This window comes from Seriola dumerili, unplaced genomic scaffold (assembly GCF_002260705.1).
Source record: "Seriola dumerili isolate Sdu_G_001 unplaced genomic scaffold, Sdu_1.0 BDQW01012297.1, whole genome shotgun sequence".
NCBI lineage: Eukaryota > Metazoa > Chordata > Actinopteri > Carangiformes > Carangidae > Seriola > Seriola dumerili.
Genome location: NW_019186552.1, coordinates 131,432 through 275,610, shown reverse-complemented (window position 1 = coordinate 275,610; position 144,179 = coordinate 131,432). Strand labels below are relative to the sequence as shown.

At 41.0% G+C, this 144,179-nt stretch overlaps 5 protein-coding genes across 6 annotated transcripts; 3 read left to right on the top strand and 2 right to left on the bottom strand.

The window, feature by feature from the left end:
- The first annotated feature begins 7,357 nt into the window (after nt 1-7,357).
- Nucleotides 7,358-17,512, top strand: LOC111240132 (myosin-7-like). Its single transcript, XM_022770121.1, has 37 exons — nt 7,358-7,549; nt 7,637-7,780; nt 7,868-8,024; nt 8,157-8,184; nt 8,285-8,390; nt 8,478-8,570; nt 8,654-8,717; nt 8,804-8,902; nt 8,996-9,099; nt 9,198-9,336; nt 9,409-9,527; nt 9,636-9,785; nt 9,903-10,073; nt 10,166-10,475; nt 10,603-10,682; nt 10,801-11,006; nt 11,091-11,214; nt 11,318-11,454; nt 11,541-11,796; nt 11,888-12,130; nt 12,734-12,910; nt 13,001-13,146; nt 13,588-13,678; nt 13,773-14,162; nt 14,272-14,398; nt 14,480-14,598; nt 14,677-14,873; nt 14,950-15,133; nt 15,208-15,373; nt 15,466-15,590; nt 15,670-15,978; nt 16,074-16,277; nt 16,376-16,672; nt 16,746-16,850; nt 16,969-17,064; nt 17,151-17,297; nt 17,492-17,512. The coding sequence occupies exons 1-37, from the start codon at nt 7,364-7,366 to the stop codon at nt 17,510-17,512; spliced, it is 5,817 nt and encodes a 1,938-aa protein (XP_022625842.1). The 5' UTR covers nt 7,358-7,363.
- Nucleotides 17,513-20,900: 3,388 nt separating this feature from the next.
- On the bottom strand, nt 20,901-34,479 carry LOC111240131 (SCAN domain-containing protein 3-like). Its single transcript, XM_022770120.1, has 7 exons — nt 34,381-34,479; nt 33,697-33,781; nt 33,504-33,591; nt 26,618-26,632; nt 26,024-26,086; nt 22,763-23,569; nt 20,901-20,904 (listed from the first exon to the last, which is right to left on the bottom strand). The coding sequence occupies exons 1-7, from the start codon at nt 34,477-34,479 to the stop codon at nt 20,901-20,903; spliced, it is 1,161 nt and encodes a 386-aa protein (XP_022625841.1).
- Nucleotides 34,480-65,236: 30,757 nt separating this feature from the next.
- Nucleotides 65,237-76,299, top strand: LOC111240133 (myosin-6-like). The gene is made up of 36 exons (XM_022770122.1): nt 65,237-65,440; nt 65,541-65,684; nt 65,776-65,932; nt 66,538-66,565; nt 66,666-66,771; nt 66,857-66,949; nt 67,034-67,097; nt 67,216-67,314; nt 67,401-67,504; nt 67,584-67,722; nt 67,849-67,967; nt 68,073-68,222; nt 68,352-68,522; nt 68,624-68,933; nt 69,038-69,117; nt 69,203-69,387; nt 70,226-70,349; nt 70,430-70,566; nt 70,646-70,901; nt 70,993-71,235; nt 71,660-71,836; nt 71,936-72,081; nt 72,495-72,585; nt 72,680-73,069; nt 73,192-73,318; nt 73,395-73,513; nt 73,603-73,799; nt 73,876-74,059; nt 74,135-74,300; nt 74,401-74,525; nt 74,606-74,914; nt 75,011-75,214; nt 75,314-75,610; nt 75,719-75,823; nt 75,919-76,014; nt 76,132-76,299. Exons 1-36 carry the CDS (start codon nt 65,237-65,239, stop codon nt 76,297-76,299), a joined length of 5,814 nt encoding a protein of 1,937 aa, XP_022625843.1.
- Nucleotides 76,300-80,340: 4,041 nt separating this feature from the next.
- On the bottom strand, nt 80,341-94,168 carry LOC111240134 (mucin-17-like). The gene is made up of 5 exons (XM_022770124.1): nt 94,119-94,168; nt 89,007-89,125; nt 88,685-88,871; nt 87,066-87,111; nt 80,341-86,314 (listed from the first exon to the last, which is right to left on the bottom strand). The coding sequence occupies exon 5, from the start codon at nt 85,988-85,990 to the stop codon at nt 81,068-81,070; it is 4,923 nt and encodes a 1,640-aa protein (XP_022625845.1). The 5' UTR covers nt 85,991-86,314; nt 87,066-87,111; nt 88,685-88,871; nt 89,007-89,125; nt 94,119-94,168; the 3' UTR covers nt 80,341-81,067.
- A 1,901-nt stretch (nt 94,169-96,069) lies between these two features.
- On the top strand, nt 96,070-138,090 carry LOC111240135 (receptor activity-modifying protein 3-like). Of its 2 annotated transcripts, XM_022770126.1 has the most exons (5): nt 96,070-96,426; nt 97,101-97,255; nt 122,742-122,771; nt 123,922-124,081; nt 135,100-138,090. In XM_022770126.1, exons 3-5 carry the CDS (start codon nt 122,753-122,755, stop codon nt 135,353-135,355), a joined length of 435 nt encoding a protein of 144 aa, XP_022625847.1. In that variant the 5' UTR covers nt 96,070-96,426; nt 97,101-97,255; nt 122,742-122,752; the 3' UTR covers nt 135,356-138,090. The 2 variants fall into 2 exon arrangements, with proteins under 2 accessions (XP_022625847.1, XP_022625846.1); XM_022770125.1 differs by lacking the exon at nt 97,101-97,255.
- The last annotated feature ends 6,089 nt before the right edge of the window (nt 138,091-144,179 follow it).

The window sequence follows — 144,179 nt, the reverse complement described above, 5'->3', positions numbered from 1 at the left end:
TGGATGGTATGCCCAGAACCATACACCTGGGACAGCAACTGTTTTTACCGTCGGTAAAATGAACACACCATGCACTCCGGATTGTTAAAATAGAGCCCAAAGACCTTACATATATTCATGCTGTGATAAAACTAGGTGGAAAGGTAAATAAAAGACATAAAGTATGGCAGTAAAGCAGAAGGCAAAGTGAGGAAAGTATTAGAGTATCAGATGGAGTCTACTGTACCCCTCCCTTTCAAATAAAGAGAGGTTATCTGGCCCTTGTGGTTTAAGAAAAAGGGAGAAGAGCGAGACACAACAAAATATTCAAAAATCCAGTAGATGAGGATGACTAAACAGCTGAGAATGAGGCAGTCTGTAAGTTAAGAGCTGGATACAACCTGACTACAGGCAAAAAACCAATAACATGTCAAAAAGGTTTACTTATTTAGACATTGTTCCTTTGTCAACAAATACATGTTCATACTTCACACTCATATACTGTAACTGCAACGTCACCGTTGTGTTTCCTACTTGTTGTAATTACGAATTCCAAAGTTGGTAAAAAATGCCATAATAGTAGAAAATATAATTGAAGTTTTTGTAACCTTACAGCTCAGAATAGAATGAATAAGACTAGAAATACATGACCACAAGCACATTTGTCACATGAACTATAAACTACTTAACCATGTAAGGTATATGATCATGTATTGCTGTTTAACCTACAGATCTAAATGTATGTCTAAAGCTGTTCAACTAAATCACAGACAGGCACTCAGAGGGATTGTCAGCAAGTTATTTTTGTCCTCAAGGACAAAAGGAAAGAGACAATGACCAGGAAAAAAGACGTGTTGGGTTACGCCTCATTGTCACAGTGAAGGATGGCAACAGCTTCAGAGCACTCAACGTGTATGGACAGCTGCTGCACTGTATGTCAGGTTCAAGTTTAATTGTCATTCCAACAGCACATAATACCGCTGAAATGACTCTGAGTGAGAAATCCTGTGTAATCATTTGTGTGGTGCTGTAGTACATATCACACTCAGTATATAACGAGGTAAGACTTTTCCTCTACAACTGTTAAAAAACAGTTCTTAAAAACTAATGTTATGATTCAGTATTTGACATTTATGACCCTGCTGATTGACTCCTTTGTTGGATGTGCAGCCCAAGCCATAAGTATTTGGGCGGTTACACATTTATTGTTATTTTGGCTTCAGACTTTTTGCTTCAGCACAGTCAGTTTGAAATAAAAATAATGAAAACTACATTAAAGTGCTAAGTCTCTGGAGCTTTAACTTAATCCAATCTAATTTAAATCCAAATAGAAAGAACTGTGTGAGAGATATAACCCCTTCTGACACATAGTGCCCAAACTTTGGGGGTTTAAAAGTAAGTGGACAGAAACACATGAAGTCAAAGAAAAATCATACTATTTAGAATTTTGTGGAAGTTCTTTTGCAGTCAGTGAGTGTCTAAAGTCTTTGATCCACAGACCTCAGTAGATAACGCTTTGCATTCAATGCAGCCTCCTTCTTGTCTTGTTGTTGGGAGGGCTGTTTGTCTAGTCCTCAGCAGGTGGACTGAGATCAGGTGACTAACTCGGCCAGTCAAGGAAATTCCACCTCTTCACCTTCAAAAGCTCTTTGTTTGCTTTGGCTATATGTTTAGGATCATTATCCTGTTGAATGATGAAATGTTGTCCAATGACTTTTGATGCATTTGACTGAAACTCAGCCACAGAATGCTCCTGTAGGCCTCTGTATTAATCCTGCTGTTTCTGTCAACAGTGAAGTTATTAATGACGTGGTGACTCTGTCTCCATAAATTACATTTATAACCAACTTATCTGTAACAGCAATTGCAATATGTTTTGAGGGATTTACTGTCATGGATTTTATTTTCAATCAACAAGAGAAAATGTTGTTGTCCAGTCACAAATCTATTGATACTGAACATATCAGCAAAATGTTCAAAAACATGTTTGTTTTACAACGAAATATCAGATCTTCCAGTACAATATCCACTTGTATTGACTACAGCATTTTCAAACTGTTTTATGATTCTGTTTAGACTCTCAGCACTTGTTTAGGGTGGAGCCTGTGGGCCCCCGACGACCCCCTCTAAAGCTCCCCTGTGGCCCCTCCGTTGCCCCTTTGTAAACCCCCTTCAGCTCTGGGGTGTTACAGCAGTTCCCCACTTCACCCAATTGGTAATCCTGCTTCGTGTGGAGCTGTTTACTGCTGTCAGTATTTTAGCCATGTGTATAATTATAGTCTTGACTGTGCACTGAAAAAGAGACTTTAAAGAGAGACTATGCAGCGTTTGAAGGAAGAAACCACACTCAACATTTTTCATCTTAAAGAATTGAAAAGTTGAGTCCACAAGCAAAGAAACACACCAGTTTGATAAACTCAGGGGCTTGCTACCCCAGTCATACTTGGTCTGGTATGACTGTCAGTTTTCTGACTATATATATATATCTACTAGTGCTACTGCTACATTTTAGTAGCAATTAAGCTAAAACAATTAAGATAAAACAATGTCACATGTTCCTGATATGCTGTATTTTATTGCTCAGAGGGTTAAAACAACACGTGGATAATTGTTTCCAGTATTTGTGTTTTTTTCTACCAGGGTTACTGCTAATAAATAACTTTTCTAACTAATCTAGGTCACTCTATGTGGACAGCAACAAACAGTTACAACCTAATACCATATTACAAATAAAATGTTTGCAAAAAGTTGATATGCAATATGGAATTTGAGTGCGAGTTTCTCACCATCAACCAAATATTTTCTTTTGAATTCTATGGTATGATGTCAACATCTCAGCAATACGTTCACGTGTTCACATGTTCACGTGAATTTTATCAGTTGGAAACTAATTTTTTAGATTATTACAACACCATATGAATGCAGGGTTACACAGACTCACTATAATTGAAGAAACTTTGGAAACATTGTACGTTTAATGCACTGTTAGAAAGTAGAAAAAATAAGCCAATATCTTTCTCTAGCTATACCTCAAATAATGTTTGTGCAGTGGCGTGCCGTCAGGGCAAGCAAGACAAGCACTGCTTGCCCTGTAAAGGCTAAAAATAGACATCAATTAGAACGATACTGAAGTGGAAGCAAGTTTTCTTACATCTGATGTCAGTACAGTGTTCTGTCCCATAAAGGATCTATTGCCTGTTTGCATTCATTATGTAATTTACTGCCTACTTGTGATGGCAGCAGGGTATTGTCTCTGAAAGCTAGCTTGCCTCCCGGCCATTGTGCCTATTGTTTCTGTTATTTTTGAGGGTGTTACCGTGTCCTTTTGACAAAGGCAGGGGCTTGTCACACAAGCAGCTTCAAGGAAAGCATCTTAATTTGGAGGTTTGTGCATGTGCATCGAGGATTATCATGGGATCTTTGACTGGTGATTAGCTATAGCGCAAGGCTGCGGTCAAATAGTCAAAATAATCTCTCTGAAGCACTTTTCTCTGACCTCGATGAAAAATATCATGATGTTACGGAAAGGTATGATGAAGAATTCAAAAGGACATATGTAAAGACAACTGCGGTGTGGAGAAAATCTGACTGCACTTATGCCAAGCTTTTTTTTTTTTTTAAACTAACTTTAATCATGACACATGGATGATAAATACCCCTTTTCTAACCACAAAAACGAAACAAACACATTGATATGTTGAAATAAAAAAACATGAAAGGAATACACAAAAGAAGAAAGTTGAGCCATTAAAATAATAATTAAATAAAAATAAGGAACTGAGCAAGGGATCAGAAGGGATCAGACATGGAGTTTTTAACATTACAACAGTAGAGAAAATAAATTTTTAGTGCATTACACAATAGAGAGGATTTAGTGAAATTACATTTATGTATAGTATTTTGCTGTGATGATGATCATTGATTGAGATAGATTGATTGAGTTAGATTGAGAATATATCCGAGCTAACAATTAGTAGCATGTTGATATTGACAAAAGTTTAAACATTTATCTTTATTCCTGTTGCTACACTGCTTTGATCGAGCTTTAAACTGGTTGCCAGAGACCAGGTGGTTTCTTAAGAGGCTTAGTCCCTGCTGTTGTATTTTTTTGCTCCCACTATTTAAGCTTCATGTAGAAAAATAGCAAAAACAATAAAATTATTGGCCGACATACATGAAAATGAGAAGACAATGAGAAGCACATTCTCTGTTTGGGCAGTGGAACATAACTTTGCAGTCAGGCTGACGAAAACAGAAGGGTTTCCTTCTATCTTATACGGAAATTGCCCTGTTTTAATAGTCTAACTCTTACCTGTCATATTTATCTCCCATAGATTTGCACTGAATTGAGTCAACTTTTTTATTTCATAGATACAAACATTGGATATTTTAATGATATATTAACCATCCAACTGGAAATGTCCCTTGTTTTCATTTCAGAAATCTGGTCACCAAGTGAAGCTAGAAATTGCAGGACTCTACATTGTCACTGGAGTGTCATTGTCAGTTAATGGTAAATATTTTGAAGATTACCACAGAAGTGATTTTTAGAATATTTTTCCTCTATATAGATCACAGGACTGTCACAGCTCTGGCTGTGACTACAGTTTTTTCCTGTGTTTTCCTGTGTTCTCTCATGCCTTCACCAGCGCCCCATCACCACTTCACCTTTGTCGCATTAAATCCAACTTATTCTTTAGAACTCCCAACTGTGTCTGTGCCTGTGCCTGCTTCTGGGTCCAAAACAATAGCCTTAACAAGGATCTTATTAAAGAGACTAGAATGTGTCATTAGCATAACTGCAGTAGGCTGGTTTAAGTCATACTTATCAGACAGATTCCAGTATGTTCATGTGAGTGATGACCCTTCTATGCACACAAAAGTTGGTCATGGAGTTCCACAAGGTTCTATGTTAGGACCAATAATTTTAACCCTATATATGCTTCCTTTCAGCAATATTATCAGGAAGCACCAGATAAATTTCCATTGTTACACAGATGACCCCCAGGTGGTCAAACTAGGCATGTCTTAAAGACATAAAGACCTGGATTGTTTACTTCTTAATTCTGACAAAACTGAAGTTATTGTACTTGACCCTTAACATCTGAGAAACACATTATCTGACAATCTACTTACTCTGGATGGCATTACCTTGGCCTCCAGTTCAACTGTCGGAAACCTTGGGGTAATTTTTGACCAGGACATGTCCTTTACTTTACACATAAAACAAGTCTCCAGGACAGCCTTCTTCCATCTGCGCAATATTGTGAAAATTAGAAACATCCTGTCTCAAGAGGATGCTGAAAAAACTAGTCCTATGCGTTACCTCTAGACTGGACTACTGTAATTCTTTATTGCCCCAATAACTAAGGGAAAAGCCTCCAGCTGATCCAAAATGCTGCAGTGTGTGTACTGACAGGTACTAGGAAAAGAGATCACATCTCTTCTGTATTAGCTTCTCTGCATTGGCTCCCTGTTAAATCCAGAATAGAATTTAAAATCCTCCTCATCTACAAAGCCATTAGGTGCCATCGTATCTTAAAGTACCCATCATAGTTCCCATTATCCTAACAGAATACTGAGCCCTCATAATGCAGGTCTACTTGTGGTTCTTGGGGTTTCTAAGAGTAGAAGAGTAGTGGGGCAAAACAGTAGCCTGGCTCTGTCCAAAAGTACATAAGCAGCTTCATATCTTCATACATAATGGACAGAAAGGATAGTAGTGTTGATCTTCACCATTAACTCTCTGCATCAAGTGAATAAACATATTTCCCAAATGTTTGGAACAATAAATTATAACCCTAAACACAACTACAATACAAAAATACTATAAGCTAATCTAATTCTACATTCTGAAGGTTCAACATTTTTTTCAATGTTGGACCAGGAAGAAGTCAGGAAGAAGTCTCTTGACTACAGAGAGACAAGCAGACAGCTGAGACCCTGGACATTCTCGGGAGGTGTGAATTTGTGACATTTGAAGGCTCTCAAGTGGCGTGTTAAGGTCCTGCAAAGGGATCCTTTCACAGTAATCACAATTAGCACCCTGTACCATGTCACTTTCCTTGAACAGTAAAACCCTGACAGCTATTTTAACTCTACAGGAAGGTGAACTGAGAAAGTCAGAGCCCTTTGATTTGCTGAATCTCTGGGCCTCTATGGGTCACTCTCCCTGTCTGTCTGATGGATCTGTTCCAGTTGTGTTTGTTTTACAGTGCTTTTTATGATGATGATTAATTAAAAAACTTTATGTATAATAATAATTGTCCAACTGTCTTCTAACTCAAACTCTTGTTTGGCACCAGGTCTTACACCACCCTCATTACATCTGTGTATGGTCTCTAACTTTTTATTTCTGTCCACCGAGACCTATACAGGCATAAAGCACCTGCCATAGAACAATGAGAGGCCAAGGCCTGGCAATCAAATGCAAATCACAAGTGTCAGAAAGAATCCAAGAAGTATTTCACAGGTTTATCTTTGTTCTCAAGTATAAAGAGAAGGAACAGTTGACAGGCCAGAGGTTATGCTGGCGATAGATGTTCACTCACACTTGTCACAATGGAGCATTGTGACCTTTATCAGCAGGAGACAGGTGGATGTGCTCATGTCAGATGGATAATTTGAGTTATTCATGCGCATGTTTCCTGTCTTATTGTTGCAAGAACGTGGTCAACAGCAGGGGTGCTCAACACTGTCAGTTTTGATGCAAACAAATCCAAATGGACAATCCAGTGTCTTATATGATGTTCATTTTAATGCCAGAAAAATAATGGGGTGGGCTAAAATAGAAGTAAGGCTTAAATTTACAATTGCTGACCTGATGTCATCACACCAGCAGGCTCTCCTTATTGGGAGTGTGAGAACAAATGGTTATCAGCCTTATAAGTCAAGGAGGTAAACACCTCTGCCTAAATGTCCACATAATCTGCTGGAAGGTTTGAATGATTAATTTCTCTGCCTTATAGGGTTGGACTACATCCTTTATAAAGAAGGCTGGAGACCTGGGACATTACGGTACCAGACAGCCTAAGGGTGAGTACTGTGGGGGAGATTTTTAATAGAGGATGATATTCTTTATTACATCTTTTTGATGTTTTTGATTTAACTTTTAAATATTTATAAGGTGTTTCTGTATAATTCACAACAGATATATAGAATTCATCTTGCCAAATATTGATAAATAAAGTAAATGATATTGATCTACTGTGTATCATCATTCAAATGCCAGTACTTACTGTGAATTCTGGAATGAGTTTCAGTGCTCATTAAGAAAAACATTTGACCAGTTTAAGCATAAATCTTGTTTTGTACACATGTAAAGTATATATTAAGTCTATATAATTTTTACTGCATAGGTTCCACCATGTCAAGTGATGCCATTATGGCGGAATTTGGGTCTGCCGCTCCCTTCCTGAGAAAGTCAGAGAAGGAGCGTCTGGAGGCCCAGACTCGACCCTTCGACATGAAGAGGCAGTGTTTTGTGCCTGACCCTGAGGTGGAGTACGTTAAAGCCACAGTCACCAGCAGAGACGGTGACAAAGTCACTGTTGAAACTGAATGGGGGAAGGTATAGTGCAAACACAATTGTGTCATCGTTATCTACAGCTAGAGTACTGAACCCAACAACACAGTTAACATGTATGTCTGATTGTAGACAGTAACTGTGAAGGAGGCAGATGTCCACCCTCAGAACCCACCAAAGTTTGATAAAATTGAGGACATGGCGATGTTCACCTTCCTCCATGAACCTGCTGTGCTGTTTAACCTCAAAGAGCGTTATGCAGCATGGATGATCTATGTGAGTAATGACCACAAACCTACAGATTTCTCCACTGTACACAACCTGCAATAAAAAAAGACTTGTTGTGTGTATCTTTGTCTACAGACCTACTCAGGGCTGTTCTGTGTGACTGTCAACCCCTACAAGTGGCTACCAGTGTACGATAAGGCTGTGGTCACCGCTTACAGAGGAAAGAAGAGAAGTGAAGCTCCTCCTCACATCTACTCCATCTCTGACAACGCCTACCAGTACATGCTGGCAGGTATGTTGAGATATTTGTATAACATGACGTCTCTAATGCAACCCTTTGTTTTAATAAACTCTAACATCCTGATAGCATCTAAGCTTTTAAATAAAACTGCCCTAACACTGAACATTGTCTTAAATTTTGCAGACAGAGAAAATCAGTCTATCCTCATCACGTGAGTAATTCTTAAACATCATATGTGTTTCGCATATAAGACTAGAGGTTATGTTTTTACAAAATGTTCAGATGTAACGTTGAGTGTTTTTCATCCCCAGTGGGGAATCTGGTGCAGGAAAGACTGTGAACACCAAGAGAGTCATCCAGTACTTTGCAAGCATTGCAGCTGTTTCTGGAAAGAAGGATGGTGGTCAGGATAAGAAGGTTTGTTTCACTGTTCATATTATGATAAGAATAAAAGATGAAGTTTTGAACTTTAGAGCCTAAATTTTGGCATCCATTAATCCACAGGGCACCCTAGAGGATCAAATCATCCAGGCCAACCCTGCTCTGGAGGCTTTTGGAAATGCCAAAACCATCAGAAATGACAACTCCTCCAGATTTGTAAGTTTGGTCATTTCGAAGGACCAAACTGTCAATTAGACTGTGTTATGTTAATGACATCAAACAACTTATTCTCATTACAGGGTAAATTCATTCGAATCCATTTTGGAGTCAGTGGCAAACTGTCTTCAGCTGATATTGAAACTTGTAAGCACACAGAACATATATAAATGAAAGTTAGGAAAAGATTTCTAACAGCTCAAGAACTCGTCCTAACACCAATATGTTGTCAGATCTTCTGGAGAAATCTCGTGTCACTTATCAGCTAAAGGCTGAGAGAGACTACCACATCTTCTACCAGATTCTGTCCCAGAGGAAACCAGAACTGCTGGGTGAGAACAAATCATCTATTCATTAATTTGATGTAGATGACACATGACATTTACAAAAACAAATCTCATTTTACAATTAAATTTTCTTTTCAGAGATGCTGCTCATAACAAACAACCCCTATGACTATTGTTACATCTCCCAAGGAGAGATCACTGTTGCTTCAATTAATGATGCAGAAGAGTTAATGGCAACTGATGTAAGGAACACACTGAACAGGACTGTCTTCATGAAGAACTGACAACAGTGCCTTGAATATATTTTGGAATTTATGATGAAAATTTTATTTTGTTAAAGGAAGCTTTTGATGTCCTGGGCTTCACCCAAGAGGAGAAGAACAGCATCTACAAGCTGATTGGAGCCATAATGCACTTTGGCAATATGAAGTTTAAGCAGAAGCAAAGAGAGGAGCAGGCAGAGGCTGATGGCACTGAAGGTAAGAGAGGCTTCCACAACTCTTATCATTCCAAAAACTCTAGAATCTGAAAATTTAATTGCACTGTTGCAGATGTGGACAAAGTTGCGTATCTGATGGGCCTGAACTCTGCTGACCTTATCAAAGGCCTGTGTCACCCAAGGGTCAAAGTTGGAAACGAGTGGGTGACCAAAGGACAAAGTGTTCAGCAGGTGAGTCCTTGTGGCCAAGATTTGTTAATGCAGATGCATGCCTTAGGGATGCATAGTGCTAAAATCAAACAAAATGTAATCAACTCTCTGTTTTAATTGATAAAACAGGTGTATTACTCTATTGGTGCACTGTCCAAGTCAGTGTATGAGAAAATGTTCTTGTGGATGGTCGTGAGAATCAACCAGTCTCTGGATACCAAACAACCTCGCCAGTACTTCATTGGTGTACTGGACATCGCTGGATTTGAGATCTTTGATGTGAGTGTCAGAGATTAAATGAACATGCTGCATGAAATCAGCTCTATCTTTGAGAGAAAGAACATGGAAACAGGCAAACTATTATCTTCTCTCTCAAATATTTCCTTGAATGTACAGTTCAACACCTTTGAGCAGCTGTGTATCAACTACACGAATGAGAAACTGCAGCAGTTCTTCAACCACCACATGTTTGTGTTGGAGCAAGAGGAGTACAAGAAAGAGGGGATTGTATGGGAATTCATTGACTTTGGTATGGACTTGGCAGCCTGCATTGAACTCATTGAGAAGGTTGGTGCTTTCAAACTTACGGATCATAACAATCTTCAGAACTGTATCAAGTCTGTACATTTTGATCAGCTGTCATCTTACTGTTCCTCAAGCCCATGGGCATCATGTCCATCCTTGAAGAGGAGTGCATGTTCCCCAAAGCCACTGATTCATCCTTCAAGTCCAAGCTGTATGACAACCACCTGGGTAAAAGTCCAAACTTCCAGAAACCCAGGATTGTTAAGGGGAAACCAGAGGCTCATTTCTCCCTGGTTCATTATGCTGGTACTGTTGATTACAACATCACTAACTGGCTGGAGAAGAACAAAGACCCACTGAATGAGACTGTGGTGGGACTCTTCCAGAAATCTGCCCTCAAGGTGTTGTCAAATCTTTTCATGGGCTATGCTGGAGCAGATTCAGGTAAATTTCTACAGTCACATTTTTTAAAGGTTAAAACTTTAAAATACCATAAAACCTCTTGATTAATATGGATATGTATCAATGGTCTTTGGTCTTTTAACATTTGGTCTTTTAACATTTTCTATAGCCCAAGATGCAGGAGGCAAGGGAGGAAAGGGTGGAAAGAAGAAAGGTTCTTCCTTCCAGACTGTGTCTGCACTGCACAGGGTGAATTAACTTTTGATGAAAATGAACTAACTTTTTACACTTCTGTATTTGGTTTGTCCTTGAAGGAAACAAAAGATGAATGACATTGCATATATTTATTGTTTTTTGACTATTACAGGAGAACCTGAACAAACTGATGACCAATCTCAGGTCAACTCATCCACACTTTGTACGCTGCATCATCCCCAATGAGACCAAGACTCCTGGGGCCATGGAGAATCCTCTGGTGATGCACCAGCTGCGTTGTAACGGTGTGCTGGAAGGCATCAGGATCTGCAGGAAGGGATTCCCCAACAGGATTCAGTATGGAGACTTCAAACAAAGGTACTGCAAAAAATTATTCTACATTAACAATCCCCTTATGATCAAAATATTGTTATGATTTTTGTATATTTGTCCTTATTTCAGATACCGTATCCTTAATCCCAGTTCTATCCCTGAGGGACAGTTCATTGACAACAAGAAAGCAGCAGAAAAATTGCTGGGTTCTCTGGATATTGACCACGAACATTATAAACTGGGTCACACAAAGGTTTCTGTTTCTTTATTAAGTAAAAAGAGCAGGGTTGAAATGTTGGAATCAATAACTGTGCTTTGGAGAAGTTATGAAAAACCATAAATTCTGTCAATAACAGGTGTTCTTCAAAGCTGGACTGCTGGGTGTTCTTGAGGAGATGAGAGATGATCGTCTCGCTCTCATCATCACTGGAATTCAAGCGAGAGCCAGAGGGATACTCGCTAGGATTGAGTTCCAGAAGATTGTTGAGCGCAGGTTGGTTCTAAACCCCCTTATATTTACTGTAAAAAAGGGAAAAGTATTCCAAAAAATTAATTCAACCTTATTGATGTCATCCACAGGGATGCCTTACTGGTAATCCAGTGGAATGTACGTGCCTTCATGGGAGTCAAGAATTGGCCCTGGATGAAGATGTACTTCAAGATCAAACCACTGCTGAAATCAGCTGAGACTGAGAAGGAGATGGCAAACATGAAGGAGGAGTTCATGAAGCTTAAAGAGGCATATGCTAAATCTGAAGCCCGCAAAAAAGAGCTGGAGGAAAAGATGGTCACCCTTCTTCAAGAGAAGAACGACCTGCAGCTCCAAGTCCAATCAGTAAGATCAGTAATTCAGTTTACCTAAAACTTGCAAGGATTTACTTAAAAGTGTGATGAACAACAACATTTGATAAATCCACTGTCTGCAGGAACAAGACAATCTTGTAGATGCTGAGGAGCGCTGTGAGGGTTTGATCAAGAGCAAGATCCAGCTTGAGGCCAAAGCCAAAGAGCTGACAGAAAGACTGGAGGATGAAGAGGAGATGAATGCAGAGCTTACTGCCAAGAAGAGGAAGCTGGAGGATGAGTGTTCAGAACTCAAGAAGGACATTGATGATCTGGAACTGACTCTGGCTAAAGTGGAAAAGGAAAAGCATGCCACTGAAAACAAGGTAATTAAACTATTAACAATGTTTTTATGAGAAAAAGAGATTATGTGTCATGTAAAAGGGGTCTATCATAGAGAAAAACCCACGAGAATTATCTGCAGTTCAGTTTTGCATCTTTGAGCTCATTATTTTTTGGTTTTATGGTCCACGACTTTATTGTTTTGGTTAACTCTCACCACTCACATGGTGTTGTTTCCAGTAGCAGAAAACAGCTCTTTTCAGCAGAATTCTCCAATAAACATAAAACAAGCTACCCACAAGCAACAAACAGCTGACAGAGAGTTAGAGACTAGCTGGTGAACACAATAGAGTATTCAGCAGCTAAAGAGAGGAATTGGTGGATACCAAAACAGAGTGAGGGAATATTTGGTTTACATTCAACAGGTGGCCAGATATGACTACATATGAATAACTTAACTCTTTGTCTGTGGGATGTGTAAATAAACAACTGTTTGCTAAAAAGTTCATCATGTCAGTGGAGTGCTGACATTGTCAGAAAATCAGTTACTACAGGTTTTTAAGTATTAATAATGAAGTTTAATATGTATTCATGAAGAATGTTTCTGTATTCCTGATGTAACATCATCTTGGTAATTTGTTTTTAAGGTTAAAAACCTGACTGAAGAGATGGCAGCTTTGGATGAAATCATTGCCAAGTTGACCAAAGAGAAGAAAGCTCTTCAGGAGGCTCATCAGCAAACGCTGGATGACCTGCAGAGTGAGGAGGACAAAGTCAACACTCTGACCAAGGCTAAAGCTAAGCTGGAGCAGCAAGTCGATGATGTAATCTCATAAATTCATCAGAATCTAGGCTTGATAACAGTAATGTCTGAGGTATTATATAGTAAATCTGTTTTCCATGCTTTGAAATAGCTTGAAGGTTCTTTAGAACAAGAGAAGAAGGTGAGGATGGACCTTGAGAGAGCAAAGAGGAAACTGGAAGGAGATCTGAAGTTGAGCCAGGAGAGCCTAATGGACCTGGAGAACGACAAGCAGCAACTAGAAGAGAAGCTGAAGAAGTAAGTTTCCTCTTCCACCTCACAACTGACACGCAATGCCAATGTACATTGCTAGTGCAGGATACAGTGTGACCCCCAAGACTGGGGCGGTGGATGGATGTGTAGCACATCCAGAATTCCTGCCCTGTCACAGAGCTACAGTTAATTTTCACTGTAACCCTAACCATGAAATAGCCCTTCCTTTACGCAAAGTTTTCAGTTCCTCACCTTAACCATAGTTTAAAACCAGTCTTTTTTATCTCTTTAATCATTTAATAGTTGCCATGGGTAGACAGTGTAGAAGGCAAGAATTTTAAAAACATGGAATGTAATTGAATGTAATCTGGGGTTTCCAGATTCACCTAATACTGATGTTATAGTTTGGCAATAGCGTTGCCCAATGAAAGGTCAGAAAAATCTCATGTAGGAATAATTTGCTGAATATATATCTTCTGTTAACAGAAAGGACTTTGAGATCAGTCAACTTCTCAGCAAGATTGAAGATGAACAAGCACTGGGGGCCCAACTTCAAAAGAAACTGAAGGAGCTACAGGTCAGCTGACATTAACACAGCCTTCATTTTTCTCATTTAAATGACATTGTTGTGCTTGTCACTCTGCATACTTAATGGAAATTGTACATCTTAGGCTCGCATTGAAGAGCTGGAGGAAGAGCTGGAGGCAGAACGAGCTGCCCGTGGCAAGGTGGAGAAACAGAGGGCTGACTTGGCCAGAGAGCTGGAGGAGATCAGTGAGAGGCTGGAGGAGGCTGGAGGAGCCACTGCTGCCCAGATTGAGATGAACAAGAAGAGAGAGGCTGAGTTTCAGAAGATGCGCAGAGACCTTGAAGAGGCCACTCTGCAGCATGAAGCCACTGCTGCTGCACTGAGAAAAAAGAATGCAGACAGTGTGGCCGACCTTGGAGAGCAGATTGACAACCTGCAAAGAGTGAAACAGAAGTTGGAGAAAGAGAAGAGTGAACTCAGACTGGAGTTGGATGATGTGGTCTCCAACATGGAGCAGATTGTCAAGTCCAAGGTGAGTATGGAGTACAGACTGAAAAGTATGATGTCAGTTTTATTCCATGGTTAAAGATGTCTGAGTGAAAGAGTTCCTTCAAATGTGTTAAGTTTTGTTTTATTTTCAGACTAACTTGGAGAAAATGTGTCGCACTCTTGAAGATCAATTGAGTGAATTGAGGACTAAAAGTGATGAAGGCCAGCGTATCATAAATGATTTCACCATGCAGAAAGCAAAGCTTCAAACTGAGAATGGTAAGACGGTTCTTTGAATCTTTGAAATACAGTAGAATATATAATTAAGAAAAAAAGGATAATTTTCTTCTTTAACAAAAGGTGAGCTTGCCAGACAGTTGGAGGAGAAGGACTCCTTGGTCTCCCAGCTGACCAGAGGGAAGCAGTCTTACACTCAGCAGATTGAAGACCTCAAGAGACAGCTAGAGGAAGAAGTCAAGGTAACTTAAATTACCATAAATACAGTTTCCAGATGGATAGTACATGATTTCACAGTAGCTTGGACTATCCCCTTACAGGCCAAGAATGCACTTGCCCATGCAGTGCAGTCTGCTCGCCATGACTGTGATCTCTTGAGGGAGCAGTTTGAGGAGGAGCAGGAGGCCAAAGCTGAGCTTCAGCGCAACATGTCCAAGGCCAACTCTGAGGTGGCTCAGTGGAGAACCAAGTATGAGACTGATGCCATCCAGAGGACTGAGGAGTTGGAAGATGCAAAGTAAGAACATCTGTTTCCTCTTTGCCATTATTTTAGAAATATGGAGAACAGTTGTGACAAGTCTTTTCTCAAATAGGAAGAAACTGGCCCAGCGTCTGCAAGATGCAGAAGAAGCTGTGGAGGCTGTTAATGCTAAATGTTCCTCCCTGGAGAAAACCAAACATAGGCTCCAGGGTGAGATTGAGGATCTCATGGTGGATGTGGAGAGATCCAATGCTGCTGCTGCAGCTCTGGACAAGAAACAGAGAAATTTTGACAAGGTAATATGAGAAAGAAAATTGTGAATGGATTAATTAATATAGAGTAAATCTAATTCTGATTATTGTTTAACTAGGTTCTTGCTGAGTGGAAGCAGAAGTATGAGGAGTCCCAGACTGAGCTGGAAAGTGCCCAGAAAGAGGCTCGTACTCTCAGCACTGACCTCTTCAAACTGAAGAACTCTTATGAAGAATCTCTGGATCATCTGGAGACCATGAAACGAGAAAACAAGAATCTCCAAGGTAGGAAGATGTGAAAACATGACTTTTAACATATAGAGAGTCCAGTAGGGAGGTTGGGAGAGTAATAAAATAAATGGATATGCCACAAACAGAGGAAATTTCTGACTTGACTGAACAACTTGGTGAGGGAGGAAAAAGCATCCACGAGCTGGAGAAGGTCCGTAAACAGCTGGAGCAGGAGAAGGCTGAGATACAAGCAGCTCTGGAAGAAGCTGAGGTCCACAAGTATACTTTTGATATCAATATATCTAGTATTGTTAAAATATAAGCATATTAATAGAAGAGACTTCTTCCAGGGCTCTTTGGAGCATGAGGAGGGTAAGATCCTGCGTGCTCAGCTTGAGTTCAACCAGGTGAAGGCTGACATTGACCGTAAGTTGGCTGAGAAGGACGAGGAGATGGAGCAGGCCAAGCGTAACCATCAGAGAGTGGTAGACACTCTGCAGAGCTCCCTGGAGGCTGAGACTCGCAGCAGAAATGAATCTCTCAGGATTAAGAAAAAGATGGAGGGAGACCTCAATGAGATGGAGATCCAGCTGAGCCAGGCTAATAGGCAGGCAGCAGAGGCTCAGAAGCAGCTCAAGGGAGTCCATACTCATCTGAAGGTAAGTCCTAAGTCCTAACAGTGATGGGACGTCTTTATGCATTGTTTTCTTTGACCTTTTAGTCACAGAAAGAATTTGATTTTCTCTTTTGACAGGACTCCCAGCTGCAGCTGGATGATGCTCTCCGTGCCAATGATGATCTGAAGGAGAACATTGCAATTGTGGAGAGACGTAACAACCTGCTGCAGGCTGAACTTGATGAGCTGAGGTCTCTGGTGGAGCAAACTGAGAGAGGTCGTAAACTGGCTGAGCAGGAACTGCTGGATGTCAGTGAGAGAGTTCAACTGCTGCACTCCCAGGTACGTAAACAGTTTTGTAATCATTGTATTATAGTTTGCCAGCGTACCCAAATAAGTTTATAATATTGCATACTAATGTTCCTTAACCCTCCCAACAGAACACCAGCCTACTGAACCAGAAGAAGAAGCTGGAGGGAGACTCCACTCAGTTTCAGAATGAGGTGGAGGAGGCTGTGCAGGAGTGCAGAAATGCTGAGGAGAAGGCCAAGAAGGCCATTACTGATGCTGCCATGATGGCGGAGGAGCTGAAGAAGGAGCAGGACACCAGTGCTCACCTGGAGCGTATGAAGAAAAACATGGAGCAAACCATCAAAGACCTGCAACATCGTCTGGATGAAGCTGAGCAAATAGCCATGAAAGGTGGAAAGAAGCAGGTCCAGAAACTGGAAGCCAGGGTAAGTGATACAGATTTGTTCAGATGTATATATGATGCTTGGACTCTGTGACACTGTGACATCGATTTCATAGGTGAGGGAACTGGAAGCTGAGGTGGAAGCTGAGCTAAAGAAGGGCAGTGACTCTGTGAAAGGAGTCCGTAAATATGAGAGGCGCATCAAGGAGCTTACCTATCAGGTATATTGTAATTATGTACTGTAATCTCCTTCGATCCATTCATGTTCCCTCTACCAGTATGTACTTGTACCAGTTGTGAATATAAGTGGATAACTCATTCTGTTTATTAACTCTGAAGACTGAGGAGGACCGGAAAAATCTGGCCCGTCTGCAGGACCTGGTAGACAAACTGCAGCTGAAGGTGAAATCTTACAAGAGAGCTGCAGAGGAGGCTGTAAGTACAGGTGTTTTCTGATATTACAGGTTGATGTCTTGCTGCCCAGTTCTTTAAATACTTAACCAAAATACATGATTTAATAGGAGGAACAAGCGAACAGTAATCTCACCAAGCTCCGTAAACTGTCACATGAGCTGGATGAGGCGGAGGAGAGGGCTGACATTGCTGAGTCACAGGTCAACAAGATGAGAGTCAAGAGCCGTGATGCTGGATCCAAGGTCAGTGATGCAGTTTCATACATTTGTGCTTTTTTCCTTTAACTTTGTAAAGTCGTACAGTTATGTAGTGATCAACACAGGATACACCCTGTACTGGAGTACAATGCACAATTCATCCATTGCATTTTTTTTCTTTGCATACACAAGAGCACTGTCAATGAAATGATGAAACACCTAATAATTGTCATTTATTGTCTTTCACACAGAAGGGACATGATGGAGAGTGAAGCTGTCAGCTGGAACTTTCAAAGACTTTGCATTAAACTGGTTTAAAACTCTAAGTAAGCAGAATAAAGAATTACTAAAGTCCAAATCTCCGCCTGGTGATCAGTCTTTTCCAGCAAAGCCTCCTGGTGTGTTTAGTGAAGCACTTATATGTGCAAAAATTTAATGTAGAACATTTAAAAAAAACAAAAACAACAAAAAACAAAACAAAAAAAACTAAGCTGCAATGATAGGGAGGCTGTGGCCTGTGTTTGTGGTGTAATCAAGTCAAATTCATCATTAGGCTGTCATGCAATGAGTGACGTCTGCCGACAGGTATGATGGGATGACTGACAGCTGCACGTCACGTCAGTGAGGAGAGAAACAGTGTTAGTAGTGGTATCATGGCATCAAAAAGGACATATCCCTCTGGTGCAGGAAAAAGATAAAAGAAAACTGAACAAGAAAAACGCCCACAGGAAAAGGTAAGGCATTTGTTAATGATGTAGATTCACTTGTGGGATGGAGGAGGTAGCTATAATGTTAGCCAATTTTCTTAGTGTGGCGAGCGGAGGGTCTCTTAATAAATTGAGCCGTTACACTTCTGCCTACACTTTCAAGGGTTTAGGGTAATAAGGTTAGATGGGCGTTACACCCTTACGAGCCCAACAGGTTGCCAGACAACGCCACTTTGGGAATTTCACCCAAAGAATTATTTACCTTTCATATATCACCATTAAGACACAAAGGTTCGGATACTCAAGAGGCAAGAGACGTGGTTCCAAGTTATTACAAAAAAGGTGCACTTTATTACAAAGATATTCGTTTAAAAATTACCATTCATATCAAAAAGGGGAAGGGAGCCTAATCAGGGGCTGAGGCCTACTGGTGGGAAAGGAGCTAGTGAGGGCAGGAGGACCCAACCAAAAGAAAATATAAAAAAGGTCACCAAAGCACACGTGGCAGTCACACACACACTTTGTGACATCACCCAAGTAGTGTTGCTTTCGTCAACGAAAATTATGACTAAATATCTTCGTCAACGAACTTTTATCACGTGACGAAGACAAGACGCAACGTAAATGCTGGTCATGTGACGATAACTATAATTAAATATATAATGCAATATTGTTGACGAATAAAAACAAGACTAAATGTGGTTTACAAAATAAAAACTGCTAAAATGTCTCTTCATTTTCGTTGACTAAAACGAGACGAAATGTTATAACGTCATTTCAACTCGTTTAGTCGAGTTATTATTTTGCAGTATTTCTGTTTCCTGTGTCTCACTTCATCAGGTCGCACTGCGCCGACGCATGCGACATCACTTCCTCAATCCCCACTCGCGGGGCGTGTGTCTAACAACCAGTTTTAAAATAACACATCCAGGAGGTTACAGTTTATATAGTTGCTGTTGAGACTGCTGGTTATTTGGTTCAGTAGTTGGCATAATTTAGTACTGTCTGTTTTCTGTCAATGAATTCCACTGTATGCAGTCAGTGCTTCCAGTGGCGGCTGCTGGTGTTATAAGGAGGGGAAGTTCATTTTCGGCCTACATCATAAAATGTGTCCGTTTATTTATATGTAAATTCGCAGAGTGACAGAAGAGAGTCGCCAAACACAACGCTAGTCGTTTTTAACAAAGACAAAGTCGCTGAGGATCAGTAACGTCTCCAGATCAACTCCGAACAACCGAATGAAAAACTTGAAAAATGCTCTGGTGGATACTTATACTTCAAGATCGCTGATTCGCTCATTTCGCTGTCAATCAAAAAGGGACTCAGCCTCAGACAGATCATCCAATCATCATGCAGAAGCCGAGCGTCCGGGCCAGCCCACTGCCCCATAGACCCCCAGAGACGCTGAGCGTCTGATGGGCGGGACAAAACCCAGCATTTATCCAATGACCGTCTAGTTTCGCTGCAGTGGAACAACCCACTCTATGCTTCCCCATTGAAGTCAGTAGACGCTCTGCGTCTACACTGTGTAAAGCACTGTGGCGCTGTGGGGATGAATGAGAAGGAAGTCGTGTCGGTTACCTGTGATAAGTAGCTGATTCTGAACAAAAGATGAACGTGTTCTAGTGCATATTTAGTCAATGAAATGTACACACAACAGTACATATTTGACCACTTATTTTGTTGACATTTTAGGGGAAGCTGAGCTTCCCTTGCAGTCTTAGAGCAATCGACACTGGTGCTTCCCATCCCATTATATCTCTCTAAGGTCGAAACCATTTGTAGTGTAATATCTTTTAATAGTTTTTATGATGCAAAATCTGTCTTCAGTTTACAAGCAATACAAGACAGACACACACATGTTATTTGCACTTTTTATTATATTATTGTAGCTCGAGCATTGAAGCACCTTGTTTCTCTTTGTTAAACTTGAATGTATTCAATTTTTTTTTGAATTGTCATGGGATGCTTTTTTATTTATTTATTTAATTTAAATTTATGGGGGTGAACTAACATGTTTGGTTGGTAAAATAAATATGTTGTAAATTCAAATCAGAGCGTCTTGTGTGTCTGGAATGGATGTATTCTTGAGTCTATAAGGTAACAATAATATAATAATAAGATAACCTTGTTTGAACTGTGAAATGGGTTTGGCTAAAAGAAAATTTTGGTTTTGTCTATACTACTAGGTACTTATACTATACTGGGTTAAATAGAATTGCATTACTAGAAAGAGACTAAAAGAAAATTTTCATTGACTAAAACTAGACTAAAATGTCATCAGTTTTCGTCGACTAAAACTAGACTAAAATAGTCATGGATGATTCTGACTAAAATAAGACTAAAATGCTCAGACTTTTAGTTGACTAAAAACCACCAGCCTGCAGGAACTGAGAAGGATAAACAAAAGAAGGGGGAGTTACACCAACGGAAATAGGTTAACCAAAATGTACAACCAATTATACAAACTACGGGAGTGGGCAAGTTACAATATAAAGCTAAACCCAACTGCCCACACAAAACAATTTATTATAACATAAAACAGAACAATAGCAATGTAAAGAAAACAAAAACAACAACAAATCTAAATTACACAGAAAAATACCAAATTAATCAAAGTCAGCTATTGAAATTAAATGGGCAATTAAAGTGGCTGAACCAAATAGATTAACAAAACAAAATACAAATTATCCAAAAATAAAGGGAGTACATGGAAACATGTACAGGGAGAGGGAGGGAGAGAGAAACCCACATGGCTACCGGCATCTACCTGTGACCACACTAGCATTAGCCACTGGATATCAGTCAGTATAACGCAGAGAGAGAGAGGACACTTACCACCGCAAAACAAGACTGGACATCATACTGGAGCACGGCGCACTCTGTTGCTGCTCAAATGCTTTAAGCTTGATGAGACCACATAACAGATGAAGTGAAGCAGCAGCGCATGGCATTACCTGTGAGGGCAAACACCTCAGACCCGGAAGTGATGTGTCAGGGGGGAGCGCAAAGGAAGACGGGGGGAGGACTGCCGCATTTATATCCAGCCGCCCCAATGATTAGTTTCCAGCTGTGCTCAATTAAATGCAGCAACAACGCAAAGAAAATAACAACATTTCTATGCTGCTACATTAGCAAGTTTGCTACTTTCGTCCTGCTGGCTAGCTCAGCCAGCCTCAGCTAAATTGATAAGTTGGTTAGCTTAGCTAGCTGGCTAGGATTGTTTGTATACAAATACACCCAGCTTTATACAGTGTGTGCCTTATGAAAGGGCTAAAATAAAACTGTCATTTGAATGGACTGTGCTGTAGGACTGATTGACTGAAGTGACACCTGTTGTGGTGGGATTATAGCAGGCTGCAGAGCATTTTGTTGCGGTAGCTCGTTAACATTACACTTTGGGAGGGAGGGTGTGTTGTTGGGCAAATGACTGCGATGTCTGCAATATCGTTGTCCAGTGGGTGTCGCCTCTCAGTCATAGACCTCCTGTGCTGTTAAATATGTGCCACAGTAACATTAATTTAGGATTGTTTGTATGATCATTGTATTAAGTTTAGTGTGTTGTCATTTTATAGACGTATGATGTGAAGTTTGCTTCATAAATAAACGTATTATTAGGCCTATCATCATTATTATTATTATTAGTAGTAGTAGTAGTAGTAGTTGTAGTAGTAGTATAGCAGAGGATTATTCATATAGCATTATGAATTTTGAATGATCAATGTGTTAAGAGAGATTGTTCTATTCTCTCTCCTATTGTATTTTGTATATGTATTTTGAAGTTAGTAGTATATCAAGTATGTAGTTACTTGACAACTCTGCTGACTAAGTTGCAGTCTTTGCCACATTTATTACAATATTTATTGTGACAATGTAGTTTGCTAATTTGAACAAACCTACCTCTATTCCTAGCATATAATTGAGTTTTTATATATGTATTTTTTATTCAAAAGAACCATAATAAACACAATTTAAAGTAAATTTAATTTATACTATACTGTATATGACTGCTAGTTCTGCCCTCAGTAAGAATACAAGGTAAAACCATATCAGTTAGATACAAGTTGTTCACTTTGTAATACCCTGCAAATATAGGTAAAAATATTCCCTCTATATCAGGGGTATTCAATTAAAATTCAAAGAGGTCCAGTTACAAAAATGTCCTCCCAGTGAAGGTCCGAAATCTTATATTGTCACTCGAAATAGTGTACCCTGATGTAAATAAAAAACAACAAATGTACTTTTCTATATCATTTATTGTCAAATTTCAAGTGTTTTCAATATACTTTAAACATACCGATAAGTCTGAACTTGTATGGCACTTGAATGGAAAACATTACTGTAGTTGTCTTTACTACACTTCAAGTAACTGAATTTCTTCTGAATAAAATAAATAGAAAAAGTGCAAACACAGCTTTGAGCAGCCTGAACTTAGGGTAATGTAAAAACATTCAGAATCTTTTGAATAAAATAAAAGTGCATCTTTAAGAAAAAATGTAAACAAAAGACCTTTGAGCTGCCCACCCCCTTTTTTAAACATATATTAATTACATTTAAAATAAAATAACACAGGAACCTTAATGCCTACATTTCAAGTAAAATAGCAGAACAGGGCAGAATTTACTGAATAAAAGAAAAGTGCAGAGCTTTGAGCAGCTCCCTTTCTCCTCTCTCTTCTCCTTCCTCCCTTTCCAACTTCCTTTCCTAGTGAGAGAAATGGGCATGTAACTTTCCTGCCAGCAGTTTGTCTTAAATGGGATTAGTGCCATTCTCATGCTCATGTGGAGATGCTCATTGCTAAGCCTGGAACGGTACTTTGTTTTAATAATGTTCATCGTAGAGAAAGCTGTCTCACAGCTGTAAGTTGATCCAAACATGGTTAAGGTGTGTAGTGCTACTTTGGTTAGACCAGGGAAAATGGTTTCAGGCACAATCTGTAACCAGAAAGTAGCAGAGTCAGTTGTTTCAAAATGCTCTCTCAGAGCAACATCTGCTTGCAGATCAGTGAGCTCTAACTGTAAAGATCCAGGATGTGCCCACTTGAAGGTCTGTGTCACCTCCTTTGAAAATCCTCTGATTTCTCTGATAAGGAATGGATTCTTGATTAGCAGGAGGAGCTGGTGTCCAAGGTTGAAGCTGTCAAATCGATGACAGAAGTTTCCAATCAGCTTGTCTATGAAGCTGACATAAGGGGAAATGTCTCTCTTACCCTGAATTTGTTCCTGCATTTGTGGGAAGTGCTCACACTCTCCTTGGAGATCTTCTTTGAAAATGTCCAGCTTCATCTGGAAGGAGTGGACAGTTTTCATCATATCACAGACAGAATTTTTCTGACCCTGCAGCTTTAAATTGAGCTTATTAAGGTGTCCTGTGATGTCCACCAAAAAAGCCACCACATCCATCTTGTTGTTATCTTGCAAAAAGTTTGCAAACTGTGTTGCTTTTTGTCTCTTGAGCTGCTGTAAGAAAGCAGCTATTTCCTTTTGGATGGACCAGAAGCATCCCAGTGCATTCCCTTTGCTTAGCCATCTCACGTTGTTGTGGAGTAGTAGGTCATTTGCATCTGCCTCCATTTCTTTCAGAAATTCTCTCAGCAGTCGATGCTGATGGGATGAGGATGCCCTGAGGAAGTTGATGAGTCTCATCATGGTATTCATTACTTCAGCAAACTCTTCAGACAGAATGGCACAGAGAACAGTCTGATGGATGATACAGTGGTAGGCTATGAGATCAGGGTTGTCTTGTTTCATCCGTGCCACAGCCCCCTTCTCTCTACCAACCATGGCAGGTGCACCATCCGTGGTGACTGAGACTACTTGCTTCAGATTAATCTTTCTTTTTGTGAGCATCTGCTTTATCCCCTCATATATATCCTCTCCTCTTGTGTGTGTCTCAAGTGGCATTAAACCCAACAGGTCCTCACACATCTCTTTCTTCTCTTTGTGAAGAAATCTCACATACACCAAAAGCTGGGCATTATCTGTTGCATCTGTGGACTCATCAATGGCTAAGGATATGCATACTGCGTTTTGAACAGCTGCATCAAGCTGTGCCAGCACATCCTCTGCTAATAGTTCAGATTTTCTGGTTGTTGTTGAAGCTGACAATGGGATTTGCTTGATTTTTTCACACGTCGTTTTTTTGTTTACCGTCAAGTAAAGTCTCTGCAGCCGCATTTAAGCACTCCTTCACCACTGTCCTATCGCTGAATGCTTTCTTGTGTTGCGCCAAAATCCACGCAATCTTAAGTGAACACTCATCTGCACGTTACTGGCCTGTAAATGCATGTGTGAAGACACGGGTAGACCGGTCATACTGTGCTTTCAGTTCGATCATTTTACTTGCCCTCACTGCGGACTTCTGCGGGTATGTTTCATCAAACGATCCGTGATTGGTCTCATAGTGATGATTAACGTTGCTACTTTTTATTAACGCCACAGTTTCACAGCATATGAGACACACAGGTTTAGAACTGGCTGCAGGCAGAACGAACATGTATTGGTCCGTCCATTCATCTTTAAAAGTTCAGTTTTCACTGTCTACTTTTTTCATTTTTGAGCAAGCCATTTTCACACATCTCTCTCTCTCTCTCTCTCTCTCTCTCTCTCTCTCTCTCCCCTCTCTCCTTCCTCTCTCTCTCTCTCTCTCTCTCTCTCTCTCTCTCTCTCTCTCTCTCTCTCTCTCTCTCTCTCTCTCTCTCTCTCTCTCTCTCTCTCTCTCTCTCTCTCTCGCTCTCTCTCTCTCTCTCTCTCTCTCTCTCTCTCTCTCTCTCCCTCCCTCCCCCTCCCTCCCTTCCCTTCCTCCCTCCGGTGTAGGTAAACAATCGATTTTATTGGCTTGGCTATTGATGACGTTTCTGTCGTATTAACTAAATTAGCTGCGCATGCACGAATGATTAATTTTTTTTATTAGGCCTAATATTATAATTATAATATAATTTTCACAGGTCCGGGCAGAACCGTCACTGGGTCCGTGCCCGGACCGCGGTCCGCCATTTGGTGATGCCTGCTCTATATCATATAGTGCTCATCACTAATTTACCATCGTTTTTATAACTTTAAAGAGTACAATGTGCAGATGAAAGCAGAAAAGGCCCGAAAGGGAAAACTTTGAAATTGGGTGCATTTTAAAGGGACACTGTATATTGCAATGTATAGTTTATATATATATATATATCTCAATTTTGCTTGGTATAGTCAAATTCCACTTTTAGACTTAAGCTAATGGGGAGCTGATTATAGGCTTGTAAGTGCTATACCAGTGCAAAATCCTTTTGAGATAAACACACTTTTTCAATTCAATAAACTTTTTGAAAATTTAAAAAAGGCACGTAACGAAAAAACACGAGAACACACAACCAGGGCGAGACAAACTGTGCAAAACAAAACCTGTAATATTATGAGAAAGACAGTAACAGTAACAACATGGGAAAATGACATCAGTGCAAATAAATAACTTTACACATAAACATTTTGATTAAAATTTGGATGTGTGACAGATTGTCCTAGTGCAATAAAGAGTTATGTTACATATTTACAGTATAGTGTGCATATGGAATGTGAGGTATATGAAAGTGGATAGGTACCGCAAAGTCCAATAGCAGCAGGATCAGGAAGTCATTGAGTGTGTGGGCAGCAGCAGTTGTCAGTGCAAATCTGTGTGTGTGAGTGTGAGGGGAGGAGGGCCAGCAGGGTGAGCAGAGGGACAGGGATGGTTGGGAGTTGAGGAGCTGAACAGCTTTGGGTACAAAGGTTTCCCTTCTCCTCTGTGTCCTACAGCCCAGGCAGCTAAGCTGGCGTCCTGAGGGGAACCACTTAAGTGCAAGGAACAGAGTGTGTGAGTGAGCCTGAAGAATCCTGCCTGTTGTTATTAGCGTTTGCTGTTCACAAAAGGTGGACAGGGCTCTGACAACCGGCGATACGGGGGGGGTTCATGGACGACCTAATGATAACCACAACATCCTATGTGCAGGCAAGATGGGTCTTAACCAAGCTTAGAGAGATGGTAAGGTGGGTTAGAATGACATTGAAGCCAAGAAAATCAAGCATGATTATCAGGAAAGGGAATATCACTGACCAGTACAATCTGCTCATCCAAGGTGAGGCCATCCCATCAATCAAGAACAATCCCATCAAATACCTGGGAAAGTGGTACAATGAGTCACTAAGGGATAGTAAAAATTTCCACAGCACTGAGATGCAAGTAGGGGGCTGGTTGAAGAAAATTGGAGAAAAAAAAAAAAAAAAAAAAAAAATTAGGCCTCCCGGAAAAGTTCAAAGCGTGGCTATACCAACACAGCCTGCTGCCCAGACTGTAACGGATGTTTGTAGGACCCAGTTGCAGCACCACACACCGATCGGTAATGACCTTTAATTATGAGCAAGCAGAGATAATGTACACAGGTAGGTATTAGGGGTAGAGGAAGGGGTCCGGGGCTGGAGAGCTGTGGGAGCGAAGTGACTGAGCTCACACACACAGGGGAAAGTTCATGGACCCGAAGGCTGGGGCTGGCAGAGCCATGCGTTAGGGAGCAGGCTAGAGATGTCGTCAAGGGAGCAGGAGGATCAGAACCAGGTGAGCAGACAGAGGGGCAGACGAACCAGGAAGGAGCATGCAGGCGGGTAATCAAAGCCAGACGAAGGATCAGGAAACCAGCAGGGAGGCACTCACGTTGTGACGTCGAAGCTGGAGAACACCAAACAGCCACAGGCACAGGCAGAACTCGTGGTTGGGGACAGAAGGCTGAGGCATTTACTGGGGCAGAGATGAGGCAGGACGGTCAGGGACGAGCAGAGTCGATAACGAGAAGTCAGTCCAGAGATGAACGCTGGACAGTCTTGCATGGATACTAACAACAATCTGGCAAAGAGTGAGTGAACCGGGGATGCATATATAATGGCTTGATTGGAGATGCAGCTGGGGGCAACAGGTGAGGACAGTGAGGCTGATGAGGAGGTGTGGCAGAGTGGAGAGTGAGACAGAGGCAGGGTGAGTGGAAAAACACTGAGAAGCAGAGCAGGTTGTGACACAGACTGATGTGGCCGATGATGATGTATGAAGCCCCACTTACAGCAGTGGAAGGAGTGGAGCATAAGTGCCTCTGAAGATGGCTGGGAATCCCTCCAAGCTTTACATTGGTTGGGCTGTAAATCAGATCTGGGCAACTGCAACTACCCCTTTCCTCTCTGGTTGAAGAGTTCCGAGTAGCAAAGTACCAGATTGCCATGACCTTCAGGGACTCAAGAGACAACAAGGTCAGAGAAGCAGGGATAAAAACAAGATCGAGACGAAAGTGAGAGGCTTCAGCAACATTGGCCCAAGCAGAAAGAAACCACAAACTCAGTGACATCATTGGGATCGCTCTGGCTCAGGGCAGATACAGGTGGCGCCACAACAAAGTACTGACTGTGCTCGCTGACATTCCAGAGCAGGAGATAACCAGGAAACGTCAATTCCAACGCAAGACGCCACCTGCAATAACATTTGTCAAGGGAGGAGCAAAGCCAGCAGCGCCCAATAAAACCAGGGTGAGCCTCCTGCAGTTAGCGTGGGGTATTACAATATTCTGGGCCCTCATACCGCCCCAAGTTGTGGCGGTATGAGGGCCCAGAATATTGTAATACCAGTTCAATTATATAAAAAAAAATAAAAAAAGGAAACCAACAACGCCACCCTGGGAATTGCACCCAGGGAACTGTAAATTAATATGACTATAAGGAGGAGGCACACAGGTAAGTCATACAAAGAAGGGCAGGAGACGTGGTTCACAGTAGCAAAAAAATAATTAACACGTTTATTATAGGTTGGTCACACAAAGAAAGGGTATTTCAAAACAAAGCTAATAATTAATACCCTACTCCAATAGCTGAAGCTGACCAACGGTGGAGGAAAATGTAGAGGGAGGGGGTCCAAACGAAAGAAAAGGGCACCCCACTCTCACGTGACACGCATACAAAAGTGAAGTGCGAAACAACCAAATCCAAAATCACGGCACACAAAAGGGGAACCACCACCCAGGACACCGCCACCACCGTCGGCTCTCAGCAACTATGGAGGAAACGGAAATACAAATATTGAGAATTCAACACAAAGCACAATAACACAAACCCCTTATAAAAAAAAACGTAAACTAACAATTGTCCAAAAGAAACAAACCAAACAAATTAACAGTCTAGGGCTGAAACTCCAAACAAGAAGTAAATAACGAAGAAGAAAAGAAATTAACCAATCCTTCAATTGAAATAAAACTAAATGATAAAATGACCAACCCATTAGCTCAACAATAACATTCTTAGAAATTGATCTTCATAAACATTCATAAAAAAAACATACGCGATCCCGTCTAACCCCTGCACACGCTCACTCATCCACACAGCCAGTCAATAAAATGACCATTCGTCTCTTCTCAAATCAACACAAACGCCGCCGCACACACGCACACACGCCACAACACCACACACACACACAAACACACCAGTACTGACGGAGCAACTCCCACTAAGTCCGCCTCCCAGAGGGGGAAACGGGCACGGAGGACCGGGGGGAGCGAGCGGCAACCGGCAGGAAAAGGCCGTCACCTAACAGCAGTAGCAGAGGCAGCAAGCGAAGCAAAAGCAAGCGAAGCAGGAAAGACGCCACACCCGGCAGTTACTTTGAACGGGGCAGTGTCAGCGCATTCGTTTATTTGCAATAAGAGTTCTCCACTCAAAGTTATCCATTTAAACAAATATTTATTTGCTATTTAAAGAATCAAAATCAGCATGTACATGGATCTCCTCTGATCTGAAAACCACAGTCTGCAAGCAGTAGCTGTGGCCAACGTCCCAGAGAAGAGTGTCTATCTTAGCAGTTACACAGAGTTTTGTATGTATTTTTGTAACTATTTGAATTGGTGAAAAGGTTGGGGAGAAACCATGGTTTAGACTCAGCTCCCCTTCGTTTGGTGCACAGGCTGGTCCCAGCCTCTTGGCACAGTGCCTCCTTCATCTGAGCTGTCCTCACCTAGAGAAAAAAACCTACTCTCCCTTTTCCTGTAACCGCCTCTTCACCCTGTTAGGAGTTGTTTCTTACTTTAAACATCTGAGGCGGTCACCTGTCATCCGTTCTTCTGGTGTCTCCCTATGTGTGCGTGACTGCCTTGAGTCTCACCCTAGCGCTCCCCAACGCATAGGAACAGTAATCATCATAATACTAAAGAACAAATAATAAACAAATAATAAACAACACTCTCTTAATAATGCAACATACATTTTAATATTTCTCACAGCAGCAAAGCCAGTCCACAGCGCCCAGCACCACCGATTGCGGGCCGGCAAAGCAGCCAGTGTTCCTGCACCTTACTTGAAATCCACCGTTAACCACAATCCCGAACAGCAGGAACCCTCCCGAGGAGGATAGCGACAGGAGAGCTCTGCTCCGCTCTGTACTGGACCGGAGCGTTCTGCGGTGCGTTCGGGATCCGCTTGTCCGTTAATGTTTATAAGCGAACAGGGAGAATCGCCACCGTTCCTCAACCACCAGGGACCACCGACTCGAGAGCAGAGGAAGAAGCGGAAGGCCGGGAAGGGGAGGGCTTCGGACCAGGAAGTGAGAGGACGAGAGAGGGACACGGCTGCCTTTTATCCCCTCGCCCTCTTGCCTTGATAGGCTACAGCGCCAGGTAAAGTGCGGGGCGGCAGACAAATACAATCAAGCCCAGCAGCATACCATACTGCTACAATCGGATTAACTCAGAGTGAACCAAGTTCTCTTCAGAATCAAGCTGCTACGACACAAAGCTAGCTGATTTTCCAAGCAACAGGAGTCATAGCAGAGTTAGCGTGAACAGCTAACTCTGTGAGGAGAACAAAGGAGATAACAGCAAAGCAACACAGCCAGACAGACTTTACTCCACCAGGAAGCCTCCCAACTCACTGGACTTTACAACAACACTGGAAAGGACCTCTTTGTTTGTTCCAAGGACTGGGTAACGTTAACTGACTGGGCCTAACCTTTCCCAGCACAGCATAGCACAGCACAGCATAGTTAAGCAGCAGAATCTTAACTTTGTTAATGTACTTGTTGATTGATGTCTTGTTGTTGTAATGTTTGCTTAGGTTGTGGTCAGTCATACAGTTAATCAGGTACTCGTATGTTCACACACATAGCAGTACGTCTCAGTTCTAGAACCTGCATGAAGCTAAACCACCCCCCTCTAACCTGGTACCATTAGATTACATGAGCTAGGCTAACAAAGAAAACTCACAACCTTCCCTCCACAACCACACACACCAGGTGGTCTCAGCAGCCACTTTGAGTAGTTTCTTTGTTTTACCGCCATCTTGTGTAGTGTTCTTTGTTCAGGTCATGTGGTCACAGTGATTACTTTGAATCAGCCATCTTGCCTTTGGTTTGTGTTCCCACAGACACACACACATACCCCTACACACACACATACACACACCTGTATATACTAGATTAGACATTGTGTTTTACTCTGCTCCATTGTAAATAAATGCCTTTAAGTATAACTACTGGTGTGTTTGATGTTGCACAAGCGTGAATATTGCCAACCTCTACTTTGCAGAATTCCAATCCTTCAACTTTAACTTACTGTTGATATGGTAATTTGGTTATAGTTAGTAAACTCTAATTGTTTATCAGAGTTCCAGATTAATGGTAATAAATTGAGACTGAAAACATATTGGCTATTTTGCCTATTAGTTTAGGCTGGTGCCCCGAGGACTTTAATTAATTTTAAAGTTATTATTTAATATTAATGTTTTTAATATTAATATTTTCTTAATTTATGATAGCCAATAAATTGATAGACAACCGAAATCCAACATATTTGGTGTCCAGCTAATGAGGTAGAGCTTAGACCCAACATCTACTAAAAAGGGTCTCCTTTTCCTTAGCAAACTGAACATAAGTTTGCTTGTCGGGCCTACTGAGGCTCCTGAAGCGTTGGCGGTAATAGCTCATAACGAAAGTCATAAAAGTCATAATCCTTGCTTCCCTCAGTGCTTTCTGGACCTTTCCATCCAGAACACTTCCAAAAGTAGGCCACATGTTCAAAATTAGGGAAGTACTTTTCAACATCTTTCACTACAAAAGGAGGAACCAATCTCATATGTCCAACTGCATCAAACTTAAATTCCAGTCCTTAAGGTATTGCTCATGTTCTAAATGCATTTACTTCTCTTTTAGTCGTCACTCACATACTCATTCAGAAGCTTGTTAATAAAACTCTGCTTCCCACACGCACTCAGTCTGCTCTCCTCCGGTCCTGTGAAAGCCATGATTAGTTAGCTAACAGTCCACGTGTGGCTAATGGTGTTTGTGCTAATTTAGCAACATTACTCAACTTTTCGTCTCCAACATGGCTCGCTCTCCCGTTTTAGCAGGCTACACAGTCTTACAATCACACCAGATTTTAACTTGGACAAAATACAGTAATATAACCGAATACAATGAACCTATAAACAGCTACCTACTGCCTTTGGCAGTCCACTGCAAATACCTTAACATGGGGTCCCCTTCCACCTTTTGGATACCAAAAACACATCCATGACGGGCCAAAGGGGTGTCCTAAAAATCACAGACGGGGTCCTATACATTTTACGCCGGATGCATCTTGCATCTCCAAGGTAAAAATACAGGAATTTTTGCTGTTTCCATGCAAGTCGTCCATCCGACATGAGGTAGTTCATTTCTGAGGTATTGCCAGTGGACGAAATGAACCCAAGTACAGCGATCGGACTGAAATCTGAAAATGAACAGTTGACAAAATGATCAAGTTGTCTTTGTATATTTAAATAAGAGCTTTGCAAAGGATCAGAGTGCAATTGCAGACTGATATCAAACAAAGAGTGTGCATGAACTTCATAGAAAGAAAGAAAGAAGGAGGCATAGTCAGGATGTGTGTGTGTAAACAATTCTGGGTGCCATCCTGACTTACTAACTGCTGGAAGAAGCAGATGTGTTTTCAAGGATAAACTTCTCCCTAGTTTGTACTGGACAGTACCAGATAAGGAGCATACATGTGGGAACAGATTCACATTCATGGATATACAAAGCCAGGTCACACAAGGATATGATTTTTCTATTACATTTCCTCCTTTTTGATCATACTTGATCACTATTAAAGGAAAAATCATCAAAGATTATATTTTCATAATAAGTGAATATTCTTACATATGATAACATAATAAAAAACTATAACAGTGATAAAAAAAACATCTGTAATGTTACCTCAATTATGATTTAAAACTACTTCATTAAAGTATCACTATGGAGAAAAAGGTGGAAAAAGGCAATACATTGAGGTTCACTCAGCAAGTCACCCAGTTGGAGCTTGGCACGCTCTTGTTTGACAGTATGCCAATACTGTCGCTTCTACTTCTCTTCCTGGTCTGTGAGTGTGTGTTATTGTGCTGTGTTGGTCACTTGAGAGCAGTGATCCGCCTACACTTTCGCAGAGTCCTCAATCGGGCTGTGGTGACTTACTCTGTTGTAAGTGTCTCTGGTGGAGGTGGGACTCTATTGCAGTGGCTGGCATGGATCCAGGGGACTCTTTAGGCGACTTTTATTGCTGTCTGTGTGGTCAGCAGCACCTGGAATGAGCCCGTCCACTGGTTAGAGCGCCAAGTCTTTCTTCTCAGATCTCTTACCACTAACCAGTCACCAAGCTTCAGGTCATGAAGAGGTCCTGTGGCTGGAGTTGGTAGTGCGTCTTTCACCTGGTTGAGAATGTTGGATAGAACAGAGGATAAATTTGCACAGTAATGAAGCATTTCATCTTCACAGTGAACTGTGGAGGGTAATTGTCTTTTAACAGGTCCAATGCCTGTGTTGGCTGGTTGTCCAAATAGGATTTCAAATGGCCTAAGGCCGTATTTTGGTCAGACCCTAGCTCTCATTTACATAAAAACAATAGGGAGTGCTTTCGTCCATGACAAACCTGTTTCTTCACAACATTTAGCCAATTTGTTTTTAAGGGTGCCATTTTCTCGCTCAACAGCACCACCAGCTGGATGATAAGCACAGTGTTGTCTCATATCAATGCCAAAATATTCACAAACTTGTTTTAAAGCAGCACTCACAAATGGTGTTCTGTTATCACTGCTGATTCTTCGGGGAATTCCCCATCTGGGAATAATCTCAGTGATAAGGGCTTTGGTAACAGCATTCGTATCTTATTTTGCTGTAGGGAAAACTTAAATCCATTTTGAATACATGTCAACAATTACCAGGCAATATATATATTCTTTCCCTCACTTGGTGTTAGTTCAATGAAATCCATCTGTACGTGATCGGTACAGCTGGATGGAATGGTTTTTCTGGTGGAGGGGGTGCGGCTTGTGGTGTTTCAATACCTCTGCCAATGTTGTTTGTGGCACAGATAACACATGATTGACAACATTTCTGAGCATAGTTAGTAAAACCCTTTGTGAACCAGTGTTGTGAAACAGCATCCATCACCCCTCCTTTTGACACATGGTCCAATCCACGAGTCAACTTTGCATAGTGAGGAAACAAATACTTTGGCAGACATGGTTTGTCATTGGGGCTGTACCGTACCCCATCTTTGAAAAGACCACCACTCTTTTTCCACACATCCTTCTCAGTCTGATCAGGTCTCCACTGGAGCTCATGTAAGTCTGCTGTGGGAGTAGAGTATGTGTCAGAGTCATCATGTAGAAAAAATTCAGAGCCAGTAAATTCTTGTCATGCTGCGGCCTTGGCAGCTGCATCTGCTCTGGCGTTACCTTGTGAAACCGGGTCAGTGTTAGAAGTGTGAGCTTCAAATTTACACACAACAATCTGTTTTGGGACTAGAATAGCGTCCAGCAGCTGTGACACGAGAGTGTGGTGTGCAATAGGTTTACCAGATGATGTTAAAAAGTTTGTGTTTCCAAATTTTGCAAAAATCATGCACAATGCCAAAACCGTATCTACTATCTGTGTAGATATTCACTGTTTTGTCCTTTGCTAGTTTACACGCTTCTATGAGAGAATCCAATGTGATTCTTTCCTGTGTCAAGGTCGTGTGACGCTGATCCAGCCACAAACAGTGCAAAGTCTGGATTTTGCAAAGGTGTTGCTTGCAAATCTGGTCTGGGGGAACAAACTTCAGTTATTGCAGCAACACAGTTGTGTTCTCCATCTCCTTCTGTGGGGAGAAGAGTTATAGGGTTAAGAACATTGCATCTTTTCACAGTGATATTTGGCATTTCAAGCAAAATAGTGTTATAACAGAGCCATTTCCTGCTGAAAGATGAGATGTTTTCTGTTCAAGTACAATCAATGAAACAGCATGTGGAACGAGCAGAGACAGGTCAGAGTAACTTACAATGTCTCTGTAGGTCATCACAGCTTTCTCTGCAGCTGCAACAGCTCTCAGACATCAGTCCTGTAGCTACAGGGTCAAGTTTAGCTGAAAAATAGGCTACAGGCTTGTCTGCCTCCATGGTCCTGGAGTAGCACTGAGTGGCCCCCACGGCCACCTCTGAACCCGCCCCTGCCACGGCCACATCCGTGCCCTCTGGCATGTGCTTGGAACAAAGTCAATGTAGCCATTTGCAGATCTTTCTCTCTTTTTTCTCCTTTCCTCTTCTGGCCCTATTTGAGAATTTTTTCAGCATACACAGCGTTTGCCTTGACTTGCCTGAGTCCCAAGTAATGCATGTACGTTTCACCATGCTGGAAATCTCTGGCTTCTGTGCATTCAGGAAGCTGTTTCTCAGATGAGCTTCCCATGCTGTAACAACATTATCATTTGGGTAAGCTGGAGGTGTCAGCCCACTGTGTGTGTTGTGGACTTCTGTGAGACTTCTGTGAGACGAGTGAGATAGTCGTGAACATCATCGTCTTCTTGTTTACATAAGGACACATGTCCATTCTCACAGGGAATGCTGTTTCGATGCGCTCACAGAGATCTGCAATGTCTCCTCTGTAGACTGTGTTGTCATTGTGAGCCCAGCTGGGGTTATCCAGTCTCACCTCAGTCTCTGGATATCCTGCTGGTACTTTGGCCCAATTATTGCCCATTTTTACCATCAGGAGTCGTTTCAGTTCAGAGGTTGTTGGGCGGAACTCTCTACAGAACGCAGTCAGTTCAGCGTCAAATTTCACACCACCTCCATCTGATGGTGATGGGAGGTGAGTCACTGCCTGTTTAATGTCCTCCATAGTCCATGGTCTTGAAATAGCATTGGATGTCCATCAGCACCTGCTACCTCCAACATGGGGAAATTCACGACCTGGTGTAGGTTGCCCTCTGCGTCACATCTCACTTTTCCCCATCCAAAAGTTGTTGTATGTATCAGGATAGAGGAGGGGAACAGGGGATGGGGGAAAGCCAGGGTTATATGGCGGTGGTGCCCTCGGCTGTGGATCAGCCACCTGATGAGCCTGGATTCGGGCTGCAGGTTCATCATGTTGTTGTGGTGGGTTTTGGTGTCTTCTTGGCGGAGCACAGTTGAGGTTGGAATCCTGCATTTTGACACACTGAGACACAGATGAGATTTTATCTGTCCCTGCCTGTGTTTTTATGTCCCACCTTAGTGCTTCTTCCATCCATAAACTAAATGATTTCCAGTCTACTATGAATTTACTCTTGTCTTTTTTATTCTCAGTCTCTTTTTCCTTCTCCTGCAGTTTTTCCTTCAGCAGATTTAGCTGTCTGATACTGAAACTTCTTGTCCTCGGAAAACCACATTCAGTAACCCAAATTTTTATTTGTTTCACAGATGAATCACCATAATTCACTTTCATGTAATTTATGTTTGGAGTGGAGAGATCCACATTATCATGTTTATCTTTTGTTCAATATTTACTGTTGATAATACCCATTTTGATAGATTAAAAATTTAGTAGGAGATTTAAGTTATGTCTTCAACTAATCTCCAAAGTACACCGTTAAGAATATCAGAAAACTAATCAATGTTAGTATGCCCAAAATAATATGACCAATTTTTTTTTCTTTTTCTTTAAATACTCAAGATGATTAAAAACAGAGTGATTAGAACAGAGGAATTATCTACTTTTCCTTCACACAATATAATTATTATTCAGTAATCATTTTTTCCATACACTGTTGTGGTCTTAGTAAACTCTGAGTCTCACTTCACACAATATAGTACTGTGGTCTTAGTAAATGCTTCTGGGTCTACTTCACACAATATACCAGTACTGTGGTCTTAGTAAACTCTTTTAAGGTGGACTCGTCAGTGCACCTCGAGAATTCTACTAAACCTTGGTTAAAAACTGTCCAGGTTTTACCTCAACCTTGGACTAGTAGACCAAAATCTCTCTCTTATTTCACCCTTTATATTTTTACCATCTCCAGTATCCTGATATTTTTTTTTTCTTTTTCCATTTTTTTTTCTCTTTTTCAGAAAACAATTGTCAGATTCTCACCAGTTACACCTATCTCTACAAGTATTCTACCTATCACAATAAATCCACGACTATTTGCTACTTACTGGTCTTGTGTTCTGCTTTTGGGTCCAACAGAAAACCGAACCATAACAGAACAATCTAGCTAGTATGGACCCAGCAGACATGGACCTCCGTCAGGCTCTTGCTACCAGGGTGCTCTTGTGGGCCAGCATGAATTAATATCAGTGCATATCAGTGTTTCCCAGCTCTGCAGTCAGATGGACATTACCACTCACCTCAATGATGCGTTGCCTGCGGCTCCAGCTGCTGCTGCTCTAACTCCTCCACCCAATGTTCCTCCAACTGTTCCTGTTCAACTTCCCCATGAGGCATATGTTCCAACGCCAGAGCACTACGCAGGAGATTTGGGGTCCTGTTGTCACTTTCTCCTCCAGTGTTCGTTAGTGTTTGAGCAGCAACCTACAACATATGCCACAGATAAGTCATGTGTTGCCTACATGATTCAGTTATTAACTGGCATTGCCTCCCAGTGGGCCTCAGCTTTATGGGAAAATGATTCTCCAGTCTGTGATTCTTATGATAGCTTTGTGTCAGAAATGAAAAAAGTTTTTGATCATCCTGTTTGGGGCAAAGAAGCTGCTAAACAGCTCCTAACTCTGTGTCAGGGCTCACAGTCAGTGGCAGAATATGCTGTCCAGTTCAGAATTCTGTCAGCTGAGTGTAGGTGGAATGATGAATCACTGCAGGGAGTTTTTCTAAACGGCTTAAATGATAACATTAAGGATGAGCTAGCTGCCAGAGATGAAACTGATTGTTTGGATGCCTTAATTTCTCTGTCTATCTGGCTGGATAACTGTCTTAGGGAGTGCTGTAGGGAGAAGTCAAGCCGCCCTGCACCTACGACCTCCCAGAGTCTGCCACGCCAGTTTTCTCGGTTCAGCCCACAGCTGATGGCCACTCCCGAGGCACCTCGCAGCAGCTCTCCCCCTGATTCTGGAGGTGAGCCCATGGAATTGGGTCAAGCACATCTGACTCCTTCCGAGCGCCAGCGCCGCATGAATGCTGGTGTTTGTATCTATTGTGGTCAAGCAGGTCATTTTCTTGTCTCCTGTCCGCACTGGCCAAAAGGGGAGGCTCATCAGTAACAGTGGGGGGTCTGATGAGCCAAACTGCTGACTCTGCCATTAACAGCCCTACTCGTATGCATTTCAATGCCTCTCTAGTGTGGAGCCAGGAAACTATCCCTGTTCTAGCCCTTGTTGATTCTGGTGCAGATGAAAATTTAATTGATTCTTCTTTTGTCTCTCAAGCCAACAAAAAACAGGGTGCTACATATGCACTGAGGCTCTCTCCACACCACTGAATGCCAATGCCTTGGATGGCCACCGAACCGCCCCCATTACCCTCATTCTGTCAGGTAACCACAGGGAGGCCATTGAGCTCCATGTGATTTTCTCTCACAACATGGAGGAGCATGTCAGGTTAGTTCTCCGTCGCCTACTTGAAAACAAGCTGTATGTAAAAGCTGAAAAGTACGAATTCCATGTCTCATCTTGTAGTTTCCTCGGTTATGTCATTGAGCAGGGGCAGGTAAAGACGGACCCGGCCAAGATCTAGGCAGTGGCAGAATGGCCAAGACCCACCACGGGGAAGCAGCTCCAGTGCTTTCTCGGATTTGCCAACTTTTACCGGCTGTTTATCCGGGACTACAGCAGAGTGGCAGCTCATCTAACCCTGCTCACCTCCACGACAACTCCTTATGTTTGGACCCCTGATGCAGAAGCCGCTTTCAACCACCTCAAACAGCTCTTCTGCACCTGTGCTGTCTCATCCTGACACCACAAGGCAGTTTATTGTTGAGGTTGACGCATCAGACTCTGGCATGGGGGCTGTTCTGTCTCAGAGGTCTCCTAAAGGCCAAAAGTTGCATCCCTGCTTTTTCTCCCGTCTACTCTCCCCAGCAGAACGCAATTATGATGTGGGAAATCGTGAGCTTCTGGCTGTGGTGTTAGCCCTGGAAGAGTGGAGACACTGGCTGGAGGGGGCTGAGCATCCATTTGTCATGTGGACTCACAAAAATCTTTCCTACCTCCGTTCTGCTAAGCAGCTGAACTCACCCAATGGGCTCTTTTCCTTTGCAGATTTAACTCCACTCTTACCTACTGACCAGGTTCCCGTAATCTCAAGCCAGACGGGCTCTCCCGGCAGTCAGATCCTGAGAAGATCACTGCTAAAACTGCTAAAACTTCTGCCTGCTTTGTCTGTATCCAAAGTAAATCATCCCACTGTCCACCTACTGGTGGTCTCTGCCCACTGCCTATCTCCAGTCGCCCTTGGTCCCTATCGCCGTGGATTTTGTAACCAGACTTCCATCCTCCAAAGGTAACACCATGATACCTACTGTTGTCGATCGCTTGGCAGTGCACTTCATTCCTCTCCCTAAATTACCTTCAGCCACTGAGACTGCAGATTTACTTGTGTCACATGTGTTTTGCCTCCACTGGATCCCTCTTGATGTTGTGTCTGACAGAGGTTGACAGTTTTCCTCTCAAGTGTGGAAGGCGTTCTGCCGTGCCCTGGGTGCCACAGCCAGCCTGTCATCCGGTTACCACCCCCAGACCAATGGCCAAACGGAGCGGGCCAACCAGGATTTGGAAGCAGCCCTCCGTTGTCTCACATCCGTCCTCCTGGAGCTCCTACCTCCCGTAGATTGAGTACACCCACAACTCCCTCACAAGTACAGTTACAGGTATGACCTCATTCTATGCATCCCTGGGCTATCAACCTCCCTTATTTCCTACTCAGGAGAAGGAAGTGGCAGCACTGTCTGTTCAGCATCATCTTCAAAGGTGCCATCAGATTTAGAAGACCGCTAAAGCAGACCTGGTCCGCACTGCTGCCCAGAACCGGCACGTGGCCGACCGTCACCAGACCCCTGCACCCGACTACCAACCTGGTCAGAAAGTATGGCTTTCCTCTTCAGATCTGCCTTTCCAAGTCTCCTCCCATAAATTGGCACCTTGTTATGTCGGACCTTTTGAGATTGAGAAGATAATTAATCCCACTGTTGTGAAACTCAAATTGCCACAGTCCATGAAGATCCACTCAGCTTTTCATGTGTCTCCTCTCAAGCCTGTCTCCTCTCAAGCCTGTCTCCTACAGCGCGCTGTCTCCTCCAGATGCAGCCCCTCCTCCCCCAGGTATTTTCGATGACCACTTGGCTTTCACTGTTCAGAGGCTCCTGGATGTTCACCACCGAGGCTGGGGGTTTCAGTATTTAGTGGACTGGGAGGGATATGGTCCAGAGGAGCGATCCTGGATATCCCCTCGTCTAATCCTGGACCACTCTCTTATCCGGGACTTCCACTGGCGGCATCCTGAGAAGCCTGGGCTGCCAGGAGGCGCCCATTGAGGGGGGATCCTGTCACGGCTAGGCCGTGACTCTAGCTTGTTTTCCTGTTTCGTCTGTCTGTCTGTCTGTGTGTGGCATGGGTGTGGCTCACTCCCTCTCCCCTGCTCCTGCTTCACCACCTCACCTGCCTCCAGTCAACTCATCAAGCTCATACAGTATAAGCTCAACAGTCATCGAATAAATATATGAATTAAATATATAAAAAGGAAAAAAACAACACAAAAACTAACAAAGAAAACAAGTTAAAGAAAGGAATGGAGGTCATTCATACATTGAATAACAGTCCAAACTACATGACCAAGATGCAATAATAATTATAATAATAATTATGATCATCACATCATTATAAAGAGATAATTTGATAAAACCACAAGATGGCGACACTGCACAAGAGCACTACTCAGTGTACAGTACATTGTACACAGTACATTTAATAACCAGTGTATGCATGAGGCAATCATCATAATTTCACAACACAAGAACAAGTAACACAATAATTACTGAACTCTGCAGCTATTTCTTTTGATGATGATGACTTAACATGGACTAAAAATTCTGAAAGCACTGACACTCACACAGTGAGGACAAGGCTTGGCCACCAGCTGGCAGGACAACACAGAGGACAACAAAATATTTTGTAATTGCTCCTGATCTACTTTTATAGTCTGTCACTGATGTCCAGTGTACTGCTCACACTGCACTAAACTGCTGATTCTGAGAGGACCCTGCTAGGGCTGACTCTCTATATCCATATATTTTCCTGCAGATGACTTGCTCACACTACTGTGTAAATATCCCAGGAGTCACCATGTTACTTATGTTCCATGCAAACATTATAAAATCCACCCCAGGAAAAATTATAATCAGGATACAGATAATACTGTGTGTGTGCAGTTCTTTCATGTATTCAGTGAGTCAGTAGATTTAACAAATGAAAGCCTAACAATTAGGTTAACCAGACATAAATGTGATGTCATTGATGTGGTGATGCAGGCAGGTAGCCTATCAGCTATAAATCCACATGATTGCTCCTGGAATGACACCTCTGCTCCATTAAAACACTGAAGGTTTTGAGAACGAGTGACCTACTGAGCCACAACATATAGAAAACTACAATTCAGTTCAAGTTTCCGACCTCACCAGTAGCAACAGTTTTGCCTTTGTAGCATACATACCTCGCCTGGCATCAGTCACAAGCCATTAAAGGAGTTCATTGTAAGGACATGCAAAACTATCAAAATTATAGGAAACCGAGACAAAGGACCCTTCTCTCACAAAGAGACCATGCTTTTAGCATGCCAGAGGAACACAGAATCAGACCAAGGGTCAAAGGGTCAGCTCCAGATGATCAACGAATGGACACCAGGCAACTGGAGAACATAGGTAAAATCTCCAGTTTGCAACAATAAGACTCTGTCTAATGATATTTGATTGTTTCTTATATAGGACAAGTAACACCAAAAGGTCTGATTATCACTAAGGTGTGAATCCTGGCCTCTCTGTGCCATGCATGAACAAACACACGCACATACATACACACCAACCTCCCTTCCTCTGCTCCTCTCTAGATAAGAGTCATGAACTACAACCCACATTCCAATCCTGAGAAGTGACCAGCAGAACACTCTTCACAGACACAGATCTGAGGAAAATTGTAAAATTAAATATCTAACTGTACTGTAACTCATGAGATGTTTCTATGTAATAGGTCAATCCCAAACTTCTATCCTATAGAATGTTTGAAATGTAACATGTAGACTTTAAGACAATGTCCTTCATGTGACCATACTGTCAGCATCCTTCATACAAGGTAACACACATTACATGACATCCAGAGTGTCCATATAATTTTTATTACAGTTAAAGAACTGCTGTGTAATCCACATTTATAGACTATTAGCTTTAGGAAATGTTTATATTGTTGTTTGATCAATTAACCACTTGTATTATGATTAATTCCAGGTTTGAAGGATGTAATATGAAATCAACACTCTTATTACTCCTGTCTGTCATTATAAGTGCCATTAGGTTGATATGTTATTTCATTTAATGTTTTATGGTCATGGTGGAAGACGGATGTGCGAGTTTATAGGTAAGTTGTAGAATTAAGCTATTCAAAAGTTCAGTGGAAAATTACTCTCTTCTCCAAGTTGAAACACAGGAGAAGATGGGTGATGCCCCTGAAACGTGCACCAGCCCCCAGGAGATAAAACAGTCGTAATCAATTCACACTTTGCTAAAAGCTGAAAACTTTGCTCAATAGCTCTGTTAGCTCTGTAGTCCAGGCTCTTACCAACAGTCCGGCTCTTAGCTCTAAGCTGCTAGTCACAAACTCATGGCTCTTAGCCATTGTTGAACTTGATCGTTTTGTCCGTGTCCTGTATTCTTTTTTTTTGCCACGTGCTCCAAGTAACATTCTTTTTGTCTACATGCGCGATCTTTTAATTTTATAAACCAAGTCAAGACCAACTGAACCAAAACAAGAGAAGTGCCTCAGAGTAATTTTGTAATTTTAATTATTATCAAGTTTTCCTTTTTGAAGCTTTGTGACAACTTTAGAGTCATCTGGTTATCGCCAGTCTCCTCTAAAGTTATCCAGCCAAAGTGAAGTTTATTTTGCATCAACCCGCAAAAGATAACACATCTGCGTGACCTCCCGCAGAGAAGTCAACCAGAAATCAAGAGTGCTGAGACAGAAAGTCTCCTGGCAACCTCCACCAGAGCTGTACCCCTAGGACAGGGCCTCCAGGAGAATCCACCTAGATCCCACGTCTCCAGGGTTACCAAGGCAACCACAGCCACCTGGGTTCCAGCCAAGGGTCCTCAGATACAGTGCAACTCACAGTAGGCCGGTCTTAACACTCTGCTCATGACTGGGTTGATGTCGAAATATAGTAATATTTAATTATCAAATCTCATTCGTAGACGTTGTATCATTAGCTGCATAGCCATAGTGTATAGCCATAACATATTCTCTCCCACCATTGCCAACTCATCACACAGCTCATTTAATTATTATTTTCATCTTTATGATTATTACACCTTGCATTTACTCTGTAGATAGTAGTGTAGTTAATAAACTCCTTTATTTACATCCAGTTGTAAGCTATAGCTTAATGTGAGACTGCCAGTTCCATGTTGTAATATTAAAAAAAATCAAATTATCAAAATAATGTGGCGGGCCAGATATTATTGCTGATTTTGTTGTTGATATTATTTTAGAGCGCGGGCCACCAGTTCACGACCACTGGAGTAGGGGGAACATACAAATTAACATATAACGTGAAGACAGGTGAGTGCAAAAATTTATGTGCACAATTAGCCTCTATTCGTGCCTACGGCTAGATCACAGCCATGGGGAAATCCTCTACCAACTTCATTTTAACTCGTGTCATATTGCTTAAATATAGGGTAGTTATTTTTCAGTGATAGTTATAACTACGTTTTCTTAGCGGTTGCTTAATTCGGTATAGCTGGTTAGTGACTGACTTTGGGAGGATTAGTAGATTACAGTTCTAATCCCTTCGCTATAAATCTTGTTTAACCAGTGTTATTTTGTGATTATTATTTTTATGGCACACAGTGAGATCAGTCACACAAATGTCAAGGAAATCTTAATTTGTCAATGCTGTCTGTTCATTAGTAAGCTGAGCTTATATCTGAGCTAATATCTTTTGTCCTTGCAGCTGATAGATACTTTCAAAAAGCCGTAAAGTTGCTGCTACTTCCTTACAATTTACACTGAACAAGTGTTTGTCAATTAGATTTTCTTGGGGAAAATTAATAGTTAAGATTAAACTTTATTTAATTAAATAGTAGATAGATTAATCATTAGAAAAATAGTTGTTATAGTGGCAGCCCTGTAGTTTGGAATTTGCTGGAGACGTGCGATAATATAAGTACATATATTAAAAAATTTAAAGAAACACATTGCTGGAATCTGGGTTTACATGTGCCTGATTCAGTTTCAGTCTTCCAATGCTTTACTGAACACAATCAAACATAATGATAGGAAAACATGATGTTAACCTTCATGACAGTTCCTCTGACAGCAGAAGAGAAGAGAATAATCTACAGGGATCTCAGAAAGGCAGCTGGTTGTTTTAATATCTTCAGCCTCCTCATGGAAGAAAAGATGATGGTACATCTAATCTGAGGAGCAAAAAGAGGGGACTTATCAAGCTTGTTGTTTTTGTGAATTCTGCCTTCTCCAAAGAGCAACCACAAGTTAATGTTGCTTTTGGATTTTCATCCACCCAGAGGAGGATGACGACAGATTGTTCAGCACCCTGACGTCCCACACACAACAGGAGGATGAAGAAACAGCCTGGACAGAGGGAGTGAAGTATATATAGGGTGAAAAGTATTTGTCATAGCACAGAACCCTGTGGAACTCTATGACTTACTTTGGTGTACATTTGAATCATTGTTGACATGAAAAAAAACTGGCATCTATCTAATAAGTATGACGTAAACCAGCCTAGCACAGGTCCTTTAATGCTAATGACATGTTTCAGTCTCTGTAGTAAGATCTTGTTAATCGTTTGTATCAAATACAGCATTAAAATCTAATAAGACAAGTATAGAGACAAGGTGAGTGTCTGAGGCCATGATGAGATCATTATTAACCTTAAGCAGTGCTGTTTCTGTGCTATGATGGACTAATTGAAAATCTTCAAACAAACCATTCCTGTGCAAATAATCATATAACTGGTTCGCTTAACTGGTTCGCAATAACTTTTTCAAAGATTTTATAAATTTTCAGAAAGGAGAGGTTGGATATGGGTCTGTAATTAGCAAAAACAACTGGATTAAGAGTAGGCCTTGTGTAATTACTGCAACCTCAAAAGCCTGCAGTTTGTTAGTAGAGATAAATTGATCAGATCCTTTATACAAGTGTTGATTAAAGGAAAAAAAATCCCTCAACAGCCTAATTGGAATAGGGTGTAGAAGACAAGTCGATGGTTTAGTCATATAGAGAGATCTATAGGACAGAAGCATTCTAAATATAAATAAGGCATTACAATTGATTTTGAGGCTACTTCACTGGACAGTACATCTGTGTCAGTTGTGGGGTGGAGATGGTGAATTTTCTCTTTAATAGTAACAATTTTCTTTGTAAAGAAGCTCATAAGTCTTTACTACTGAGGGGTAAAGGAATAGAGGGCTCAATAGAGCTATGACTGTCTATAAGCCTGGCTACAGTGCTGAAAATTAACATTGAGTTGTTCTTCTATTAACAATGAATAATAGGAGATTCTAATACTATTTTTCTAAGCCTTGTGAAATTCTTCTACATTGGTGTGATGCCACTTCCTTTCCAGCCTTCATGAAGTCTGCTTTAAAGCATTTCTTTGCAAGTTGTACCATGGATCTAGCCTCCTGATTCACTATCTTCTTTTTCAGAGGGGCAACAGTGTCTAGTGTTGTACGCAGTGGGGCTACAGCATGACCAGAATCATAAAAGATCCTTAGGAGTGCCCCCTGCACTCCAAAAGACCAGAGTTATTTTTTAAGCTCAGTGTATTTCATAATATGTCAACAGGAAGAGGAACTTGAGCGATTGTCGCGTGAACACCACAATTTATAATTTGCTCTTGTTGAAAGGGGACACCGGTCCTCAGGGAGGACAACAATGAATGAATTAATTGATTAATGTGATCAATCTCATATCAGAAGACCGTGTCTTTTGGTAGCTTAGTCAGGGACTCGTCTATGAGTGCTGACATTATTGGTTCGAGGTCCAAAGGGTTAGCGCTTTGGATTCTTGTTACATAGCCAGGTAGCAACTCTTCAGTCATGTCCATCAATGTAATCTCCAAGTTTTCAAAGGGGTTGTGATAGCTTGAAGCTTCCAATGCAGCTGAAGCTGCCATGTCTGATTAGCGAGGGTTTTAGTTACTGAGTTTAATTTATTATGTTAAAGTTCGAAAAGACTGAAGAAAGCGTTGAATGATGGCAAAGCTTCTTGTCGCTCAGTCAGTAACATTGAGTTTATAGGGAAGCTCTCGAAATCACAGATTCTGAGCCAGGCTGTCATGCAGAGCTGTACCAAGAGACTCTTACAGAACCAAGATGATGAGTGTCTGGAGTGTCTGTACAAGATCTTCAGGGTTATCAGTAAGGATCTGGAGGTGGTCACAGCAAAGCGGGTCATGGACTTGTACTTTGACAGAATGGATGACATTAGAAAAGAAAGGAAATATCATCCTGGGTTTCACTCATGCGTAAGGACCCAGTGGACTTGAGATGGAGAAACTGGTTGCCTGAGATCAATCTGACCTGGGTGAATGGTAAGAGCACTGAAAACCAATCCTCAGTCCTGCAGCCAGCTGATCCTGTAACATCCTCCGGGAAAACTGGCTGCAGAGTTCCTCAGACCAAGGATATAGCCTCAGGTGCTGCCTGCTGCTCAGCCCAAGCTCACTGTGAGGTGAGGAAAGCGATGGCCAACTACAACTGAAGAAAAAAGAGACTGGCTCCACTTGCTCTCTTCATATTAAACACAAATTACTTTAAGGAAGCCCTGCACTGCATGGCAAAGCAAACAAGCCCCTCTGTCCTCCAATGTGTTTGCCAGGTCGGCTGTCGACTTGACATTCCAGTGCAACAGCAACACTTGAAGGAATATGGGTGTAGGAGCCATACATGTAAGTTTGCATATTCACAGGCGTGTTTTGTGTGGGCACACTGTATTGGCACTTTGGTGGAGGGTGTGTCACTGTGGGTTGTACTCCGAGATTATTTCTAACTCCACTCACCTGTTCACTTTTGTTTTAGCTTTGGACCATGGCGTGGGGTGAATGTCGGAAGTGAAACTCTCTGTTGACCGCTTCGCTTTGAAACATTACATTGTGTAATCTGTGTGCTTTGCTTTGTTATCTTTGCTAGGGCGTCTGTAAGTTATTGGAGCTGCATCGCTATGAGGAAGTAATAAATGTGACAGAGCCTCAGAAACAAGAATGGATGTTTATTGTGCGCGTCAACAATTATCTCCCGTATTTAGCCCACTGCGGCTCATTGAACTTTAGGGATCGCCAGTTTAGCCGCAATAATGGGCCTGTTGTTGCTCAAGATGCACAGGTCAGGGGTCCTGCCAGCAGAGCAGATCTTTAAAGGTCTGTAAGAGATCTTGGAAGCTGCAGACTACATTACTGCTGACATGTCTCAGAACTCTTGAACCATTTGAACAAGTCATTGTGCCTTTGGGACACATCGTCTCTCTGATGTCTGACAACAATCTACCCCAATCTCCCCGCTCTTCGAGCTGGCTTCATCATGTCTGAGCAGTGTAAATTAATGGGTGACTCTAAATTTCACTTGTGTGAATTACAGTGTGACTGGTCGTCTGTCTATATGTTAAGCTGTTCACACAGATATTTGCCCTGCGTTAAAAAACAATGTTGGTGAGGGTGTGGTGCACCATGCTGGGGGAGCAGATTTATGAATTTAAAGACCCCCTCCAATGAAAATCAAGTTTTTAACATTGTTAACCTTGTGCTTCGGCCTGCTCCTGTATTGTCCATGGAGTCTGCTGCTGTGTTTGTTCCCGAAGTTACCAGTTAAGTCCTTGTCTTCCTCGTGCTTCTGGTTCCTGTGATCCCCTGTGTTTCCCCGTGCTTCACCAGTGTTTTGTAAGTTCTTTTGTTAATAAACATTTTTGCGCTCACCCCAGTGTGTTGGCTGCATTTGGGTCCAGCTTACCACAAATCGTGACAGTAGCATCTATTTCAACAAACAAAGCATGATACTCTGAGAGTATTTCTATTTGGCTGGTGCCTTGTGCTGTCATAAATACATGTGTTCTTTCCTCAGCTTGTACAGAACAATATTTTACAGAAAGATCAATGAAGTGAAGCCAACATGTCTAAAACCTTTATGAATGTTGGGATAATTCCGTCATGGAGATGGATGTATTAATAATAATTAAAATCAATTTTACATACAGCAGCCACTGGACTGCAGTTGCTATCGTTATTGCTTAACAGTGTTTCATTATTCTTAAAGAGAAAAAGGTTATTTTTCAGAGCCGGGATCTGAAGAATCAGGATGATGAGAAGCATGTGGTTATGCGTCAGATTAGTTTTGGCTGTATACTTACATAGTTGGTAGCAGTAAAATAAAATAGTCATAGGCATTTACATACTGTAGCACTTTTATTCAAGAGAAATGGGAGGCACCTACAAATTTCAAATGTCATAGTAAAGTGTCTGAATACTTATGTCAATGTGACATTTCAGTTTTTCCTTTTTTTTATAGTAAATTTGAAAACATTTCTGAAATTCTGTTTTCACCTTGTTATATGGATTATTGAGTGTAGATTGATGAGCAAAAACTTTATTTTATATTTTGGCATAAGGCTGCAACATAAAATGTGAAAATTTTGAAGGGGTCTGAACACTTTCCGAAAGCACTGAATACACTTGCCAGATTGTATATATCTCAGTGCACGGAGAGAAGACTTTGATTTCACCTGCTCTAGTTTGTCTTTCTGTAGCCAAAGATGCCACAATAGGAGAGACAAGTATAAAACTGCGGACAGATTAGTATGTTCCACTGTGGCAGCAAAGTAATGCCCTCACAGGCTTGGAGTGGCATTGTAGACGCAAGGTGTGGAGTTGTGAAAGCTGTTGTGAGGAACGCAGGGTCAGATGGTATACGGGTCATCATACTTTCTCCTGTCATGTAGGACCACATTATCACCTTGCAGAGAGAGTGGACACTTTCCCTGAAACACATTATACTGACCGCTCTCTTGACCTTTAAGATATTCAGGACCTGCACCACTGAGCTCAGCACCTTGTTATTTACATCATGACTGCTTGTTATAATTCAGGAGCCAGCTTGAAATATCTTGTATGACATAAATGTCTACACACTTACCTACACTGTGAGAAGTCGCTGTTAATTAATGTGAAAATGTCAACAGCATAATCCTTTTATCTTTAATTGTTAATTTTTCTAGGTTAAATTGATTACAGCGGTATTTTACAATATTATAAAGTGCAGCAGGGATGACATATTTTCGTTGGCCAACCCGGAAGTTAGCGTCCCTGGTTCCCTCGACAAAAAGCCAATGGGATTTTTCCTTTGGCTTTTATTGCAAAAAATAATCTGTGAAAAACAAGTTTATGATACTTACACATTTTGTTGAACAGGATAATCTTCACAAATGAACATCACTGTTTTGAATTTTGAATCCTAAATACAACTGCCACGAGTAAAAAGCTAATGTTATAAATGAACCACAGTTTCATTAATTCAGTATTCCCGGCACTGTGCTTTCATCTTGTCATTTGATTTCGTGTGCTTCAACAAAAACCTTTTCTCTTTGAAAGTTAATAGTTTGCAAGAGTATGGGTATAAACACAAACAGGATGTAAAGGTGGGCTGATTAGATCAGTTTTCGTGTTCAGCGTGATGATATTTAACACCCCCCACAACCTCTCTAGCCTTGTTTAGCCACTTGTTAGCAACCACCTTTCTTAGGACACATAAAAGCAAAATCCCGACTGGAATATTTACTAACGTATTTCATGTCCAAGAATAAAATGTGAATGTTTTGAGCTTGTGTTAACCACAGAACTTATTTCAGGCATCTAACCAAAAACCTATTAAAAAAAAAATCCAATGACATCAGGACAATGGAAGCATAAGTGTAAAAATGCTAACTTATTTCCAGGTGTAGCACTCATTCCTGCAGCACTCTATTGCTTGGAGGAAAGAAACACTACTTTACTGTATTTTGCAATGCATTTTGGGACAACAAAAAACTAATGGGCCATGTTTGACTGAACAGTGGAGTTTGATCCCACCCATCTTCATCCTGCAAATTAATAGGAATAGGTGAGTGCTGTTCTGCTTTGCTTGTTAGCATAGGCAAAATACATCACACAGTCAAGTTGTATTGTGTCACTGAATACATGAGCTATTTTACTTGTTTAAGGCTGAGAACTCCTCCTGACTTATAAACCATTCTTTATGTTTAGGATTGTTTTGGTAAAATTAATTATATTTAGAGCGAAGACAGAGCACTGGACTTGAATTTTAATTCATTTTTGAGATAAGAGTCTGAGCTGACACACAAACACCGCAGGCGGGCACACATTTTAGACAAGCAATCAGTGTGTACTTTGCCAACTCATAAGCACAGATCTGTACAGCTGCTAAGCAGAAAAAAAATTCTTCTCTTGTGAACTGAAAATGTTGGTGATACTGGAATGGTAGCTTTTTGATCACCTGTTTCAGTGGCAATTTCACTATGTGATGGTGAAGCAAGACTTCTGATCCTCCAAATTACAGGGTGAGTTTCATCTTAAGCTTACTTTGTGTTAACATCTGCTAAGTGCACATGTCCAAAGGACAAGATGACGAGATAATGCTACTTTACTATTGGTGCGGAATTGACAGGGAGCTTGTTTGCTAATATTCGCTACCAAGCAAAACTGTTGTCATTTGTTACTTTTCCAAATATCATAATGAACAGAGCAGACATAAAGTGGCTGTTCAACATGGCTAGCTCTACATTACACCACTTTATTATGTATTGCAAAAAGAGCAGGACTGAATTGGTAAAATGATTTCAGTTTCCCTGGCACTGCATCATTTTCAGTGTAACAATGTCACCCCTGGTTTTTTGTGGTGGCTGTGGCTCAAGAGGTAGAGTGGGTTTTCCATATATCAGAGGTGGTTGGTATCAGTTGGTGGTCAAACCTGGGCTCCTCCAGCCCACAAGTCAAAATGTCCTTGTGCAAGATACTGATACTATTTGCTGCACTCTTACTACACCTTCAGTCTTCTGTACCAAGTTGATGCTGCATGCACACAGGAATTCATTCAAACATTAGATGCTTGGATCCTTAATTTGGTACTGTGTGCTTGCAGCAGCATTGAGGAGCTTGTGTTTCTTGAGTTTCATCTCACAGGTAACATACAAGCTACCTAAAACAACTAATTACTGGAGCATGTTAAGGAAGCTTTTCTGCCACTAATCAAGGTGAAACAAACTTACTTCCTCTACTTCATGTTTTTGAGGAAATCATCATTCAGTTTAAATACTGGATGAATTTACAGGTGGCGATTTGTAATTCCTCAAAAGATGATAAAATGTAACATCACAACCCACAGCTAAAGTAGTAAAGGAAAGTGCTGTTGATACAATATGTGCTACAACAGATATTTATATTATCTCAATGAGAGCACTTTCTTTTTTCCTCACCAACTCTGAACACATTCTTGTTTTTCAGTTGAGTTCATCAGGATAAATCCTGAGAGAGGCACCAAGGCTGGATGCGGTAAACTCCTGTCAAATCAGATAGGGAAGGTCACCCAGAAAATGATGACATCAGTCAACCCTCTCGTCTCCAGTCTACTACTGTGACCAGCCACATCATAGAAGATGGCGCCGTTGTGTGTGGCTGGCCGTCTACCTCTGCTACCTTTTTTGTGTATTGTCCTGTGTTTATCACTTTTATCTCACAAAGTGTCATCACTACTGGTGTATGATCGCCTGTGTCTCTTAAAAATCCGCGTTTCTGTGGATAAACTACTGATCCAGGACTTTAACCATCAGACAAAGCCACCGCCACCTGTTCTGGCGTCTGTACCCTCTTATCTATGGCGTCTACCTGGTCGGTTACCACGCAACAGCCGTCGCAGAAGACGAGGAAAGAGAGGTGGAGTAATATGCGGGCTGAAAGACCGCCTGGCTTCATCCTCCACGTACAATGCTCGCCATCCGCTGTTTGGTTTCTCCAGTGACTCCGCCGGTTACAACATCCGAGGCTCCGTGGTTTACTCCTACCGATGGCTGCTGGCGGTCATACCGGAGGCCGCATACCCACCTCCCTGCCGCCGACCCGTGAGGATCCGTAGATGGGGCCGCGCGCTGGAGAATCTCCGTCCGGTTAACCGGGCCTCCCAACAGACGGATCGGCATTTGGTTCGCATGGCTCTTATTAACACCAGATCTGTTGCAAATAAGACTTTTATCCTAAATGACTTTTTTACTTCACATTCCTTAGATTTCCTCCTATTGACTGAAACCTGGCTGAAACCAGGTGAAAACAGTGCCTTCTCTGAGCTCCTCCCACCCAGCTGTTCTTTTTTCAGCTCCCCGCGGTTGTCGGGGCGAGGGGGGGGGGGGGGGTTTTGCCTGCTGTGTTTAATGACAATTTTAAATGTCGGCTTCTTCCCACAGGTACATACTCCTCGTTTGAACTGCAATTGTTTGCAATGGAGTTTGCAAGTCCTGTGTTGTGTGCAATTGTCTATCGCCCTCCGAAATATAATAAGGGTTTTATTCATGAGTTTTCCGAGTTTCTGGCTGACATGCTCTCAAAATATGACAAGCTTCTCATCTGTGGGGATTTTAACATTCATGTTTGTTGCCTATCTGACCAGATCGCCACTGACTTCAAAAGCCTTTTGGCAACTTTTAACTTGATTCAATCCGTGGATAAACCAACGCACCATCTTGGGCACACATTGGACCTTGTTATGTCTATCGGGCTCTCAGTTTCCCTTAAAGAGATTTCTGAGTATGCAATCTCTGATCATCTCCCTATCGTTTTTGAAGTGTTAGCCCCCCAACCAGTCAGCAAACCTCTTGCTTCATCTTGTCAACGGCGTATCTTCACTCCCTCTACGGCCGATGAATTTACTGCTGCCTTCAATGACTCACAGTTTTTTCCCTTGATCGGCCTGGCTCTGTCCTGATCATTTTCTTTCCTCCTTCCACTCCACCTGTGCTGGGATTCTGGATGCTATTGCCCCTTTTAGGCAGAAATCTGCCAAGCCAAGAACGGACCCCTGGTTGAACGACACCACCCGCGCCATCAGGCAACGCTGCAGGCAGGAAAAACGTAGATTTAAGAAGGACAAACTGCATGTGTCTCTGGAAATGTTAAGGGACTGTCTCACTGATTATCAGAGAGCCATACGCGAAGCAAAATCTCAGTACCTCTCTAATATTATTTCTAGCAGCAGTCATTGTCCTAAGGTGTTATTTGATACGATTAACACTGTTGTTAACCCATGCACTTCTGCTGTGACTGATGTATCAATAGCCACTTGTGAGAATTTTCTTCATTATTTTGTTGACAAAATGGAGTCTGTCAGAAAAGTCACTATTGAGAGTGTTATTATGAGTACAAATAAGGATCTACCTGTTGCCCCAGCTCATTCTGCCGTGTTTGATCAGTTTGAGCTGGTTTCCTTTTCTTCTCTCTGTGACGTTGTGAAATCTCTGAAACCTACAAATTGCCCATTGGATATTGTCCCTGCCAAATTGTTGAAAATGGTTTTTAATACTGTGGGGCCCAGTCTCATGGTTTTTATTAATTCCTGCCTTAGATTAGGAACTGTCCCAGCTGCCTTTAAACATGCTGTGGTCAGGCCCCTTCTTAAAAAGCCTAATCTTGACCCCTCAGTTTATCAAACTTTAGACCTGTTTCCAATTTGCCCTTTCTTTCTAAGGTTTTAGAAAAAGTTGTCTTTATAGAATTACAGTCCTTTCTTGAGGATAATTCTGTTCTTGAGAAGTTTCAATCTGGGTTTAGGGCTCGGCACAGCACCGAGTCTGCACTGTTAAAGGTGCACAACGACATTGCTCTGTCTGTGGATGCCAAGTGCCCTGCTGTTTTTGTGCTGCTTGATCTCACAGCAGCATTTGACACGGTGGACCATGCAGTCCTCCTGTCATGTCTAAGCAACTATGTTGGCATCCACAGCACTGCATTGAAGTGGTTTTCGTCTTACTTGTCCAGTAGAACCTTCTCTGTTATGGTTGGTGACCTTTCCTCCTCCAGCGCTCTCCTCTTCTCTGGAGTCCCACAAGGATCTATTATTGGCCCTATACTCTTCTTATACTTCTCATTGTACATGCTACCACTTGGGTCAATTATAGCCAGGCACAACCTTTCTTTTCACTGTTATGCAGACGATTTACAAATCTACCTGCCAGTGAAGCCTAATAGTAACAGTGCTCAATATTCTCTGTTTGATTGTATTGCTGACATTAAGCAGTGGTTGGCCCAAAATTTTCTTCATCTAAATGATGATAAAACTGAATTTATTGTGTTCAGGGATACTGTGACGGCTGGCTTTGGCACCTTGTCTTCAAAGCTCAGTCCAACGGTCAGAAATCTGGGAGTGACCTTTGACAGTCATCTGAGGTTTGACAAACGAATTAACAATGTTGTCAGGACTAGTTTTTTCCAGCTGCGTCTCCTGGCCAAAGTTAAAATGTTTTTAAGCCGTCACGACCTTGAGAAAGCCATCCATGCACTAATAAATTCAAGGTTAGACTACTGCAATGTGCTTTATGTCGGTGTCTCCCAGTCTTCTCTCGGTCGCCTTCAACTTGTGCAAAGCGCTGCTGCCCGTCTTTTAACCAACACTAAAATGTAAAGTACATTTACATTTTACTAAAGAAATTAAGGACTTTGAGTGGGACTTTATTTAAGTCAGTGAACCCAGCCATTCACACACACACACACACACACACACACACACACACACACACACACACACACACACACACTCACTCCCCTGGTGACTGTCAAGTCATTCACTCTATCTATTTCTCTGTCATTTACTTGGTTTTACTTTTACATTCATTTATGCCAGTCACTCTTTAAGTGATACACTTTTCTCAGTCATTGTCTCAGTCTACTCACTCAGTCATTTTCTGTAGTTCACTAAGCCACTCATTCACTCCTTAAGCCATTTCCGCCTACAATCCTTATAAATACACACATTCAATGGCTTGTGTTAGAGAACCAGTTGATGATTTTTGCCATTTTTTTGTTTATTTACATGCAGTGTTTAATGTTCATGCAGAGTACAAGACTTGGTAAAGCCTATTTTTTTAAATGACTGAAATTTCATTTTATTTGCCCAAAAACATTCTTCATGTTTCTTTTCAAAGGCTTTTCATAAGCTTAATAAAGAGACATGGTTTGAAAAAACACATAGAAGCTGTATTATTTCTTAGACCTCCAATGAGTAATTTATCAAATCATTATGTTGTACTGTAAAAGTAGAAAGTAACAGCTTTTTGCTGTGTTTACAAAAACAGTAGCAAACTGAATTTTAGCAACAGCAAGACACCATCAATTTTTACTAAATATTACTGTAAAATTTATCATAATCAGAATGTGGCCATAACTCAGAACATGGCCATAATTTCTGCTCTGGATGTCAGTGTTGGTAGGCCAACCGCTTTGGTCCTGAATGAATAATTTTGTGAACTATTAGATGGAATGCCATGAAATTTGGTACATACATATCCATGATGCCCAGAAGATGAGCTTTAATAATTTCAGTGATCTGCTGACCTTTCCTGTAGCATTACCAGCAGGTCAAAGTTTCCACTTATCCTGTGAAATATCTCAACATCTGCATAATAGACTGGCACTAAATTTACAGACATTCATGGACCCTACACATGTTATGACTGTAGTCATTCTCTGACTTTGGTGGATCTTATCCAGCATCACCATCAGGTCAACAAAAAAACAAAAAAGACAAACAAACAAAAAAAAAAAAACAGGTCCAACACTCGCTGTGTTTACTACTAATTAGCAAACATTATCACACTAAACTCAGATGTAGACGATGAACTTAGTAAACATAAAACTGGTTAAACATCAGAATGTTAGCATTGTCATTGCGAGCATGTTAACATGTTGACATTAGCATGCATTCACATAACATGTTGGTTCTTGTGTATTTTCTTTCTTTTTTTTTTCTTCCCCATTGTCACCAAGTGCTGTTCATTGTGGGAACTATTGGGTTTTCACTCTATAATATTGAAAGGTCTTGACCTTACCCCATAAAGTGCCTTGAGATCATTTATGTTATGATTTCGTGCTATACAAATAAAATTGAATTGAATTAGCTTTTAGCTCATGACAAAGCCCAACAGAGTTGCTATGGCTGGAGACTTGATAATTATTTTGGGTTAAAATTTAAATCTTACGTGAGGATTATAATCTATGTGTTGAAGTTGTGGTGTCTGCAGTTCGGGTTATTTCCCAGGTTGATGTGGCCACTGTCTGTATATGAGATTCCATTATCTGCTGCAGAAAAAATGGAAAGATTAGTTAGCTTTTACATTAGGAAGTGGCTAGGTGTTCCTAGATGTTTAAGTACGGTGGCACTGTATGGGAAAGGCATACTTCAGCTCCCAGTAACTAGTCTAGTGGAGGAGTTTAAATGTACTAAGGTTAGGACAGAGCTCCTGTTATCTGGGAGTAAAGATGTGGTAGTCAGTAAGGTGGTTCCAAACCCAATCAAGGGGAGAAAGTGGAATCCAAGAATGGCAGTGCAGGAGGCGGAAGCAACGCTCAGGCATACAGAGATTGTGGGTAATGTCCAAATAGGCCGGGGAGGCTTGGGGCTTGGCCCAGGCTAACCGGTGTGGAGTAGAGCAGGTCCCAAAGAGAAGAGAAAGCTAGTTGTGGAGCAGGTTCGTAGACAGGAGGAAATATTAAGGGGTGCAAAGGCAGTGGCTCAGGCTAAGCAGGGACAGTGGTTGAATTGGGAAGGTGTAGACAAGAAAAAGCTTAGCTGGAAAGAGCTGTGGAGTATGGAGGAAAGTAGTATTAGATTTTTGATAGGGGCAACATATGATGTATTGCCAACTCCCCAGAACCTAAAACTCTGGGTAAATGGAGACCCGCTATGTTCATTGTGTTCAGGTACTGCAACTTTAAAGCACATTTTGTCGGGCTGTAAGGTTAGTCTGTCGCAAGGCCGGTATACGTGGCGACATAACCAGGTTTTAAAAAGCTTAGCTGCAGGAATTGAAGATTTACGGAGGCAGGCAAACTTAGGAGGGTCTAAAATAAAGAGAGAGAAAGTTGGTAAGACAGCAAGGAAGCAAGGCAGCTTAGAGGATGCTTGTGATTGGGAAATGCAGGTAGATTTAGGAGGAAAGCTTGTTGTTCCCCAGGAAATAGCCAGTACAAAGCTAAGGCCTGACATAGTCTTGTGGTCTAGTAGTAGAATGAGAGTATATTTCATAGAGCTGACTGGTGTAGAAGCATATGAAAGGAAAAAGCTTAGGTATGTAGAGTTAGGGGCAGAAGCTAGTCCTACACAACAGAACAGAACTGTTTAGGGAAGTTTTTGTTTGCTGAATCTGCTAGTGTGTTTTGTTCGAGTTGATGATAGTGTTGTTTGTGGTGGCATAGGCAAGATAAAGGAGAAAATAGTTGTGGTGTGAGGAGCAGTGATGGCTGGCATTAGGGGAGTGACTCTAGGACGCCAGTGATCACTGTCTAGCCTCCTGGAGGTGTCGTGGGACCAACTAGACGAAACACTGGTGAAAGGAGGTTCTCACCTGATGACCCCAAAGACATGTTAGTTATCACTGCTCATTAGTCTGTATAGCTAAATTAATAGTTATCATAGGACTTAGGATGTTAAGCTAAGGGAGCTATTTACTGAGTCTGTTCCATTTTCTGTAGCACAAGTTTCTTGGGTATATTGTAATTTTTGCATTTCAGGTCACATTAGTCAGTAAGCAAATATGTTCAGATGTTAAGACTGCACTTCAGTGTAATTTGAGCTATATTTCATACTATACCAACACGTTACTCCCAAGATTTGGTCATACTGCACAACTTGAAATCTCTTTCAAACACCTTGTATCTTATCAGTAAATTGATACTTTTCTGAAGGAGGGGTCTATCTTTTTTTACCATTCTCCATCAACTCTACAACTTTCTTTATCCAACTCTCTTTTCCCATCTTTTTTAGGAACGCATGGGGGCACAGAGGGACAGTAAAGGCCTTCCATAGAGACATGTCCAGAGTCCAGCCTGCAACCCCCAGCTTTTCAGCATCAGCATGCCTTCTCTCTTCCTTGTAGTCTCAATCAGTCAATATGTTTGCTCTTCAGGCTGTCTAATCAATCAGAAGAGCGTGTCTGCAACGGGCTGCGAACATGTAGTGGACAGAAAAAATCAGGTGGCTGACACAAATCAAAATCCAGCTCTCCATACAACAGCTGAAAATGAGGCTGCAGACAGGCTGTATGTGAAGACTAATCAGACTGCTCAAGGTTAGAACCTGAAGCAGGAGTGTCAAATGTTGAAGGGTTCTTGTTACCTCCACTGAGGAGGTCATGTTTTCACCTGTGTCTGCACTCTTCTAGTTACACAATGCAGAGGAAAGATTCTTTCGCCACCTGTGTCTGAGAACAATTATCACTTTATAGACAGTCTTACATTTTGCATGGTAAAGAAATAGCTGCAATGATTGACTGCGGATAAATATTTAAAGATGAAGATGAAAAAATATTTTCAGTCAAATGACAAAATGAGATGTTTGTCTCTACCACTGTCACAGGCTGACCTTATACACATACCTGCAAAATTCCCCTTTCTGCTGTGTACCATTAAATTAACTTCAAAGATTATTGAATGAATAATAAAGCATGTCCTCTGCAAGCGCATGATGTTAGAGTATATTGTCATAAGAGGACAACACATTAAATTTAGATGACTTCAAGAACAAAACCCAAATTTACAGCAGCAATAATTCAAGACAGCTGACTTCAGAGCTGCTGACATGGATCAGTGTGTTCCAGTTCTGAGGCTAAATGAAGAATGGAAGTGGGGGGATTCTCAGACCCTGCTGCTGTTGACCAGCAAAGGTCTTGGAGGAGTTCACAATTTGCCAAAAATCTCCCTCCCAAAATTATCACCTCACAGATGTCTTAATACTTTCCTTGTAGCATCTAACTTGACCTAATGTGACACCTCAGATGAAAAAATATAAATATATATAGACACTATGATAAGAAAATTAACCACAGACTGCTAACACCATGTTTTTTTTTGGATTTAATAGCAAACACACACACTGTCAGTGGTGGTCACTGCTGAGTGGGACAGATCATCAGAAGGAATTCTTAAACAATTTCACAGGTTTATCTTTGTCCTCAAGGGTAAACGGAAGGAAACAATGCCAGGCCAACAAGATGGAGTGTGGAGTTACAGCATGAAGTAGCACGTATATAGGCTGATGGCCTGACCTTAACAGCTGCAACTGTAATGTTGGATTTATCCTCTCAATGGCACAGGCAAAGAAAAAAAACCCAAGAAACTATGTGTAGCGCCCTCTAGACGGCCTGTCTATGTTTATGAGGTACGCTTCCCAAGTTCTTACTGTTGTAGAAATCTCTTTCTTTAAGATTAACTAATACCAAATGAGAAGTATACTGTAATATAATATTGGTGAACTAATATCTATTTATACTGTGATACAAACCACTTTTATTTACTCATTGAATGTGTTAAAACTAATTTTTAATGGTTTTAAAAAAACTATAGATAAATGAAATAATTAAATTTTCCTTACCATCTGTAAGTACCCTTTTAACACTTTGTAAACAACAGTACTACTTCTAAAACACAAATAACCAGAAGAAAGGTAAATTTTAAAGATTTACTGATGTAAATATAAACACAAATGTTCTCCCAACAATGAAAATACACACAAAATAAACACTCAAATTCAAAACCTTTCTGTACCTTTAACTGATCAATTTCTAAATATTCAAATAACCCCTTATTTTGAGTGCACTCATTATAAAAAAAAATTAATAACACACCTAAAGCCGGCAGTTATAACTAACTGAAAAAGGATGTTAACGATGCAGGCCCGAAGCGATGCTCGTGTGCGTTGTAGCCAGAAACAAAATGGCTGCTTCACGCTAAAGCGCTGAAATAAAAAAGTTAAGAGACTCACTGCAGTGATGGCGTCCTCGTCCCGTATGCAGTACCAGCGGGTTGCTGATACATGGGCGGATGGTGGCGATTCTTCCTGTCTGGACCAGCGTGTTGCTGCCAAGACGGCTGCAGATGACTCCCACGCTCCCGGTAGAACCTCACCGCTGATCGTCTCAACAGGTCCGGCACACAGCAGGCTAACTTCTTCCCCTAGTCGAGTAGCTGGGTTAGCTGCACGTGGATGAAGAAGTAGCTAAGCTAATGCGAGCTGCATTAGCTGTTAGCTGCGCTCCTCATTGAATACTCTCTGCCAAAGTATTCGTCCTTTCACTGGAACACGGTGTTGCGCTGAATATCAGTCACTACGAGATTCACTGTCCGCTTATCTCCTGATACTTTTTTACAAACAATGTCCGTGTTCTGCATATTTGCTTACTCTACCACATTAAACGCCAGCAGTTCTCTCTTTTCCTCGTCGAGTATCCCGCTCTCTCTCTCGCAACTGTCAAGTTTCTCTTTTCACACACAAAAATACATACACTTCCTGTTTAGCCAGATCTTAACCAATTAATTACCAGAATTACAATTTTCACAATCGGTAGTTCTTTTTTAACCCTGTGGCTTTTCAAAATAACACAAAATATCTTAAAGTGCACATTTGTATCTTTTAAACTTTTTAAACTTATTTATTAAACTATTTTAAACACTTTTTGTCAAACTTCATGAAATATTATTCTTAATACTTTTAATCACAATTTATCAAACATAAACATATTTAAACTATTTATTGTCCTTTTTTTAAGCAGGTTACATATGGAGGTGATTTACTCATTTCCTCCATTCTACTCTCCTTACAGTTTCACTCACAAACTGTCATGTCCATGAAAAAACGTTAAGTTATGTTTAGTTTTGTCTGTCTTGTGACTTCTTGTTTTATTTTGAAAACCTAACTCTCCTCGTCGTTTCAGGTAACTTCCTCTTTTCCCTTGTGTGTTCCCACTGGTCTGATTGTCTGCCCCGCCCTGATTGTTTCCACCTGTTTCCCTATTACCTTGTTTGTGTATATAGTCTGCGTTTCCCTTTGTCCTGTGCCAGTTCGTCTTGTCGTCAGAGAACCACACCGGCCACATTATCCAAGTCAGGTTTTGAATTCTGTGTTATGTTTTTTGCCATAGTCTTGCTTTACATTATTTTGATACTTAGGGCCTGATTTACTAAAGCTTTGCGTGGCGTAAAAACGTGCGCAAACGCGACAGCACCGCACAAACACATGTTGATGCTGATCTACCAACCGGGCGCACCAAAAGGATTGCGTCTGTAAGTCGGGCAAATAACACGCGCTATCCATTTGTGCGCTTCTGCATTCATGAATATGCAATATAGGCGTGCCTGCCAGAACGTGCAAAATATTGGGAGGAGCAGATGGCAAATAGAATCATTTTGCGCACGCAATGTGATTTACCAAACCTCAAACTAATTGCGCTGATTATTTTTGCGTCTATATTTAGCACGTTTGAAAGTCAAGTCTTAGGCTACCTGGCACAGCCGTGCACACAGATGGCTGCGGTCATTGTTGCAAGGAGGCGGCGTAGGCACGACAGGCAACGGAGAGAACGCATCTTTTCTGTTCGTGTCACTCTTTTTGGAATGGCAGAAGAAAAAATAATCGAGACATATCGGTTATCCGGCGATGCCATGATTGTCCTTTGAAAAAGAAAAAAACAAAAAAGTCATTCGTTCAGAGTTCAGAAAATCCTTAAATAATAAATGTTGCATCATAATGTCAAGTGTTTCTTGTTTGTGCTATTTTGACAAAACCAAAAACTCACATTTTTATGTACTAAAGCCCACTTTCTTTTAGACATAGGAAACATTTAGTTCGGCCTAGTTCCTATCATTTTTTCCTGAAACTTTTTTTTTTTCTTTGTTCTTCTACGAATGTCTTGCCACCTTTTCTTCATTTCATCCGGTGTTCTTTTGGTTTTCCCCACAGCATTAACCTTGTCACAGATTGCCTCCCATATTGCGTTCCTCCTAATAACGGTTAAATTCCTTTGCTATAACTCAGAAATGTGCTTGTTTGCCTCTTGTACCAGCACCTCCAATTCCGTGGCTTCAAATTTGCGCTTCCGTTAGGTCTGCTCGTTTGCATTCACCATGGTGAACACCCTTAACTCGCGCAAAATCCTCATTTAAATAGGGCCGGCTCGATCACTTTTGCCCCTGTAGTCAATTGCGCTGTTAATCTAAGTAAATCACTCGCAAAGCCCAAACAGGCAGCGCACGCAATCTATCTGTGTGCCGACGCAATTTAGCGCTCTTTATTTGGGATCTTAGTAAATCAGGCCCTTAGTCTTTGCCTTTGTCCTGAATCTTTGTTGGTTTTCCTCGAAAGAGTGTTTTTTTGTTCTACAGTTTTTCCTCTCTGTGAGTGATTTTTATTTGGGTACGTTGAATATATATTCCTCTGTAAGAGTGATTTTTCTTTGCTACTTTGTTATTAAAATATTGTTAATTGGTACTTTGTCTTGGAGTCCTGCATTTGGGTTCAAGTCCTAGTTCAGTTGTGACACAAACATCTTGACATCCTGCTGTGACATGGGACCACCCCCATTATCCTGGTGCTCTGTGTCTGAGCTCCAGGATAAAAGCAAGGAAACAATGTGCCGTAAACACCTCGTGGCCCACCCTGCTTTCTTTTCAAGACATTGTGCTGGTGAGCCTTTTGGCTGACATCTGATCACACTCCATTGTTTATAAATAGGAGATGAACTGATGCAGAAGACTGTCACATAATGTATGCTAGTGTTATCATGTATGTGATTTAAAATGTTAAAGTAATGCCACATTTTTAAATATGACACAAGAATAAAGTCTGAGTAGTCAATACATTATTAGTAGAAATATAAAAATGTTTTCCTTGTGCTTCAAATGATTAATGTCCACTTTTAATATAAAGTTGAACTGTAAGTTTCTTGACAGTAACTTGACAAAAAATGAATGTTAAATGAACATTAAATATCAACATCTGAGCATTGTGTTTGATTTAAACTTACAAAAAGTTAGGAGCACATATGGTAACTGAATTAGAGACAATAGAAGGCTGTTGATGTATATAGTTCTGTTACCTCAGCAGCATCAGTTTGTTTTGTTTACATTTTATTAAAGGGTATTCTGAGATTTACAACTGAACTTTCATAAAGTCTGGAGGAACTGCGAATGGCTGAGATATCCTGACTTTTCCTTTGAGGGATAGTGTGCTATTTTTAGTTAGATAAGAAGATTGATATGACAGTCTGTATGTCTCTCTATAAATATGCTTATTTGCTTTCATGCTGAGGACTGATACCTGATCCCTTTCACATAGTAAATATGAAGCTACAGCCAGCAGCCTGTTATCTTAGCTTAGCATAAACACTGGAAACAGGTGGAAACAGCTTGTATGTATTAAATGAACAAGATACAAAATGTTAATCAATGAGCCTTAGTGGCAGTGATAAGTGGATTTTGTTACCTTCGGCTAGCTGTTTCCCCTTGTTTCAAATCTTCATGCTCAGCTAAGCTATCAGGCTTTTGACTGGAGCTTTATATTTACTATGTGAAAGGTATCAGGTATCAGTCCTTAGCATGAAAGAAAATAAGCATATTTTCCAAAATGTCAAAGTTTCTTTGGACCATCTCTGCATGGAATGCTTATGTCTTTCAAATTCCAGTTCAGAGCACGAGTGAAATTTAAACTCTTTGTTGTTACAGTGGTTAACTAAACGTGACTCCACAGCTGCTGGAATTTTTCAAAATGAATGCAGAATTTAACAGTGAACTGATTTAAGCTGCTAATTCTGCTTAATTCAGATTGTAAGATCTTCAGCTGTCACCTGCCATTAATGGCTCACCTGCCCCACTAACCAAATTCTTAATTACTGGACAAAATTTGGATGTTTTGACTTTCTATCAAAGGAGCAGATATTTTGTACTGTAGTTGTACTGACAAATGAAGCAGGAGAGTTTCATGCTGATCCAGACTTTGAGTCAGCAACATTATCTATGGGAAAAATTAATGGGAACCAGAGTATCTGGAATAACTCCTCACACATCACAGCTGAATGTGTAATATGTCTTTGTAAACTATGCAAAGATGATTAATCTACAAAACAACAACAACCAAAAAAGTACAATTTCACCTAAAATTGGCTTTTAACTACCTTCCATATCTGTCCAAGTACCAACTAGAACAACTGAACAAGGCCCCTTCTGCATATAGGAAGGCTTGTGAATTACCATCATAAGTGTTAACTGTAGAAGGACACAAGACAGCTGGGAATTACAGCCTCAGCGCTGCCCTTGATGTGCTGAGGAATGGTACGCTGGGTGCTGACAACCAACTGTCAAGACTTACAAGGTCACGGTGAACCCTAGGGTGTGAAGTTGTTAAAGTCAAAAGGGCTTGTGTGGTTCTTGAGGAGGTCTTCAGGTGGTCCAGTCAACAAACAAGTGATTTAAGGATCTCTTCTGTTAATGTGATAATTATTACAATCATTGACCTGTTGTCATTAATGATGTGTATGTGTGGGAGGTGCTAAGTGTTCTGTATGATAAATGTATTTATTTACAGTATGGACACTGAAGCCTTTGAAAGCAAGCAACTGTCATACTTGATCTTTTATTATAGATGGAGGTGGGTCAGCTGAGGTCCATTCGGAGTCAAACAAGGACCAGAAGTAGGAATCCAAATCAAAAATTCACAAGTTTATCTTTGACAATACTATAGTTTGCAGACACCCAGACAGTGCTTAGTATTGTTGTGACAGGCCAACAGATGCAGGTCTTACTGTAGTTACTATTAGAAAATGTTTCTTGAAACTCAAGGCCTTTGTATAGTTTCTAGAATAAATATATGTACACATTTCTAACTGCATAATATGCTGGAAATTATTTTCAAATATTTCATATATCAAAAATAACTGAGACATCTTACACACACACACACACACACACATATATATATATATATATATATATATATATTATATATATATATAGTTTCACATTTTTATGATTTTGGTGGCTTTTCAGCCACTTAAGGGAGAATACTAAAATAGATGCTGATCTAAGACCAGAACATAACCTTCAGTTGGAATAACTAATCGTTACATGACTCTTCTAGTTGTCCACACCTTTATTTCCAAATAAAGATGTTCTTTTTTTGATGAGTGTCCTTTGTTTTCTCCCTGTTTCCTTACAGGGCGGCTGAGTGTGGAAGCACTGCCTCCTGGATAAGTATAAAGAGGGGTTCAGGAGGATGAATAAGGACAGGAACACAGCACCTGCAGGTATATGCACATATGCTTTATCACATCTTAACTATCATGTCACATACTGAAAATAAAATGGCATCTGTCAATGCTTTCTAGACACCCAGGACACCAAATCTATCAAGCAGGAGAGGAAGACGAAACAGGTAAGTAGCTCCATGTTGTTTGGTTTCCAAAATAAAATTCATGAAAATGAATACTCTTTAAACTTTATTACTAGTACTGGTAGCTACCAAACCCTCTGTGAATTATGTGTAAATGTCTTTCATCAAGCTGACAAAAAACACTAAAGACAGCTGATTTACTAACATTGTATAAGAACATCAGGTTCAGGGAACCTAATTTCAGGGAAATTAACTTATAAATTCTACAAGTGCTACCCCAGTGACCATGAAATCAAAATACTTTAAAACCATTTCCTTGGTTCACAGCTTTCAACATGTCAAGTGACGCCATTATGGCAGAGTTTGGGCCCGCTGCTCCCTTCCTGAGAAAGTCAGACAAGGAGCGCTTGGAGGCCCAGACTCGACCCTTCGACATGAAGAGGCAGTGTTTTGTGCCTGACCCTGAGGTGGAGTATGTTAAAGCCACAATCACAAGTAGAGATGGCGACAAAGTCACTGTTGACACTGAAGAGGGGAAGGTATAGTGTAAACACAACTGTGTATTTTTTTTATCTAGTTAGAGTATTGAACCTTGGTATAGAGCAAAGCAACACAGTTAACATGTATGTCTGATTGTAGACAGTAACTGTGAAGGAGGCAGATGTCCACCCTCAGAACCCACCAAAGTTTGATAAAATTGAGGACATGGCGATGTTCACCTTCCTCCATGAACCTGCTGTGCTGTTTAACCTCAAAGAGCGTTATGCAGCATGGATGATCTATGTGAGTAATGACCACAAACCTGCAGATCTCTCCACTGTACACAACCTGCAGTCCAATGAAAAAGACTTGCTGTGTGTATCTTTGTCTACAGACCTACTCAGGGCTGTTCTGTGTGACTGTCAACCCCTACAAGTGGCTGCCAGTGTACGATAAGGCTGTGGTCACCGCTTACAGAGGAAAGAAGAGGAGTGAAGCTCCTCCTCACATCTACTCCATCTCAGACAATGCCTACCAGTACATGCTGGCAGGTATGTTGAGATCTTTGTAAAACATGACTATAGGTCCCATATTGTGTAAAGTGAGATTTCCATGTCTTTTGTTATTATAAAGCAGGTCTAGGTGCTATATTAATACTGTGAAAGTATAAAAGCGTCCAGTCCACAGATAAATGCACACAGCCTGTATTCAGAAACTGAGCCATCAGGACCTCTGTAACTTTGTGATGTCACAATAAAGCAGTCATCACCCACAGCCATGCCTCAAGCCCTGCCCACCTGGACCCGCCATCCAACACTGCAGGACTCGGTTTCTCTGAGTGTTTACCTGATCTCTGCTATATTTTTATTCAACCACTCAGAAAACAGCAAGCCAATCAGAAGAGAGGCTCAGGCTCACCGACCTGATTTTACTAGATCTCCAGAGAGAAGTTTGAGAGAGGAAACGTAAAACTACATTGGGATGGTTTTTGGTTCTTAAAATGACAAATAAATCTTCTTATGGATATCAAATCTTCCAATAAAACACTGGACAAGTGTAGAATATGGGACCTTTAAGAAATTCTAATCCTTTTTGACACTATGTAAGCATTTAAATAAAACTGACCTAACACTGAACACTGTCTTAAATCTTGCAGACAGAGAAAACCAGTCTATCCTTATCACGTAAGTAATTCTTCAACATCATATGCTTTTTCAATTTGGAGAATAGAGGTCATGTTTTTACAAAATGTTCAGTTATATGTTGAATGTTTTTCATCCCCAGTGGGGAATCTGGTGCAGGAAAGACTGTGAACACCAAGAGAGTCATCCAGTACTTTGCCAGCATTGCAGCTGTTTCTGGAAAGAAGGATGTTAGTCAGGAGAAGAAGGTTTGTTTCACTGTTCATATTATGATCAAAATAAAAGATGAAGTTTTGAACTACAGCTTAAATTTGGCATCCATTAAATCCACAGGGCACCTTGGAGGATCAAATCATCCAGGCCAACCCTGCTCTGGAGGCTTTTGGAAATGCAAAAACCATCAGAAATGACAATTCCTCCAGATTTGTAAGTTTGGTTAATTTCAAAGAACCCAACTATCAATTAGACTGTGCTATGTTCAAAGTATCAAAAAATATTTTGTCATTACAGGGTAAATTTATTCGAATCCATTTTGGAGTCAGTGGCAAACTGTCTTCAGCTGATATTGAAACTTGTAAGCACACAGAACATATATAAATTAAATTAATAAATTAAATTAATGAATAAAGTTAGGCAAAGATTTCTCCCAGCAAAAGAACTCACCCTAATAACAATAAGCTCTGTGTTGTCAGATCTTCTGGAGAAATCTCGTGTCACTTATCAGCTAAAGGCTGAGAGAGACTACCACATCTTCTACCAGATTCTGTCCCAGAGGAAACCAGAACTGCTGGGTGAGTATTTAATGAAAAATATTTTTGACTCTCAAAAATATAACATACACACTAGAAAGAAGACTAGAAATTCTTTTTATTCACAGAAATGCTGTTGATCACCAACAACCCCTATGACTATGCCTACATCTCTCAAGGAGAGACAACCGTGGCCTCCATCAATGACGCAGAAGAGCTGATGGCTACTGATGTAGGTGAAACTGGGTGCTTGTTAAAAACTCCACACATACAGTTTCACTACTAATTCATGTGTCATTCTGTTGTTATAGGAAGCTTTTGATGTCCTGGGTTTCACCCAAGAGGAGAAGAATGGCATCTACAAGCTGACTGGAGCCATCATGCATTATGGAAACATGAAGTTTAAACAGAAGCAGAGGGAAGAGCAGGCAGAACCCGATGGCACAGAGGGTAAAGGACCAGGACACAGTCACTTCCTGTATATTATTAAAATAAGAGTGTCACTATAACAAATTCTAGTCTCTTTCAAACAAAAAGATATAGTAAAGGCATGATCTAAACAAAATCCATTTTCAGACGTTGACAAAGTTGCATATCTGATGGGCCTGAACTCTGCTGACCTAATCAAAGGCCTGTGTCACCCAAGAGTGAAAGTAGGCAATGAGTGGGTCACCAAAGGTCAGAGTGTTCAGCAGGTGAGCTGAAGAAGCAAGAACTGCATTGAGTTCTTTTGAGTTCTTTTGGGAATTAAGGAAGTAAAATGAGTTCAAATGCTAATCTAATTACTTGCAATTTTTGAGGTGTACTACTCTATTGGTGCTCTGGCCAAGTCAGTGTATGAGAAAATGTTCTTGTGGATGGTCGTGAGAATCAACCAGTCTCTGGATACCAAACAACCTCGCCAGTACTTCATTGGTGTGCTGGACATTGCTGGATTTGAGATCTTTGATGTGAGTGTCAGACATTTTAATGAACATGCTACATAAAATCAGCTCTAGCTTTGAGAGGATGAACATGGAAACAGGAAAACTTATCTTACGAATATATAATCTTCATCAAATATTTCCTTGAATATACAGTTCAACACTTTTGAGCAGCTGTGTATCAACTACACTAATGAGAAGCTGCAGCAGTTCTTCAACCACCACATGTTTGTGTTGGAGCAAGAGGAGTACAAGAAAGAGGGGATTGTATGGGAATTCATTGACTTTGGTATGGACTTGGCAGCCTGCATTGAACTCATTGAAAAGGTTGGTGAAGAGTTAAATTGGATATCAGTGGTGATGAAAATTAATATCTAACAAAAGCAAAAGCTTACATTCAGTGAATTAAAATCAATTCCTTTTTTCAGCCCATGGGCATCATGTCCATCCTTGAAGAGGAGTGCATGTTCCCCAAAGCTAGTGATTCAACATTTAAAGCCAAGCTGTATGACAACCATCTGGGTAAAAGTCCCAACTTCCAGAAGCCCAGGATTGTTAAGGGGAAACCAGAGGCTCATTTCTCCCTGGTTCATTATGCTGGTACTGTTGATTACAACATCACTAACTGGCTGGAGAAGAACAAGGACCCACTGAATGAGACTGTGGTTGGACTGTATCAGAAGTCCACCCTGAAATTACTGGCTCTACTGTTTGTTGGGTATGCTGGTGCAGATTCGGGTAAGCCATATTTTACCATATTGTTTATTATTGTCCATGATTTGTCCAAAATATCAGTGTGTAAGAAAATGACACTTAAACTATTATATCACCCTTCCACAAAGCCCAGGAAGCAGGAGGCAAGGGGGGAAAGGGAGGAAAAAAGAAAGGTTCTTCCTTCCAGACTGTGTCAGCACTGCACAGGGTAAACTATGTCTAAGGTTTGATATACTGCATGGCTTAGGTTTTGGCACACAGAACAAATTGATATTTATTTCCTACATGTACAGGAGAACCTGAACAAACTCATGACCAACCTCAGGTCAACTCATCCACACTTTGTACGCTGCATCATCCCCAATGAGACCAAGACTCCTGGGGCCATGGAGAATCCTCTGGTGATGCACCAGCTGCGTTGTAACGGTGTGCTGGAAGGCATCAGGATCTGCAGGAAGGGATTCCCCAACAGGATTCAATATGGAGACTTTAAACAAAGGCAAGAAAAGCTGATTCTATTTATTATTCTTTCATGTCACAACTGGCAGGCTGGTGCAGTGAAGTTACTTTAACAGAGCAGGGTTAGATGAAGAAGACCGGGTTTAAATACAGGCAGGCAGGTAACAGACAACAGGTAGCAAAATACTGATAGCAGATAAGGTAGCTGGAATGAGAGTCCACAGCATGAACAACATAAAGGGAGATACACTGAGACCTGAAATATGAAACAATCTGGCAACTGACAAAGGGCTGGTATAAAAACAGGGGAGGTAATGAGAGAGCAACTCGGCACCCGCCTTTGGTTGCAATACTTGTGTTCAGTGCTAGGTATGTGTAGAGAGTGTGTACAGTCCATTCCAGCAGGAGTACTTGCATTACTGTTTTGGAAATCTGGACACACCTAGCCTGTGTGCGGTCTCTGTGATGGTGTCTAAGAACTTCAACTGCCTCCCTAGGTCAGCTTTAAGTTTCAAACAGTGGCAAGAAGTAGGTTTTCCAATTCCTTATTTCCTTGTTGGTTGCCAGTGTTTTCCGTTGATAACCACTGTGCTGCTAGTAACTGCTATTGCCCTAAGCATCTAGCCATGATGCCACTGGTAGTGCTCTTCCACCAGAGCCTTCAGACAACAACATGACTCATGACATCTTCCCTAGCAAATTGGACAAATTTGTGTGTCTGCTGGATCCCAGCAGACAAGGTTGTATTGGCTGTGAGAGAACATCATAAACAGACTAAATCAGGAACTTGATCCAGACTGGCTTATCCTTATACTTTATTCAATAATATTAATGACGTCACGGCTATATCATTTCAGATACCGCATCTTGAACCCTAATTCTATCCCTGAGGGACAGTTCATTGACAACAAGAAAGCAGCAGAAAAATTGCTGGGTTCTCTGGATATTGACCATGAGCAGTATAAACTGGGTCACACAAAGGTCGGTTTCTGTTTCTATATTAACTAAAAAGAGCAGGGTTCATGTGTTTTATAAAAAACTGTTAATTCTGTCAATATCAGGTTTTCTTCAAAGCTGGACTGTTGGGTGTTCTTGAGGAGATGAGAGATGATCGTCTCGCTCTCATCATCACTAGAATTCAAGCAAGAGCCAGAGGGATACTTGCCAGGATCGAGTTCCAGAAGATTGTTGAGCGCAGGTTGGTTCTTAACCCGCCACATTTACTGTAAACAAGGTACTGTGAAAAATGGATTCATCCTTACTGACGTTATCCACAGGGATGCCTTACTGGTGATCCAGTGGAACGTACGTGCCTTCATGGGAGTCAAGAATTGGCCCTGGATGAAGATGTACTTTAAGATCAAACCACTTCTGAAATCAGCTGAGACTGAGAAGGAAATGGCAAACATGAAGGAGGAGTTCATGAAGCTTAAAGAGGCATATGCTAAATCTGAAGCCCGCAAAAAAGAGCTGGAGGAAAAGATGGTCACCCTTCTTCAAGAGAAGAACAACTTGCAGCTCCAAGTCCAATCTGTAGGATAAGTCATTCAGTTTACCTAAAACTTGCAAGGATTTACTTAAAAATGTGATGAATAACAACATTTGATAAATCTACTGTCTGCAGGAACAAGATAATCTTGTAGATGCTGAGGAGCGCTGTGAGGGTTTGATCAAGAGCAAGATCCAGCTTGAGGCCAAAGCCAAAGAGCTGACAGAAAGACTGGAGGATGAAGAGGAGATGAATGCAGAGCTTACTGCCAAGAAGAGGAAGCTGGAGGACGAGTGCTCAGAACTCAAGAAGGACATTGATGATCTGGAGCTGTCTCTGGCTAAAGTGGAAAAGGAAAAGCATGCCACTGAGAACAAGGTAGTTGAACTATTAACAATATTTTATGTGTAATGTGAGAGGAGTCTCATAGAGATAAACCAATGAGAATTATCTGCAGTTCAGTTTTAGCATCTTTGAGCTCATTGTTTTTTGGTTTTATGATTCACAATTTTATTATTTGTTTGGTTAGCTCTCACCACTCTCATGGTGTTGTTTCAAGCAGCAGAAAACACCAATAAACATAATACAAGCTACCCACAAGCAACAGACAGAAGACAGAGAGTTAGAGACTAGCTGGTGAACATAATGGAGTGTTCAGCCGCTAAAGAGAGGAATTGGTGGAGACCAAAACAGAGGGAGGGAATATTGGGTGTTGAAGTATTAATAATGAAGTTTAATATGTATTCATGAAGAATGTTTCTACATCCCTGATGTAACATCGACTTTGTAATTTGTTTTTAAGGTTAAAAACTTGACTGAAGAGATGGCAGCTTTGGATGAAATCATTGCCAAGTTGACCAAAGAGAAGAAAGCTCTTCAGGAGGCTCATCAGCAAACGCTGGATGACCTGCAGAGTGAGGAGGATAAAGTCAACACTCTGACCAAGGCCAAATCCAAGCTGGAGCAGCAAGTCGATGATGTGAGTATAATCTTACATAAGTTCATCAGAATCTGGACTCAATAACTCTAACGTCTGAGGTATTATACAGTAAATCTGTTTTTCTATGCTGTGAAATAGCTTGAAGGTTCTTTAGAACAAGAAAAGAAGGTGAGGATGGACCTTGAGAGAGCAAAGAGGAAACTGGAAGGAGATCTGAAGTTGAGCCAGGAGAGCCTAATGGACCTGGAGAACGACAAGCAGCAACTAGAAGAGAAGCTGAAGAAGTAGGTTTCCTCTTCCACCGCACAATTGACATCCAATGTCAATGTACAGTGCCAGTGCAGGAAGTGGGGTGACCCCCCAAGATTTGGGTTGTGGATGAATGTGTAACAAATCTGACAGGAGACTAGAATTCCTGCCCTGTCACAGAGCTGCAGTCAATGGTAGCCCTTACACCAAGTTTCCCTTCCTTTATCCAATATTTTTTGTTGCCTTACCTTAACCATAGTTTATAACTACAATCTTTCCACCACTTGAACCATAAATTTAATTAAATTAATAAATTTAATGATTTAATGTAATCTGGGGTTTTCTAGATTCATACTGATGTTCTAGTCTGGTAATAGCGTTACCCAATGAAAAGTCAGAAAAATCTCACGTAGAAATAATTTGCTGAATATATATCTTCTGTTAACAGAAAGGACTTTGAGATCAGTCAACTTCTCAGCAAGATTGAAGATGAACAAGCACTGGGGGCCCAACTTCAAAAGAAACTGAAGGAGCTACAGGTCAGCTGACATTAACACAGCCTTCATTTTTCTCATTTAAATGACATTGTTGTGCTTGTTACTCTGAACGCTTAATGGAAATTGTACATCTTAGGCTCGCATTGAAGAACTGGAGGAAGAGCTGGAGGCAGAACGAGCTGCCCGTGGTAAGGTGGAGAAACAGAGGGCTGACTTGGCCAGAGAGCTGGAGGAGATCAGTGAGAGGCTGGAGGAGGCTGGAGGAGCCACTGCTGCCCAGATTGAGATGAACAAGAAGAGAGAGGCTGAGTTTCAGAAGATGCGCAGAGACCTTGAAGAGGCCACTCTGCAGCATGAAGCCACTGCTGCTGCACTGAGAAAGAAGAATGCAGACAGTGTGGCTGACCTCGGAGAGCAGATTGACAACCTGCAAAGAGTGAAACAGAAGTTGGAGAAAGAGAAGAGTGAACTCAGACTGGAGTTGGATGATGTGGTCTCCAACATGGAGCAGATCATCAAGTCCAAAGTGAGTATGGCCAATAAATTACCCCAACAAACTGAAAGGCATGATGTCAGTTTTATTCTATGGTTAAAGATGTCTGAATGAAAGAGTTCCTTCAAATGTGTTAAGTTTTGTTTTATTTTCAGACTAACTTGGAGAAAATGTGTCGCACTCTTGAAGATCAATTGAGTGAATTGAGGACTAAAAGTGATGAAGGCCAGCGTATCATAAATGATTTCACCATGCAGAAAGCAAAGCTTCAAACTGAGAATGGTAAGACGGTTCTTTGAATCTTTGAAATAGAATATATAATTAAGAAAAAAAGGATAATTTTCTTCCTTAACAAAAGGTGAGCTTGCCAGACAGTTGGAGGAGAAGGACTCCTTGGTCTCCCAGCTGACCAGAGGGAAGCAGTCTTACACTCAGCAGACTGAAGACCTCAAGAGACAGCTAGAGGAAGAAGTCAAGGTAACTTAACTTACCATAAATACAGTTTCCAGATGGATAGTACATGATTTCACAGTATGTTTAACACAGCTTGGACTATCCCCTCATAGGCCAAGAATGCACTTGCCCATGCAGTGCAGTCTGCTCGCCATGACTGTGATCTCTTGAGGGAGCAGTTTGAGGAGGAGCAGGAGGCCAAAGCTGAGCTTCAGCGCAACATGTCCAAGGCCAACTCTGAGGTGGCTCAGTGGAGAACCAAGTACGAGACTGATGCCATCCAGAGGACTGAGGAGTTGGAAGATGCAAAGTAAGAACATCTGTTTCCTCTTTGCCATAATTTTAGAAATATGGAGAACAGTTGTGACAAGTATTTTCTCAAATAGGAAGAAACTGGCACAGCGTCTGCAAGATGCAGAAGAAGCTGTGGAGGCTGTTAATGCTAAATGTTCCTCCCTGGAGAAAACCAAACATAGGCTCCAGGGTGAGATTGAGGATCTCATGGTGGATGTGGAGAGATCCAATGCTGCTGCTGCAGCTCTGGACAAGAAACAGAGAAATTTTGACAAGGTAATATGAGAAAGAAAATTATTGAATGGATTAATTAATATAGAGTAAATCTAATTCTGATTATTGTTTAACTAGGTCCTTGCTGAGTGGAAGCAGAAGTATGAGGAGTCCCAGACTGAGCTGGAAAGTGCCCAGAAAGATGCTCGTACTCTTAGCACCGAACTCTTCAAATTGAAGAACTCTTATGAAGAATCTCTGGATCATCTGGAGACCATGAAACGAGAAAACAAGAATCTCCAAGGTAGGAAGATGTGAAAACATGATTTGTCTTATAATATCAATTACAGAGTACAGTAGCGAGGTTGGGAGAGTAATCAAATAAATGGATATGCCACAACCAGAGGAAATTTCTGACTTGACTGAACAACTTGGTGAGGGAGGAAAAAGCATCCACGAGCTGGAGAAGGTCCGTAAACAGCTGGAGCAGGAGAAGGCTGAGATACAAGCAGCTCTGGAAGAAGCTGAGGTCCACAAGTTTGCTTTTGATATCAATATATCTAGTATTGTTAAAAAAAAGCATATTAATAGAAGAGACTGTTCTTCCAGGGCTCTCTGGAGCATGAGGAGGGTAAGATCCTGCGTGCTCAGCTTGAGTTCAACCAGGTGAAGGCTGACATTGAGCGCAAGCTGGCTGAGAAGGATGAAGAGATGGAGCAGGCCAAGCGTAACCATCAGAGAGTGGTAGACACTCTGCAGAGCTCCCTAGAGGCTGAGACTCGCAGCAGGAATGAGGCTCTCAGGATTAAGAAGAAGATGGAGGGAGATCTCAATGAGATGGAGATCCAGCTGAGCCAGGCCAACAGGCTGGCAGCAGAGGCACAGAAGCAGCTCAAGGGAGTCCATACTCATCTGAAGGTACGCCCTAGGTCCTAACAGTGATGAGGACATGTTTATGGATTATTTTCTTTGTTCTTTTAGTCACAGAAAGAATTTGATTTTCTCTTTTGACAGGACTCCCAGCTGCAGCTGGATGATGCTCTCCGTGCCAATGATGATCTGAAGGAGAACATTGCAATTGTGGAGAGACGTAACAACCTGCTGCAGGCTGAACTTGATGAGCTGAGGTCTCTGGTGGAGCAAACTGAGAGAGGTCGTAAACTGGCTGAGCAGGAACTGCTGGATGTCAGTGAGAGAGTTCAGCTGCTGCACTCCCAGGCATGTCAAGAGTTTCTTTAATCACTGTATTACAGTTTTTCAGCGTACCCAAATTAGTTTATAATATTGCATACTAATGTTCCCTAACTCTCCCTACAGAACACCAGCTTACTGAACCAGAAGAAAAAGCTGGAGGGAGACTCCACCCTACTTCAGAATGAGGTGGAGGAGGCTGTGCAGGAGTGCAGAAATGCTGAGGAGAAGGCCAAGAAGGCCATTACTGATGCTGCCATGATGGCGGAGGAGCTGAAGAAGGAGCAGGACACCAGTGCTCACCTGGAGCGTATGAAGAAAAACATGGAGCAAACCATCAAAGACCTGCAACATCGTCTGGATGAAGCTGAGCAAATAGCCATGAAAGGTGGAAAGAAGCAGGTCCAGAAGCTCGAGGCCAGGGTAAATACTTCTGATTCCCACTGTGTTATCTTGCATACTAGTGTACAATTCAGGCTTTACTGCCTTGAACAAACTTGTAAAAGTGTGATTAATATCTTATGCTTCAAGGTGAAAGAGTTGGAAAATGAGGTGGATATGGAGCAAAGGAAAAGTGGTGAATCAGTCAAAGGAATTCGCAAGTATGAAAGACGCATCAAAGAGCTCACTTACCAGGTATCCTCTAGATGCATATTTTCTGTGATAACAATTCAGCAAAAATATGAAAATGTTGATACTGAGCAAATACTTCTTCTGAATTAATTAAACAGACAGAGGAGGACAAAAAGAATCTGAGCCGCCTGCAGGACCTGGTGGAGAAACTTCAACTCAAAGTCAAGTCATACAAGCGGGCTGCAGAGGAGGCTGTAAGCTAAAATACTACACCACTGTTTAAGAAAACATTGTCCTTTTTCTTTTTATGGGTTAGTCCCAAGCTACAGTCAGAATTTAACAATTTTCACACACTAATCTTGATTTTGTAGGAAGAACAGTCCAACACAAATCTAAGCAAGCTGCGAAAGTTGCAGCATGAGCTCGAGGAAGCAGAGGAGAGGGCCGACATTGCAGAGTCCCAGGTCAACAAGCTGAGAGCCAAGAGCCGAGACTCTGTTGCTAAGGTCAGTAATGATCCAGAGAGATGCTATATGTAATTAAGAATTATGTCATGGAATCTTTTCTAATCTTGTTTTCTTTGTACAGAAATCACATGATGAAGAGTGAAGCCTTTAACTGGATCTTCAAGAATAGTGTTTAATTGTAGTGTTTAAGTTTCTTTATTCTCCGTGCAACATGAGTGGAATAAAGAATAAATGAGTTTTGAATGCACCACCATTTTCTGCTTCCTGTATTTTACACACTCACCCTGGAGGAGAACCGAAAAAATTTTAAAGAAGAGACTAAGAAGTGAATCACTAAACTACAAAGAAGAAAATAAAGCCCTGCACTGTGCGGCAGTAACTGTAATCAAAGCTCATGCAGTACCTCCTGACAACATTTTCCAAAACACAAAATGAAAACATGTTTTGACATGAAAAGAGAAGAGCCCAAACCTTTGCTCCCTGGTTCTGAAAGACAAAATCCTGTAGTGGTGGTAGTTTGAGCAGCTGACTGCACAGCTGAAAATGAGCTTCAACAAAGAAAGACTTATTACGCAGCGTGATGAATTGATAAAGAACAGATCAAGGTATTGAGTGAAAAAAGTCACATACAGGGTACCTGCTCTCTTCTGATTGTTGCAGTAAAAAGCTTCTTTTCTTAAACTGTACGCTCATACAGGATGAATGCTTATTATATAAAAAATAATAATAATAATATATAGTATATAATAATAATAATAAAAATAAAAAGAAGGAAAAAAAAGAAACCAAGTGACTGACATTGGACAGTGTAAACTTATAAAGCAGCACAAGAGCTCCACTCACAAAGATGTATCTCCCCATAGTCATGTTAAAAAGGGAAACTTAACACAAATAAGGAACATCAATAAAATCCTGTTAAATATTTAATATGGGATCCATGGTAACTGTATAAGATACTTAATAGTTCATTCAGAAAATCTAAAAATCATTTGAATTGATTTTTTTCCTCATCAATCTACACTCAATAATGACAAAGTGAAAAGAGAAATTTAGATTTTTTTTTAATCCATCTGTGGTAGATTTAGCTGATTGTACATGATTTGGAAAAGCACACACCTGTCTATATAAGGTCTGTTACAAGGTGGCTCCTTCTCGCAATAGTGTGAACTTTCACAAATGTCACCATTTAACGGTTTTATTAAGCAAAGCTAAAGGGTAGCAACAAACCAAGATATCAGCAGTGTCAGCAGTGTATGGGTAACAAATAATGGAAATGTGCACCTAAAGCACCTAAAGGACTCTGAGAAACTGAGAAACTGACTGTGAGAAACAAGATTCTGTCTTGTCTGATGAAGCCATTGAACTGTTTGGCTCCAATTCTAAGTGTCATGTTTGGAAGAAACCATGCACAGTTCCTCACCTTCACAATATCATCCCAACAGTAGAGCAAGGTGGTGGCAGTATCAGGTTGTTGGGGTGTTTTTCAGTGGCAGGGACAGGCAGACCTCTCAGGGCACAGTACAGAGTATCGTTAATGAGGACCTGGTCCAGAGCATCGAGGACCTCAGACTAGGCTAAGGGGTTCACCCTCCAACAGGACAATTACCAGAAGAAATATCCTGATGTAGCTCTACCAGAACCCTGACGTGTACCCAATTAAACGTACAGAGACATGTCCACCAATGGTCCCCATCTAGCCTGACAGAGCTTGAGAGGATCTGCAGAGAAGAATGGCAGTAAATCCAAATCCATGTGTAGAAAGCTCGTCATGTCAAGAAGATTTGAGACTGTAAATGCTGCCAAAGGTGTAACTACAACTAAGTACAGTGTAAAGGGTCTGAATACTTATGCCAATGTGATATTTCATTTTTGTGTTTTTAGTAAATGTGCAAAAAATCTAAAATTCTGTTTTATCTTCGTCATCAAAGGGCTACTGAGTGTAGATTGATGAGGGAAGAAATTTTTATGATTTTAGCATAAAGCAGCAATATAATAAAATGTGAAAAAAGTGAAGGGGCCTTAAGATTTTATGAAAGAATTGTATGTCTTAATAGCTTTTCTTAAAGAAAAACAAGGTGACATATCTGTGACTGCATCAAATGCATAGTTTATTTTTTAATATCTTTTATTTTGAATGAGTAGCACATCTGCCCAGTGTAGTGGTTAATGTTCATCAGTGGATTCAAAATCACTTATTACATTCAAAATACATTTGTTCCTATGTAACAAACTCAACACTTAAAAATTTAGTTGCCACCAAAATACAGTAGAACAACAGGAAAAGCCAGAGATAAGAGAACTGTAACATATTAACTGATTACATGTCAAAATTATTTTACTGCCTTGTGTTTGATTACAGAGAATTATTACAAAGATGGAATGCACAGAAATAAAATACAAAAAAAATACCAATTTTCTACTTTTGATGTTTTGCTTTATTTAATATCTTTAAGTCTTACAGTGTGTTTTAAGTAAAGCACTTTGTTGAAAGGTGCTATACAAATAAAATTGTACTGTATTTTACCTTGAAAATTAAATCATCCGGTTTATGCAGTTTGGTGCAATCTGAAGACTGCCACTTTATTGTTCTTTTATCTATTTAATAAGTTTTTTTTTTTGTTTTTTTTTCAACTGTGTGACATATTGTGTGCAAGCATTCTCTCGTGTGCAATGTGTTCTTTTTTACCTTGCATGCACAAATCAGGAGGAACACTCTAAATTTCGTTGAATTTTAAATGCAATGACAATAAAAGCTTTCCATTCTATTCTACTTCTGCTCTTCTGTTGATGAGCTCCTCTGTTTCAATTTTAACAGCTGCAACTGTGATCTGCTCTGCACAGCAAAAGCATGCACACACACAGATACATGAATTTTGAGGACACTTGTTGACATGTGCATTCCTGAATTCCAACCCTAACCTGAACCCGAAAACCAAGTGCGAACCCTCAAAGAACCCTTTGAAGGTGTGAGGACCAGGCAAAATGTCCTCACGATGGTCTCAAACTAAAATTTGTCCACACAACCAAAAGAAGACATGTACACACACAGAGAAACACTACATACCCAGGCTGTTTGATGCCACCATGACCATGCACAGTGCTGTAGATTGCCATGAGGAAAAACTGTTTACTATGGAGTGAAAGCTGATACCACTGTCCTCTCACTGCAGAACCTGCAGCTTAATATCTTTATGTAATCAGGTACACAGAGAATGACCTTTAAATCTTAATTTTTCTAATAAAAAGGGGCAGTTTTAAAGACTTTACATGGTTTCTGTCATAATGACAAAACACGGATTGATGTGGGCTTTATGCACATTTGGGATACAAAGCAAGTGCATCTAACACTACTCCCAAAGACCAAAAGAGGAAGCCCGTTGCAGCACTTCAATATCACTGCTGATTTTCACTGTAGAAAAGAGAAGATAATCTGTTTGTCTCTCTTATTAGCCACACACTCATAGCTTAGTGCCTTTAACAGCGCTGTTGACTAGAGGAAGTGCTGCACTTTCCATAGGATGGCATAAGATGGAAAGACTGATTCAAAATCAGTGCTCAGAAGACTCATGATGACACATGATGAGAGGCCGTGCCTGTCGCAGATGATGTCATGGCAAATAATATTGACACTGACTGTACTGTCTCAATGTGACTGTGTCTCTGGAAAAATAATTCATAGAATAGAAAGTCAAGGACACAATGTCCAAACACACAGGTGAAGTAATGATTTTACACCCAGTCTAATGGATGTTTTGCCCAACCATCACCATAACAGTTTGTGTTAACACAGCTAAGAACAGAAGGGAACACCCACTTGAACAATGTGAATAACTGTTGAGCAACTGTTGAACAGCCCCACCTACAACAGACACTATTTAGAGTAGATAGCATTATGATTAATATTGGTAATTGAAAAACTCCCTGCAGGCAGGAATGTGCCATCACGGACTGAATGTCTTGTTTGTCATGCCAACACTCAACATACTTTTTCACTTAATATGGCAAGTAAAGACTGTAATGGGAAACACAATGAAAAAAATCACACTGGTTAAGGCTGAATAATTTGACACAACACAAAACAGCAAGAGTGTAATCAATTTACCACAAATAATGTTGGAAATATTATATTTATTTATAAAATAGATTTATTGAGACTTTAGATTGTCACTGTCCAAATAAGCACAGGCACTGTACAGAGCACTTTATAATGTCTGATAACAAATGTTAATAATAATGTGATTGTATCTCATCCCAGACTACAAAACTTTTTCAAAGCAACACTGTTTAAAAAGGTCACTAAGAAAATAAACTGTATTTGCATCATGCTGACAACATTTACCACAATTAATTTTAATCTTTAAACATAGAAGACAGATGATGAAATATCATGATAGCACATTTATCCATATTACCTCTGTTAAGTAGCAGAATGAAATGAAAACCTAAAGATAAGAGCCTAACCTTACACATTAGATTATTGATTGCTTGACCTACACAGACGTACATCTCTCCCTAATCCCATGCAACTGTCAGAACTGTAAATGGTTAATTATTATTTCTTATCCCTACACTGCAGATCCACAGTTATATACAGCACACTGTACATTAAAACACCTTTAAACCTATGCTGACAATATCATGCTTGCTCATTTAACATGACGACAACGATCACTTCTGAAAAGCAAATCATGCAGGCAACCCATTGACCTCAGTAAATAACCACAGCAGGTCACTGTACATGACAGATGACAGTGGATCTCTCTCCTCTTTCTAAATCTTTAAGTCCAGGATCACAGAGACCCAAGAGAATGAATGACTTAAAACAGCTTTTGTTCTGCTTTCACAATTCTGTCTCCTTCTCTTCACCTTCACCTGTTTCTAAGTAATATTCATCATCTGTTGTTGTGTCTGAGCTGCTGTCAGAAGACTCCTCAAAGGTGCTAAGGCTGGAGATGTAACCTCTAGAGGGCAAATGCCCTCTGGAGGACTGGCTGTCCACTGACTGTGGTACTCCTGGTGAGCTGGGAAATGTAGGGGAGGAAAGGCTGGAGGATTTAGACATGCATCTAGAGAGTGGTGATAGGGGAGGTGTTGGAGGTGGTGTTGGGGGGCCCTCTGTATCCCATCCAAAGTGACAAGTGTTAGAGCTCCGCAGGTGGACTGGCTTTGAGGCTTTGGTGGTTAAAGTTTGAGAAACTGAGACTCCTGAGCTCCAGTTTGCCAAGCGCCTGGTTAGTGATCGAGGAAGAGATCTTGATCTCATTTTACCAGGGTCACTGGGGAAATATGGCATACTACAGTTATTTGGAGGCTGGCCTTCATGTTCCAATGTGGTCCAATCAGCTGTGAAAGACCACTGATCCCTGTCTTTGTCAGTGCCTCCACAAGCCAAGGAAGATTCAGAAAGGTCACCTACACTCTTGAATCTGGATCCAGTAGAGATGCGTCCAGGCCCTGAGGGTCGACTGGAAAGTACAGAGCTCACAGAAAATGACCTTCCAGGCTCAATGCCATACTTTAAGTCTGCATATGAGGATGTCAAACGCTCATTGTCCGGTCCTGGACCTGCACTTGGAGGACCTGTGGACACCCGGCTTCGTCTTGAACCCCCCAGGCTGATTCCCTCTCCTGGCTCGCATGGTGAGAAGGATTCTCTGCGATGCTGCAGCTTTGGGCTGTAGAAGACACTGTCATCTGTTACGTCAGGTGGGGAATATGGGGAGAGTGGGGAAAGAGAGGAGAAGGGGGAGAAGGGGCTCCTGGGACTGGATGCGGATTTCCTGAACTGAGTAGGATAACCACCAGATGGGTTAGGGCTCCTACCAGGACTGGGATCTCTACATGAGGGGAACTGGTTTGTGGGCATATAATCTGTCCTGTTGTTGTTGTAAAAGTCAAACTGGTAGGTTGTTGGGCTGTGGGCTGTTAGATGAACTTGTGTTTTACTTGCAGACTTGTGTCCTGCACAAGTCTCCCACTCATTTTGTTCAGTTTCTGGAGTTGATTTGTCTGACCAAATGGAGAATTGATCTCCTGCCATTGTGCTACCAACAGCTGAGGGTGGTATAATAGTGTATCTGTTTGTACCCTCCGTTAGTCTTTCATTTTTCTTCAACACCATTTCCCCCTTTTTCTCTCGCTCTTCTAGTGTTTTGCTTCCATCAGCATTGATTTCACTGTCACTCACTGAAGGTGTTTGGGAGGACCGTTTCCATTTCCATGGAAATGACAGATCGTCATCAGACCGTCTAGTGCTGAATGTTTGTTTCAGTCTGTTGAGGACCTGGTCCATTTTGTTGTTGGTCTTGTTGGCCCTCTCTGACTCTGACCTTGGCAAAGTGGAGTTTGGTGTGCTGACACTTCTCTTCAGTGCAAACCGGCTTCTCTTTGGGCTTTGTTCACTGCTGCTCTCCACTGAGAAGAATCTGCCTTTACCCAGTACATTCTCCTTCGTTCTTCTGTTGCAGCCTTCGTCATCCTGGGACTGACTCTCTGCTGAGCTGCCACCACTGGAGCTCTGATCCGACTGACTACATGGTTCACCTGACGCTCCCTTACTCTGCATTGTGTGTGGCTGTTGACTTAACTTGGTCTCCAAAGAAACCACTGTGTTTGCAATATGTTGCAAAGGTTTAGATATGGTGTTCTTTGGGGAAGCTGTAGCTGTATCTACTTTTGATTTAATGCTGTAAACCAGTGTCTCAGTTACACATGTTGAAGAGGAGCTGTGTGGCTTATCACTCTGCAAACACTGTGAGCTGACATGAAATCTGTTGTTGACAAGTAATATTTGGCTATTCTGGTGATCTTGGCTGATATTCTTGCCATGATTATTGTTGACTTGATCAGTTTCTGAAACCCCACACTTTGAACTGTCTTGTGTGGCAGCTTTGTTTTGGAAAGGCAAAGATAAGATCTGGGGTGGGCTGATAGGTGACAGAGGAGGTTTGAAAGTTGGTATGGTCATGGCTGCACCTGGATCAGTATGTAAGGAAAGAAGTGGACTATAAATTGATTGAGAGGCTTGTTGGAAGAGGGGTGATCTGGGTGTTAAAGTCTTAGATTCTCCCTGTGTTGACCTGCTAGACATAAGAGTGGAGTAGGGTGTGGAGCTATAACGAAGTTTATAAGCACTTGAAAAGTCAGGAGGGAAGGACAGAAGAGCAGAGGAACTGCACTGGACTGTGCCAGACTCCACTGATAGTGTCCTCTCCTGCCTGGGTGTGGTTAGGTCATGTTTTCCCTGGTCAGAGATTGTAGTGTCACACAGTCTTTGACTGGAACTCTCTTGCTCTCTGGATGTTAAATCAGCAGAGTCAGATGACAGGGAACGATATTTCCCTCCTTTCCCTATCTCTATCCTGGAGGTTTTGGGGTTAGGGGAGCACAGAGATGTATTAGTGGTTGGACTGTTTGATCTTAGAAAGGAGAAAATGAAGGGAGCTCTAACACATCTGGGAGACCTGGAAGGAGATAGAGGAGTAGTTGGGGCTCCAGACAGATGTGGGTTCTCCACTGTGACAGGCTCTGAACGCTGCAGGTCCACCGAGTCCTCCCACGTTACTCGTCTCACTCTCTTTCCCTCTACCCGGGGGCGCGGTGTCTTTAGGTCTCTTTCTGGGCTGCCTGAGAATGTCCTCCCTTCCTTAGGGATGGGAGTTTTTGAGTAGATGGGGCTAGTAATGATTGGGGTTGGAGGGGGGGTTAGCAGAGATGGGAGGGTGGTAGTGGTGGGAGAAGATGCAATGGCAGAAGTAGTAGGAGGAGTAAGAAGTGATGGGCTGGGGTCAGATGTGGTTGAAGAGGTAATGGATGCAGTGGATAAATGGCTATACTTTGTTTTAGACAAAGCACTGACTGTGGGGATCAGGCTGGACACTGTTTTAGACTGGAAAGGTTTGGGAATGGAGCCGTAGCTTCTTTCAAAGCCAAGAGGTGTGGTTGTGCTGGTGAATTTGGGTGTTTGGGGAGAAGAGCCAGTGTGTGCAGAAGTACTGGCCTGAGAAGAAACTGGATGAAAATGGAAGGAGAAACTAGTATTAGTGTTTGGGGTTGGGGGGAGACCAGAAGTAGCTTTAGAAGTAAGACCTTTACTGTTGTGAGTGATGGTCGTAGCAAGAGAAAGAGAGTGTTTGGCAAACTTTTCCTTGTTATGGGGAGATGCAAAGGTGCTGTTGGTTTTGGATGAGCAGTGATTTTTATTGTATTTTCTGCTGCTCTCAGTGGGTGTATTTGAGCTCTTTGGATTAAGCAAAGTAGGTGGTGATACAGTGACATTGTCTGTAAATGAACTATTACTTACATCACGCTTGCTGAGATCTTTAAGATGACTCAGTGCTGTTTGTGGTGTAGCTCTGGTAATTTTAGACAAAGACGAACCATCAGGCACATGATAAGGCTTTTGTGGTTCTTGGATGTTAAAATTGGAACGGTATTGCTGTTTGGAAAGCCTGTCTGATTTGTGGTCAGGTGAATCTTCAGAATTTCTTTCTTTGAGGTTGGGAGTTCCTCTCTGAATCTTCATAACAATGTTCATGTTACCTTTGCAAACTGACTCTGCTGTGTTATTGTTGTCTCTGTTATTGGGGATTTGACTACTGAATCTTTTGTTGTCAGTTGGACCTGGTGAAACCAAGCCACTATTATCATTGCAAGGTGTGTCCAGCTGGTCTTTGATGTTGGTTGGATCATTGGCGGTTAGAGGGGAACTGTCTTCTGGGGTAACTTGTTTCCACCAGGAAGTGGATGTCAGGGTGGTCCCTCTAGGAAGGGAGCGGGTTTTTAGGAGGGCAGAAGGATCATATGGGAAATGTCTTGGTGAGGAGACTAAGCTCTTTGGGGATAGGTTTGTATTTTTATCTGAACCCCTGCAGTTCTGTTGCCTCTCTGTTGTTCCTCTACTCAGAAATGCCAGTTTGGAACCTGTTTGGGGTTGTTGGGTAAAGGATGTCTCTTCTGTGTCCCTTTTTATAGGTGCAGTTGAAAAGATGTGTGATTCAGATATGTTCCCGTCTCTGTGGTTGGAGGATGACTGAGAAAGGACAGACCGGGTTCGAGTTGTCCTATAAGAAATGGACGATGGAGGGAGACAGGACTTTGGCCTCTCTTGCTCATTATTGTTGAGAAAGGTTTGACAGAGGTTTGTCGCTATCAGGTTTCCTTCAAGATCACTTGTCAAAGGGTTTTCCTCAGAGAAGGTGGAGGCTGCATTAGAGCTCCGGCCACTGGAGTTGATTCTTCTTAAAGACAGAAGCAGACTGCTAGTTGGTGGTTTGGAGCTTAAAGCTGAGACTGCTCCTTGATGGCCAGTTTGTGGATGTCTCCTTTGTTCATTTGGGCTACAGCACAGGGGAGATAGTGGAGATGCAGTTGTGACTAGAGGGCTTATAGCACCTGCATCTAGTTTCCTGTTGTCCATTTGCCCAGAGTTTACATCCAGAGAGACAGTCTGAATAATTTTCCTCTTAGAGTCATACTCCAGTCTTGCAGGACCACTCTCAGTTGACTGGTCCACTGTATTCCTCCTGGTACCCAGAAATGGGACTCTCAGTTGGGCCTGCAATTCATCTGTCAACACACTCTCCACACCATGTTGGTACTGAGTCTCCTGAAAGCATCCATGTGCATGGTTTGCCACAGTGTTTGTCACATCTTGTAAACTGCCTTGGACTTCTGAATTTCCAGTTCCCTCAAATCTTTTGGTCCGTCGTAGTCGGCCACTCCAGTGTGGAGCAAGAACCGTGACTACTGTGGAAGACAGCATGGTTACAGCAGGGTTGGACAATTCCTCACAATTCTTTTGGTATGGTGTATGGTCCTTTATATCTTCCTCTAGCTCTTCTGATCCAGAGCTAGTCCTTTTTGGTTGTGCCCCACATAGAAATACGTGCAAGCCATTATGCTCATGTGGTCCCAAGTCACCATGTGACAAATGATGATTTACACTCAAGTTCCTGTTAGTCTCCAGTTCATTGCAAACAACTATGATAACTTCTTCCCTCGAGGCTGGAAATGGTACTGTCTCTGGTAACAGGCAGTCACTGTCCGTCTCTGTGGGGGTTTCTGATGGTGATGTTCGTCTGTTAAACTGTTGCAAGGAAAAGAATTACTGCAGAAAAAAGATGTTGTGTACTAAAAAGCAATTTGCCAAACAACTGCAACTTGAATTTTAAGATGAATTAACCATATTACATTAATTATTTAACTAAGAAATAATGTTAAAATTAAGGTTTTAAATTTCATTCATGCTCTTTCTAAATAAATTTACCCAGATAATGATTCATATGGCCACATAACCTCCCAGAGAAGACTTGTATTTATAACCACAGACCAGGTATGTACAGCTCTGTCCATATCATTGTATCTTAACTCTTTTCATATGTCAACTTCGGTCATATCATACCAACGCAAATTCTGTGCACAGCAAAGTAAAATGCAGTTACAGTGAGCATGCTATCAGAATTGTAAATTGTTTGCTGGCAGAAGCCACAGTTTCTCTAAAGCTCCTGTTCCCATGGTGTAACTATTTAAGAGATTCAGCCCTTGACAAACAGGTTATTTTGAAAGACATGAGAGATTTCCAAGGACACACACAAAGCACACACACCCTGCCCCTTCTAATACTTAAAATAATAACCAATCTCAGGTGTTGTATGCACTGTCACCTATTATGATTTCAGAGAATTTCAATGGCTTTGAAATTGTTGTTTTAAATTATGTACCTGAAGCACTGATTTATTGGGAATATTTTGGATTAACATTTGTTCTGTGTCAGATTATAAACCAGTGTTCCATTTAGATTATGATATATTATGATAAAGACTGTGGATGATCTTTACCTGACAGTAGCTGTCCCCAGTCTCAGCTCTCCATGGTTCAGTCGAACTGGCAAAACAGGAGAGAGCAGACACATAAAAACCATTAGACATACTAGTCAGGATTACACCTGTCACTTACCTGTAGACTGAACATTATGGACAGTATGCACAACTTGTTGCAGTTACCCAACATAGTGAGTTTGAACTATGGCTACTGAGCTTTGATTATATATTTGTTGACTGCCTCATTATTATTGGGTGAGTTATTCACACCAAAATTGAAGGCGAAGAGGAATAAATTTGACAATGCAGTTAAATCATCTAGACGATACAGAAGTTTTGTTTTTGTCATAATTTATGTTCAATTGTAGTATGTATTTACAATAAATATACTCTCACTGATATTTGATGGGCACTTTACCTGTTTGACAGCCTGAGGAAAGATCATTTTTGATACTGAGATGGGGAAACAGGGAAGTGATCTGGGCTTCTTGTTTTCACAGAGACTTTATGAACATGATAGTTAGGATGTGAAAATAAAGTGTTTCACGATTTTACGACTGTGATAACAAACTGTGAAAATTAATAAGGTATCTCAGCAGCAATAAGTGTAATATCTGCTCTCAGAAAACACACTCTCATATTTCATTCAGACATACCCTGGCTTCCTGAGCTCTGCTGTAATGTTTTTGTGTGAAACATCTGAGAGATTAGATGTCTCACATTCACCACAGCAATGTGGATCAACAGGATGCTCAGCATTCTTCTGTTCTGTCCCCCTCTACTAAATTGTTCTCACTGTCACTTGTGCACACCTCACAACCATTTATTAAAGCGCTTGCAGGGCATCTTTATGTTGGACATGGCAGCACATGGATCACACGTGTCTACTGCATGCACACACACGCACGCAAGCACACTTTTATGTCTATATAAGGTCATGTTGGTGTGACTGCAGGCGGCTCAGAGAGTTGATGAGGTGTGTCTCTTGAACCAATAAAGCCTGTTTAATCAATGATCTTTATTGACGAGTCTAATAAAACCTCTGGCACAGTGTGCACAACTCCCTGTTATGCAAATAAGTACAAGGGAAACTTTGCAGTACATACTCGACCAGTTTTTACGCAGTTAAGCAGTTATTATGTCATATCAGATCTGATCTAAATAGAAAGGCAGCAGGTTTAACCTAAAGTAATCTCAAACACTGCTGTGCTGCTGATCTGTAGATGATATATGACACTTTATGACACTGTAAACTGTGAGAATGTATGGTCAGGGTTCCTGAAAGGGTGGTAATAGCTTTATATCTCTATATACTGGATTCACTAGAACATATTAGCCTTGGAGGGGGATCACTGTTAGGTGCACTTCCTTGTTTATCCAAGTTGCTGACTCTTCCTGATAGGGTGTCACAGGCTAAAGTACGCAGACAGGGTTGAGTGGTTCAGTTACCATTTGATTTAATGTTGGAAAACCTGATTGAAATGACCTTAAATAGGACTGAGAACAACAGAAGCATCTTCCAATTCTGTTCAAAGTGGATACTGTGCACAACACTGCTGGCATGATAAAGCCTGCTTTCTGTTGCACTGTAATGAAAAGCTCTGAATCTCATTAATATGTGTCTTACCCTGGCTTACCTGTGAGGACAGTAGTCAGACTTCAGTTTGAGTTTTAGTTCTTGTTTGTCAAGGCTTAGACTCTTGGAAAGTGTTAAAAAGAGAGAGGTGGCGAATCTAGGTCCAGAAGGCTTCTGGATCTGGATCTCTGAACCAGCACAGTAAGAAGATTCCTTCTGTTTTATTCTGTCTGCTCCAGATATCAGTGCTGCAACAGATTCAGGGCAGCTCATTAAGTGCTGCACACTGAACTTATTAAGGTTAAATATATTCTTCATGTTTTTGTATCAGAAATGTTATTTGTGTCTATATTCGCGTGTGTGTGTGTGTGCACGTGTTCAACCTCTGTGTGGTCCCTTCTGGCTGATGGCTGATAGGTGATGGTCTTGATCTGTTGTGGTTTCATCACCAGGGTGATCTTCTTGCTGGAACCTCACACCAAATGTTTCGTTCTGCTGTGCTCTAAAAAAAAAAAAAAAAAACACAAAAAAGTGACGAAATTCATCTTCATTAATTTCTAATGATGGATTCATCATTTCAATCTTTTACTCATGCAAAAATGCTAAAGATTGCTTGTTCTAGCCCTTACACCACCGGTCCTTGTGCAGCCCTACTGAGGCAGCTGGTAGTGCCTTGATGAAGGAGGTACGATCAAGCGTAGATACAACCTACAGCATTTGCCATCGGGGCTTATCATGGACAGTATCACGTGTAACTGGGCCTTAATTACATTCCCCACAGTGTCAATATCATTAGAAAACTGAGGGAAAAAACACCAGCACCCACAGTTCTTGTGGTCCCCACATGGTGTCCCTGTAGATGCCGTAGCCCTGACATGTGTTTACATTTCTGAAGAGGAGTATATCAGCTTTGATGCAACCTCTGGTGCATTTTCTGTGGCTACCTGCAGAGGCTCCATAGTTACACCATAACCCTTGCATACACAAACATAAGTTAAATGTTAAGCAGCCAATTCTTTACCAGCATCAAATTGGGGTGTTCCAAAAATTTGTATTATCCATTACTGCTTCTGGTTATTGTCATGTATGACTAAGAGAGTCCTCACATTTGAGCAGCTGGAACCAGCACAAGTTTGGTATTTTTGCTTGAAAAATGACTAAAACGATAAATAGATTATCAAAATAGTTGCAGACTGTTGTGACAAAAAAAGAAAAAAATAAGACCAATCTGATAAAACTAGGATGGAATGACGTTTTTAACCTTAAAGTTTTTAAAGAGGTATGTAAGTCTGTGTACCTAATGTATCAAATGTATCGAGACACAGCTGCAAAGTGTAATTTCTTATTGTAACTGTTTGAGAAAGATGATTGCTCTTGCTTTCTGAAATTATAACAGCCCCACTTGCAAGAGTGATAATAAACTCAGAAAGACACTCTCTTGATTGTGAGCCATTTTTATTACAGAATTTCCACCACACAGACTAATCAATTAATGATTTAATCATTAGTCCCAAGCATCTCCTAACCTTTATGCAATACACTAGATTACAGAGAGTGGTTGTAATCTGACTGGTACAGTGTAGAAGAAGAAGAGGGCAGAAAACTAAAACAGCCATGCTTCCCTCTTCTTATCACTCTGACTGTGTTACACAGATAGGATGTGGTTATATAATAATCCAACTCTGCCCACTCCACACTTTCTCTTACAACCAGAGTAAAGCACTCACACACCCACTCACTCTAACATGCATATGCACATTTACTGCTGCAGCTCAATGCTGAACCCAAACTATGACCAAACCACCAGCCACAATGGTGATACACAACAAAGATGAGGTGGAGCTCCAAATATGAATGTATGTGTTACTGCAACCTGTTTGATTAACATAACAAATGGTCTGTCACAGATGTTTCCAGGATCACTCTCTTTTATCTCATCTCAACAGTTGATGTGTGGATGGAAATCACTGATTAGGATCCAGAGGCCTGATAAAACCTGTGGTGCTTCATCACAGAGTGAATCATTTTGATTTTTCTTTTTCAGTAACAAGGACCATCACACGGAGCTCCACCTCTCACCTGCTTTCAGGGCTGACTCACTGTCTTCATTAGAGCAAAATTTCTGAGACTATTATAAAAGCATGACATGACGGGACATGAGAGAGAAGCAGATAGAAATATGAGCAGGGAGGGAGATCTTCCTGCTCTTAAGCAGCTACCTCAGTGCCAAGACCAACACACCTTTCATGTGGATGGAACAGAGTGCTTTTAATCCTGCCTATGCTGGAGGCAACACAAGAAATCTTATGACATCACAGCCATATTAGTGGTTAGTGTAAACCTGTAAGTGACCATGTTTAGATAATTTAACCAGTAAGTGATAGGCCTGTGATGGTGGAGCATCAGGACCTGCTGTTAACATCATGTGCTATACCTCTTGCTCCATGATCACATGTTCACCTGAGCTCAAAGGTACAGTGCATCTGCAATCTGTCATCAGTGTCTCACAGCTGAAATGATTATCTGATTCTGTTTACCAACACAGCTGGTTGGATCATTTTCTCCTTAGATAGATTGGACTGTAACTGCTCAACAGCAGGTCTGCAACTAAGGGTTACATCCATTGTTGTTGAATCTGTGGATTCATTTTACAATTAATCTTTAGTCTATAAGAAAAATCACAAGCCTGTGAAAACGTTCTGTCACTGTTTCCCAAAGATTCTATCAACAATGATACAAAAAAGTATATCCTAACATTTGGAGGAGCAGGAATCAGCACATGTTTAGCATTTTTTCTTTGAGAGAGTGATTTAAATGATGGATTATGAAAACTTGTTTTTTCCCCTTTGATTGACTAATAAATGACCGGATAAACTGTTTCAGCCTGAACAGCAGAGAAAATGCTTCAGCGAAACCACACATCTGTGGTGGATCTGTGGCTGCAGATTATAATCCATACAAAACACAGTTATCCTGGAATTCTCAGTGTTTAGGCTTAGTCTTCTTTTTCTTTTCTTTTTTTACTCAAGTTTGCATTTGTACTTCCACCACCATAACATCCAGTGTCCGTAGCTGGATGTTACAGCCCTTTATCCATCACTTTCAGCTAAAGCTGAAATTAAATTAATGTCAAACAATTTTCATAAATGATTGATTGCTTTAAGTAACTTTTGAAGCATAAATGCCAAGATTTCACTGGCCTCTTCCAGCCTCTAAATCAAGGATACTGCAGGTGTTGCAGCTGGAAGATTACTGATTTAATAACAATTGATATACCAAAGACCAGTATGACATTTTTTTGTAATTCTCTTTGTGTGCTGATTTTCCAGTGAATATAGTTTTACATATTTTAGGGCAGCATCTATGATCTACTCTCATAATTGATTCATCTTTGGATTTTTTCTACATCAATTAATGGTCTATAATGCCAGAAAATAGTGAATCACATCACCATCACAATTTCTCAGTGCCAACATTTCTTTATTTTATTTCAAACTTATCATGGCTAACAAGTAAAGATAGAGATCGATATTCATTTGTCATCAGAGAGGATGATGGAAACCAGAAAATATTCAAGTCTGAGAAGCTGTAAGCAGTGAATTCTTGGCAGGTCTGCTTTAAAAATGATTGTACATTTAATCAACAACCAAAATGATTGCAAATTAATATTATGTTGATTGACTACTTGATTAATTGGCAGTTCTTTCAACTCCAAATATTATCAATAAAATCTTGTCTACTTTTTTAAAATTAGCTGAACTACTTCATGATCTTTCCCGTTTCTGTAGAAATATCTACAAGTACGAATTCATCTCTCAGCATACAATGTATCGGTTAATTTACTGTTCAAGTAAAAATATCCAATATTCTCCAGTTCCTTTCTGTTTTATATTAAACTGAATTTCAGTCAGTGAAAACAGAAATCAGATTTGTGTAATTTTTCACTATTTTCTGACATTTTACATTTAATAAATAATCTGAAACATTCAATTAGAGATGAACAAATAATCGAGATAATTGTAGTTTGTAGTAGTACTTAGGAGGTATTCTTTTTCAAATAAAAGAGTGAGAGTTAATTTAAATTATACTATGGACTGTTATTGCAAAAGTTCCCATTTTGAGAGTTAAATCCATAAAAAGGCCAGTCTTTAGTGATCCCTGACCTGTTGATAAAACCTTAACACACTGCAGCCTGCAGTCAGGGCTGCAGCCATGTGACACATACGCTGTTTGTGAACTGTATCTCTGTTTGTTTTCATGCTTTGTGAGCTGATGACTGACTGTTATCTGCGAGAGACTCTCAGCTGCAGTGTGTGCTATGAGTCTCATGCCTGGCTGTGGGTGTGTTCTTGGATCTGCCAGCTTACATAACCACAAGGATCCAGCCTGCACTAAAGTGTGGGTGTGTGCTCAGTACTGACAAACCCATGTAATGTTCCAATTACTGCAAACGATCTACACCCTAAACGTCTTTTCCAGCTTCATCCAGAGACAACTTAATGACTTTGCAGTGACTTCATGAGTTGTAGAACAGATGAGGAGGACAGAATGAGACTTGTTCTGTTTGCTGCCACACCTTCAGCAGAGCTGTTTATCTTTCTATACATGGGTATGTGGGGGGGTTATTAAATGGGTATACAGGGGGGTGGGGCGTAGAGGGTAAGCTGTGGACATGCACAGCCAGCTGCACTGTGTATCCACAGTAGTAACAGGTCTGGAGTGGCCTGAATGTGGGCCTGCTCAGCCACTGAAGCTGAACTGGACACAATCTTAACTGAACCAGATGACGCTAGTTTAGAGTAGCTTGTGTTAGTGTTACACTGCTACTGAAGTGTATGACAAACTCATCCACACACACCAGCACAGGCTCAGGTATATTGACTATAACTTACATACGTCACGTTTTATGAGCGAGAGAAAGAGCATGTCACACCAAACCTTTTTTTTTTTTTTTTTTTTTTTTAAATGGCAATTTTACGCAAACCAAGAGCAGGAACACGCTTTTAAAATTAGTGTTGGGAGACAAGTTACCATAATTTTGACACTGAAATATATCTAAAATACTCTATTAAACACATTTAAGTAAAATTCTGGTTTTTATCATAAGTTATTTCCGGCCGCCTGTGCGGTCAAATAAGGTCTGGGCAGTATGATGCTGCTTAACCAAGAGTAAGATATGAAATGATTGGAATATTTTAATGCCGAATTTACTAATAATGAAGCCATGCATCGTTACAAGTTTTCGTTTAGCTGTGAGACATGTATGTGATTTCAGACAAGCACTGCAGCGTTGAATATACAGATATTCAAAAGGAGTTCGGCTTTGGTTTATCTCCGTTCACCAGAACGTCTCGCAACGCGGCAAAAAGAGTCTCCAGCGAGGAAACGGAGACACAGAAAGTGCGCGACAACGTTTAACAGGTCGATGAAAACCATAACATACAGTACAGTTACAAAGTGGTTGATAAAATGAGCTTTAAAGACGGTGTATTTACCTCGCAGCAGCGGTCCGTGCGGTTCGTGATGTCCTGCTCTGAAACGTCGCTCTCTCTCCTACAACTCTGAGCTCCAACTCTCCTGCGTCACTTGTTGACATCCTATTTGAACCGGTTCAGTCAGCCTTCACTGCTCAGGCTCACAGGACAAAGCATCTTAAAAATGTGGCGTGGAACCCACAGAAACCGAACTGGGGACGATCCAAGTGCACGTCCATGTCAGTGTCAAGGTGGAGGTTAAAGTTCAACACCTCAGACTGTCAGACAGGTGAGACCATGCAATCACTACCGGTTCCTGCGTCAGCCACGTTTCCTTGTGCAGCTGCTTGATGCTCAGTGCTGTTCTGTTATGGCATTTTTAAAAAAAATCACATTCTTAAAGATAAACTGCTAAATCTTGTGATCAGCAACATGAAGATACATGAAGAAAGTTTCTGCAAAACCTTAAATAGCCTACAAACTTTTTTTTTATAAATCACAAGATGCATGTGTTAATTCAAATGACAATCGCATTACATTACAATTCCCCATCCCTATCAGTAGCGCATACATCTGATGGTCTTTATCCTGCATTTAAAGACAATTTGGGAACATTTAACCAGAACTGTTTTTTGTTTTTGATAAAGTGATGCATGATTCCAGGGAACTGTGCACAAGTTTGTGTTCCACATAAGACATGAAGACAAGAAACATTTTTATGTCCAGTCACGTGATAGCAGCAGTGCACATTCATCTTCTGTTCTTTCCCAAAGCTGTTCTAATTGATTCAGATTTGGTGACTGGGGAGATCACTGAAATGATCATGTTCATGAAACCCATTTGAGATTACTTTTGCTTTGTGACATGGAACATTTTCTTGATGGAACTGTGGCCATAAAGGGATGCACATGGTCAACAACAATACTCATTTTGGCTTACAAGAGTGAACCCTGAATTGGTCTTCTGCTGCTGTAGTGCATCCACCTCAAGGTTGGACATCTTGGTCATTCTGAGAAGCTTTTCTGCTCACCACTGTTGTAAAAGAGTGCTTATCTGTGTTACCATAGCCTTTCTGTCAGCTCCAACCAGTCTGGTCATTGTCCTCTGACCCCTCTTATCAACAGGGTGTCTGCCCACAGAACTACTCACTGAATGTTTTTGTTGTTGGCTTCATTCTGGTTGAAAATTGTAGGTTAGAGACTGTTGTGTATGAAAATCCAGGAGATCAGCAGTTTCAGAAATACTCAGACCAGCCTGGCTGACACCAACAGTCATGACACGGTCAAAGTCACTGAGATCACCTTTTGTCCCCATTCTGATGTTTAATGTGAACATTAGCTGAAGCTGACCTGTATCTGCAAGAATTTATACACTGTACTGCTGCCATATTATTGGCTGACTCAATAACTGCATGAACAAGCAGGTGAACAGGTGTTCATAATAAAGTGTGTTAACTGGTATAACCGTGTCTCTGTCTCCCATAATTTAAACCGTAATGTCTTACTGGAATTTGTAGTTTCTGTCACCAATGTACACACTGATAAAACAAGACATTGTCAACTGTGATCATTTTGGTTAAGTGATTTCAACTTTAACCATTTTCAGTGCTGAATCCAGACATATGCAGACTGATCCAAGTGCAAGCTTTAAAGAAAACCACAAGAGGTCATTGTTGTTTCATAGAAAAAATATCTACTAGCTAGTCTACTAGCGGTTCACCAATAAGACTGTCAGAGAGAGGGAAAGAAAAACGAAAAAAGAAAGAAAGAAAGACAGAAACAAAGAGAGAAACAAAGAAACAAAGAAAAAGAGTAGCCAAAACATTTCAGTATTTTTTATTTGCGCTGTTGCTGGATTCTTATTCTGTCTTCTCCATCAGTTTCCTGTGTCACATTTAAATGTCCGCAAAGCATGCTGGGAACTACCGAGGTTTAGTCTTCGCAGTTATTCAGTAAAGATAATCCATTATCAGTGCTTTGGGGGAACCCCTCCCCCCTCCTCCCCCGCAGAGGATGCGGGACAGTCTGACTGGTCCTGAGCTCTTGACTCCTCTCGGCTCAGAAGTGGTCGCGATTATCCTGAGAATCTCACCGGAATCTCGCTCTGGGATCAGATTTCTTCTGTTTTTCTGGTTTTACCCTTCCGCTCCAAGTCTGGATTTGTGATATCATGACGGAATATTGAGGATAGTTTTAATTATGGTTCGCTTTAAATGTCCATGTTTACGGAGCTGCAGCTGAGGTTTCATTTGATGTCGGACTGGATTGTTTCAGCGAGATGGATACACATGAGAGCGCAGTGCTCAAACTTTTTGTTGTTGGGATTTTGGGTGAGTAAGATTAGTTTATGTGATTTTTTTTCTCTCTATTGTGTTATACTCGTTTTTTCTTTTATAACAGAAATCTGTTGTCTTTATGCCAAGCAGTCACATCATCACTAAGTGCCTCTTGAAACTGAAGCAGTTCTTAGCAGTTGTGGCCACTTTTCCATTATAGTCAGACATCTTTCACTAAACAATTTCATGCTGTTCTACAAATGCTCCACTGTATTACTGCACATTTACAGACTGCATGCCATGAATGCAGTCAGCTGTACAATGTGCACTGACTTCAGGTTGCTAAATGCACATAGTAAGGATGGCTATCAAATACTAGGATCGTCCATCACATCTCACAGCACATACAGTGAACAGGAATATGCTGTACCATGGCATCATGCCCCAATGGACAGACCTGACCTATATCGGGGCCAATGGGAGTGGATCTGGCTCATTAGCTGGTGGTTCACGGATGAAATCATGTATGAAATGATGTTTCATGTGGTGTGAAGCTGTGACCAATGAAGCGTGTTGTTGAAACACACACACACTAGTTTAACTGCAAGGGTTAGAAGCTTGTGTTGATGCTCTGTAGTAATGTGATGCTGGGCACTGACTGAGATGACTCAAAGCCTTAATCTTTTATTTTTTTATTTCAATCATTTATTTCATGTCATCACCAGCAGAAGCAGAATCAGCAGAGCAGAGGCAGAGATGGTCTGCAGCACAGGGACTCTCTCCAGGATGTGTTTAATAAGGCTGAGGGATCTCAGACAGCAGTTGTTGAGCTGATATGTGGTCTTGGTGCCATCTTGCTTCTCCCATGTGGACTCTGAACCAGGTGACTGAGGATTTCAGTTTTCAGAAAGAACCATAGAGCCTCTGGAGGGGTAAACCTAAAGGTGGAAAAACACACTTTAAGAAGTCCTTTTACCATTTTAAAGAGTTTAGCGTATTGTAGACAGGAGGATGTGGCCTATGTCTGGCCAAGACCTTCGGCCTGGACTCCCCTGAATCTCTGCCAAGTAACAGCTGTGGCCCTGTCTGGCCAAGCAGAACACTCACTGACAAGGTCCCTTTCTGAATTAAAACACATTCTATGTTCACTCTCTGTGAATGCAGATTATAGTGTCATGAAAAACAGGAGAAGTAAAACAATTTATGTGTGATCAAACTGACTCTAATTTATGTTTGGAGCGAGAGTTCACTTTGATAGCTCTCTTGTAGACCAAAAAAGAGTTTTCCCCATCCAGATCCCCACTGAGAAGAAGTAAGGTGGAGGCCAGATGCAGGAGTTCAAAGGAAAGCAGAACTTAACAGAATGATTTGTTACTTTCAGTCTTAGCAGGATAGTTGGTGTATAAGGTCTTCATCTGCAGCACAGAGAAAGAGCCATTCCCTCTGACTGCGAAGCAGCTGGTTACCCGAATATAGGTGATAAAACATAAAGCCACATCCACCCCCATCATATGGACATCAGCCACGTGTACTGAGAAAAGCCAAACAAACTGAAATCTCACCACAGGTCTAAGAATAGCATTTTACTTAAAGAAATTAAAAAAAATTTCAGAACAGTGTTTTTTCAGATGGCAGTGGAACAGAGGACCCCCGAGGCATTTTCCCTCGCTGTGAAATGGTCAACCTCTGAAGTCTTTGATTAGAAAAATGATCCACACACTGTTGGATATTTCCTATGTCTAGAAATTTGATTTATACATTTTAAACATTTTAGTGAACTACTTCTCTTTTCATTCTTCTTTAACTTTTTTCTGCATCACATGTTCATATTAGTTTGTTCATCAGACGAAAGAGTGAAAATACAGAGTAATAAACTTGATAATTGATAATTCATGCACTTATTTACAATATATCCTTTGCCTGACTTCAATAGAAATTATATTTAGAATTTTTTTTTTATTCTAGTTATGTTCACATAACTTATGTTTACATTTCACCTTGTTGAATATTACTTTTAGATGTCGCTATAACTGAATTTGCCTGCAGGCATAAGCGTTTCTTCTCATATCATATTAAGTACTTTATTCATGGCTCTGATGACATATAGCTCATAATTAACAACTCCGCCTCTCTCACAAGAACACACTCCTAGCTGGATCCAGGGTTAACTGAGCAAGTTCATAACCAACTTTGTAGTACAGGTTATCCAGGACGGTCAATGTTAGGTTCAGTTAAGCCAGATAACGAAAGGTTACCCTGGGTATGTTGTACTTGCTTCACAATACTGGCCTTCGGTTCATTCCCTAAAATATTTAGAACATCTACAGTTAAAACCAGTAAAACACACATGATTTAACAAGCCCACAGTAATACGGGTAAAATATGTAACTCATTTAGTGAAAGTATGTTAAGAGTGTTATTAATCTTTCAGATGCCTGTTAAAGATTCATGCAGCATAAGGGGCTTGAACTTGAACAGTGTAATAATGCTGACTCCAAGTCACTGCATGCAGCAGAGAGCATCTCTGATGAAGCCCCATGGTCAGCACTGCTGAACTGTTTTACACTAACTAATTTCCTGTCTGTAATGGCCACTCCTGATTCAACTGTGCTTTCATTCTAAATTCAATCTTAACTGTAGTTGGATTAAATCTCACTGAATTTAATCTAAACAGTGGAAGCCCCACCCCCAAATAGTGTTTACACAAATACACTATACTTAGTACTGTGAGAAAATTTAACATAAACTAAATGTGCTTAAGTGCAGTGTCAGATTTCTAATCACAATGAGAATAGGTGGTGATTTGCACTACTGTAGCCTACTGGGAGGAAGTGTGATGACTGAAATGAGTTAATGATGACAGAAGATGGCCACATTTAATGATCAATAGTAATTTTATTCACAGCACAGGCAAAAAGTAATTTCCCCCTGAAATTAGTAAAAAACTTAAAATGGAACAGTAATGGGTCAGAGCTGTCTGACAACTGGATGAGGAATGTGGGTGTGTGTGTCTGAGTTTGCCAGACACAGATCCTGGCTCGGGTGTTAGGAGCTGAGACTTTGGTAGATGAATAAAACTTTGTGTTAACATGTCTTCACAACAGACACAGTCTGCAGCAGCTGAAAGAATTTGTAAAAACTTTAAAAAGGTTCTTCAGGACTTCCGGTTATGGCGGCTTGCTGAAGGGAGGCATGTAAGACTGCTCTGCTACTCAAACCTCCAAATCCTTTTTAAAAGCATAATTCATATGCGCCATCCGGCCCGACAACAACAATAGTGTTGAAAAGAATACCGATGCCACCAAAGAAAACAACTCGTGGCCAGATACATCAATCCAATCTGACTAACTTTGCAACTTCAACTGCCACAGATAAGCTAACTGCTAGCAACATGAATCCTACTACGGATGCTGGCGCCACCGCTAGCGTTGACCCCAAGCAGTCGGAGGGGGACACTAGGGCCAGGGAGGAGTCCGGTACCACTTTGACGACAATACTGCTATCAACAATATGAAGTCCGAGTTCTCAACCAAGTTTGATGGCATTCTTACCGCCATGGAAAGTGTGAGAAAGGACTTGACAGACTGCTTAGAAAGAGTTATCGACTACAGAAGATAATGCAGCTGTGCTCCAAGAGAAGCTGAAAAAGCTAGAGGGAAAAAATAAAGCCCTCGAAGAGAAAGTACTGGACTTGGAGGCTCGGTCACGTCGGTCCAACGTAAGGATTGTTAATTTACCGGAGGGTACGGAGGGTGAGGACACCTGTGGCTTTCTGGAGAGCTGGATACCGGAGGCACTGGGGCTGGCTCCGCTTCGGGGGACAATTACGGTGGAAAGAGCACACAGGCTTGGACCGAGACGACAACATGAGACTAACTCCGCACAGAGAACCCTTATAATGAAGTTTCTGAATTACAAGGACAAGGAAGCGGTGATGAGAGCGGCCAGGGCAAAACAGCAGGTTCTCTGCAAAAACCATCCGGTGAGATTCTACCATGACAAGACAGCGGAGACGCACAAAAAGCTAAAGGAGTTCGAGGGGGCAAGGCGGCAACTTCTGGGGCTCCGGTACGGCATGATTCCTCCTGCCCGGCTTATAGTGACCTACAATGACCGCTCGCACATCTTCAGCAGCGCGGATGAAGCCGAACACTTTATTAAGAAGATCCAATCGGATAATTAGCGGGACTGAGGTATTGATGAGTAAATGACACTATGTGAAATGCAATGCAAATCGCTGATGGTACATTACTCTGATACACTGCATTTGTAGAGACAGAAGGAGAGGGCAGAGTGAAAGTTGTTTAATTTGCTATACTGCCCTGATTCCTCTCCCTCCCCTGTCTATTGATAAGAAACGACTCTCTGATTTAATATGCACTACTTAATTCAGTAGGCTACATATAAATACGTTTTTCTTTTGTTGGGTTTCTCTAAAAGACTTATCTGAAGCATAGTAGCAGAGCAGTTAGGTTTATTCATTCTTGTTGTTTGTTGGTTTGTTTTTTACTATTATCATGCATCAGCATAGTTATACTGTTCCTCACATTGTGTGGACCGGCTCTTTGCTTTCTGGAGGTCCAATATTAGAAGGGGAGGGACACCTGTAGGGGGAACGTTCAGGTGTATGTTAATGTTTGAAATTATTCAAAATGTTGGGGAAACACAAAATCATTTGTCTATATGTCTGTTGAATTAAAGGTTAAAATTACATCCTGGAATTGCAGAGGGTTACAAAGAACAAAAAGGATCAAACAAGTTATGAACAGAATTAAAGTGTTACAGTCTAACATAGTATTTCTTCAAGAAACTCACCTAACACATAAGGATGAACTTAAAGTGAGGAGGAGGTGGAGGGGTAAAATTTTGTCAGCCCCTTTTACCTCAGGCAAGGGGTGTCATGATTTTGGTTCATGACTCTATTCCTCTACAGATTGACAAAATTATTAAGGACAAGGCAGGGCGCTACCTGATCATTCAAGGGAAAATTCTTAGTGAACAACTAATTCTGATAAATATTTATGCCCCAAATACAGATGCGCCAAAGTTTTTCCAAGACCTTTTTCTTACTATTGCATCTTTACCTGGTGCATGCATTATGGCGGGCAACTTCAATTGCACTTTAGACCCACAGAGAGACAAAAGTTCAGGAACGGATCGGTTACATTCAGGAAGCAGGAGTGTAATTCATCATTTTATGAAAGAAAAATAACTTGATTGATGTGTGGAGGGAAGATAATCCCGATGTTAAAAATATTCATGCTTCTCTGGTACACATCAGTCATATTCCTACATTGACTTTTTTCTGGTTTCAGCTATACTAAAATGTTAAATAAAAGAGGTTTCCTATGATGCCATACTCCTGTCAGATCACGCCCCAAACTCTTTGGTCTATTATGATCCCAAATTGACTTGCGATACTCCCAAATGGAGATTCAAAACAAAATGGCTGGCAAATACAGGCTTTGTTACCTTTCTTGATGATCATATTGAATACTATTTTGAAACAAATACAATAGAGATCTCAGGAAGTATCAGATGGGAAGCGTTTAAGGCATTTATTAGGGGACAAATAATTAATATCACTAGCTCCAAAGCCAAAGAAACTTACAAGAAAACAAAATCATTAGAAACAAAAATAAAGAAATTAGAAGAAGAATACTATCAATCAGGCTCTCAAGGTACTCACCAAGGACTACTTCTACTAAAAATGCAATATAATGAAATATCTTCAACAAAAGCTCTATCAGGCCTACTATGACTTAAACAGACATTCTATGACCAAGGTGAAAAACCTGAAAGAGTGCTGGCATGGTGCATCAAACAAATGCAGAATGAAGGACTTATAACTTCATTACAAAACGATATTAATGAGACTATTGTGGACCCAATTGAAATAAATGAATCCTTCAAGAAATTTTTTAGAATAGGTCTTAATATTTGTGAATTAAACGATTTCTTGGATCACATTCATATTCCCAGGATATCAGAAGTGATTAGAGAAGAACTAGAGAAAGATATAACTTTATTGGAATTATCTGTTGCCATCGACAGTATCAAAGGAGGGAAAACCCCAGGACCAGATGGGATACCCATTGAAGTTTATAAAGTCTTCAAACATAGAGTGATGCCACCACTATTAGAAATGTTTATGGAATCTTTTCACAATGGAATCCTTCCAACATCTTTAAGAGGAGGTCTAATCACTTTGCCATCAAAACCTGGCAAACCAAAGAACAAATGTGAAAACTTTAGACCAATCAGTCTTCTACATGTGGATTTAAAAATTTTGAGTAAAATAATAGCCAGAAGACTTGAGAAAATTATCCCAAATATTATTGATAAAGATCAAAATGGTTTTGTACAAGATAGGCAAGGCTTCCATAATGTCAGAAGAATCCTAAATTGATTGAAGAAAAGGGGGCAGCAGATACAGCATTACTGTCATTAGACGCTGAAAAAGCATTTGACAGAGTGGAATGGCCATATTTATTCGAGATCCTTACACGCTTTGGAGAAAACTTTAAGAAATGGATAAAACTACTATATACAGAACCATATGCTGAAATTATGACTAATAGTAATATATCCAAATTTTTTAAAATACAAAGAGGATGTAGGCAAGGAGATCCCTTATCCCCTTTACTGTTTATTATGGCTATAGAACCACTGGCAATAGCTGTAAGAACGCACCAAAACATCAGGCATATTAGTTGGGCAGCAGGAGCACCGCCTGGCTCTATTTGCGGATGACGTAATAATCTTTCTCAAAAAGATAGAAATATCCATTCCTGAATTATTAGAACTCATTAATAAATTTGGAAGAATCTAAGGATATAAATTAAACAAATCAAAATCATCAATAATGTTCTTAAACCAATTAGAAAATAAAAATCCTCCTAATATAGCCACTCAATTTAAAATTGTGGATTGTTTCACATACCTGGGTATCCAAATTGTCCCACAACTTAAACAAATTATTGCAAGTAACTGAACCATTAATGCAAGAAATCTCAAAATCATTAGATAGGTGGACACATATACCAATATCACTAATAGGTAGAATAAATGTCCTTAAAATGAATATACTGCCTAAACTATTGTATTTGTTTCAAAACCTCCCACTTCCTCCTCCAGGTAATCTGTTCACTCAACTAAAAAGACTGTTAGATTTTTGTGGAATAATAGACGGTCCCGGACACGACTGTCACTACTGTACTTACCCTTTGACAGAGGGGGACTTAAATGTCCCAACCCACTCTGGTACTATTGGGCAGCACAACTGAGAACATTGCTGTTCTACTTCACAGGAAGAGATGCTCCTCTCTGGAAAGAAATGGAGGAACTGCAGCTAAGTCTGCCCCTCCCTAATTACCTGTATTCAGCAAGCACTAAAACTGAATACAAAAGACCCTATTGTGAAAAACATGATTGTAGTATGGCATCAAGTTAAGAAATATCTCAGAGAAACGCCCTCTCTCTGTCTTCAGCCCAATATGGAGGAATGACTCCTTTCCACCAGGAAAAGCAGACAGGGGATTTAAATCTTGGGCTATGAAGGGGCTGGGAATTGTACAATTCTCAAAAGGTGCTGATGACATTTGAAGAAATAGTTGATAAATTTAATATACCCCGTAATCATCTTTTTAAATATTTGCAGTTGAGGAATTTCATTAGGACACAACAAAATCAAACATTAGACAGCCCTGAAATCTCTATTATAGAGAAACTAATGGACACAAATTGTTTAGGGAGGGGTTTAATTTCCAAAATGTATAAGTGCCTGGTGGATGGATGTACAGAAACTTCTGTGGAGCGGCTGGGAGCATGGAGAGAGGATTTACAGGAAGACATCTTGGTGGAGGAGTGGGAAGAGGCTTGCACTAAAGCTCAGTCCGGAACTACTAACACCCATCTGAAATTATTGCAATACAATTGGTTGTTGCGAACGTATATAACTCCAGAAAAGCTAAACAAATATAATAGTGCTATTCCGGATACTTGTATCAAATGTGGGAAGGAAAAGGGTACATTTTTCCATTGTATTTGGCAAAGTACGGAAATACAGACATTCTGGCAAGAAGTGAAACAACGTATTCAAGATATTTTACAGATTCAAGTACCCTTAATCCCACAGTTGTTTTTATTGGGTTTGCACTCAGAGAATTTGAAAAATAAAAAAAAATCAACAATTATTTATAGATATAGGTATATTAATTGCAAAGAGAGTAATAGCCCTATCCTGGAAAAGCACCAGAAGACCAGGAATTAACAAGTGGTTATCTGAGCTATCTGCCACTGTCCCCTTAGAGAAAATCACCTACACACTAAAACATCAAGAACATCATTTTCATCATATCTGGGACCCCTTCATTTCTTATGTATCAGGAACAGACTTGTCACATCTATTGGAAGAGTCTGGAGACGTGTGAACAGTAGCCCTCTGCAATACTTAATTTGGTAGCAATGTTTTGTTTTTTATTTATTTATTTATTTTATTTTTTCTCTCTCCTTTTCTCATATGCAATGGACTATAATTATTTTGAGCCCCAACCGAAAATTGGAACAATTGGGAGGGTGGGGTGGGGTTGACGTGTTTGTTCAATACATGTCTTCTTATTTCTTTATGTTGTGAAAACAATAAAAAGAATGTTGGCAAAAAAAAAAAGAAAAAAGGTTCTTTATGTTTCACACAGGCAGTAAGTCTTCAGTTTTTCTTAAATGTGAACGACCACATCAGTTTTTACTTAGGGAGGCTGTGTGAACCAGGGGGAGGATGTTTAGTCACTAAAGTTTATCTCTGATATTTTCTAAACAGGTTGCTAAACATGATTTGTTATATTTGGTTATATTGTGAAATTTTGTCAATTACGTGTCCCACTTCTATTGTATTTACAGTATTCCTGCATATGTTCACAACATTAGTATTGGGGGAGTGCAGGGTCACAGGGGGCTAACACTTAACAAGCTGCTGATGGTCAGTCAATGCCGCCAAACGTAATGTCTTGTTTTTTATTTCCGCAAGAGTTAAACACAAAATATGTGATCTGCTTAAAGGCTCCTGTGAGTAATGCAAGTAACGAGCAATAAAACAAATTAGTTTTGCTGTTGATTAATTAGTAAAGCAATGTAATTGCAGAGAGTAATATAATGAATAATAAATTACAGCACTCAATTTTATGGTTTGTATTTTTTTTCATCACCTGTTTGCTGTATGACACATCCATCTGCAGCTTACTGTGTATTTATTCATGCATAGACATTACTTGGTTATTATAAGCTGAGTGTTGTTACCAACTTTGTTAGTTTTTATTTAATACATTGCAAAGCAAAGTGAGTTTCAGAACAGGGCTGTAGTGATGCTCCTGTAGTTCTCTCTGGTGGTGGACCCTAACATAGACACAGTTAATGCCTTCAGTGACATTCCTGTCTGTCCTTGCTGTCTCTGACTCACTGTTACAGCCTTAATTTGTGGCTGTGTCAGACTAATATCAAACTTTTCTTTCCCTCTGCCCGCCTCTTCTTCTTTTTCTTCCTGCTGTTTCAGACACAGGGAGATGGACAGCTTGTTGGCACTGTACTCATGCCTCAGAGGCATTGCTGCTCAAAAAACGGATGGAAAGGAGCCTGTTCATCTTCTTTCATATGTTTGTAAGACATGTGATTAGACACCGATTGGACTTTGATAGAAACTGGGCAGTTGATACTTCAGTATGGCCCTACCGTGCACAAACTTGTGTTATATTAGTTGTCACTGGTCCATGCCCTATCCCATCCCTAATCAGACTGTGAGTCGGAGTGATACTGCATCTTATGGCTGTGTTCTGGTGTCTCTGAGCTGGGGCTGTAATTAATGGAAGAAGTTGACATGATAATTATCAGTTTTATTATATTGTTATCATCTCTCTCTCTTTCTCTCTCTCTCTCTCTCTCTCTCTCTCTCTGTGTGTGTTGTGGGAAGGTGGGGAGCTTCATTCTTTACTGCTGCTGTGTTTCAACAAGTTTTGACATTTAAGGAAAAGTGTGGTCGTTTAATGTGTCATCGTGACTGAGGTAAAATGATGAGTCTGAGTTTAAACACTGTCTTTATCTAAGAAGACAAAGTGACCCATCTCAACTAGACTTCTAAATTTACAGCTTTGTTTTCTTGTATGTAGCCATGCAAGTGTTACTCAAAGGCATTTGTTTTTCTACAAACAGGATAATTCATGCCTGCCACAATGTTCTTCCAAAATGCTGTTTGTTGGATGTGAGTGCTCCTTTTGTCATAGTGGGGATGAAACAAAGTGGTTCAGGTGTTTTTAGTTTTATGTGTTAGATTTAAACCCTTGTCTGGAGAGTGCATTGGTGCATGAGGCAATACTGATGAAATTGCATTGCCTCTCTAATGCTGTTATTCCAGTTCATTATCTTTGCTAACTGGGAATTTGTTTAGTGTGCTGACTGCCAATTCACTGTGTCATAATCACATCCATGTTGCTTATCTGTCACTAACAGCCTACACTGTGAGCACACAACTGTTTGTGGTCATTTGAATGCACATTTTCACAAAAACAAATACTAAAAACATTTTTAATATTACATGTTTCAATTGTTGAGATGCTGCATCACAGACTAACTGTTCATGAGATGCACAGCTACAGCTCCATGAACGGCTCCCACAAAAGAGACAACTCACAGACAGAAGGATTCACTCCACAGGGCCCTATTCCACTGAAGCTTGGCTGTAATTTTCCTCTTCACATGGTAAATGGGACTGCATTTATTTATAGCTGTTATCCTCTCATGGTACTTCACACTCACCCACGAAACACATTTGAACCGCCAGCCCTGCTCCAACTCCTGAGCTGCTGCCTACATGCTAAGACTAACAGAGCATTTCTCTCCGTAGAGTCCACCATCATGGATTTTCTCCAATCCACCACTGGAATTTTATTTCTGTCTCCATCATGGTCATCTAGCACTACCCCCAGCACTCCCCCATCTCTTCTCCTCTCCTCCCCCTCTTCCTGCTTTTGTTAGCCAAGTACCCAGAGTTCCCCTCTGTTGTGTGCACATCTGTGTCATTCTCCAGTCTCGTTTTCCTCGCCCTCCTCCTTGACCCCCAGACCTCCCCATATGGAAGACCCCATTCTGATAGAAACAACCTGGATACTTCTACTTAGCTTTAAGAGAGGGGGGAGGTCCTCTAGCATTGTTTTGTACTGCAGTTGAAGAAGTGATATTTTATTTAACTTTGCGAGACCAGTTGTGGATTGAAAGAGAATCAATGCCAACATGCACTAAGCCAAAAGGAAGAAATATTTTGCCTTTAGTATAAAAATCACCCTCCAGATTTACTCTTTGTACTGTTTCAAACTTCTGAATGAATTTTTCACCTCCTTGCCTTTTTCAGTCTCCTTCACAGAGCCTCTAAGTTACTGTGTGTGCACCTCACCTGGCACATCAGCTGGTAGGTGAATAATAATCACCCTTGGATTCAATCACTGTGTCTTTCCTCACTGTGAGTCCCACAGGCCTGTTTTTATGAGTACTGATCATTTAGTTTCCACCCTGTTTTCTCACCTCCAGTGAAAAGTTATTTCTTTTGTCTGTCAGTAAAATAACTTCCAATCCAAGCTGACATTTAAAAAGTCCCACAATGTGTGTGTCTCTCCTGTGGCTGTAGGTATTTTCAGGTATTTTTCTGTGATAAATGTCTAAATCATTTTATCCAGGCTGAGTCTTCTGAGTAGAGCTGCAGACAAGGGCAACTGAGGTGAAATTAAGATTTAAATGTCCTCTCTTAGCACCAGTCCTCTCAGTCACTGATCAAGATGTCTCTTAATCTGTAAACTTGTTCAACATGAGTTTAAAATGTTTCAAAGCAGAACCCTGACATGATACATTACCTTTACTATTAGTAAAGTTCAGAGTAGAAGGGGCTGCTGTCTCTGGAGAATTAATTGCTTCAGAACACAAAACTGATCTCAACCTACAAGTTAGCAGCCTTTTCAGGCAATGGTAGGCAGAATATGTGCTAACAATGTGTGTGATCATACTTTGTTTGACTACATGTAGTATCTGCCCACAGCACACATCTGAGTCATTCATTCTAACTTTGCTTCTGCTTTTTGCAGTTTAAGGGCCTCAGGTGAGTGGCACCAGCAGCTGTAATCCTTACGTACTCTGCGTAAATTTTTTCAAAATGATTTTATTTTCCTTTACAAATTGAAAATAAAATGATGGCAAAAGGGGATCCTCTCTTACTTTGTGGCTGCGTCAACTCACTAACGTTATGAGTCTAGATTCAAGAGCACAGGAGATAAAGGAGGAGTTTGGTGCTGTGCCCAATGCCCAATGTTGACACTGCAGATGTAGAGCACTGATAAATATCCCATCATGATGGATCATCATGGAATTGATGTGGAGCCTGTTCTGCAAGAGTTTGATCTAATGAACAGATGAATGAATTTCAAATTGGCAGGAATACTATTTAATTTTATTGTTTCGTGTGGTTTTTTCATTGTTTATTGTAGCAGCTTGGTTTGGTCTTGTTGCTATATCGTTAGTAGTTAGTTAGGCAACTGTTATGATGATGATTCTAAATGAGGAAATCTGTTGCGTGCTTAATGCCAACTTTTACTGCATGTTTCTCTGGGATATTCAATAGCTGGCTGTTGTTGGTTGGTCTTTGAAATGCATGTGGTAGGCTAATCAGAGTTTCATTGTGGTGTCGTGTCTTAACTTTAGAGCTAAAATACACAAATCAATCTCTCTCTCTGTCTCTCTGTCTCAATCTTGCTTGCTCACTCATTCAATGAGTAGACATATGTGCGTGTGTGGGAAACCTAAAGGTAGCGGACAGGCGGTTTTTGTGCATACTATGAAATATAGTACTGCTGGTGCCACTGCCTCAGGTGATCTGAAGGAGAGTGAAAATATTTCTTTCTAGTCCACCTCTGCTTCACTGACCTCAGTCATTGTTTGAGGAGCTTTATACATCATAAAATCAGACCTTATTTTTTTTATTCTTCATTGTCTTCAAAGAGAGTTCAGGTCATTGTGTGCATTTTACTTTGTAAAATAAAAGGTAATTCATGCAGTAACCTACAGCTTCTTTAAGTTGTAGTATTTTCAAATTTATGTTTATATTTATTATGATTTCTGCAAAATACTGAGACAAAGGACTGCAAAGATAATGTACAGGTCTTTTCACTGTTTTAAGGCTTTTGTAACAGTGACCATGCCCCTTGGTTATCTGACTCTGTGATATTAGCTTATCTAAGCAAGCTGTAAACTTATGTATCAACAACCCAGTGTGTCCACTTTGCTGGGTCTTCCTCTTCCTTCCCCCTGAGATTAAAGGGCTTGCCCTAAGGTTCTCACCAAGAACATTACAATTTTCCATAATCTTTGTGAAATAAAATACACTGACCCTTTCTTTTTAAAGGATGTAGAAAGTAGCACTCTTGTTCTAGATGTACAGTTTTTACTTCATTTTAGATTATTTCAGAAACTCATACCTATCTATGCATTTTCACTGAATATCGTCTAAACTCGGTTGATTTGACCTGGTGAAAAAAATAGGAACAAGTCTCAGACTTTCCAGCAGCTGGATTTTGATGCAGTGGTGCTTGGAGCTAAATGTTGATTAGCTCACAATGACAGTGCTAGCATGCTGATGTTTAGCAGGTATAATGTTTACCATGGTCACCATCTTAGTTTAGTATGTTAGCATGCTAAGATTTGGTCATTAACACTAAGCACAGCATCCAGCTGAGTCTGATGGAAATGTCATTAGTTTGCTGGTATAAGTGTTGGACACATTCAAACTGACCTGATGATGGCACTAGAGTAAAAGTCTGTCAGTAAAAAGTTTTCTGGTGATCTATTGAATAGTTCAATGGGTGGACTAACAGACCCTCATGACCATCCCCAGAGTTGTGCGGCTAGCATGGCTAAGGAAACGCATGTATGGTAAGAGTAACAGTATGTTGTTGTTTCTTGTTGCTCCCACAAAAAAAAAAAAAAAAACAGTATGTAGTTAATACCGGATACTTAATGATATTAACAAGTCAATCAGTTTATAGAGTATATCCCTGTTTTCTGATGTTGATGAGGCCAGCATCTTTCCATGTCCTCCTCTCTTCTTCACTCTTCCTCGCTCTCTGTTATGTTAGGTCCACCTGTCACTCTTTTTCTCATTCTTTCCATCTGACTGTAGAAACCTCCACTGATTTTTAGTGACTTTGGTCTTTTTATCTCAGACAGATGGTGTGACAGGAGGAGAGAGATTTTAAAAACACATTATTACTGCAAGCAGAGATACAGTGAGACAAGACCTCTCATATTTTATTCTGTGTGAGATGAATTATTTCATCTCTGTGTTTAAACTAATAAAACATTGGGTGTGTCATAAGTGGTGTCATAACATCCAAGGTTATATTTGTAGCAGAGGTGCAGCCAAATCCCAAACCTTTCCCTGTCTAATTAAGCCTGACCATTACCAACCCTCCCCTGTGCTGCTCAGGTAGAGGTTCTTACATAAGCCCTGCCGCTTCTGACTGGGCTTTAAATCTATTTGGACGGTGTTGTCATTTCATCTACTTTCCTTCATCCTCTGTTTCTTCTCATCTATATTTATCTTGCCAACCTAACAGGCAGCAGATGACAGCATGGCAGTGTGCATGCCAACTTAGATGATTCTCGACTGGCCCATTGTCAACAAGTGTGTAACACCTATGCTTTGGTTTAAAATAACTTGCTTGGCCTGCATAACCCACAGGTTTAACCCTAGAGAAAAGGCTACATTTCTTTTGAAACAACAGTTTTTAGTTGAGTGCAGAACGTTGTCACTTTAAAGCTCGTTCTTATTGACAAGATATTTTTTTGTGGATTTCATAATGAAGATAATAACTGCCTACAGCCTGATGGTGTCTTTCTAATTTTAAACCCCCACATGCAGAGAATTTAATGATGCATGTGCTGTATGGATAATTCCCTCCTTTATATGTGAAGGAACATTATTCCAGTTAATTAACCTAGTTTTCTAACATCTTTGTTTTCTGCTGGTGTCGTTTCAGTGGGTTATTGCCCTATAAATAGAGGTTTGAGTATATTTTCAAATTAAAATGCACAGGTTTATTCAAAGCCTCATTGAATAAGCTATTAAAATGTTAATTTGCTAGCATGGTACTCTGATTGCACTATGATGTTTTAAAAAAAAACTTTAATGGTGTCATGCAATCAGTGTCTTCATCATCATAATTGGTCTGGTCATAGATGAAGAGCTAGGCTTGATCTGTGACCAGCTGCATGGCCAGGAAAGTCTTCATTAGCAAAAGAGTCTCTGCTCTGCAAAAAACAGTTGTTTCTCAGAAGAGCAGTTACAGTCCTGTCAACCTCAGTGAAGAACGAACCAGACAGCTTGATGAATGGGATGACAGTAGGTGGCCGGCTGAAACCGTCTATCCATGTGTGACTGATGAGAGGTTTAATGATTCTTTTGTCTGGAGAACTCATAGATTAAACTGATGTTTTAATGAGAATCTTTAAATGAATGAATGAACGAATGAATTAATAAGATAGATGACTCTTAAAATGTTTTTATTTACATGTTCTAAGAGGTGAAAATACCATGTGAAGAATACAGACCATCAGTCATGTGTGTTTCACAGCTCACACACTGCTGTGGCCACTCATTGTTTCAGTAATTTGAAGAGATATTGCTATAACCCGCAGCTCATAGCCTGTTAAGTGTCTGAGATAGTAGAGGCAGCTACAGATCAGGTGGATTTGCTGTTGTTCATCCTCTGGAGAGGAATGGTAAGACTTATAGTCAGAGCAGAATGAGGAGCTCTGTGCTTTTATAGACAGATACTATACAAATATAGAGGCTGCATAAGAACTTTAAAGCTGCACTAATCAAATACTTTATAGCAACATGTTGCTCATTGTAATGAACTCACAGAGAATTATCATGTGTCTCTGCTGTTCCCCCCTGCTCTACAGTGTTTTAGCATGTTTAACCTCATTCACCTTGGTTGCAGACTTGCAGCTTTAATGTTTTGGTTCACTTGCACCTCTGTCACCAGCGTTGTTTTTAACACACTGTCCACTACCTGCTCAGTAGCAAACAGCAGACAGACACAGTCAGAGAGCAGCTGGTGAACACAGTGGAGCATTTAGCAGCTGAAAAGACAGATATTTCCCCCAGGAGCTGTTAGAGACCAAAAACACAGCTAAAAGAGAGGGAATATTGGAATTTAGATTTATCAGGAGGACACATAACTCAATATGAATCATCATGTTGCTCTGTAACTGCTGGATGAAACAATCAGCTGTTTGATCACATGTTCAACATAGCAACTTTTTTTATGTTAACTGCTTGTTCCACTGATCTCAGGCCATATCTAAAATATCTCATATTTTACTGTTTCTCTTAAGAGCCTCTCTTCTGATTGGCTGATTGTTTTCTGAGTGACGCACAGCCAGGTCAATTTCAGGTTAGGTATTGTAGCCTACTGTTGTATCTTGGTAAAACTCACCGGTAACTGAGATGGTCTTTTGAATTGAAATTAATTTAGACTATACAAATGTATTATATGTATATATATATATACACCAGAGCCAGAGCCTTAGGCCTGGTTCTGTTGCAGAACTGCCGGATCATCTGTCGGTACCAGGGTCACCATCTGCAGTGATGCAGTCTCAAGGTACATTGCATGCATAACAGAGCTCACTTTGAGTGTGTGTCGAGGCCAGGGGAGCATGCCAGGCCACAGAATCCGAGACAATGAAGGACATTAGGGAGGTAAGTGATTGGGCAGTGGGGACAGACAGAGTGGAATATGTTGAGTGGCTTACCAGGAGAATGAGAAGGAGCAGTCTACCCTTCTGTCACTACCAGACCGTTTGGAGATTTGATTGGGACTGCAGATTAGAGATTGATGGCAAGATTAAGGTGAGTGCATAGAAAGAATGCATACTGACAGTGGCGTGACAGTGGCATATGGGGAAATTATTGTGTAAATGTGTGTTGCCTGGGCAGCAGCTACAGAGACAAAGCCATCAAGCAGTTTATCCTGCTTTTAGAGCTCCGACTCCAGGTGGTGGATATCATCCCTGTAACTGTGAGTAAGCAAGTTTGCAGTCCATGCACACAGCCATAATAGCTGGTTTCAGTCCATGTGGAACTCATAAAACAACATGAAAAGTATTCCAACAATCGGTAGAAAAATACTGTTAAAAAGATTATAAACTGAAAAGATAGTTTGAGAGGCAGAGCAAAACACTAGAGTCCTTAATAGGGATCATATAAAAATATAGCAGATTTCAGGTAATTTTATGGGGCCTCATGTAGAAACACTGCGTATGCACAAAAAAGTGTACACCATCTTTCAGTCTCACAGTTGGATGTATCAAGAGTGAAAGGAACGGGAGAATCTATGTCCCTCCATGCCAGCTTCATGGTGGGTGTGTGCAAAAAGCATGGAAATCTCACTTTATAAAATATGGGACCTTTAAAATCAATGCTCTGATATTTTATTTGCAATCTGAATGGAATATTGATTTGGCACACTCAAGGATGAGTGAAGCAGCTGTAATTCATAGTCTGGTATGAATCACTGTATAACTCGACCAAATATCTCACATATACGCTCACTCACTACTGAGGCCACATCTTCCTGAGTTCATACAGGCAATGGCATAGACTTACTTTCAGACTCCCCCTGCTGTTGTGCAGAGCTCACACTGAGGGGAATCCTGCGGCTAGATTGTTGTTCCGGGTTATTATAAGTGTCTTTGGCAGGTCTATAGAGACAAGAGGTGTGCCATCAGGACGAGGAAGTGATATTTCTTCTTACATCTCAGAACTACGATCTGTCCCATAGAATTTGATATTGCCTGTTTGTATCAGCATGTAATTTACTGCCCTCTTGTGGTGGCATTAGGCTATTGTCTCTGGAAACTAGCTTGACTACCAAACATTGCACCTATAATTTCTGTTATATTTGTGGCTGTGTCCCATTGAGAGGGGAGCACCATTTTTTGGATGTTTGGAACATTGAGGTTCCTGGGATCTTTGACTAGTAGCTAGCTATAGCCAGTGAGTTTGACTGAGCTTCTACCAGAAACTGTACTTGCACATTAGAAAATTACTTCAACAGTATTGTCTTCCAAAGTGTTAAGAGGCAGCTGTATCAAGTAAATGTGATTTATTATCTCTGCATGGCTATATGTAAGAGTCACCGCCAGGCTCTAAATAAAGATGGATGTGGACTCCCTGACGTCACTCATAGGCTTCTGAAGAGCAGTTTTGAAGCTCAGAATTGGCTGCTCTGCTGTCGCCATCTTGGCAGTGCCTGACTCCACCTACATCCCGGCTAATCTAAAAATGGGCAAAGAGATGGAGCAAGTGTGGAACCGAGACTTTGCTGTATGCTGGTTTGTTATCATCACAGTGATTATTATTGGTTTTAGTAGGATAATTCTGTAACTTTTCTACCCTGTCATGAATGAAAAACTGGATGAAACAGTGGATGACCTTTAGAGGACTTTTATGTGATAATGTTCAAATTTGAATAGTTATCATTATAAGATATTGACAGATTCTTTCTCTCTGGTGCTCAGATCTTAAATAAACAGAAATAAACCTATTAGCAGCTTTTACAGCCACATGTAACAACCAGTAAAACATCTGGACATGTTGGAGTGTCCCACAGAGCTGAAGCTATGGTGAGTGTGTTTTTAAAGAGTGTGAGTGGGATATTTGTTTTTTGCTGATTGCTGCTGCACAGGGGCTTATGTCGTCAAGATGTATTTATGTTGGATGTTATACAACAGGTGTTATTTTTGGACTGGCCTGTGTGTATCTTATTTTGAAGTAGACCTGCGGGAATAAGACAGCTGAAAGCCAAGTTTTGAAGTTTAAATGGAGAACTCTCAAAGAGTGCAGTGATGTGGAAATGTGCCACAATATTCGATTTGATGTATTGATCAGCAGACACAGAGGACATAATGTCTCTGTGCACTGACTGCTCGGAGCGCCTAAGAAATCCTGAGAATTTTTTTTCTCTGTCTGTGTGTATGTCTGTAGAATTCTCCCTTTTGAAGAGAGCAGGAAGTGGATTCAATGTAGTGAAGTGATAAAGAATAAGCTAAGTGTATGGATTTGACTTTGTGACCTCTCATGAGCTCGGGGATTCCCAGGCAGTGCCCTCAGCTGTCTTCTGATCCAGACTCATAAATCTTAGGGTGACTCAGCTATCACCTTCAGAACCCCTTTTGTCTTGAGACAGCTTGTTGGAGAAGTCCTTGTCATCTTTTAAAGTCTCTGAGAGAAAAACCTTTACTGGTTTTTTGCTCTTTTGTTGAAACTCAGCACTGACAGGAATTCCTGGACAATCCTGCTCTTATTGTGCTTTTTCTAAACCTTTCAATGCATCAAGTTCACTTGAGTTTTCCAAAGGTTTGTTGGAAATCACTGGGGTCGGGGTAGATGAGGCAGGTAGATAAGGAAAATTTAAATACAACAGTAAGTATTAATCTAACCCAATCATATTTATAATTTGCAGTATTTTTTCAGGACCATCACTGAAAGGAATGGTGCTCCTAACACTTCTTTAGGAGCCATCTCCCTAATTAGAAAGACTTTTCTTGGCCTTTGGAAATAATTTTGACCTGAACTTTAAATGACAGAGTTTATTATGGTTCCCAAAAGGAAGCCATATTCATTTTTATTCAGGTCTTCACTGTGCAGCTGAGCTTTGACATTTCTTGAAGGTTGGATTTTGGCATAAACCACCTGGTTTGTTCTGTGCTCTGACAATGTCTGTAAAAAAATAGCTTGACACTGTTACAGGACCCAGATGATTTTATCACTCTACATTTGACATCAGAGCCAAAGATTCATAAGAAATCTGATTGGAGATAAGAGTCACGTGTGACCGCTGACCAAGATGGCTGCCTGAAAATTACTTTCCCAAGAAATCACCCAACTTCGTCCTAATTCGACAGCATTCTTCGCTACATGAGAAATAAAACCGGGTGAAACCGTGGATAAGTACTGTGCAAACGACTTGGTCCACTTTTAAAGTCGTGTGATTAAACCACGGGGATGGCGTTGGGCGCTAAACCAAGGTCCGCTAAACAAGGTGTTAGCTATGCTAATGTGGCTAGTGGCACCGCAGCTAACAAGATAGCATCCTCGACAATGGAAGCTAACACGCCAGCCCCTGCAAGAGACGTGATGACAGTGCTTCAAGCAACTCTACAAAGGCCATGCAGGAAATAGCTCATGTCAGCGATATTCTCAAAGGCCTGCAGTCTGACGTTCAATCAGTTAAATCATCTCAGGCAAAGATGAAGACCGATGTCTCTGCTATCTATGAGAGGCTCGACCAAGCTGACTCGCGAATCATGGACTTGGAGATGGAGAGCGCGCGGCTGTCTAAAGAGATAAACGAGCGAGCCAACAACACGAAGACCTGCAGAGAGCTGTGCAAGATGCTGCTAATAGAGACAGACGTCTCAACCTGCGCTTGGTTGGCATAAAGGAGAAACTGGAGAGTGGGGCGCCGTGGGATTATGTGAGACGGGTCATCTCCGAGGTACTGGGGATACACCTGGCTGAAAACGAGCTCCAGCGAGTGCACCGCTCCCTGGCGCCGATGCCCGACGAGGGCTGACCACCGAGACCCATCATCATGCGCTTCCACAGCTATTTAGAGCGGGACCGAGTACTGAACGCGGCGAGGGAGAGATACCGGGAGAAGAGAGAGATGAAGTGGCAAGGTGACAACATTTCCTTCTTTCCTGACATGACCAGAGAGGTGATGGAAAAGAGACGAAAGTTTTCCAGCGTCAGGAAGAAGCTTCATGAGATGGATGTGCGTTTCACACTGGCCTACCCAGCAGTGATACGCTTTTCATGGAAAGGGCGCAAGGTGAGGACCATCGCAAAGCCATGCAACTTATCACAAAAGAAGCGGAGCCAGAGTGATCTAACCGTGGCAATGTAAGAAGGTGGGCATAATATGATATTCCGAATACAACCCAGTGATTTAAGTAATGGGCACTTGTTTGAGATATGGACTTTTGCTGGACACAATTACATGGGGGCTAATGATTATCTGTAGACAGATAGCTTTGACTTATTACAGTAAAAGAGTTTAGAAGAATAAAAAGTTTTTTATTAGACTGAGTGAGTTCTTTTTTTTTTTTTACTTACTTTTTTGTTGAGGCTGTGGGGTATTTTAGTTGAAAGTACATTGTATCTAACTGTAAAGGCAGGCCTCCATAGCACTTGTCTGGCATTTTATTTATTCATTAATAAGACCAAAGCTGGGATAACACAGTGCTGCAAATCACAACATGTAGTGTAAAATGTTGGATGTTGGCACAAGGGGATTGGGGAGGTTTTGGGGGGCATATCTTGGAAGCGCCACACGGACCAGTATTAGGGAGGGTTCTTCTCAATGAATAGTGAGAAGTGGGGTGTGACAGGGGGAGGGTTTTTTCTATTGTTCATGTGTTACTGTTTCAGAGTTGGATCATTTTGTTGTGTTAATCAGTTAAGAATGGGTTCAAGAGCCTGCGCAGAAAAGGTAATTATTATGGGTTTAAGTTGGACAGCACAGAAACACTTTTATGATTCTTGTAGACTTGATTGTCTCCCACTGGATAGGGCACTTTATAGGTAAAACACAAAATATGGTTAATGGCTAAGTATGTAAGGATACTTTCTTGGAATATCAACGGAATAAAAGACCCAGTAAAGAGGAGGAAATGTTTAAGCTATCTAAAATCTCAACAGGCTGATGTGGCATTTGTCCAGGAGACCCACCTGGTTGACTCAGAGGTGGTTAAACTTAAAAGAGACTGGGTTGGGTAGATATTCCATAGCTCATTCAATAGTAAGAAGCGTAGGGTAGCAATTTTGGTGCATAAGAAACTGAATTTTGTATTATTAAAACAACACAAAGATGAGGATGGAAGACTCATATGTGTGGAGGCCATAGTTAATGGAATGAAGTTAAATTTATGCAATATATATGCCCCCAATGTGGAGGATGCAAATTTTTTTCACAAGGTGAATAAATTATTAGGGGGCATTGTCAATGGACATACAGTAATGGGAGGAGACTTCAACCAAATCCAGGATAATGTCCTAGATAGAACAATCTATGGTAAAATTATACCGAAGGACAGACAGGCAATACATTTACTTATGAAAGACTTAGGGTTAGTGGACATATGGAGATTAATTAACCCAAGAGAAAAGGAGTACACTTTTTACTCTCATAAACATAAATCCCACTCAAGATTAGATTATTTTCTAATTTCTAAAAGTATGATTGAATCTGTGGTGGGGTGCAGGATTGGCGTTATTGCTCTCACAGATCATGCAACAGTGGAATTCTGTCTAGCGGCAGAAGTGGATTCCATCAAAAGAAATAGGTGGAGACTCAATACATCTCTATAATAAGATCCAGTATTTGATGGGTTACTGTCTCAGGACCTTAAAAGCTTCTTTGAAATTAATGTCGGATCCACAGAGAAAATAGGCACAGTGTGGGAGGCATCAAAAGCTTTTATAAGGGGTAAAATCATAGCATACTCTTGTAAAAAGAAAAAAGAAAGCATTGAAAAGTTGATGAAACTGGAATTTCAACTAAAAGAGAAAGAAAAGCAGTTAGCAAATAGTTACAGTGAGTCATTACTTAAACAAGTGTGCGCTCTGAAATTTGATTTAAATGAGATTTATAACAAAAAGGCTGAATATGCTCTGTTCAGATTGAAAACAAATTTTTATGAAAATGGGGAAAAATCGGGCAAGCTATTGGCTAGACAACTTAAGCAAAGGGAGGCTGGCTATGTGATTCCTGGTATTAAAAATGTAAAGGAAGAAGTGGTCACTAGTATAAAGGAAATTAATCTAGTGTTTCAAAACTTTTATTCAAAACTTTACACTTCAGAGATAGATTCGGATACAGACAAGCTGAATACATTTTTTTCTAAAATAAAAATTAACAAGATATCCTCAGATCAAGTGGGAGAGCTGGACGCTCCTATTTCAGAATCAGAGGTTAAAGCAGCCATCCGATGCGTTAAACCTGGAAAGTCTCCAGGACTAGATGGCTTTCCGGTGGAGTATTACAAAAAACACATAGATATGCTGGCACCTGTTCTAACTGCAGTTTACTCAGAGTCACTGTCACAGGGGCAGCTCCCGAATACATTTAACGAGGCTTTGATATCATTGATCCTCAAAAAAGATAAGGACCCATTGGATCCAGGTAGCTTCCGACCAGTTAGTTTAGTTAATGTGGATTTTAAAGTGCTCACTAAAGTCCTGGCAATGAGGCTAGAGAATATTTTACCAGACATTATTCATGAAGACCAGGTAGGATTTGTGAAGGGGAGGTCATCCTCAGACAATCTTAGACGGTTACTCCACCTTATGTGGAAGAGCCGTCAAGAAAACACACCAGTAGCAGCCTTCTCCCTTGATGCGGAGAAGGCATTTAAAAGGGTTGAGTGGGGTTTTTTAATACATGTCTTGGAAGCTTTTGGTTTTGGGTCGGGATTTGCCAACTCGGTTAAATTAATCTATACAACACCGAGAGCATCAGTCCTCACCAATGGACTAATGTCCCCCTTCTTTCAGCTCTCACGGGGAACGAAGCAAGGAGATCTGTTATCACCTTTACTGTTTGTTTTATTCCTTGAACCTCTGGCAATCGCAATAAGGGCAGAGGCAGGAATTACAGGAGTGAAGGCAGGAGGTAGAGAACATAAATTGTTTCTGTATGCGGATGACATCCTTTGGCTTTCTGCGGACCTAAATTCATCAGCCCCTATTCTTCTAGACACAATTGAAGAGTTTTCACAAATTTCTGGCTATAAAATCAATTGGCACAAGTCAGAGGTTATGCCAGTGTCTAGGGGATGCTATCCGGCAGCGGTTAGTGCACTCCGATTCAAGTGGATATCATCAGGGATGAAGTATCTCAGTATAAGACTGACTGCTGACATGAGTAATATTTTGCAACTTAATATGACTCCGTTGCTTCAGAAAATAAAGACAGACCTAGACAGATGGAAATCAATAAATCTTACACTTATGCGAAAAATCAATACAATTAAAAATGGTCATTGCCCCTAAGTTTAATTACATATCAATGATGGTACCTGTGACAATTCCTGCTGGGATCTTTAAGCAGTATAATCAGATAATTAAGGACTATCTATGGAATGGAAAGAAACCCAGAATCACCATGCAAAAGCTTTATGAATCAAGAAGAAAGGAGGCCTAGCCTTACCCAATGTGGAACTTTATAACATAGCATTTGAGATGGTAAAGTTGGCCAAACACTGGGCCAGCTATGGCTCACACCTTGGATGGACACAAATAGAAAAGGAAATCACAGCTCCATTCAAACTAATTGAAACCCTATCACAAAATGCTGTGGGTAATCTGACGGGTTGTGGGGGTAATCCAATCCTGCACCATTCTAGGGTTGTATGGGCAAAGCTACACAAGATGCAAAGGATATCCCAATACAGACAAGATTATGCCTCTATCTGGAATAATCCATCTATAAAAATAGACAGGAAACCTTTCCTGTGGAAGTCCTGGCTAGAGGCGAACCTGAATAAGATTGGAAATCTATATAAGGATGGGGTGTTTCTCTCATTTCAAGAAATCAGTACATGTTTCAGCCGGAAAGAGAAAGGAGACTTTTGGCGGTACCTCCAGTTAAGAAGTAGTGTTAGAACCTCAGACATTAAACGAAGCGAAGGGGAAAATGTGATCAGACTCTATTTTGAGCTGCCCAGTTCTGCTCACTAGGCCTCAGCTTTCTATAATATGGTTGGGGATGCCCAGTGTGGGAAACATAATAATTTAAGACTAATTTGGCAAAGAGATCTAAATTGTTACATTGAGGAAGATGTATGGGAAAACATAATAGCAAACACAGGGTGGTCCATCAGGGACATCCGAGGCAAATTCACACGTAAAATTATTCACAGGTATTATTACACGCCAGTAAGACTCCAGAAAATGGGCTTGATACAGAACAACCTGTGTTGGAAGTGTAATGCACAGCCAGGTACCTTCTTACACTCACTGTGGGAGTGCTCTTTGATTTTTCCTTTCTGGAAAGAGGTTATAGGAAAACTGGGTGAATGGCTTGGAAAAACCCTACCAGAATCCCCCCAACTCTGCCTACTGGGAGACAGGTCAGGGTCACCACCAGGAATATCAAAAGCAGAATTCGGTTTAGCACTGACAGGCTTCATCACAGCAGCTAGAATCATTCTTTGCCACTGGAAGAGTCAGACTCGACCAGAACTTACTGACTGGGTTAAGCTGATGACGGATAATGCCTCCTATGAATTGATGATAGCAAGGTTGAATGATAACAAAGGGAAATTTTACCAGGTCTGGGGTCATTTTCTCAATCATATAAGAGAGGAATAGGTTCCTATAACATGTGAGGGGAGGACGACTCGTGTATCTATATTTTATCATATACTCTTTTTGTGGACACAGTGTTTGGTGTTGGGAGGTGTGCTGCGCTGTTTATGGGCTGGGATTTGTGTATGTATGTATATTTATATGTATATGCATATTGTTTTTTGTTTAATATGGTTGATTTGTTTGTGTTGAAGTCTGATGTCTTTTGTGTGATGTTTGACATATAAGAAATTGAATAAAAACTTCAATGACAAAAAAAAGAAATCTGATTGGATAAGAAGGCTTGGCTAAAGTGGGGTTCATATTTACTTGCAGATGGGAGTGTGGTATCAATCTCAACATCAGATTCACTGCAAGAAAGGAAATTAATGTATTTCACAAAATGTCAGACTATTCCTTTGAAGGATTTATAAACCAAACTGTGTCCTTAAATGTTTTATTCGTGTCAGAGTGACACATCAGTCCAGTACAATTCAAATTAAACCAAGCCAGATGTACTCCAGAGATCGTTCTAACTATATCAGACAAATACACTAGGTGAAATAATCTCACCACAATTCCATTTCAACACATCCTCACATGCTAAAACAGGAAGGCCTCTATATTAAGTACACTGACTTGCTTACAGTCTTTGTCCTGTGGAGTGTCCTAAGAACCTCAGCTTTGTAAGTGTGGCACTTCAAAGCCAGATAAAGCTTCCTGTGCAGCAGCACAGACGGCTTTGGTCATTCATAACACTGCTGTAGTAAAAATGAGAGTATTGGGGAGGGCATTTTTATGATGGATGCACCTTAGTTTTACAGAGTATCACTGTACTTCTCTTCAGTTGTAATTTTTGGCTCAACCACAACAGTGGGGCCAGCCCTATAACTTTAACTGTCCTCTGTTGTTTCTTTTACAGTCAATGTCTGGATGATGAGAGGCCTGTCAGGTAAGCTTATCCATTCACCCATCCATCCATCATCATCATCTCTTGAACTTCAGCCACTGTTCTGACTGTTTATCAGGAGTTAAACGCTGTCCACACCAAGAGGAATAACTATATAGATAACTATAGCAACAATGATGTGAACAATAAGGTTTTGTAAACAGTGGTGCCAAGCATGCACTGCATGCACCAGCTGTGTCTGAGCAAAACACAAAACTTAGCATTGATTCTGAGGGTGAGTCTGCCTGCATCCCACATGTTCTTCTTGTTAGTGTCTTTATGAATTGTGTTTGTTTTATCAGTCGGGGTGGATTTAAAAAACATCAGTGATGACTCTCTCATCTACAATGGTGAACATGACGTATTAAAAAGATGTTTTGGCTTATTTGACATCAGATTGTGTGAGGTCAGTAGATATGAATGGAGAAGTAGATACAAGTACTGGCACAGAAGTTGAGTGATGTACTGCTGTTGACTTGGTCAGCCACTTAAAAAGTGCCACCGAGAAAAGTCATATCAGTTGAAGTGTACACTTTATTATGAATATTTCCACTGCTTTATCTTGCCATCAAACAGCCCTTTCCTTTGGAACTACATTTTCTCAACCATTGAACTACCATGTTGTGGTTGTGCACCCAAGATGCAGACTGTATTATGCTGCAGATCAGCTGTTTTTGAGTCAGAAAGCGCTAAGCTCAAGTGTATCCACCCGAGCTGCTTCAGCCCATTCCTGCTCCTGCTGTCCCACAAGGTAAGCAGCTTGCATGGAAGCATAGTAAGTACCTCTGTCGGTCAGGGAGCATGCTTACCTTGTGGGACATCACTGGGTAACAGGCTGGCAGAGAGCTGTGACCCGCTGTGTTGACCCACTGACGTTATTAGTAAATAGCAGAACACACATTCTACCTGTCTGGCAACTCATATGTATTGTGATTGGTTGTCAGTGTTTCTATCATTCATCAAAATGCTCTGAAAGTGATCCCAATGATATTATTCGCCATTGTCATTGTAGTTGTAGTGTGAGATGAATGTGTCAGGACAATTTTTAAAACTATATGTATATAGTGATCTTTATAGTTATTGTTGTCTGTAGGACGACGTTTTATACAACACCTGTGACTGCTCTGCTCTCATCCTCTCTCTGTCCTCTCAGCCACTGACAGTTTCAGCACAGAGCCCACCCCCCTCTGGCCGAGGAAAGCCTGCAATGAGTCACGTCTGCAGTGGGAGGTGGAGATCTGTGGAGAGGACTTCAAGCGCGACATGGCTCACATAGATCCACAGTACTGGTGTAACCTCACACACTTCATCAGGTACGAGCCAAAGTGGAGTTCATCGCTCACAGCAGAAATGTTAGCAGCAGTTTGCAGCTTCATAATACAGGTCAAAACTGCACTGCACATTGCGTTGAATTCCACTAATATTCAGCACATAGAAGAGTAAAGTTACTTCAAAGAATGACTGAGGTGTGGATAAAACTATTGTCAGGAACTGCTTGTCTACTGTCTGGTTGCACAAGCTGCAGGCTTCACTGCACTGTTAGTTCATGAGGTAAAAAACAGCTGTGCAACACCTGGCAAGCCTTATCCTAAGATACACAACTAATGTGGGGAGAACTGGTGAGAAGTTATTGAAGATAAACTGTGCTGACTGACAGAATATCTAACTTTAAAACCAGCCTGTTTAGCCTGTAGTCTTTTCCTTTACACTTTTGAAAAGTCCTGCAGCTCTGGCTTGCTGGCAGACCAGTGGGGTTACAGACAACAATCAGCTGCTGTTCTGTTGATACTGAAGAAGACCCCTGAACCTGATAGATAGATAGATAGAGAGATAGATAGAGAGATAGACAGACAGATAGATAGACAGTCTCTTTGTGTTTGTGTCTGACATGCTGCTGCCCCAGCAGACTGCAGCATAAAAGAATACACTGGTCACCAACGACTGATAAAACATTTGCAGCATTTCACTGCAGACGTCAGAGGACCTGAGCCTCCTGAGGAAAAAGAGCCAGCTTTGTCCCTTCAGGTAGATGGCATCCGTATTCATGGACCAGTCCAAGTGCACACCTAGGTATTTATAAGTGTGCACCACCTCAATGTCCTTTCCTCGAATGTTTACTGGCTGAAGGCTGGGTCTAGACCTACGAAAGTCCATGACCATCTCCTTGGTCTTGGAGATGTTCAGAAGGAGGCAGTTCTTGTCGCTCCATTCACTGAAGGCCATCGTCAGATCCCTGTACTCCTCTTCCTGCCCATTCCTGATACACGCTACATTAGCTGTGTCATCCGAGTATTTCTGGATGTGGCAGGACTCACAGTTGTATTTAAAATCCGCCGTATACAGGGTGAACAGGAAAGGAGCCAGAACAGTCCCCTGTGGAGCCCCAGTGCTGCTCATCACTGCCCCTGAGACACAGTTACCCAGCCTGATGTACTGTGGTCGTCTTGTCAGGTAATCCACAATCCAGGACGTGGAGCAGGGATCCACCCCCATCCCTCCCAGCTTGTCATTAAGGATGGGGGGTTGGATTGTGTTAAATGCACTTGAGAACATAACCTTCATGTAACTACCTGGCTCCCCCAAGTAAGAATGGGCCCAGTGGAGCATGTAAAGGACAGCATCATCCACGCCAATATGTTCTTTGTAGGCGAACTGTAGGGGGTCTGGTGCATGTTCAATCTGTGGCCTCAGAAGGTGGAGAAGCAGCTGCTCCAGGGTCTTCATGATATGTGATGTGAGGGCCACCTTTCTGTAGTCATTTATCTCAGTCGGTCGTCCTACTTTAGGTACTGGAACAAGACATGATGTTTTCCACAGGACCGGGGCCCTCCCTGTTTGAAGGCTTAAGTTAAAGATCCTCTGGAGAGGTCTGTAGTCATTTATCTCAGTCGGTCGTCCTACTTTAGGTACTGGAACAAGACATGATGTTTTCCACAGGACCGGGGCCCTCCCTGTTTGAAGGCTTAAGTTAAAGATCCTCTGGAGAGGCTCAGCCAGCTGGGCTACACAGTCCTTTAACAGCCTCGGTCACACACCATCCGGGCATGTTGCCATTCCAGGATGTAGCCTCTTGAGCCACACCCATACCTCCTCCACTGTAAAGGACAGGAGACTTGACCCCAGTGTGGAGGGAGTTGCAGCTGCAGTGTCAGGTTGTGGAGGAGATGCCGTAGGAGAAGCTGCAGCTGAAGCAGTGGGAGAGAAAAACAGGTGAGGCCGTGTCAAACCTGTTGTAGAACAGGTTGAACTCATTGGCCTTGTCTACATTACCTGGTGTTGCCTCGCTGTTCTTCTCTTTAGAGCCTCATCCCCTTCCACACCTCTCTGGTGTTGTTGTGCTGCAGCTTCCTCTCTACTTTCTTTTTGTAGTCCTCCTTCGCCTGCTTTAATCTCCTCTTCAGCTCATGTTGCACACACCTGAGCTTCTCCCTGTCTCCATCCCTGAAGGCCTCCTTTTTCTGGTTGAGGAGGGTCTTGATGTTACTGGTGATCCAGGGTTTGTTGTTTGGAAAGCAGTGTACAGTCCTTGCTGGTATTACAGTGTCCATACAGAAGTTAATGTAGTCTGTGGTACATTCAACCATTCTATCAAGGTCAGGGTCCTTGCTTTTATCATTTTCCTGTGACTCCAACAGGACATTCTGATCTGTGTACTCAAAACAGTCTTTAAGACACTCACTGGCCTCCGGGGTCCAGTTCCTGAATGAGCGGGTGGTTGCAGCCTGCCTCAGTACACAGGGCTTGTAGGAAGGCTGAAGAAAAACCAGATTATGATCTGATCTGCCAAGTGGTGGTAGAGCTGAAGCAGTGTAGGCCTCCTTGACATTTGCATACAACAGATCAAGTGTCTTATTTTCCTTTGTGGGACAGTCAATATATTGAGTGAAGCCAGTCAGATGAGAGTGACATGGTTAAAATCCCCTGATATTGCAGTGAATGTGTCAGGGTGCTGGGTCTGTACTCTCGCAACAGTCTCGTGAACTAGTCTTGCGACTGCAGGCTCTGCTCTTGGTTGAATGTAATCAACAATAGCAACGATGTGTGAGAACTCCCTCAGTACATAGTACGGTCTAAGACCGACTGCCAACAGTTCAATATCCCAACAGCAGATCTTCTCTATCACTGTTATATGACCGGGGTTGCACCATCTATTGTTCACAAGCAGAACCAGTCCTCCACCTTTATTTTTTCCATTTGCTCCGTCCGTCTGTCCGCTCATACTGCAGTGAAGCCGGGTAAATCCACACAACGGTCGGGAGTGTTGTCGTTTAACCAGGTCTCCGTGAAACACGAGACTACACTCACAATATGCTCGCTGGTTCTTCACAAGTGCCTCCAGTTCATCACACTTGTTAGCCAGGGAGTTGACATTTCCCATGAGGATCAATGGTAGAAAAGGCTTATATCTCCATCTCCTAGCCTTTAGCTTAGCCCCGGCTCTGCATCCACAGTATGACTTCCTCAGCTCAGCCGGTATGGGATGTTTAACTCCATATCTGGTAAACTTTAAATTAATTTTCCCAAAATGGATTCTCAGCAGCAACACACTTTCCTACTTCTTCTTTTTGTTATGCCTAAGGACATCTCAGTGGAAATCACTGGTTGTTTCTTAAAATAGGTTCTGGTGTTCTCTGCCATAAAACGGTCCTGATAATTCAGACTTTAGGAAAGCACCACCCCACAGAGAGCCCGTCAATTCCTCCTGCTGACTCAGAATGAGGTCCTGATATTGAGAATAGCAGACAATTTCCTCAACACACAGGATAAAATGGAAGTTTCTCCTCAGATTAATTTTCCAGTGCAGTTTTAATTTGACAGTGATCAAAGTACAACTGTGCTATCAAAAGGTGAATTGCTACAGAGCAAATCTGTTATTTTGTGTAACAAGCAGTGGAAAGCTATGAATGATAAGAGGTATCTGGACCTTGAAAAGCTTATTCTAAGCACTTATCTCTGTTACTCCTCTTTTCTCAAGTGCTGTTGTCTTCCTGTCTGAGGGTTCTCTATATCTGTAGCTTTAGTTAAGGGGGTGTCAGTCCTGCACGGTGGCACTTTCCAGACAGATAGGTTGATAGAAAACTAATATCTGTCAGTCCCCTGCAGTTGATCAGATGACTGTGGCTGGGTTGAGAACAGTTGGGGGGTAGTTGTTTTCAAGAAGCCTGCAAGCCTGGACCACTCATCTGTATCTATCTTTACTTAGCGTTCACCTCATTCTTACCTTTCACCTTTGGCCTCTCACCTTCATCTGTTTTCCTTTGACTGCAGAGCCACAAGCAGAGGTAGAGAGCCACAAGACTGCTTTATTGCACCATAATATTCACAGGGGAGATTATAACCAGTGTCAATAACCATCTGAGTACTGATTTACTGGAAAACTTCAGTTATTCTGGGAAGACGAACCACTGGCTTTACCCATCGGTCATGTACTCACTCTGGTTTTGTGTCATCATAGTTTTTTCCAGGAAAGTTTGTCATTGAAATGAGCTTAATGCTGCTTTCCAGCAACACTCTGTTTCATACGAATTCATACATACTCACATTCACAAAGTTTTTTTTTCAGTGACTATAAAGTGAAGAAGAGGTGAAATGTGAGATAAAGTTAACCACATCAAGAAGTCAGATGGTTGACTTCAGGCATGATGATCAGTGTAAACATCTGGGAGGAGTGTCAAGAACTGACTCCTGCATTTAGACAAAGATCGGCTGCTTCTCTAAGTGACACGGAATCAAGAATCATTTCACACAAACTATAAACATCATAAGTCATGCTTTTTTTATTAACCTAACAGTAATTTTATTGCAAGTTTTGCTGCCATCTTGACTCGCTGCACCAAGGTGTTTCCTCTTTATGTGCTCGTGCATGACTGTCATGCTAGAGTGATATGCCAGATGCACTTTGCAGAGTCTGCAGACTACTGCACTGTTGTTGTCAAGATTAAAGTATTCCCAAACTTTGGAGGACCGTGTGCGAGCCTTTTTTGCCGCGTGTTGCTCCACACGCTCCGTCGTACTGCTGGTAGACGCCGCCATGTTGTTCAAATAGATTACACAGACGCGAATCATTCACATAGTCAATGACTTCAATTACGTCACCGCGTTGTCCCAGCCCTTGCGCTGCACTTGTATCCGGGTAAACCAAAGACGATGGATATAAACGGTCCCATTAGAAAGTTTTGTTCTATGAACATTTACCCTGTGTGGTTTTACACGACGCGTCGACACTAAAATTCCACGTCGAATAATTTTTATAATCGACAACGTCGATTACATCGGATAATCGTCCCAGCCCTAATGAGAACCAATATGAGTATCAATAAAGAGCCAAATAAGCTGTACTGATGAGATAAGATAAATATAACATTATATAGCTACATTTCATGATAGCACCCACACTTTCTCATTGCTGCAACCTCAACATAAGCCCTCCAGAAACTTAGGGAAAACCCTGTATTCACACTCAGCATGTGAACATTTAACTTGTCAGATGGAGCCCTGGATGCATGGGTCATGGAGTCAATCTGGTGACTGTGAGGTTAGCTAGCACGATGATGGAGGAAGACAGGAACAGTACATGCACACTTCAATATTTGTTTATTTATTGCATGTCATATCATCATTGCAATATTGAACAGTGTCATTGCACATCGCACATTTTCCTGATATCATGCAGGCCTAGTCTGAAGTCACGTGACTGGAGTTAACAGCTCTGTTAGCTGGGCTCGGTGTGAGATCTGGTAAGGTTCACAATAAATATTCATTATAGCAATCTTGCCAAAACAAGAGTGATAAAAATGATCCAGACTTCTTTTTTTAAAGATAGATGACATGTTGTTTCTGAACAGGGGTGCAATTGTTGTTCAGTGTCACTTTCACATATAAAAAAAAGGTATTGGTATAAGTAGTGTTTTTTTACCTGAGTGCAGGATGGGTAGGGTAATATCTCTGATGTAATGAAGTTTAGGGAGAGGGATTGTAAAGAGTCAAAACCTCTTTTAATGAGAATTTGCTCTGTCAGCAGTGACTTTCATATCACTCGGTGAGAGAATGTATCAGCAGAGACCTGCCTCTTCAGGAACTCTGCCTCCATGAGTTCACGTTTTTCATCTGGGTGTTTAGTGTCCAATGCTTCATTTACACGTCTGTGGAGGATTATCAGCAGCAGTTTACTTTGGAGTCTGGAGGACAGTGATAAGACGAGAGAGTGAGAGAGGAAGGGACAGAGGAGACTGTGGAGAGAGGAATGAGGTTGGAACCAGCAGTGGGCCCTGCAGAGACTGTTTGAAATGAGCTGGTACCAGCTTCTCAGAGCCTGTGTGTACAGTGTGTGTACACACCGCTCACAGGCTGTGTGTGAGTCTGTATATTCATTGATACACTTCAGTTATTTACCTCTAATAACATATTGATTTTCTGCCTTGCTGTCTCATGAATAGTGGACCTTGTAATAACATATATTCACTGTTAGGAATTATGGTCAATCCCTGTGTGGCCCAGATACTGCTCTGAAGATCATCAGACGTTGTCTTAGTGACATCTAATTGACCATTTATATCAATAAGCTTCATTTTAAGTGGATGACGTGCTTCATATGACTGGCGAGGGATGGTAACCAACAGTTTGCCTCGTGTTCTATCTGAAAACACAGGAAGGTTCAACACAGTTTAAATGCACAGTATGTAACTTCTGCCACTAGGGGTTTCTCAATCAAAACAATAAGAGAAGACGGTATTGGGTGACATCACAAAATAGTGTGGGATCATGGATGTTGTTGTATTCGCCACCATTACCGTACCACTGAGAAAAACAACCAGACCTGCGAAGACATGTTGGCTCCATGGATGTATTGGCTCTCAACTGCAGACATGAGCACAGTACTGTGGCGTAGCAATTGACATCATGAGCATGACAATTTAGACTTATTTTCCATGGTTTAGCCACAGTATAGTGTCACCCACTGGCGTAGCAATGCCATTGCATTATCAAATCTATTTATCAGGTTAAATTTCATTATCGGAGCAATAAAAAATGGCATACTTTTCCCATAATAGTCCGATAATTTCAGCCTGTGTATTATCGTGCATCCCTATTAAAAACACTGAATAAAGCAGTTTCACATTTAAAGTCAATGTTTCACTGACGCTGTACAGCAGACAGAAACTCAGGGAAGGGTTGGGAGCTGAGACTGCTACTAACCTTTGTTTTGATTTCTTCTCTGATAATTTATGAACCAGACGTTCAGTAGGTTTTTACCAGCAGCCGAATTCTTCACAGAGGTGTCTCTCCATAACAAACAGACCAGGGGATTAAAACCAGTAGAAACACCCTACAGTGGTTTCACTTTGATATTCAGAGCGGCTCACCTGGTAGAGCACGAACCACAAAGGCTTACTCACATGTCATCCCCTCTTTCCCTCGCTCTCCCTGTCTTACCTGTCTCTCTCACTGTAGCAATTCAAATAACGGCAAAATGACCTAAAAATCAGTGATTCACTGACGCTTGTCAGAGAACACATGACGTCTAGTAATAGCTGGAAACTAAGACTGCTTACCTTTGATTCTTAAGTTATGAACCAGACGTTAAAATGGGTTTTTACTAGCAGTCGAATTATCCGCAGTGATTTCTTTCTCTCCATAAAAACGGACCAGGAGATTAAAACCGGTAAACAAATAAAGCAGTTTCACTTTTAAAAAAATTAAGTGATTTACCAATGCGCTTCGGCTGACAGGGAGTAGCTGGAAACTGAGACTGCTTGCCTTTGTTTCTTTAATGAATTATGAACCAGATGTTTAACAGGTTTTTTTACCAGCAGCCGAATTATCCACAATGGTGCGCTCCTCTCAATAACAAACGGACCAGGGGATTAAAATTGGTTAAAAAAAATAAAACAGTTTAACTTTAAAAAAAATAAAAAATAAAAAAAAATCTGATTTGCCGACACCCTTTGGTGGATACGGGACGGGACTTCTCCAGCGGCTAGGAGCTGAGCTGCCTAACATTTGCCTGGCTTTTTTCTCTGATAACTTAAGATCCAGACGTCCAATGACTAAAATCCTTAATCTGGTTAAAATTTATGGTTGAAAGCAACCAAGGTGTAAAAAGTGTATGTGGCTTAAAACTAGATAAAAGTCAATTTTGAGCTTCTGGCAGGCAACCTCAAAACCAACCCATGCACATAGGGGATATGATGTCATTGACAGTGGACCAAATGACACGGAGCATTACTGTATTAAAATTTGGTATTTCTCTATGTTTGCGAATTACTAGAAATATTTGGGAAAATGTAAGCACACAATTCAAAAAATAAATAACATAGGTCAACATAGTTAACATAGTGATTTTTATACATTTAATGTGGAAAAGATACATATCATAACTTTAACAGCATGTTGATGGTTCATGCTCATTTCACTGCACGACTTATATCCTGTTCTGTACAGACATTAGATTTGATCAATTTCTTATTGTAGGCTGCATATGTATGTTTTCTCATAAAGGAATAGTGAAACATTTTGGCAAATATAGTATTTGCTTTCTTGCTGAGAGTTAAATGAGAGAATTCATTCCCCTCTCATTTTTATACAGCAGCCTGTTAGCCTAGCTCCTTAAAAGCTGTCTCCCCTGTCTCAGGGGAATTTTTGAAAAAACATGCAGAGGGAAACATTACTTTTTACTTTTAAGCTTTTAGAGTACTTGCTGAACACGGGCACACTGCTGATCAGCAGCTTCAGTATCTGTCTAATGTGTGTAGACATAAATGTACTCTGTGTCTTGAAAAGTGTGGTTGAGTAGTGGGTAATGTGCTCATGTTTGTGTGTGGTCTCACAACCACTATGAACCCGGTCGAGCTATTTTTACCCTCCCAGCTGATTATTCTGTGAAAACCTGTGTATTACACCTGGGAAATAACTTCAGCAGTCTGTAATTCCCCTCAGCCTTGCAGGATGAATCTCATCTCTGCTGCCTGAAAGCTCTGAGACATTATTCAAGCTCTCTCTGCCATCCAAACACGGTCATTTCCTCATATTTAACATTGTTCAACTTACAACTTCTCTAGTAGAACAATTAACAGAAAAAATAAACAAACAAACTCCCGCTGGTTTCATAATATGCTACTGTTGATTCTGACTTCAGATTAAACAGGAAGCTTTATTCTGCAAAACACTCCTCTTATCATATGTATGTAATCCCCTCAGCAGGGTTTATTTGATTTGCAAGAAAGGCCTTTGAAAAGAGTGGTGAAAGTTTGACGTCAAAGCCTAATGTGTGCTGTACAGAGGGTTAGGAGCTAGAGGCACTATAAAACCTGATGAGTCAGTTTAACTCAAACTGAGGAAACTGAGTACTCCTTTATCCTAAACTGAGTAACAGAAGCTGAAGTATTTGAATTCCTGCTATGCACCTCACAAAAGTGGAGACAAAAGAACAGTTGCGCCAGTTGATTCTTCTCGAGAGCAAAAACTGTAGGGGATGCTGCTGTAATGGCTGATGAGTATGTTTTAGCCTATAAAGCTGTGTTTAGTGATAGTTAGTTAGCTAAATAGTAATAGCTATTAAATTTGCAGGGATTTGTTACGTTTGTGGGAAGGTGAAAATCTTTGCTTTAAAAATTGTAATAAGTTCCCACAAATGTAATATGAAAATGAAAAATTATCTTTGCAGTCATTTTTGTTTGTTTATTTACTTATTCACCTGCCAGTGGGTTTGAGTCAGGGGTTTGGGCAGAGTGGGTCAAAATGTGTCAAAGCAGCGCTCTGAGTATGTTATAAATAACTTACAGAAACATTGCGCGCAATATAGGCTGTACATTAACAAGTCCACCTCTACCTTCTCTTCTCTTCCACTTTCTCTGTCATTTTCTCTCTTTCTCGCAATCAAGCACACAGCTTTATCATTCCTTGTCAGTTAACAGAGTTGTTTTGAGGCACGTAAATATCTTGTTTAAATAGATTTTTTTTTGCATAAGCAAAACAGTAGCCTACCTGTTCAGCACCACAGACAGCGCACAGACAGGTTGATGGCCGAGACCCTGACAGGCTGAAAAGTCTTTTTTCTCACTCTCTGAAGAATATTCAGTTCTGTAATTCTGTTTTATTTTGGTGTTTCCTGTTGATCTTGTTGCTGATCCCTCTAGGTTGATTGCCTGATTGACACACACTGTGCTGACTAGTGGGCTGAGTCTATTTAGGCTGGCCCTTTTTCAGCCCTCTCTCCCTCCTGCTGCAGCAGCACCTTTGTGGTGCAAGGTATCTGTTTTCTTTTCAGTTTCACCCATCTATTTTCAATAAACTATGTAGTAAACTTCCTTCTGGTGTTGTGTCCATTATTATGTTCGGTGTTTGAGCCAGCCGTAACAACATACACATGGTAAAATTAGAGGTTACATTGTATTTTGGAGTGAAAATGGCGCTGTGTACCCGAAAAAACGGGATGAGTTTTTTTTTTTTTATTTGACTTGATATTTGAAAATTAAACTGTGGAAAAAATTAGTTAAGCAAAAATGAAATGCGGCCAAAGATGCATGGGAGTGGATTTTTATTTATTCAATTAATAATTTTCCTCTCACGAACTAACTATGCCATGAATTTGATGACGCCTACCTTTGTATCAATGCTGTGCATAAGATTATCCTTTAAGTAAATATTGATTTAATTACAATATCTCTCTGAAATATTTTGGGTAACAATGAATTTCCTGTTTCCATCAGAGAAAGGTGAGGGCGTCCCAAAGCTTGCCAAGTGTATTTATAAACTCCCCCTTAATGAAGAGACCCTCCACAGCCACAAGTGTGACTCTGTCTCTGAGTGGGAGTGTGTAGGGACCGGATTGGAATTGGGGCTCTTTTACAGCTGTACCTCCATTGTAGTTTTAATGGCACACAGAGTCAAAGTCTAGAGCTCCAGGAAATGTAAACATGACATTTCATCCTCAGATGTCATGACATCTTGGATGCCATGAGATAAGCTGGATCTGGAGGACTGCGAACTCAGGATGGAGAAAGAGGGATTAGAGCTGGCTGAGTGGATTAAACAAAGCAGAGCTGAAACAGGAGCATACTGTAGCAGATGTAGATTATGTACTGAACCTCCAGTGCTCTGAATAATAATAGTCTACTAGGGTTTACCTAGTAGGCTTTTAATGGTTGTGTATCCTTCAGAGAACCAGTTGTAGTGAGGTAATTTTGAGTCTTAAAAGGTGCAAAAGTAAGTAGAAAGCAAATGAGATCATAAGTCAGAAAAGCTGCACACTTGACCCTGAAGAAAAACAACAGGAGTCAGTGATGATTTTCTTCTAATCCTTTCCCTCTCTTATTGCCATCTTCCTCTGCAGTGAGTACCACCTCTTCACCCTCTGCACAGAGACCAAGTCCCAAATTGTCCACTGCTACTGGCCCAATCCACTAGTGGAGAGCTACATCATCCGTGTACACAAGCACTTTTTCTCCAACTGCACCATGGAACAGGTAGTGTGGGTGGACCCGCCGGATGACATGCTCACCATCCTCATCCTCATCCCTGTTTTCCTCACCATGGCCATGATTGCCCTGGTGGTCTGGTGCAGCAAGAGGAGTGATATCCTGGCCTAGGAAGGGAGGAGGATGGAAGGGGATGGAGAAGGACTGAGTTCACAGTCCCAGCCTCTTGACTGAAACAGCACTGGACACATCAAAGGAGTTGTTGCTGGTCAGACGTTCCATCAGTGGCTCTGCAAACCACCCAAGCGCCCTGTGAAGACAAGGAAAGCAGTCCCTGGTTGTTTTATAAAACTTTTCATGTATAAAACATCTTACATTGGCCTGCAATACTAGAAGATGGATACCACCAGTCTGCTAAATATTAACATACAGCCAGCAGCTGATCCACTGGTGGAGAGCTAGCTTAGCATAAAGGCTGGAAGCAGGGAAAAGCAGCTATACTGGCTCTATCTAAAGGCAAAAGAAAAACTGCTTACCAGCCTTTCTTAAACTCACTGATTAACACATTTAATTTCTTTAATGTAACTTCAAACAACAACTCGCCGTTTGATGGTGTGTTATGTCCAGTTTAGGAAACTCCAGGCAGGTTAGTTTTGGAAAGAGCTCTTTAACACTGTTTTCAGTCTTTATACTATACTTATACTAAGCTAAGCTAGCTAGCAGCTAGCTCCAGCTATGTATTTATCAGACAGACATGTATGGTATCAATCTTCTTTTGGCCCCAAATATCAAAGTATTTCTTTAATTGAATGTGTTTCTGAATGGGGAACTCTCCTTTAAATTGTGGGGAATGTCTCCTGTTTGCCACAGATACAGGGCAGTCTCTGTCTCTCTGTGCAACAGGGACAAAGACCTAACTGAGACACAGAGGATGTTGGTGGTTTGATGCCGTCGTCACTTATCAGGGAAACTGACCAGTGGGGCAGTTCACCAGATCTTGGATCTGAAGCATGGACATCGTAGATTCTTGTCAGAGAACTGTATTGTTGCTGAAGGCCAAAGTATCCACCAAGCATCAGAGGCATCGACTGAACTCAAGACTTCCAGAGGACACTTGTTAAATATTTGAACATGATACTGTTTGATGGCTTGGAAGGATGAAAAAGATGCCAAATTTTGACTTAATATTGATTCTGCAGGTTTGATCTTACTGTTGACTTACTGAATGGACAGAAAAAAAACACTGGTGTGGATCCCAAAGACAAGGCAACAGTATGATTTGTATATTTTGGGACTTGAATTTCTTGTGTGACTACCTGAGCCCTGATGGACTGTAACTTATACTATGGAATAAATTACTGTTAATATACTGTTAAAATACTCACAAACAGGTGTTCTCTGTGGAAACAGACTAACTATGAACTGACACTGGGATTTCACTGTACAATTATACCCTCTGTGCTGTCTACTGTATCTGCATTGCATCTCCACACCAGTGGAAATTAATTCCTTTTTAACGTACGCACATCATCAGTTTTTTGGACTGCTCCTCACCAGCCACCAGGCCAACTAAACCAAGCACAGATTTTTTGTTCTTCCAAAGCGTTGCCATCAGTTTATGTTTGTCAGCTCACCTGTGCACTTTCTCACCTCAGCTGCTCCCTGTGGAAACTAAAACTCAGCTTAAGTACCTTGATTAAATCTCCAGTCTCTTAGAATAGTTGATTTCTCTCCTTCATTACATGAAGAAAACAAACACTGAGCAACACAGTTTTGTGATGCTGTCTTTTTTTAGCTCATTTTAGCAGGGTTTCCCTCAGGAAACTGATAGGGGGGATGTAAGCCCCTCACCAAATGTTCAAAGCCCTGTGTGATAGAGATCCAGCTGGTCAGCACACAGTTTTAACTGACTTTATATTTAATCATTTGTCTTAACATTTAACCAGCTTGGAAGACGAAGACTGACACTGTCCCTGACACTGTGACACACTGCTCTGATTGGTTATTACATGCAAACACGTTATATAGATAGATAGATAGATAGATCAGTCACCTGCTGAGCAGACTCACATCCTGACACAGTCCATCTCTTTATCAGTTATCAGATGAATTCTTGAAAACATGGCCTTTGCTGTGTTTAGAAGCACCACTGCTTGTTTTGTATGATATTTTTATAAAAAAGGAATATTTCTTCTGATAGTGGAGAGGCTCTTTATTTCACTTCCACCAGACATGCGGCACAACAGGATGATAACACTGTCCTTAAAGGACATAGTGAACTAACTGCTGCCACAGGAGGAAAAACAGCATTTCCCCTACCTCATCTGGTGTGAATTAGGCTCAATGCTAACTTTAACCCTGGAATAATGTAAAGGTTACTTTAAGATATCAAACTGATAAGCATGTATTCAAATATAAAAATGCTATTAAGAGTCATCATGACTAAATCTCCCCTTTACTTTTCCACTGAAGACTTGACTCAATTGAGTCTTTACTTTTTTGTTCTAATGAACTCTGAAACACAGAACTTCAGTCCAGCACAGGGGTCGTGAGGTGCATTAAGAATGATTTGAAACCTGTCAAAGGCTTTTAAAACAAACCTTCATATGACCAATGCTCACTGAGTGTAATGACTGATCACCAGATCTATAGATGTTTCCTCCGGAGTCGTCCAGCGGGCTGCTCCACCCACCTGAGCGGTCCCAGCTAACAAACAAAGCCTCCTTGTTTATCAAGTCCTCTTTTTAATCTGTCATCTGAGAAGTGTGTAAATGTGTGCGTATGAACATCCATCACTGTCAAAAGGAAATGCAGTCATTACTGGTGTACACTTTCACATCCTGAAGGAATCATTTTATCATTATTAACTGTAGATACTATTTAAGGTCACAATTAAAATCAAATCAAAGCCAGAACTGTCCCTGTTTGCTCTTTCTCCCTATGATCTCTGAATTTGCATAACAGACCATGTGACTAAAGAACTGTCACAAAAGCCCAAAGCCGCTGACACATCCAGTCTCATCAGTCCAATCTGCGCTGTGCCATAGGAGCATGAAATTAAATTTTTATTAGGACATATCTACTACGACATGCAGCAAATGCACCAGAATTAAAGTCTACAGCCTCCAGTTTCTATGATACATACACATTTAAAAATACAGTAAGGCAGTAAATGTCACATTTACAGATTTTCTTATCACTTGGTGGTGACAACAGTGATGCAGGCACAGATCTATATTGGATAAGCTGTGTTAAGTTATTGTTTTGGTAGTGTCCAAGCAACAATTGTATGTGACACTGGATGCACAAGAGCTTGGTCTTTATAAACCAAACAGAACATGGACTTCACATCACTCACAGGGCTTTGTTTCATGTTGTTTCATGAGTGTCTGATGGTGCGAACACTCAGGTTTTCCCATCACCACCAACTGTCCCAAACAATGTTGGCAGTTCAGACAAGAGGTTCATCAGATAGTAGAACATCTTTGCAGGGAAACCATAGATGTCTACTGCATCTATAATACTACAACAAATAAATCTGAGAAACTAATGTATTGTGCTGTTTGCCTTTATCTTAGACTGAACTTGAATCATACTCTTGTTGACTATGTCTGTTTCATACTTTATGTTGTAGATGGCAGAGAACAGATGTTTACACTGCAGAGAATAGTTTTTTTTAGAAAATTCATTCTCGTGACCTCAGAACTCTGAATCCCTGGGAGAGTTTACTCAGGTCAGTGTTTGTGAGTGCATTCAGACTCACACATTATTCTTTTATTAAGACAAACAGTGTTATCTAGACCTATACAAACAGCCCGACAGCTGAGTCCATGGCAGCTTTGCTTTGGTTCTGTGTAAACCATTGAAACAATGCAAAGAAATTGCAGCCATGCTGTTTCAAATCTTATCATTGCATCATGTAAATAAACTCAGAGTCAAACAATGCAGTCATCAGTGACAGTGGGTGATAGTCACTGATGTTGAAACTCAGTCTGATCTGAAAAAAATAAGTGACCACAAAACAATCAGCATCATTGCTGACTCCACCTAAACAAACAAATGGCCAGATATCAGGCAGTATTTATTCCATCTGAAACTGTCCAGGAAGCCACTCCAGTTTTTCTTTCTTCTGAGAAGCAAAACACAGAGACCCAAACAGAGGAGACAATAGTTCACTCTGTGGTAAGGGGACACATCGCAGTGCAGTTGCCCTCAAGGATGGTTTTTGACTACGACTGCACGTCCAGCATCTTGGAGGCAGGAAGGATATTAAAGCTTTTTCCCAGAGTTGACAGAAGAATACAGGGAAGTGGGTTGACCCAGCCGTTTTGACCAAAACCAGCACAGGAAGTGCGAGAGTGCCATGCTTCCACGCAGAGCTGCGCTGTTGTGGTGGGTGAACTGCTGGAAAGGCACAAAGCTCTGTGGTTCAGCTGAGGCTTTTCAAGGCTGTGTGCATTTCTAGCTCTGTATCACTGATATTTTGGGACACCTGAACTATAGAGACACCGTTTCCTTCCACCTGTTTTTATGAACATTTTTAATAGGTGCATATAAACCTTAGTGGAACCAAAGCACAGTCAGAATCAGTGTAACAGGAGCTGTGTGGATAAAAGCCATAGTGAAACAGACTAAGTGAATAAACAAGAGGAAAAATCTGATTTGTGAGTAGCAATGAGCATACTATAACCTTCCTCACATTAATACATAAAACAAACAGAAATGTCAGATTTATATCATGTTTTACACATTGTTTTCTATCGTTTGAGCTTTGACTGGAGCTCTATTAATGACCTCAACTAGCTGTGTCCTTCTGCCGTGGTTAAATATCAGTGACTGGAGAGATCACTCCATCAGCTGTTCATCTCCATCAACCACTTGATTCATATTCACACAACAGGAGTTGAGGGAAACAAGACTTCACTCATTTTTACTTTTTAACCGCTTCTGAAAATTCAGGTTGCTTGACAAATTTGCTCAACATCTTATAGGAAACCTGGTCACTGTAAATCTTAGCCGTTAGACCTTTGGGGAAAAGACTGATATGACAAATGTCATGAATTCAAACTGGGAAATCATGTCAAGATGCATAAAACAAACAAACCTCTGAGGATGGTAGAGTTCTCAAAACAACTGCTGCTCTGAAAATGTGATTTATTTACTTTATATTAGTGCTGGTTTCTGGAGTGATAATTGTGTGTGTGTGTGTGTGTGTGTGTGTGTGTGTGTGTGTGTGTGTGTGTGTGTGTGTGTGTGTGTGTGTGTGTGTGTGTGTGTGTTTTTGTGTGCATGAATGTGTAGAGGCCCCAGAGTGGGGAGAAGAGCTCACATACACGCACACAACATACACACAACACACACACAGACATTGTAGTCTTTTGGTGGTCTTCTACATTTGGGAGGACATTGAATTGTTGAATTGACTTGCAATAAAATAAATAAATAAATCAAAAAATCAATCTCAATAAATCACAAAACTGTCCTCACAGGAAGAATGGATCCTCAGAAGGAGAAGTCAGTTCTCACAACTAGACCACACACATACACAAACACACACACTTTCCCACAGTAAGAAGCACATGATCCAAACAGGACATCCTCCTAGTCTGAAGTTCCCACTCTCCCCCTCCGGCCCCATAAACCACTTTAACTTTTTTTTGAAAGACGTTGTTCTGTCTGGCCTTTCTGTCTGTCTGAGCCATGATACTGTAGAAATAAAGTCAGATTCTGTAACAAGAGGTCGAAGTCACTGATGGATGTAATGAAAACTGAAAATAAAGCTGTTTTCTTAAGAGTTATCTTGAATTTCTGGTGGAGTGAAATAGAGGTTCGGCCTAAAAATGAAGGAAATGTCAGCATCTGATAACATCTGAGTCACCTCTGCAGAACAACTGAAATATTATTGCTGATTGAATTATGTTTGGGGCAATTAGTTTTTTCCAGGAAGTGAAATGTTTTTTAGTTAAACCTGCATTAACTGATTATTGTCCACTGGAGCAAAAGGAACAAGTTATAAACCCAATATTATCAACTTCCAAGTTGACACATTCACTTACACATCCAACTGACATGGAGCAACATTAGAAACTAACTCCTGAAGGAAATCTGTTGAGTGTTGGTGCAGTGTATTTATTCACCCCAAACAGCCGAGTTGACACCCATACAGACATTAGCTGTGAGCTAGCTATAAACTGACGCACCAGCGAAGTCTTTTCCATTCATCGCTGCGTTTATGAATCAACATTTTCATGGTAAGTGAATTTGCCTCTGATCACAGCTTTTCATTGCCTGGATGCAATGATGCAGCTTCTAAAATACACCTTTCAGTTGCATTCAGTTCGAACACAGTAAGTTCACCCGCTGGTCTCTAACGGTGTCTGGCTGTTGTTTGGTCCTGGACAGGTGGTGTACAATGGTGTTAATGGGAACAATGAGACTGAACCACACAGAGGAAGCTTTTTAAGCTGAGAGGGACTGCAGAGTTGGATGATAATTCTCTGGGTTCATCACTACGAGCAACACCAGTAACATTACACATTTATTTGATCCATTGTTAATATAAGGATAGTAGCAGCTTTAAAGGTGTAATGTGTAAGATCTGGCTAGATCTGGGCAGAATTTTAGTTTAAAATGTTCAAAAAATGAATGAACATTATCAATAGTATGTGAATGAGCCGCAGTGATAATGTCACGACCAAGACCTCCATCTATTGTAAATCAGAGATATTTACTGAAATGAGCAAGTAATACCACTTTATGACACTAGATGCTGTGTGAGTCAGTGTAGCATCTAGTTTGCCCTCAGTCCCATGAAGAAGAACAGCTTCCTCCAGAGCTTGAAGTTACGCTACAGCTCCAAACAAAAAAACTAACAAAAAACCTCCTGACAAGCATCACAGAAACGCAGAGATGGCTGAAACGCATAGAAAGCGATCTTTATCTCCATCCAAAAGGGCCGTTCCGACAAGAAACCATGTTCAACAGCAAAGAAAAGAAGAAAACAGAAGTAAATCTTGGTGTGGCTTTCCACCGCTGGAGAGAGCTCCAGGTAAAGAGCTTGCAACTTTTCTGTTAGACTGGTGAATAACATCTAATGTTGGTCTGTAGCAAAAAAGTATCATTAGTGCAAATGACAAACCGTACTGACAAAAAACTTCAAGTGGCATAAATGTATGATTGATGATGTCGACAGACGTTTTAGAGATTTAGTAGAATTTAGGGGAACGTGTCAATGTTCCCACAGCCCTATGTTCCCACAGCCCTATATTCCCCTTTTATACCCTTTCAGAACGCTTTGCAGCCACGTTCCACGGCGTCTTCACATTTATCCACCTCAGCGATCGTTTTTGTAAAGCATTGTTTTCAGTTACGGAATTCACCATTCTAATGTGGACGGAAGGGCTAACCGGATAAATATTACCCGGGTTAGTGTGGACATGGACTTATGGGAACATATAAGACTGTGGGAAAATAGGGCCTAATTTTCAAAACATTCTTAGAAATGTGGGAACATAGGGCTGTGGGAACATAGGGATGTGGGAACATAGGGCTGACCCCAATTTTTGGTCCTGCGGCTGTTGTCCAGCTAGATGCGTCAGTAACTTTCCTTTTACAAGTAAGACAAAGAGAATGTTTGATCCAGAACCAGCGGGTATAAGGGTCCACTGCCTAATACTTTATTTATTTTAGCATATTCATATCTATCCTTACTATTCATTATACACACACAACAGACCTAACATGTGTGAATACCAGAATTCTAGTCCAGCCATCCCCAGTGATGTACCAGCTGCCTTTTATTCTCCGTCCGGCCTCATCAATAATCAACAACCACAATATAGTAACACCTTGGAGTATCATCCCTGTACATAAAAGATACTGTGATCTTTCGCACATCTTGCTCAGCAGGAGTTTTGTCAACACTTTTGTACAGTTTTTTCACAGTTTTATTTTTTTAATATGTGTATCTATGTATATTTATCTTTTTGACTGTTGCAGTATTTTACCTTTTTATTATTATTTCCTGTTAATATGTTTATTGTATACTGCATCAAACACCAAGCCAAATATCTTGTAAGTAAAAAACTACCTGCCTATAAACCTTTTCTTTTGATTCTGCCTTTGTGATGATGTCATCGTCCCTTCCTCATGCTGCTGTAGCCTGACACCCATGTGTCATGCAGTATCCCATTGCCTTCATATTTTAACTATCAACAATAAATGCACATTTAAAAATTAATTATAAGGAACATGGGGAAAACAACAAGATGATTAACTGGACAGGGGCAAAGAGGTGAAATGCTGCCCCCTAAGGAGGTTGAGCAAGTACCACGATCTTACACATTACATCTTTAAAGTTAAAAATGCTAGTTTAGTTAAATATTAAAACACTTGGTGAGTCCTGTCTAACATTATAAGTTAGGTTTGATGTTTTCCGTCTTTCCCAAACTTTAACCAAGTGCTCTTAGTTTCCTAAACACAAACACAAAAACATTAATCATGAAAATGTACAAATAAACTGTGACATTAGTGCCAGGAATCGATATTGTGGCAAATCAAGTAATCTTACAGATGACTTTCTGCAGATGGGTTCAATATAAAATTCTCCTTTTCATTTTGAGGTCAAACGTGATCCAGGTGGTGCATTACATTTCCATATTTAGCTGCCGCAGCCTTCCTCTTAGTCTTTATTTCACCATCTCCTGTGTTTGGTCCTCATCACCCAGTGTTGACATGCTTCTTTTCCTTTCTAAGCCTCTTCCCTACTTTCACCTTTCTCATATTTTTGTTCCCCTCCTCCTCCTCCTCCCGCTTCTCCTTTTCCACAGCGATCCCTCTGCCCTTCTCTGTCTGACTCCAGCCAGTCCAGCCAGCTGGACTCTGTCACACCCACACACGTACACATACATACACACTCACTACATCAGTCCAACAAGCCATTACTAAATGGGTCATGTGATGAGCACAGACATTTTTGTGTGGTGGAGACCATTTT

Excerpts from the sequence above, each read along its gene's own strand:
- LOC111240132 (XM_022770121.1), top strand. The coding sequence starts at position 7,364 with ATGGCGGAATTTGGGTCTGCCGCTCCCTTCCTGAGAAAGTCAGAGAAG. Across the intron at positions 9,528-9,635 it reads AAGGACAAAGTGTTCAGCAG|GTGTATTACTCTATTGGTGC; the intron begins GTGAGTCCTTGT and ends TTGATAAAACAG. Across the intron at positions 14,599-14,676 it reads AGCTAGAGGAAGAAGTCAAG|GCCAAGAATGCACTTGCCCA; the intron begins GTAACTTAAATT and ends ATCCCCTTACAG.
- LOC111240133 (XM_022770122.1), top strand. The coding sequence starts at position 65,237 with ATGTCAAGTGACGCCATTATGGCAGAGTTTGGGCCCGCTGCTCCCTTC. Across the intron at positions 67,723-67,848 it reads AGAACCCGATGGCACAGAGG|ACGTTGACAAAGTTGCATAT; the intron begins GTAAAGGACCAG and ends ATCCATTTTCAG. Across the intron at positions 73,800-73,875 it reads GAGGAGTTGGAAGATGCAAA|GAAGAAACTGGCACAGCGTC; the intron begins GTAAGAACATCT and ends TTTCTCAAATAG.
- LOC111240131 (XM_022770120.1), bottom strand. The coding sequence starts at position 34,479 with ATGCCAGAGGGCACGGATGTGGCCGTGGCAGGGGCGGGTTCAGAGGTG. Across the intron at positions 33,782-34,380 it reads CCATGGAGGCAGACAAGCCT|CTGCTGGACGCTATTCTAGT; the intron begins GTAGCCTATTTT and ends CTCGTGTCACAG. Across the intron at positions 23,570-26,023 it reads TGGATGAGCAGATTGTACTG|GGCATCCTCATCCCATCAGC; the intron begins GTCAGTGATATT and ends CAACTTCCTCAG.
- LOC111240134 (XM_022770124.1), bottom strand. The coding sequence starts at position 85,990 with ATGCTGTCTTCCACAGTAGTCACGGTTCTTGCTCCACACTGGAGTGGC.
- LOC111240135 (XM_022770125.1), top strand. The coding sequence starts at position 96,375 with ATGGATACACATGAGAGCGCAGTGCTCAAACTTTTTGTTGTTGGGATT. Across the intron at positions 96,427-122,741 it reads TTTTGTTGTTGGGATTTTGG|TCAATGTCTGGATGATGAGA; the intron begins GTGAGTAAGATT and ends TTTCTTTTACAG. Across the intron at positions 122,772-123,921 it reads GATGATGAGAGGCCTGTCAG|CCACTGACAGTTTCAGCACA; the intron begins GTAAGCTTATCC and ends CTGTCCTCTCAG.